This window comes from Antedon mediterranea, chromosome 8 (genome assembly GCF_964355755.1).
Source record: "Antedon mediterranea chromosome 8, ecAntMedi1.1, whole genome shotgun sequence".
In the NCBI taxonomy this organism is placed as follows: domain Eukaryota; kingdom Metazoa; phylum Echinodermata; class Crinoidea; order Comatulida; family Antedonidae; genus Antedon; species Antedon mediterranea.
In genome coordinates this window covers 13725388-13869566 of record NC_092677.1, presented here as the reverse complement: position 1 = coordinate 13869566, position 144179 = coordinate 13725388, and the positions used below count along the sequence as shown (strand labels likewise).

The 144179-nt window shown below is 32.2% G+C and overlaps 7 protein-coding genes and 2 long non-coding RNA genes across 11 annotated transcripts; 4 read left to right on the top strand and 5 right to left on the bottom strand.

Annotated features, from left to right (window-relative positions):
• Nucleotides 1-3443: 3443 nt before the first annotated feature.
• On the bottom strand, nucleotides 3444-20249 carry LOC140057482 (core-binding factor subunit beta-like). Its single transcript, XM_072103153.1, has 6 exons — nucleotides 19885-20249; nucleotides 19461-19547; nucleotides 18556-18675; nucleotides 12159-12275; nucleotides 9930-10070; nucleotides 3444-4770 (listed from the first exon to the last, which is right to left on the bottom strand). Exons 1-5 carry the CDS (start codon nucleotides 19978-19980, stop codon nucleotides 9930-9932), a joined length of 561 nt encoding a protein of 186 aa, XP_071959254.1. The 5' UTR covers nucleotides 19981-20249; the 3' UTR covers nucleotides 3444-4770.
• On the top strand, nucleotides 14721-18601 carry LOC140057484 (uncharacterized). The gene is made up of 3 exons (XR_011846952.1): nucleotides 14721-15620; nucleotides 16451-16567; nucleotides 17926-18601. It is a non-coding gene; the product is annotated as an uncharacterized lncRNA (long non-coding RNA).
• A 37522-nt stretch (nucleotides 20250-57771) lies between the features above and the next one.
• On the bottom strand, nucleotides 57772-75378 carry LOC140057483 (GPI ethanolamine phosphate transferase 1-like). The gene is made up of 19 exons (XM_072103154.1): nucleotides 75337-75378; nucleotides 74499-74744; nucleotides 73670-73791; nucleotides 73103-73201; nucleotides 72574-72680; nucleotides 71988-72243; nucleotides 71077-71193; nucleotides 70346-70536; nucleotides 69783-69917; nucleotides 69074-69153; nucleotides 68381-68629; nucleotides 67788-67983; nucleotides 66920-67008; nucleotides 66137-66451; nucleotides 64332-64419; nucleotides 63502-63650; nucleotides 60747-60822; nucleotides 59156-59325; nucleotides 57772-58126 (listed from the first exon to the last, which is right to left on the bottom strand). Exons 2-19 carry the CDS (start codon nucleotides 74720-74722, stop codon nucleotides 58000-58002), a joined length of 2790 nt encoding a protein of 929 aa, XP_071959255.1. The 5' UTR covers nucleotides 74723-74744; nucleotides 75337-75378; the 3' UTR covers nucleotides 57772-57999.
• Nucleotides 75379-75863: 485 nt separating this feature from the next.
• Nucleotides 75864-84731, top strand: LOC140056173 (phagosome assembly factor 1-like). Its single transcript, XM_072101462.1, has 12 exons — nucleotides 75864-76056; nucleotides 76713-76795; nucleotides 76979-77062; nucleotides 77413-77456; nucleotides 77979-78144; nucleotides 78525-78628; nucleotides 78799-78911; nucleotides 79301-79434; nucleotides 80681-80761; nucleotides 81409-81491; nucleotides 82150-82384; nucleotides 82559-84731. The coding sequence occupies exons 1-12, from the start codon at nucleotides 75993-75995 to the stop codon at nucleotides 82637-82639; spliced, it is 1272 nt and encodes a 423-aa protein (XP_071957563.1). The 5' UTR covers nucleotides 75864-75992; the 3' UTR covers nucleotides 82640-84731.
• A 3644-nt stretch (nucleotides 84732-88375) lies between these two features.
• On the bottom strand, nucleotides 88376-122339 carry LOC140056700 (RAB11-binding protein RELCH homolog). Of its 2 annotated transcripts, XM_072102165.1 has the most exons (24): nucleotides 121999-122339; nucleotides 112743-112904; nucleotides 110344-110408; nucleotides 109466-109582; nucleotides 107671-107874; nucleotides 106996-107084; nucleotides 106020-106340; nucleotides 105373-105550; nucleotides 104543-104655; nucleotides 102931-103093; nucleotides 101030-101332; nucleotides 100292-100454; nucleotides 99711-99867; nucleotides 98896-99019; nucleotides 98757-98805; nucleotides 97991-98183; nucleotides 97294-97476; nucleotides 96550-96613; nucleotides 94972-95110; nucleotides 93116-93232; nucleotides 92457-92545; nucleotides 91839-91894; nucleotides 91443-91506; nucleotides 88707-88813 (listed from the first exon to the last, which is right to left on the bottom strand). In XM_072102165.1, the coding sequence occupies exons 1-23, from the start codon at nucleotides 122327-122329 to the stop codon at nucleotides 91485-91487; spliced, it is 3402 nt and encodes a 1133-aa protein (XP_071958266.1). In that variant the 5' UTR covers nucleotides 122330-122339; the 3' UTR covers nucleotides 88707-88813; nucleotides 91443-91484. The 2 variants fall into 2 exon arrangements, with proteins under 2 accessions (XP_071958265.1, XP_071958266.1); XM_072102164.1 differs by lacking the exon at nucleotides 91443-91506 and having other exon boundaries at nucleotides 88376-88813.
• LOC140056702 (uncharacterized) lies at nucleotides 119300-120919 on the bottom strand. Of its 2 annotated transcripts, none has more exons than XR_011846804.1 (3): nucleotides 120632-120919; nucleotides 119799-119952; nucleotides 119300-119369 (listed from the first exon to the last, which is right to left on the bottom strand). It is a non-coding gene; the product is annotated as an uncharacterized lncRNA (long non-coding RNA). The 2 variants fall into 2 exon arrangements; XR_011846805.1 differs by lacking the exon at nucleotides 119300-119369 and adding an exon at nucleotides 119626-119670.
• A 134-nt stretch (nucleotides 122340-122473) lies between the features above and the next one.
• Nucleotides 122474-126398, top strand: LOC140056574 (tripartite motif-containing protein 2-like). The gene is made up of 2 exons (XM_072101996.1): nucleotides 122474-122578; nucleotides 123357-126398. Exon 2 carries the CDS (start codon nucleotides 123357-123359, stop codon nucleotides 125496-125498), a length of 2142 nt encoding a protein of 713 aa, XP_071958097.1. The 5' UTR covers nucleotides 122474-122578; the 3' UTR covers nucleotides 125499-126398.
• Nucleotides 126399-127890: 1492 nt separating this feature from the next.
• On the top strand, nucleotides 127891-132238 carry LOC140057037 (F-box/LRR-repeat protein 8-like). The gene is made up of 3 exons (XM_072102577.1): nucleotides 127891-127962; nucleotides 128506-129526; nucleotides 129809-132238. Exons 2-3 carry the CDS (start codon nucleotides 128507-128509, stop codon nucleotides 129971-129973), a joined length of 1185 nt encoding a protein of 394 aa, XP_071958678.1. The 5' UTR covers nucleotides 127891-127962; nucleotide 128506; the 3' UTR covers nucleotides 129974-132238.
• A 181-nt stretch (nucleotides 132239-132419) lies between these two features.
• On the bottom strand, nucleotides 132420-134797 carry LOC140057038 (proteolipid protein 2-like). Its single transcript, XM_072102578.1, has 4 exons — nucleotides 134316-134797; nucleotides 133751-133927; nucleotides 133033-133128; nucleotides 132420-132571 (listed from the first exon to the last, which is right to left on the bottom strand). The coding sequence occupies exons 1-4, from the start codon at nucleotides 134454-134456 to the stop codon at nucleotides 132458-132460; spliced, it is 528 nt and encodes a 175-aa protein (XP_071958679.1). The 5' UTR covers nucleotides 134457-134797; the 3' UTR covers nucleotides 132420-132457.
• Between the last annotated feature and the right edge of the window lie 9382 nt (nucleotides 134798-144179).

The window sequence follows — 144179 nt, the reverse complement described above, 5'->3', positions numbered from 1 at the left end:
AAGTTGAAAACCCAATATACCATTAATAATAGTCATAATAACACCATTAAATAGATTCAACGCACCTTTGGCAGCTTTTACAACAATGTTGTTGTTGACGCTGTAAAATGAGTTTTTTTTTCAATTACCACTCTATCGCTTTGTTGTACTTGTTTCTTCTCACATATAGACAAGCGGTAACAGTAAGCGGAAAGCTTGTCCCACGTAGAATCTGTATCTATCCTGAGCTTGTTTGTGTAAATTGTCATAATCAGGTATAACATACGTTCTATATTTTATTACCGTTACCGCTCGTCCTTGTAAATTGGCCTTTGGGATGGTTGAGTACAATTGCTTTAATAAATAGTACAGTATTACGTTGATCACAGATTTATCAAGGCAGCTCGATATAATGTTATATTAATGTTACCAGGCTAAGACCAGTTACTTATTTTACAACTCCCTGCTAAGACTAGAGAATAGTTCAAATTTGTAATTATGCTTTTAATATATTGCAACTGCTGTAGATTTTTGCATATCAATGATGATAGATCTACATGTAGAAGTTCTAAATTGATAAAATTGAAAAATAAATGAGTAAAAAAACACGTTACTAATGATAAAAGGAAACAATAGGCATGCGCCTTAAGAATTAGGCCTAGACATGCAATTAAAACAATATTTGTACGGAGGTGTATAAATTAGAATGATTTTTAAAAAAAGAGTAAATGTATTATATAGAAGATAACCATAAGTGTTGCTTAATGTTGCAAGAATGAAAACATGAGTAAGAAAATAATGAAACTATTATTACTAGCTATTACGCATAGTACTCACCGTAGCCTAATACTAATCGTGATATATCTCAATTATTCTTTAGCGCCCTCCAAATTGTTATAACGAAAATTAGATTAACAACTACTGTACGGGCTTCTGTAACATTCTTGTGGAAAATGCTACACAGCAAATTATATATAGTACTGTTTGTAAATAGAATACCATAAACAAACTCAATTTTAATTGGCAAACAAAAGCCAGTTTGACATTTTAATACAAAATAGACCTACAGTAGTTTGCAAAGGGTTACTAGGTCCAACAGTTATTTAAATGACTGGATATAAATAATACATAGGCCTACATAGAATTTAATACGAAAAGCTAAATAAAAGACACCAGAAAATATAATTTTTTATTATGATAAAATTGTTTTAAACTTGTTAATCGCTTTGAATAAATACATAAACGTGAAATAAATTCAGTGGCCTTCTCTTTCAACATTATGTGGTTAATAAGTAGGTGTACTGTATATGACTGTATAACAACAATAAGATCATAGGCCTATTTAAGTCTGATCTCATCTAACACTCTAATAATATTGTTCTTATGACACTTTCGGCGAGAATCCCTTTCGGCATAGACATGGAGACCCTTGTGACAGCAAAGTTCATGAAAATGGAACACAGCACACACGTAGGCCTATAGGCCTACGTATGCGTATCCTACCACAAACCTTTTGCTGTATCTACAGTACTACTTAATAATAATAAGTACTACTTAATAAGTGGGCCTAACAGTCATAACTAATTGAGTTACGTGTCTGTACAACAATACCACGACACCGGACAAGTTTCTATGATTCTTATTTGAGTGATTTTAAAGACAATCATTCGTTTTTTTTATTCGGTACTCAAATAATATACCCATAAAGTTGAAACAGCTTCTTTATTTTTTATTTTGTTACATACTTTACTATACTAGATTGTATTATACAAAATCTAGCCCCTTTCAAACAATACAAAGTATAACATAAAATATGTGTATTTCATTGGCAACATTTTAAATGATATCGAAAATAATACCAGGTATTGGCAATGAAACATACGGTAGGCCTAAGATACGGTATGCCTACATCGTTGGAACACTGTATAATAATAACTACTGACGAAGTAAAGCGAGGCCTACCTGAATAGTGCAAATTGTGTCTTCTTTCCTGATGAAAAGATACGCACATCTATAGATGAATACAGTATATAAAGAACGTATAAATAAATGTCAAAGAGAGTATATAAATCAAAAGAAAGTATAGAAAATCATGAGCACGGCAGCCTACATACAACATACCACTGAATGTCGCTTTGTTGTTTGTATTCCAATTTGCATAATTACCACATGTTCGCTAATCAGAACACCAATTGAAATCTTGGAATCCAGTGCAATAAGGTATATTAAGATTTAAAATGTATTAATTATTTATCCGTTCTATGAGATTATAACAGAAATGTAAACATATTCCATTCGGGTAATTTCGGAGGTTGAATACGCACGCCAACAATTTAATTAACATGTTCATCCGTGTAATTTTATTAGCTCTATGTTTTGCCATAAAACAAATAAACAAATTATATATAGAATGTGATGAATTCCCATGTGTTGTTGTTGGTACCATGTATATATATGTATATTTATAAATCCAAAGGCAAATTACTGAAAAAAAATGACAATGCTGTGGGTATCAGTGGCTGGATCTCAATGGAGATACAAAAATAAAAAGCGAAAAGCTAAATCAAAACGATAAAGTAAACAGCCAGAAAAGTTAGCAGAGCTTTCGGGCAACACTAGCCCTTCATCAGTGCATTTTTATGTATATTTATATATATAAATATTTTAATAATCTGTTTTAATCTGAACATATGTATATTTTAAAGATATTTTCTTAATTCTATCTTTTTAAATTAACAATTTTTTATAAAAACTTTTAGGTTATCCGGCCTCATTGACTTACTTTTGTATTGTTTTTTTTTTGTACTGTTCTGTATATTGGCGAAATAAAAAAATGATATGATATATACTGTATTTCATTTTGGAAGTGTTGGGACCAATAGTATAGATGTGAAAAAACATAACCTTTTTCATAATATGAATTTTATTCACAAACATGAACTTATTCATAAACATAAACTAATTCATAGACATGAATTATTTATAGAGATAATCTTATTCACAAAAATGAACTTATTCATAAAGATAAACTTATTTATAAACATGAGCATCGCAAACATGAACATATTCACAAGGGCTTATTCACGAACAAGAGGTTATTCACAACCGTAAATTTACTCACAAACGTGAACTTATTCACAATATAAACTTATTCACAGCCATGAACTTACTCACAAACATGAACTTATTCACAAACGTGAACTTATTCACAACCATGAACTTACTCACAAAAATAAACTTATTCATAAACGTGAACTTATTCACAATATAAACATATAACAAACATGAATTCATTCACAAACATGAACTTATTCATAAACATGATTTATATCAGCATCAATTGTTTTATCATCGGTATCGTCATCGTAATTCCATCGATATCATCATATCGTCATCGTCAGTATCACAATTATTCTCAATATGTTAAATATCATTGTCATCAAGAAACTAAAACAGTAAACAAATTACTTTAAATTTATCAGTTAGACTGAACATATTTAATTTCACAAAACACGGTAAATTGCATGAATGATAGGTCCAGCCTTAATTAACTTTAAAAAATATAATTTGTTCGTTAAACCAATCTCGAACGATTGGTGTTTTCCAAATTGTACAAACAACAATAATATGAATACCTAAATCTTGTGTTACAAGGTAGGCCTACTTTTAAAACAAACTTTAGTACTCAAACACAGTATCTGTTAATATGCCCAGGGAACGTCTTAACTATATAAATACTTAATAATTTAACAAGCATGCATACGTTTAACATTGGAAATCATGTCAAACGATTTGTGTTTAACAATATTGATCATTTATTTTAATTTAAATATTTTTTAAAGCAAACATTACTTTCTTAACTACATTTATTTAAACAATATTGCAGAAAACCTCATTTTACTATAAAACAATGCAACGCACGGTACACTTCCGGACGTAACGTTTAGATCAATGTTTTGACATCACATTATGGGATAGGCATATTCCTCTTCGATTCAGGAGAATGAATTAAGTATTAATTATCGGTTTTTAATATACTGCAGTAACAAATTACAATTTCTATGAAAAAAATATATATAAAAAGGTAATCTGAATTTGGTGATCATCGTAAGGCAAGCGATTTGGTATTTACGTGTAGTTTCTATAAACGTATCGTCTTCAAAGTTTTGTCAAATATACGATCATAAATATAATATGAATAAAAGCTTAGGTTTCAAAACACTAAAAACAATGAAAAATATCATATCAACAATAAAACAGTATCAACAACTTTATAGTTTTTAAGTAGCATATAAAAAATCGAACTTTAAAGTAAGATTTTCATTTTCATTAAATAACATGCACACATAAACAAAGACTTTAATTACAATCTTAAATATCATATTTATACAGATAATTTTGATGAAACCATTACAAATTATGGAATTCTTGGCATGTTTACAATTTTGCCGTTCCAGACATTCTCATAAAGATGTTTGGTTTCACATTCGTCACTTCGGAAAAAACTCCCCACTGTTAACTCGCTAGCTTGGTCCAACACCCACATTGCTAAGACCCGTTGAGGTTTCACAATGCTGGGTTACAGTGTTTTGTTACATCTAGCAGAAATGTATTTATATCTATAGAAGATTCATCATCGTAGAATCCTTACAGCCATCTTCTTAAAAGACAAAAACAATATTCCACCAAAAAAATATAGCGATAGGCCTAGTTTTCATTACACTGGTCACGGCGTCAATGGCTGTCGTAGGACGCACTTGTGGTCGGGCTGTGTGACTGTACCATTCTTGCCTGCAAGATCAACACAAAACAATAATAAATCAATGATATTGTGGGACATTAACTATAAATATATTTAATCAACAAAGTTAATATAATTGACTGTATCCCGGGGTAACCGTTCATAAAATACAGTGACGCCATCTATCATTTATTTACACATAATAGAGACCTCAATGGTCTTAATTGTTGAGAAAGTTCGTATAAAGCTCTGTCTACACTATTAAAAAAAAGTGTGACGTGCCCAAATATGGTAGTAATATGAAATCATCATGTCCATATGGGCATATTTTTTTGTCACATAATCTTTGATAGTGCAGACAGAGCTTAACGTTATGGGTATGAATAAGATGAGGGATTCAGTTTTCTTTCTCTTCTTGATCGAGGATGTAATTCAATTCATCAATAATGCAACGTTTTCTTGTACTGTATGACTAAATTTTGCTAATGTGTTTTCTTACTAATTTAAAAACAATTTTACTTTACATTTTAACTAATTTTACGTTGGTTTTATTGTTTCCTTGTATTTTAATATCTTTTACTTGAACGGTGTATGTATTCATGTGTGTCTGACATGGATAATAATAAATGAGGAACAACATTTCAAGAATCCTATTGTGTTTCTGTGAAGTCTCTTTCTTTTATTGAATTATTGAATTATTCAATGGAACTCTCGGAATTCTGCAGACAAATTAAACAAAATTACCGCATAGGCCTACATGAAACCGACTGCTTAAAGCCTCCTAGTACCGCGATTTATTATTTTATTCATTACCATAGAAACTTACATTTGTGTTTTATAATCTATTGTAATATGTTAATATCTTCAGTTCAAATAAATTACAATTCCGTGGAATTATAAGAGATAATTAGAATCTAGTAGACAATTCTTGATTTTCCGAGTACCACCATGTTTTGCTTCTTCAGTTAAACGTCTATCGGCGCACAATGAAGTGATTTATAAAAACCATGACATAATTTATCAACAATTTTAGCAAATGAATTTCAAAGCTCTGAAGCATTAGTCATCGACCGATGATTACGAAATGCCGGCGCTCAATTAATGGACGCGCCAATAACGATAGGAATGCGTAAACAGGGTGGTATAATACAAGAGGGTTTGTTTTTAATTCGGATATTTTTCTTCTTAAATTATAGTAGTAGGCCTCTCAGTAGGCCTACACTAAATAACAACAGAAAGATAAACTATAAATTACCCCGATAAAAGACAAATACTAATCTGTCTATAATAAATTACTGTATAAGGCTATTTGACTTATAATTATCACAGATTCAGATTAAATTTATTGTCATATGTAAACACAATACAAATAAATAATCTCGGTTCGAAGAACAGTATGCCTTACCAGATTGTATACAAAAACATTAAAACAAACAATTCATTTCTGGATATCAACCACCAGGCCTAATTATAATATCAGGCGGACAGAATAAAGTTTTTGATCTGGTACTGGGTGTACAGCCAGGGCCATAATGAGTGAGGCCTATGCCTAATTTAATCAAAGTGAGGACCTAAATACAACGTATTGTTCTAGCTGTTGAGTAGGACAGGTATTGCAACACAAAATACGTAATGGATTTGTCACAGTGGGGCAATAAAACGGTATTGTTGCAATATTACGAGACAGTCAATTTTATTTTCTTATCCTTCCGTTGTCAATTCTCTTCTTGGTTTCTTAATTCCAACCAAATACCAAAGTGATGATTTACACACAAATTAAGGTTCGTCGACCCCCTGTATTGTGAAATTCCCAGAAAACCCACAAAGAAGAAAAGATCCGATGATTGCCGGAAGCAAAATATAACGGAACAACAGTTCGGATGTTCGATCGGAAGTTGCAACAGCTTCCCAAAATAAATACATTTAATTTGATATTATTTTATGATATTGCTGTCAAAGTGGTCTATTGAAAACGATCGTTGCCGTTCATTTCTGGTGATATAACTTATATTGGGTTGTTTATATAGCACAAAAGCAAGCAGGTATATTTGCCTTGTAAATGTATTACACAATACAAAAAGTCAATACAGCACGGTACTGTATCAGAAAGTCAGTAATATTATACCAAGTTTTAGTCGAACTTAAGTTTACATACAGGGCATTCCACCATTAAAAGATGTACAGTCTCTTCTTAAATGCGAAAAAAGAGACACTGGGAGAAAGAGAACAACAAAACCAGATGAAAACAAAATATATTTGAAATGTAATGGTTTAAAATTAAAGAATAAACCCGTTTGTTGTTTGCCATTGATGATGATGTTTTACTTTTAAGAGTTTTCTTCGTCAAACTGTTGATACACACTGTACAAATTAAATTTAATTCAAATATTTGCTAATTTTACTACCATAAAAGACGTTAATCAATAAAGTCCGGTCAATATTAAAACTCTATTAACTCATCAATCACAAAAATGTTGTAAAACGAATAGTTTTGAAAGTCATGATTCATTGCGAGAAGACAGTTAAACTTGAAAAAGTACGGTACGGAGAGAGACAACTTGATGTAGATTCTCAGCGTTTGTTTTGATTGAAGAACAGTAACGCCACAAACACGTCATAAATTATTACGACAGGAGAAACAAAACTTAATTCCCGCCTAAAATCAAGTAATTTTTTTTTTTTCCATATTTAATGAGGGTGATCTATCTAGCAATTGCTGATCATTTGGGACTCTCAGAGGTTCACAAGATGTTCTACAAAACAAAGTCTTAGGCCTATTACAAGTCGTTGGCCTATTACAAGTCTTTAGGAGTGGAGTTGTAATTTTGTCCTTAGAAAAACCCCTGACATGGGACGGGCTTAAACTCAGGAAACTTGGAGTGGTAGCCAAGCATCATAATCCCTCGGCTAAAAGTATCGCTAATAATAATGGGTACAAATCGACTTACCCTGATAAATATATATAACGTCAAGGTTAATCATATTCAATGTTAATACCAGGTAGGATTTTATTCCGGTAGTATACTGTAGTAAACTAATTAACCGGTAGGTTTGTTTGTCAACAAGGAAGAATTAACATATAATGTAAAGAGGGTTTACCGGTACCCGGATGAACCATGAATGGATAGGAAAACAAATCGCTCGTCGCGATCTAAAACCAATTGTATTGAGGAAGCTAAAATTAAATTTAATATGCTGGCATAACAAAGTATTTCTATTGTCCCATATTAAGATTACTATGACGTCAGCAATACGTTTGTAAGACCTACCAGTTCGTACAATGTCGGGTTCGCTACGATTTATTGTTCTGTAAAATTAACCTGTAGGCCTATGTAAAATACTTTTAGGAAATTTAGTTATGGCATAGAGATATTAAAGTGAATATCTCTATGGTTATGGTGATGAGAAATTGGCAGATACCGTAACGCAATTTTTTTTTCTTCTGCGTATTTATGATAATTTATTGAGATATAAAAGTAGACAAAATATACATGAGATTAAAGAAATTTTAAAATTTATACAATGCAGTAACCTCTTCTTATGGGACATTGTTAAGGGGAATCGTATTTATATTATTGTCGCTTTGGTTCCTGAAATTGTTCGTGGTTTTGCTTTGTGTGGATTCCCACACAAACGGTAGTATGTCTATTTGCAAAAATGTGTCAGGCGCCCCCTAATCTTTATTACCGGTACGATTTAAATAGCCCCTTCAAATATTATTCCCAAACGTTGCACATAAAAGGTCTATACTACCTGTATTTCTTTTTTGCTATTTGCGATATAGGCCTAGGCCTATTTCTTTTCTTTCTTTTCGCTAAAATGACCGTATTATAACACAATACGCGCGTACAAAAAAATACGAAAACCTACAAGACGAGTAGAACGATTTTATATGATCTGATCATTACACCTTTTGGTAGTATAAAAGAGTATTGGTTGGCATTTCTAGTTTAAACACCGTTTTTCTTGAAATTCGAACAACATATTTTAAATCTATTTCTTGTGGTGGATCGAACACATCGTGATAATACAGTGTATAACGTAACATCTCAACAACTAACAATTTATTTTTGTTTCATAGACTTCTTTATATAAAATGTTTTTATTATAGGCCTATTGTCAATCATATAAAGTATTTATTAAAATGTTTTGTTACTGATTGTGTCCATTTTTTAAATGTTAGTGACTATATTACGGTCAAATTTTATTTTATTTGTTTGTAGGCCTAATAACTACGCCATGACAGTGCATATTTAAGTACGAAACACGAAATACATAATGAATGGACATTCTTATATTTTCAACTCATTTAAGTTGTAACAGGAAATATTTACAATATCAAATGAATAAAGGTGTGGTTTGGACGTTTTTAAAAATAATTTATATTTCTATGATATTATATAGGCTTATTCGGTATCTTTATTCAATCAAGAATATCTATAAAAATACTAAATGAATATATCTAATGTTATTTGTGTATAATATTAAAATGCACTGTCGTTTTACATACAAATTGAAATTGCTGAGTAATTATATCATTAAAAGTTACAACGGTAAACAAATTCGTCTTAGTTGCGGGAGGATCTAAATTTAAAATAAGGGCTCGGCCATATTACTTTTAGGCCTATACAGTATATCGTGGCTTGACCAGCTAACAGTCTGTACATTTATCTTCAGTTTGAAAAAAAAGAGCTCTGTTTGTGATAAATTTAATTTGAAATAACGAAGAAAAAGAGTTTTGGTGCAATCTATTCAAATTTAAAATGTAAGCCTACAGAAGTATCATGGCTTGACTAGCTAAGTTTATCGCATAGTGACACAATACCTTCACTTCGGGGAAAACATATTTTTGGTTGTGGTCTATCCAAATCATGATTCGGCTTGCGAGCCTAGCCTACACAATGTAAACCCTTTAGAGGCTAGCAAACCGGTGATCTTAATTTGGGCATGGCGAGCTAAACTTTCCAATAAACACAGGGATACAAGTCTACGTCACGGGCTGGTCAAATGTGGTAGGTAGTAAGTCCAAAAAATGAATGTAGGCCCTTAGGAAGGCTATAGATTTCTTTTATAAAAACCAATTCAAATGTTGATTTTATTACGGATTGAGCACAAACATAAAATAAAAAGTATCTAAATCTGAAAAATAGCAACATTACAATAACATTGGTACTTATTTTACATGAAAAACAAAGGATTTTGTACACACCTATCGAACTCTCACCTGGGCCTCATTTTCTACACGTCTTTCTTGCCTCGTATGCAACCCAGATAGTCGTTGTCGTTCTTCAAATTCACGAAGTCGCCTATTCTTTTGTTCAATTGTATCTAAAAGTATTTTATTTTCGGTCTACAATAAAAAAATAATAATAAATTCGTTTATTTAAAATCTAATTAAATAAATACCATACAATTTACTGTATAAATGTAATAATGCGATATAATCATAATGTGATTTTAATTTAATTAGATGTACCGTATAACAACAATAAATGTAGGCCTAAGTTACGTACTGGACTGGGAGTTGATCTTATATATTGAGTATTGTTAAATATCCATACTTATTTAACAAACAAAAATTTTAACATTTTGATTATTAAAAATACATTTTGAATTGTAAAGAATGGGCCGGCCCACTACCTGAAGAATAATGTGATTCTGATCATAATATATTTAATTTCGAAATATTAAATCTTTATAATGGTGACGTGTCATGTAGTGGTATTAAAATATCGTTTCTTGGAATACATAATTTCCTTTGCTTTAGCACCGAATCTTGGTACATTAATACTTACGTATTTCTTCTATAACCAAATTGACAGTTTTATAAATAAGGTCTCTTAATTCTTACTTCAAGTTCTTATAAATTTACCTACGTTAAAACCGTTTGGGTTGTACAGTAGGCTAGGCTACGATACGGTTTAGAGAAGTCTCTAGGCCCTTTTTATAAACCAAAATAGCCGTAATAAAGTATCTAATGGCCATGTGCATCTCTGCCCTTTAACATAAAGCCCCGAATAGCCCTATAGACCTACGTCTAAAATATGTATATTGACCTACTGGCATTGAACAAACCTATCTGTCTGTGGTATCGATTCTACTTATGAAATACATATTTGCATAAAAACCACAATAAGTTTATATTTAGTTTTATATATTTAAATAATGTTAAAAATTCGAAAAGGGAAGTCTATTTGTTTAACCTCCTGGTAATGTAGGCCTATTAGATAAGATCATTTTGATTAATAAATGTCTATATAATACAGAAAGATTTCGCAAAATGTTGTCTTTAAATAAATTAGCTTAGAAGGGCCTAGCCTACATTCGTGGATGAAAGAAATAGAGGAAACAATTAACAAACTATTGAACATTTCACATATCGAGTTTAAACATTTGTATTTAATCCAATTCATTTATTTTAAAGATTTTGTGATCTTTTATAGTCGTAATTAAATAATCATAATAACAACTGCGAACCTTCGTCTATTAATTATTTAAATTGGAATATGTTTTGTGATGAATTGTCAATCCATTAAATATCAATTATGAATAGTATCATCATTTTAGGCCAGACGTTTGTTTGTGATCGGCCATTTTGTTTAGTAACGGCCTGAATTGTATCCGTTGGTGAAAAGTTCAGAAAAATAATGTGCGTCTGGTCTAAAACTCGAATCGCATTGTGTATGAGTTTTATTAATGAGCCAAGATGTTAATCTTAATAATTAACAAACGGAAATTATTCAAAAGGATTTAAATACATCGGTATTCTGTATTGTGTTACCGTGTCTATAGTGTATCCGTACAGGATTGTTCTTTTGTTTGCCTATTGAGCCTATCTGTTTGATGCCGTGGCTATAAAATTGTTAACATACATTCACGTATTAAATTAAGAATACAATAACGAACTTTAACACAAGTGTGCCAAAGTTAGGCATGGCTGACTCTAATATAGTATTGGTATCCATTGAGAAAACATCCACATAATAAACAAGCTTTACATGGTTTCTCGGCCGTTTTAATGCGCCGACTACCATTTCAAATACAAAATTTGAGTATATATCAATATTCAAATCTCCAATGTTTTTAAATGCGTTTGAAGTATACGGTAATAACAAACAGTAATCATCAATTGGATATTTCATGTTATTAACCGTAACATAACTGGTTATTTCAATCAAAAATCAATCAAAATAACATTTATTTCCTTCATTCATAACAAACATAAAATACAATTTCTTAAACAATATAAAACATGAAGGAGGTACAGATTTAAAAAAGCAAAGCTTGTGCTTAAAGTCCCAACAGAAAAAAAATACTAAAAAATAAAATGTGGACATGTACAGATAAATATAATTTGGACATGTACAGAAAAAATAGGCCTATAGGCTTAGGCCTATAATTGTTCAGACGAAATGTACTTTAAAAGTATACAACTCACCGCTGCTCTGTCGTGATCAAATTCAATACAGCCTAAACCATCTAATCGAACCATATCTATCCAACCAGTCCATAATACGCTAACACCATTTAATATAAAATGTGCTTTTAAGTGTACCTGAAAAAAATAGAATAATATCTTTAAACAAATAATAAGGGCATATTCGTTGTTTTTTCTGAACGATGAAAGCAATTTTATCTAAGCCTGGTCAATTATCGATAGGAAGCATGGCATGGGTTTACACACAACGGCATACGTAGGCGATATTGAAGTATAATTAAAATGTGTAGCTAGGCTTATATATTTTTAATTTTTAATTTACACACAGTTCAATTTATTAATAACTTATGAATGAAACAACAATGAAAGAAACTCGTAAATGATTTTAAACCGACGTATCCTTATGTATTTATTACTCATGTTATAAGTACAGGCATTTCTTCATGGGTTATTTCTCACCACAAAACCAGACAAAAAGTTTAGGCCCTATGCATTGTTAAACGTTATCTTTCGATTTACGTGGTTGCCTTTATAGGTTCGCATTGAAAATATATTCATCCTTATTCACCAATCGGGACAAACAAATCTATTTTAATGCATCAACAATAGATGAGTGATGAATCATAGAACCGAATTTGAATAATTATCGTGACGTCACTCGGCGATCCAAAACATCGGATTAAATAGTGTAGGTTTCTATCGAAGCTACAAACGACACCGACTATACTTTTATACGGTTTCGAGATGAAAATACAACTTCGGACCAAACCAACTATCCACTCGACGATGCCGAACGGGTAGACTGTGGTAAAACATTATCAATCGTCTCACAGAAAGTGTTTCTTTAATACTTTAATAGGTTTTTGCCGGGGTAAAATACTACAGTATGGGGACGATGTCTAGCATCGATTGTTCTTAAGAAAGTTTCTCCTTATTATGAATATCTCAAAGAAGGGGTTCTGTTATACAAAATAATAATATCCTCGTAAATAAACGATAAAATAGATCTTGGAACTCTAGCCTACTTGGCATACGCCAATTTTTGGCATAAGTATTTTTTTATATGGGCCTACACAGTTGTTCAGTTGAAGAAATAGGATATACTGAAAGTGGTGCCAATGTTACTGTTTTCACAGGAAAAACACTGCGTGCCCTTTGATATCTTCTCACATAAAATTGTTATGTTGGCCTACTATTAAGGGAAAATATACGATGATTTTGTTCCAATTTCGTGTTCATTGTCGTGGATTAAATAAAACATGATTTGACAAAGTGTACAGAACATTTTTTATAGGTGAAACAGATAAACGGAAGCGCACCTCATACCATATTAAAAATATATTTATGAACATAACTTGATTAAAAAAAAACATCTTCTAGTCTATATCAATCGATACAGAAGACTCAAGAGTCAAGATTTGTCTGGTCCAGTAACATGTACATATTAAATCTTTAATTCTTTTGGCAATATGCATACATTAAAGATATTAAAGTAAATTATCTGTATTTCAAGTGATTAACAAGTTGTACTTAAAATGTTGTACTGGAAAAACCTACTTTACTATTTACTTATATTTACTACTGGATAGGCCTACTTTTTTTTATCACATTCAACTATTTCCACTCAGAGGACAGTGGATGTGGAAATATTTCTACACGTGTAGTGGTATGTACTGGAAACTTAATTCTGAATGAAATTGGAAGAGGGCCAAAACCAAACGAAAGTACATGCATAGTAGTCCCTTTGTTGCTGAACATGTGAAAATTGTATCAGTGTAAAGTATACGCTTAAGCCGAATAGAAGATTTGCAATGATTTGTGCCGTATGTTAGTAATCAGTCAGTCAGCCAAGGATCTGTTTCCAAGAAAACCTTATTGAATCTCACATGATCCAGACACATAATAATTATTTTACAGTTTATTACAAAGGCTGTTTAAACAAAAACTAATTAGGCTAAGAAAATTCACTAATGAAATTAAATAAACATTCAGTTTGTAAACAAACAATATCTCCATAATCTCAGTTTGTTTCGACCGATTGTTTTTTTCTTAAATTAGTTCATGGTGTTGAAACAAGGTTTTCCGCACTTTTTTTAAACAGGGCAGTTTCGACTTTGACTTAGATACAGTAGTATATTCAGTGAAATTACTAATATCTTCCTACTGGTTTATTATTATTATTATTATTATTATATCAGCGACAATTTTAAAGCTGGTTGTATTATTTTATTTGATACAGAATAAGTATTTTCTATTTTTCTTAATCTAGTTGTCCGTACAGTTTGGACAGTACTGTACATTAGCGCAATACTGATTTGTTCTGTTTGTTAATACAATAATATAATAATAATATTAATAATAGTATTTTAAATGTTCTAATAAGAGGTGTGTCTATAAGGAAATGTATATACTTCTCTATATAAATTCACGATTTCCTTCGAAATAAAACCCTACCCAAAATATTTCATGTCAATATAAACGTACTTTATTTTCTTCCGAGATTTAATTCTAAAGTAGTTCAAGGATTTACGTTTTAATATATTTTTATATTCATGAATATATTTTTAATTTCAAACGTGAATAATGCTACATTACTGCGATTATTCAAACACGTGTTTCTAAAATGTGGTTTAAACCGAATATCACGGACATTTAATTATTCACATGGGCAACATGACATGAAGGCATGTGCAATTAAAAGTATAACAATGTTCAATACACAAGGACGATCAACTATAGAAAAAAACTATCTGTTATATTATCTTTTATATTTGAATTTACCACCGCGACCTTAGATTATCAAATTAATAATTTTACCATAATTTATCTATCGGACCCCGGGTTTCCGTTTTATACAAATTTGTTGGAATGACAACTTTCAAACAGAGACAGAAGTCCGTATTCAACTCTAAGCACTTGGCAACGTTTTTTAAATTTTAAGATGTTATTTGGCAAACATTAATCGGTATCTGGTAGAAATTTGTATTAGACCTAAAGGTAGGCCTTAACATTGCAGCAGAGTTGTGAGCAAGATATATTATCAAATCAAATCAAACAAATTGTAAAATTTAAATTTTGGCAATGTTTCTTAAATTTGAAGATGTTATTTGGCAACCATTAATTGTTATCTGGTAAAAATTCATATTAAACCTAAAGGTAGGCCTATAACATTAAAGCAGAGTTGAGCACGATATATCACCAAATTAAACTGGTTGTAAAATTTAAATTTTGGCAACGTTTCTTAAATTTGAAGATGTTATTTGGCAACCATTAATTGTTATCTGGTAAAAATTCATATTAAACCTAAAGGTAGGCCTATAACACTGCAGCAGAGTTGAGCAAGATGTATCACCAAATTAAACTGGTTGTAAAATTTAAATTTTGGCAACGTTTCTTAAATTTGAAGATGTTATTTCGCAACCATTAATTGGTATCTGGTAGAAATTCATATTGGACCTAAAGGTAGGCATCAGTTGTAAAATGTTATGAACCTACTATCCGTTAATTCTTTCTTTATTTCAGACATATCGATCCATTAGATAGGCCTGCAACATTGGGTTCATTGTACTTGAAACATTGCGTCTACGCTGTACTTTTATTTAAATAAAGTTAACTTCTTTGTTGTCTAATGCTTGATTTAAAATAATGGTGAACTGTTGTAACTAAAGAAACCAATGCTATTCGCAGTTATAAATAAACGGTTCAATCTTGAGTTATCTAGCCTGTCACATTAAAGTTGCACTAAATGAACATGCCGTCAGTTTGCACAGGGAAAACAAAGAACCTCGACAGTTTTAAAACACTTTTAAAAACCTTTTTTCTTGCTTTTTATAAAAAATTTCAATAATAATAATAATAATAATACCACATTATATAGCGCCCTTTTCATGAGTAATCATGCTCAAAGGCGCTTTACAAGCATTATTACCCCAGTATTTTTTCAATATCTTGTGACGTCATTTTAAATATTATATTTTATGAAATTTGCGCAATATTGCATTAAATTATAATTTCCTAGGTCTTATCAGGGAAGAGTTATATTAAATCAAAAAATCGTCCCTGGTCATATAATCTTTATTTTACAATGCTATATTCGGAATAATTGCATAAACCTAAAGCCATACAAAAGTTAAACGATTTAAATATATACATATAGGCCTACAAACCTTTTGTACGCGTGGATTGATAATTGATAACAAATTGAACAAATGAACTTTGCTTGCTTAATGTGATTGAATCTCTGTCTGGACAGTGATTCAATTGTAAAATGTAAACGTTTTTATTCTGACTAGGGTAGCCGTCAGTCAAGGCTATGTTACGACTTAAGAAGAGGCGTTTACTTGGGTGTGGGACGGCAGTTGCTTCGGCGGAAATTCGATGTCGGGAAAGCTTCCGAAACAACAAAATTGGTAACGTACTGTACAGAATGTGGTATACGGTATCATTAACTTTAAGTTCACTCAAAGGGAAAGGGCATCGATTTATAAAGAACCCGACTGTTTATAACACATCAAAATGTAATTACAAAAAGATTGAATCTTATGCTCTTATCATGAAACAACGGAGAAAGGGTGTTTCGTTTCCATGTAATAACCCGTGACTAATTATACAAATGAATGAAGATATGTGTCATGAGGATGAGTGTGCATTGGTATTGTAACACCATATGTAAGCCTAATTCATTATGAATTTTAAGACACAATACATGGGTTTCAACACTATACGATAGCCGACTGTGGGTTAACTGAAATCCATTTCACATCATGCTGGGGCAAGAAATTGACTTTCGTGCTAATTACAGAAGTTTTCGTTTGTGTGGAAAATGGCACTGCTTTACACAGGGTCTTTGTCTACTCTAATTGTAGACCACTAACCTAGGTTTAGTAGTCTCCGTTAATGTTAATTTCATTGACAGAGGTGTCTGCGGAGATTAATATTAGGATATTTGGTAGAGCAGTAGGCCTACCTTAAATTTAATATCATTTTAGTATCGTTGTAGTCCTACATCTTAAATAATCAGATAAAAGCAAGTTACATGTATAAGATAAGGTATAAAAATGATATCAACTGTTTTTCTTCTATTCTGGCTTTCGTACCGAAGTTCCGTCTCGACTGGTCTAATACGGTACTTCGCGATATCCGATGCGTATTGGTATTCCGTAACTCGGGCTGATATAATACGATATTATCAATCGGTATTCCGTAATTTTGAATGCGGTATTCCGTAACTCAGCTGGTCTAATCCGATAGCAAGGATTTCTAATGCGTACCGGTATTCCGTTAGGTGTGTAGTAATGATAATTAAAAGCATCATTTTCATTATACATAAGTAGGTACTTGAAGTAGCCGGTAATCATAATAAGCCATATTGTATATCCGACAGCTCAAATAAGGCAAATGAAACCACAAAACCATAAACGCAACGCCACAGTATACGCCACTCTGGCACTGTACAGTAGGCCTACTACTAATATACTAGTACTCCCAATAACATATTAGTTAAACCATGGAGAAATAACCACATTGTACAGTAGGCCTATATAACAAAATACCAAAAGATAATTTGATAAATCGATTAAGAGTAAAAGTCTTACAAAAATATATAAAATAAATTATGTACACATTTTTTACTCGAAAAATTATGTATATTCAACTGTAATAAATATGTAGAACTGTTACATATTGTAGGCCTAGCAAGATAATGTAAGGCTACGTTTGGTACTGTGCGTAGCGACGAAATCTCGCCATTTTCTTTTATATTCCACAGGTTCACGGCTACAGGATTTAAAGCTTTGTCTTATTATTCGGTTCAAAAATGGAAAACTCTTGTGTGGGACGAGAATAATAAAAAGCCTACACTGGATACTAACTGCTCCATTATCATTTATATTAAGCGTATTATCATTGAGGATTTAAGTGAACAAGAATAATTATATAAACATGTATACATCCGGAATGAATTTTTTGAATAGCTGGTTCCACTGTAGCGTTGTTTTTGCGTGGGATACGTGTGTATGATTCAACACGTGGGAACCGCGCGTGTAGGGACACCCTACACATAAAGAGGACGATTTGATACTAATAAACGAATAAAGGTGACGAAATGTACCACCAATTCAGGAACCGGAACAGGAAAAAAATAGGGCAAGCCTCTCTGGCCTTGCTACTTGTACGTGATACACATGTAAGCCTGTCTAAAAAGACCGAAGCTTCCAGTGTAATGAAAATCATACGCGTTTTACGACCTTTTTTAAAATTTAACACACACACACAAACAGAGTAGGCCTATAATATGTAGGCCTACGATGATAGGCTACATACAATAATAGTAGCATTTCTTACATCAAAAACAATTTGATCGTGATGTTATTCTGTTCCTTGAACAGTATACACTTACCTTGCCTCGTTCCCGTTCAAAATCAACATATTCCCTTGGTGGAGGTCTATCTATTTTATCATCTGCCCATGAATTTGGGACGAATTGAAGGTGAAGATTTGTTCCAGTGGATATAATTGCCTGTCGGTGGTATAAACAAAATATAATATGAGTGACGGCAAGTGGTTCAATATTAAAAACTAGGACGGTACTTGACCCTATGGTGAAATGTATAATAGCTCCTAGGCCAAAAACATTTTTCATGATACATGAGGCCTAACGTTCTATAGCTTTTTATTATGGTTATATTTCCGACTTTCTTGCCACATTTTACGATCAACAACTTTTAAATATGATTATAGATAGGCCTAAGCCGAATACAATTAAAATTGATTGTTTTTTTCAATTTACTAATTTGAATAAATTAATTGAATATGATCCAATTAAAGTGGGAATTTTTATTATTTTAATTAAGGTCGTTTATCATATATATCTATAAATATGCTTTTAAATAAGTCATCAAGTTCGACAAAAACACAAATTAATAATAGTCAACATTGCAGAAAAAAATATATACTGTATATAGGCCTATATAAATCCAAAGGCAAATTACTGAAAAAGTGACAATGCTGTGGGTATCAGTGGCTGGATCTCAATGGAGATACAAAATAAAAGCGAAAAGCTAAATCAAAACGAGAAGTAAAACAGCCAGAAAAGTTAGCAGAGCTTTCGGGCAACACTAGCCCTTCATCAGTGCACTACTATTATGGAACCACTTACCTGTACCATCAGTGCACGGTATGTATATATATACATGTTATGCTCTCGACTGATATTGTACTTTGCACACTTATCTTATACATAATATGCTTCCTACTGGCCAAAGTACTATAGGCTTAATACTAAAAAATAAAAATGATACTTACAAATTCCGAATGACCTTCTCTACAACCCGATTGAAACCTTACTTGTCTTTCTTCTATGGATCGGTCGCGAAACCCAGTATACCTAATCTGAAAAGGGGAAAACCCGAAATATTTTAGAAAAGGTATATATTCACAATCAAATAAAAATACGCATGTAGATTTCTAATCCAAAACAAAATAAGAATTAAGTAATATAGCAAATAATAATATTATCCATAAGTAGGCTATTTGTTTCCGATCGGTGAAAACCATAAACGTTGATTGTATGTCGGTCTCTGTAAAAGCTTCTGCGTAAACAAATATTGACAATTCTTTTAATTGCGTAATCGTGATGAAAATACACAACAAAACATGAGCAGAAGCCTGCAGATCGACTTTATATGTATCCATACGATGATAAAAATCAATATACTTGAATGTATACCTCTGACTCTCGACAAAGTTTTCGAAATAGTTCATCATTTTCAAATTTCGCTCTCTGGTCTGGAACCACTCTCGGCATGTTAGCTATACTATTCATGGAGTAGTGTGTAGTAGCGAGGTATGCACGCTTCGTTCCTTTTTGTGGTAATTCTTCTTCTAGCAGCTAGTATCCTACTACAAAATAATCGTTGGTCCTGCTCGGTTGCGGTTAAGTGATTGTGTTTGGTTGTTAAATAACGCGTTTATATTATCATTCCACTGACTAGTATCATTGTACAGATCTGATTGGCTAATCGTTTTTATCAGGAAGTGAGGTCGATGACCGCTTGTATTTGTAGTTGTAGCGACGTAAATACAGCACTGAGCAACAATCGGCAGAGTTCGTCGTGGGTTGTTATTGTCGACGACTAAACTTAAAGTACTTACTTAATTCAATCACAACGTATCTTGTAAGCTTTAACATGTACAGTGTCTGTTTTTAGCTAAACGAAACGATCCGGTAAGATCTTTCGATTCGACCATTTATTATGAGTGCATTCAAGCGTAGTATTTGCATTCGTGATGATTCAAGGAAACCATGTGACGACTACAACGTCACAGTTCTTGATGACGTCACACTCTTGTTACAAGCAGCAATGACGACATAATATTACTGCGTATTATATTATCACAGAATACACATCACTGTTAAGTTCTATGGATCGGCTAACTTCTGTGAAGTAATTTTCTTTACTAAAATCAAAATCTTAATCGAATACATCCAAATGTTAATCATGTGGGAGAGTAGGCTATAATGTATATTGATTACGATGCTGTTCGCGGAAAATGTTATTCTTTTTACAATGAAAACTGAAAGTGTGTTTTGTGGTGGGTGGATGATTCGCTTCATTAATATGGGAGTTTTCAGAATAATTAGCATAATTAATACTACGCATGATATACAACCTACACAGTATATTAATTATATATTTTGTTAAACCATGAGGGTGATCCATCCAGCAATTGCTGATCATTAGGGACCCTCAGAGGTTCACAAGACAAACATATATAATAATAATATAACAATTTATATAGCGCACATATATCCACTAAAAGTGCTCAAGGCGCTAATCACAACACTGTTTGTTTATGCTTCATTAATACTATATGCCTCAGCAAAAAAGTATGATTTTAATGATTTTTTAAAAGAATTAATTGTGTGGCAATGCCAAATCCATTCAGGAATGTCATTCCACAGACGCGGAGCATTAATAGAAAAAGCACAATCTCCAAACGAGTGGTGAGATTTCAAAAAGTGGAGTAAAGACACAAAATGCTCTACATAAACAAAGTCTTATTAAGTCTTATAAAGTCTTTGGGAGTGGAGTTTTTCTAGCTAGGCTAGATGAAATGACGAAAAATAAACCAGTTGTTAAAAAAGTATTATAACCTGAATCAATGGTGAACAAACATGTGACATAAAATTTATTTTATCACGAATGCACTCCTTAGTAGGACCAGTGGGCCTAATTTTATGTTGTTGGGTTTGTTAAGCCATAACTTGACAAAAATGGCAGCAAACAAAAATACAAAACGTCGTGTGTTGAATTCTACAACATACGTTTATCCAATTCTTTATGACGATACAGTGTTAGGCTGTCTGCAAGACATTTTAAAGCTACATGGGCGTCGTAACGTTCTATCGAGTTCTAGGCCTATATTTACAGGAGATGAAAACCTGTTGTAATTTGTATTGAGAATATTATGCACTTTATTATCAGATCTATAAGTATTAAACCCGTAATATTTGTTGATTCTATTAAAGATGCATTGTCCCCCTAAAAAATATTTTTTTGTTGTTGTTTAATATGCCATTTTAATGTCACATATTAGTTATCCACCTTGACCAAATATTGGTTCGAAAACAAAATTTATTTACCTGAAAAAACTGTAATTTTAAAGCAAAAAATAGTCAAATTGGCTGCCAGCCAATGAGATTTTGTCATTTTATAAGTTATAATATTTTGTTTTTTCTACGGTGAGTGATTAACTTTATTATTATTTACATATAGTATAACCTGATTTATTAATCTTTTTATGTTTTTGGGGGACAATACATCATTTCTTAAAAGACACATGTGGCATGTTTTCATCGCATGGATGCTCGGTCGATTAACGTACCAATTTATGAGTCACCCTCGTTTTGAGAATGACATATTTTCAAGATTGCAGGACAGACAAACGCTGGCGGTAATAGTGGCGGAATCATGCACAGAGTGTTGAGTTACACATTTGAGATTTGTAATTTATGGAAAATGATTAAAAACGTTAGAAATGTAACACAAAATTGGCAAGATTTCAGATAGAAACACTATATGCTATCTAATAGGTCTTAAGGATTTCATAGAGAGGAAGTCAATAATGGGACCTATATAGTCTATTAGGCAAATTGATATACTTTAATACTTGTGATAGGCCTATGTGTGTAGCATCGTATCAAATCGAATTGGATTACTCAACTCTCGATATATTCAAATATGCGTAGGCCTATGCCTAGTTAAAACAAGCGATAATTCATGTTAAAACGGACTAATAAATAGAAAATAAAAGTCTTCGCAATTAATAAAGTGATCTTATCAATTTAAATGATAGGATGCAATTAATAAGTGTCAACTTATTACGTTTCCTCGCGTCAAACCACATGCAGTCTGTCATAACGGAACCGTCACAATAAAATAATATTGGTAATCCAATCAAAAATGAAAAATAGTGTTAAAAAACTAAAATATAAAACTAAGAAAAAAATATATTTTCGGTTTCTATTATCTAGAAAACTACAATATCTTCAGTCTAAAGCTCTGTCTACACTATCAATCTGCTATCAAACAAATGTGATGTTCCCAATATGGATATGATGATGTCATATCACTACCATATTTGGGTATATCACTACCATTGGGCACATCACACTTTTTTTGTCAGATCAAACTAGTTGGATATGGTAGACAGAGCTTTAGTTTTCTAGATCCGATGAAAGAAGACTAATAGTGTACTAAACTAAAATATCTTAGATCTTAATATGCTAGATCCAACCCAATGATGGGTGTCCAGAAAACAAAGATCTAAAAAATACTTAAGCTTTGTCTACACTATCAAACTAGTTTGAAGTGTGATGTGCCTAAATATGGTAGTGATATACTTAAATACGGTAGTTATATGATATCATCATGTCCATTATAGGCACATCACATTTTTTGTCACATAAAGTTTGATAGTGTAGATAGAGCTTAAGATAAAAACCATAACATTTAAATTCTAAATTAATTAATACTAATATTTACTTAGTAGATTATATATATATATATATAATTATATATATTCAAATAAAATCTGAGTTTACTAGTCTGAAATTGTTGTAGGTTTAGTTTAAATGTTATTTTAAGCTTTATGTTACGAGGCCTTATTATTCAGCTTGCAGACTTTAAAACAGGAGAATCTTGTGACTGAAATAAACTTCTAAAAATAAATGGAGGATCTGCTTCATTAGTTCCTTTCACGCCAACAATTCTGTATCATAAAACTGATGCAAATAAACAGAATGTTCATGACACGAAAATAAAATCACCTGGTGGATATAAAAACACTTCCTTAAGAAATAGTTTAAAAATAGTAGGATTAAAACAAATATAAATCAAGTCATGTGGTTTAGGATACCATGCAATTACAGCAATAAATACATTATTTAAAATTAATAGTTGTTATTAATAAGCGAACGACGTGTCTGGGGACAACATATGTGTGATTCAGAAGAATTATCTGATTACGAAGGAAATCATACAATTGCGTATCAGTGATAATCTTAGAAAAGTTCTCCCTAAGGTTTGACAAGGGTTAGTATTTTAGGCCCACCGATCGAGGTAGTAATTACCGCAATAAAAAGAGTGACATGACAAGAAAACCATGCCAAACTTGACAAAGTAATTCTACAATTTTATGTCCGAAAACAAGAAATGTAATTATGGTTTGCGGAAGACATTCTGAGATAAGCAAAGATTAATTTAGACATCAACGGCGGATAAAAGAGAAAGCACCGGAGAAATATCGATTATTATTGTCAATCAATATATCAACCACGATCAACAAAATACCGTTCGCAAAATTATATTAACTTCCGTATTATTCTTACGTCACAGCGAGGTGAAAATCTGAATGTTATCCTTTATTAATACAGTATGTGTATATAACCGATATATTGTGTGGTACCTTATAGCTTATAACATTACCGTACCTATACTGCAGTACATTTAACCGATGCACACTGCACTACCTATCCGATAATACTACCGCATATATAGGCCTACTGGACGTCTACAGTGGGCCTACTGTATCAATACTGAATTTCATATAATCGATAATTAAGTACTTACATCCGATACTGCAGTTACGTAATCAAGAGGATTGTTGAATAGTTAATAATACAGTATACACAGAAGATTTCTTGTTCGTTTTGTTTTTACAATTATTTCAATTCATTTTAAGTTAGGCCTAATAATATTATATTTTTTGTATGACTTTTATGTTGTGTATGTCACACATGTTATTGTTTTGTATTTTTTTTTGTTATGTTATTTTAAGTTATTAATTGGACGCACCTTTATCATCAAAGTGTGCCCCTGTTGTAAAAGTGAAGTGTCCAACAAATGATGATTATTGTTGGACACGGGTCTAGTGAAATCCAATTCGATCTTTTCCGTAACATACTGTCCCATATTAACACCCACCATACACCCATGTTTTTAACTGGAATATTTTCTTATAACATATTCTGCGAAAAACGATCCCTTCAAATTGTTTTATTTTGCCTTGCGATTTAAAGTATTAAATGGTTTTATACCAATAACGCCTACATATATTAATTGTGCTTTATTATCAAGGTCGTGTTACTGATAGTATAATCCAGTCGCGTAACCTCCTTTACCTCACAAAAACTGTGTATTACAAAAGTGCGTTCAAACTGTAAATGAATCAGTAATTCATCCTCTAATTTAAAATCCAACCCGTATAGGCATACTAATACAAGTAGGGATATAAGAAACTATACAATTGAAGTTACGTTAGGTCTTGTCATGTAACGGATCCTCGGTATATGAATGTAATGATAGCAATTACCTATTTATTATAATTAATGTATGTTGTTTTTATTTCTGTTTCTAGATAAATGTTGTTGTTGACTATCAATTACAGTTCCGCAACAGTTCAGAACAGCAGTTCCATTAAACACTGGATCTGTTTCGTCGAATGACGAATTCAATAATAATGAATCAATATTGAATAAATGCTATACTTTATTCACGTGATATATGGCGGATGCACGATTAAAAACAATGATTTTCGTTTATCATTTTTTAAGAAACCGGCAAAGAAACGTCCCTCTCCAACCTCCTCCACGTGCTCTAACATAAAGTATCAGTAGCTGTATGTAGTCGAAATGTTGTTTATTAATACGTTTATGTTGAGGAGACGTAGAGGCAGATGTATAGGAAGTAGTAGACTTTATTTTTTTATTTATTTGTTTGTATTTCGATTTTTTGTCTGAAAACATCCAAGCTCAAGTAGTATACATCTGAAACGCCATATGTGGCAAAATATTTATCTTTTACTAATATTAAGACAAAATTTCATCTGGAACCCAGACTAAGAAAGTAGATGCATATGCAGTAGTTAGTTCATAGGCAGATCAAAATCAACCACTAAATGTCGAACATTTGCATTCAAAAAGATAGGATATTTGTTTAAGTTGAGTAATTTTTAAAACCTCGAACCTTCTTTTTCAACATAAATTCGGCACTGACGTACTTTATGATATCTTGACATTTCTTTTCTTCACGCTAAAGCTCTGATAACACTATCGAAATAGTTTGACAACAAAAGTGTGATGTGTCCAAATATGGTGGTTATATGACGTCATCGTGTCCATATATAGGCACATCACAATGTTGTTGTCAGAGCTTAAGCTAAAGAACATCCAATCAATCAACACTTACTTAGTTATAATGCTTATATTTAGTATAACGTCAATAACGTCTCCTCTGGGTGTACTGAAAGAATAAAATAGAAATTACCGTCAATACTATAATAATACTCTTTCTAATCCTGTTTTCAAGTCACTTCATTCTTTGCTTTATACTCCCCCCCCCCCTCCCCTGTTAAATTGTTTCAAATTTATTAGCCTGTAAGAGAATGTTTCAGTCTGGCTTTAGTGTATCTTTTGATGAAATCGGGGAAAACCGCAATTCATTTGTTAACGATTAATTAGTAGTTGTATAGGTGAAGAGCTAACTACACAGCGGAAGTTTTATATAATTACGGTGGTAAGGCTACCGTAGCGAATAGAAGGACGTGTGGTTGGACTAAATTTAGAACGATAAAGGCCCGATATAATAAAGGTGTCTAAAATAAACAAATTTATTCTGTGTTCATACAAAAAAACATTTAAACATTTAAAAAAAATATACTGTACTCCATACAAACATTTCTTATCAAGACCAAGAAAAGTAACTTCAGTTGTGTTTCATAATGTTTCTTTTTGTTTCTCTCTTATGAAATTGCGTTTACTTTTTTGTTTAAATAACTTTTTTAAAGATGTCAATTTGTCTCAGTTAAATGTACATAAGGACTTAGATGGAAATAAGTTACACTGAAAATGTGAAACTTTATCTAATTATCCTTGGTTCATTTTGTTCTGTTTCCATTGTTTGACACCTTCTGTTTTTTTGTACTTTTCTGGTGTTGTCTTTTGAATTTGATGTACTGTTTATCGTCTATTTTATAATGTATTTTATGTATGAACCAAATAAATTCAATCAATCAATCAATCAGTTCCACTTGGATCGATTGGATAAGAAAAAAGACATTCTTGACGTCAAATAAATTTGTAGGCCTTTAAGCTCTGTCTACACTATCAAACTAACAAAAAAGTGTGATGCACCCAAATATGGAAGTTATATGACTTCATCCTGTCCATATGGGCACGTCACATTTTTTGTCACATAAAGTTTGATAGTGTAGACATATCTTTAGTGCAAATAGATTTGAAGGAAAATACAAAGTAAAATATTAATTTGGTTGATCTTCTTTTACTTATGATGATTTTCTAAGGAGTTTGTAACATAAATCAACAGCTTAACTAAATATATAACACGAACGTAACAAAAAGCAACCACTGTATAGTGGAATTAACTATTAACGTATACAATCAACCACTAATCTGTTAAATTACCGCACAAACTTAACAGGTATTTACGTTAAGGCTGTTTTTTTCCTGTCGAAGTAATAACCAGAATGTTAACGTTTCTAACGCTTCATACGATTATTACGTCCATTGTGCAAGTTGAAAAAATATTGATAGTTAATTGATTGTTACGTTCGAGGTTTATGTTACGTTGTTATTGATGATGATGTTGGTGATGATATTGGTCGAATTGCGTCAGTGGTTAATTGTTACGTTAGTGGTTGACCTGTGCTACGTTCGAGGTTTATGTTACGTTGTTATTGATGATGATGTTGGTGATGATATTGGTCGAATTGCGTCAGTGGTTAATTGTTACGTTAGTGGTTGACCTGTGCTACGTTCGAGGTTTATTTTACGTTGGTATTGATGATGTTGGTGATGATGTTGGTTGAATTGCGTCAGTGGTTAATTGTTACGTTAGTGGTTGACCTGTGTTACGTTTGAGGTTTATGTTACGTTGGTATTGATGATGAGGTTGGTGATGAATTGCGTCAGTGGTTAATTGTTACGTTTAGTACACAAAGTCTATTGGAACAGAAGACCGTTCACATGAAGCATGACATAGTGTTTGAACAAACAGCAGCAATACGCAAATCAGTGGTTCAGAAGTTCATATTTATACATAACATACTGGTATGTTTGCTTATTTTGATGTATAGATATCGTTTGTATTAAGATGGATATAACTGTTTTATTTATTATTAATGAAACAGATAAGACAATTTAGGCCTAATTTTCCGGAAACACTCGTTCAGACGAGTAGCACTTTTAAAACCGCGAGTCAAGTAATCATCGTCATCTTACAATTAAAACTATAACTATTGGAGCTGAATGTAAATCAACACTACAACTTTCTATTATTAAACCTGTAGGTTGGCCTACTTCGAAAAAACGGAAGTTAATGTTGATTTCGCTTTCACCATTTGTCTAATTCAGCGTAAAATCGAAAGTTATTAACGCGTACAACAATCTAATGGTATATAATTATTGTATTTGTTCGGGATATTAATCCGATATAGATATTTATCAAACTATTTATGGTATCGTAGGCATTTGTTCAAAGTTATGCTAACTACAGTAGTAGCGCTCAATCGAGCGTGCGATATTGAATTACCAAATTCTTAGTAATCCATAATTCCCAATGGAATAAGTCCATGGCTATCTCAGTAGACTGAATATTTATAGCGCATACGAGCTATATTAGACACAAATTATAATTATATTACTGCCTCGCAGTCCCGTGAAGGCTAAGAACAAAGTGATAACAAAGGCAATATAATTGAAAACGTATACAGGTAAATTCCCATGCGTTATTTTTAATATAGAAACATACTAAATGGTTTATTGAATCAAGACTATTTTTGATAATGGATGAACGAAGTAATGTACTATCTGAGCACATTTGGAGATAACCCTACATATGACTTACCGGTACCTGACCCCATGGAACTTTATTAATCGACATTGACCAAACAATTGGTTAGACAACCTGTAGATCTCTATCTATAATTTCCGACCACGGAACGTGAAGAAACTTCCTCTCCGCTGGGGTTCAACATACTAATACAGTACTACCGCCGGTGCGCTGCGTAAAGTGGGTGGAGGAAGTTTGAACAAAAATGGTACATCGCACCGAGTTATGATAAGTATAATATTAATGATAAAAAAGCAGTGGGTCTTAATGATAGAATACAGTCGCGGCGTTCCATAGAAAACTATATTGGAATCTATTTAAAAGGTCGTAGCCTAAGAGCCAAAAGAGGAAACATTCAATTATGTTTTTATTGCGCAGATTAGCCTAGAAATCACTTCAATCAAACTCTAACGAGATCAATCCAGGCAACGTGATGTTTCGTTCACTCTTTCATTTTCTCTAAATCACAAAATAGAGAGATACATGTTTCCTGAGCATTTATAATCACGAGCTATTGGGTTAAAAAAACTTTACTCCATCTAGTTAAGTACGGTAGGCCTACAGAGATCATGTTCATGTTTCCCGTGATATTTAAACTCACTAGCTAGATAGATACATGTTTCCTATGAGCATTTCTATAATCACGAGCTATTGGGTTAAAAAAACCTTTACTCCATCTAGTTAAGTAGGCCTACAGAGACCATGCTCATGTTTCTCGTGATATTGACAAATGTGGAAATTTAGAAAGCGATAAGAAACATGAAGAATGGATCCTCAATTGGGAAAATTTTCTAAAAGGCCTTTTTCTCCCTTTCCACGATTCAAAAAATGAAGCCAGTCTCGTCCTTTTAAATAGGCCTACAAGGTTCGTTTCGACTGGTTTAAACCTTTTAGGTTATGTTGATTTATGAATAACTTCACTGCCACTGTAAATACATTTCAATAGTACATTTATAATTATATTTATTATTAATTACATTATTATGTAATAACAATTAGATAAACATTACTTTAAAACCATTTTATATTTCAAAATTTCGCCAAAAAAAAAACAACTAATAATTCAACTACTTAAATCTATAGTTATTTTCAGCAAATCAAAGATACTGACATTTCTATATACTTTGTTTGTATTTTCAAAGTACAAAAAAAAGAGAAAATATTTTTCTTTTATTTCCATAAGCCTCTTGCTTTCCAATTGTTGTATTATAATATTGGGCTCCTCAGTTTATGTTATTATGACTCAACAAAATGTGCAAAATGTTAAAATTATGACACCAATATTCTTATTGCATCGTTTATGTAATGTTCAATAATCAAAACAATATTTTATGTTAAAATATATACAATATTTCCATTGTTTAATTCATCACCAGTGAATGCAATAACCATGTTTCATAATCCCTTCATACCTTTTTGATAAAATAAATAACTATTTATATCTTTTATTATCAAAAAATGAAACATATCAACAAATGATTTACGACACCCGTGCCGTTTCTTCACTAGTTGAAGAAAGTGTTACAGATCAACATTGACCTTCGTATTCGTTGACAAATGATATTAAAATAAATCTAATGAAGGATATTTTTTAAAGAAAAATAAAGATTAAATTTAGAATATATTTTCTTCCTAAACCTGAGTTATGATTTGTTTGTAGTGGCACTGTGGCTTGTTGGTTGACATGCTTGCTCACACATGTTGGTTCAAATCCTGGTACAGCTCCAGTTTTTTTGCTGACGATACTATACGGTAGCTTATAAAATTGTAAGACTTGGTTTGGAGAAATCAGACTAGTGATAAATAGACTGTAGTTATTGTCTTTTTTATGAGAATACACCAGTCGGCGTTTTGATTTTTGTCTGAAAGTGTGAGCTCAAGTATTATACGTATGAAACGCCACACAAAATATGTATCATTTTATTAATTTCGGTCTAACCTAGACTATATACCTGTAGAACTAATTAGCGATTCATAAATTTTGAAATTTCTTTTTTATTTTATTGAAAATACATCATATGGATGAAGAAATAAAAGCATTTCATTTTTAAAACATACAAATTACTTTATTCAACTCATACTGATACAGTATGTGGCTCAGATAAGGGTATGTGGCGCAGTGTGTTGGACGGTGGACTACTGATCGTGAGACCGTGGTTCGAATCCAACTCTCGCCCTATTGCTTGTAGTCTTAGGCAAGATACTTTGCTTACGTTTGCCTCTCTCCCTCCACCCTGGTGTATAAATGGGTACCCGGTTAGATCAAGAAACAACTTTGCGCTGATTACTAGCTGCATTATGGGAGTATGTTTCCATAGGTGTTTGATGCAAAAAAATGACCGCTTAGAGATTTCACAACATGAGGCGCTATTATTATTGTTATTACTAGTAGGCTTGGTTAAAAATTGTCTATTAGGCTACAATACTGTGAAACAATGATGATATCAGAATATTGGCAAAGTATTGTAAAATCTAGGCCAAGTTCGCAGATTATTGTATTCATTATATCTATATTCCTTTATCAATATCACGATTAACAAAAGAAAATGGGAAAATCTGACTAAAGTTTTTTCTAAGAAGCGGTACTTTATTCAAGATGCATGTGTCGACATTTCCTTACATATAGGAGTTAATTCACGTCTGAAGTATCAACGAGGAAGAAGGTGGGTACGACGATTATTCGAGAGTCACTGTCAAAATGTACCGTATACACGAACCGAATTTTCGATAAAATAAATTAAATGATTTATTGTAGTGAACCATAAAATAAATAAGACTAGACATATTTATTATTTATTTATATAAACATTCCAACAACAACAACAATGTTCCAACTTACAGGTGATGTTATATATAAAAATAAAATATAAAATATATATGTATATATCCAATATAAGTTATGCCCAACTTAGTCACGTTGTAGTCGATAGATACACGATACTATATATGTGTCAATAGGCAAAATCCCTGATACAAAGTCACATGTGTTTCACATGCCACGAATGTATCATAGACCCTAACCGGATAAATGATATGCAGGCAGCTCATGTGATACACGTGAAATGCTGTATTATGGCATTTGACTATGATACTGTACACTATCACTAGCATAAGTTGAGATACAGCACTTGAATTGGGCGGATTATTCCAGGGTTTCAAAGGGTGATTCTGCAGCCCACTTGAAATAATGATGCAGGACTTATAAGGATCGTAGATATTTTATTGAACTTTAAACTTGATCTCCAGGTACCGTAAAATAGTATTTGCATTGAACATTCGATTATCTTTATCCGCGATTAATGACGACTGGCAGTGGGTTGGCATGATTTCAACCAAATATGGAATGTATTGATGCATTCATTTCGGTTTATTAATATGACGCCAACAATTTGGTGTGGCGCATTGTCTTGGACGTTCGACTACTCATCGTGAGATCGAGGTTCGAATCTAACTCTCGCCGCATTGCTTCTATCCTTAGACAAGACACTTTACTTACGTTTGCCTTTCCCCACCAGGTGTATAAATGGGAACCCGGTTATGATCAAGACACAATTCTTACTGATTACTATCTGCATTGTGGGAGTAAGTTTCCCATGACTTGGGTAATAATGTTTAGCGCTTAGAGGTTTCACAACATTAGGCGCTAGATAAATCCAGGATATTATTATTATTATTATTAATATCTAGATTTTAGAACTGGTTGCATAATAGCAAGTCTCACGTAACATTAACTATCTATGTACAGTGTACCTGAAACATGTTAATTGTTTATTGTTTGAAAATAATAAGTTACTGAATTGTAAAAAATGAAGGAAGGAAGGAAATCAGTGTTTAACTTAAAACCTTTGTCGCAATATTATATTACTATCCGGCTTCGTAAAAAAAAGCAGCTAGATTAACCGAAGGAAATTACCAGGTTGTATATTATAATGTAGGACATGAACCGCGTTAGGTAAGCTCTGTAAATCCGTGGTGTATAAGAGGTTGCGAGGGGTGAAGGACAAACATAATATTAAAATTTTCATAGAAGGATACACATTATAATGTTAATGTTATTTATTCTTATACCTGGAAGTATGGTTACCGCTACCGTGAAGTGGTTACAGGTAATTAATGCATGTGCATTTCAAGATATAAGTGGCTTTATTGTGAGATAATATCCGTTTCAAGCCATCTTCAATACAATTATCGTTACTATTTCCTAAAACAAGTTAAATGTTGTATCTGTTCTAACTGTATATCATAAACCTGTTAAGTACGGTACTTAGTACCACTGTAGGCCTACCTTGTAAGTCGTATAAACGGGTTGTTGACCTAAACATGTATACGTGTTATTACACAACACGCAATAAGGAAAATACGGGGGAAAATAAAAGAAAACAACATTTAATATTACATTGTGATAAATATACAGTACACTACAGTGTGTATATATTACAGTATTTATAAATGTCAATATATTTAAGAACATCAGGTCCGCCTGACGTTGGAATTGATTATACACAAACGTTGGGCCTGGTTGCGCTGTGGATGGGAGACCATCTGGCTGTATATTCCAGGTAAAATAATATCGGACTAGCATTTGATAGGCATGGGTTCGAGCCTATCTTACCATACTGATTGTATCCTAAGGCAAAATGCTTTACTCTCATTGCCTCGTCCTTCGGATGGGATGTAAAGTCGTTGGTCCAGTGTATAGTAGTGCACGTTATATAACTTGGTACATAATTCGCAAATAGTAGGGGATCGTCTGGTGCTGATCAGGTAGGCGCTGCACTGCTGACTGCTGTAGCTACACAAAGCAATTAGCATAAAGGCATTTTCCACGTATGGGGGTATATATGACTCCAATTAATATAATTAATTACTACAAAACGTATTCAATAATACTATCATTATGGTCTTATTATCTCAACACTGCAATATGTTTCATAATGTGATAACGAGGCAAGGTTAGTTTTGAACTTTGGTTCAACAGGCATGCATTGCTACAGCTGTATTTACATTATACCTACATCATTACCGTACGAATTCAAGTTCATAACATCCCATGAAATATGTTATCTAATTGTACATAATTCCAGTACGTATGCATGTTTCATCAGACCAAATATGGCCATATCGACTAGTAAATGCTAGGGCCTACTATATTTTTCTAAAATAATAATATAAAAAATAAGATAAAAATCTTTTCATTTATCGTACAGGTGTGGTAAAAAAATATTTACCAAAGCTTAGACCTATTTTTTCTTGAAGTACCCTACTCTTTTTCAAACTGGGGACCAGTGGTGAAGCTGCTAGTACGTGTAAATGTAGGCTGCTTATTACATTTTTTTGCCAAATCCTATCCGACCAGCAGATAGACTTTACTTGATAATTATTAGTGGCGAACCTAATTGTCTCTCTTAATTTATTTGTGGTGGCTGGTGCTTCAACACATAACACAAAATATAGGTAAAAAAACTGTACAAAAAATGATAAAATTACAAAATACTAACATCTCTTCCTTGTAGACAGATTGTCAGGAAATATCGTATAAAATGAAAGCTGATACGACACGGGGCTTCCCCAAAAAGAACGCTGGTTAGAAAAATTGATATTATAAATAGAAAATCGTATTATTTGCCCTATAATGCAATATGCTGTTATGTGCAGGGAATAAAAACAAATTGTTAAAAACAATTGAATAAAAGGTTCTGTCTACACTATCAAACTTTATGTGACAAAAATGTGATGTGCCATATAGGCCTATGAACATGATGATGTCATATAACTACCATATTTGGGCATATCCCCACCATATTTGGACACATCACACTTTTTTGTCAAACTAGTTTGGTAGTGTAGACAGAGCTTAAGGCTAAGAGTATACAACTAATTCTTTGTTTATGCTGTCTCATGTTTATATAACAAATAGCCGATATGCGTACACATGCATGAATGCTACGTGGATCGTCCAACTCGTCCTGGTGATCACATCAAAGTTGAAAGAGTAGGCCTACTGTATTTTACGAAACCTTGCGAAATAAAAACTAAACTAAAAACGATATAGCCTTAATCACATATACCATGATGAATATAAATACAGTATTTCGTTTGTAGCGTGATTCCATCACTGAGAATTAGTAGAATAAACATTTTTATTCAAATAAGTTAAGATTTCGTTTGCCTTTACACGTTTAGACGAGTTCATTTCCTCGTCCTTTTTCCTAAGCTTTAACAAATGCATTAAAAAAAAAAAATTAAATCCGGATAGATACAATCGTCAAGATGGCATAAACATAAGGTATAATACTTAAGTAAGATTATTATACTAAGTATAGTCACCTGTTAGTGTTATATTATTATGCCTATTGTATCTGTGGGCGTATTGAATATGTTGAACTTAGAAGCACAAGTGATATGCAAGTTCCTGTATTCTACAGGTGTTTAGATTAAATAAAAATCTGATTTTATTTATTACATAAGCATTTTCTTGTTATATTAGGCCTATAATTAAATTTGTTGCGTAGCACAGTGTAAAATTTATAATAGGCCTAATATACTGTCAAAACAAAATAATGGAGGATAGCTCACATCCGTTAAATAACAAATAGGCATATGTAGTCAATAATTCAGGTAGAATCCGCCTTTTAAAATGCAATACTACTCGATGTAGGAAATCATTTGTCCACAACTCAATACATGTATCCAACTCAACATTTCAAGGATAGTTAAGTTTTTTATCCCTCTTGTAACCATGTACGTTTCCTAATGTTATTCTTCATATATTATAGTGTATTGATATTTATTACTGTTAAGTGTTATATTTTTCTGTGTTGTATGTGTAAGGAAAGCATTAAGGAAAACAAATTTCATGTTCGCCTTGTGGTCATGACAAAGATTTATCTTATCTTATCAAATGATTGAAACAAATATCGTTGATGAGCTGCTCGATGCGATTATGAGTTATAAGAGGCCTACAAAAAGAACCCCTATTATTAAGGGGACAAACAAAGTGTCCACTTACATCATCAGGGGTCACATGTGAAAAATATGTTCGTTCACAGGAAAGTGTCTCCTGTATCCAACATCAGAGGTTCTGTTACACTTTTGGTTATTCATTTGACAATATTTAATATTACTATTGAGGGGATATTATTTTCAACATGTTGTATAGTTATTAAACTATTTTAAAACTTTCAGGTTTTATTGTTTAATGTTAATTTCGGATGATACATGGCTGACGATAAGTTTAAAAGATACTTTTTGGATTTGTTAACTGTAGAAAAAAACCCGGATTAATTTGAAATTGACAATTTGCCGAACGTGTTTTGAAACACGTTTAAAAACGTGTATGAAAGAATAAATTTATGTTTATTTTCAAAAGTCGTTTCAATATCATACAATCATTTAAAAAACTAAAGTTAGATACCATAGACACACATTTAACACGGGCCTACGTGCTGATTGTTGTGCACACGTTTCAAATTATATGCTTCTTCTTAGCAAAGTTTACCGAGCTTATAAAATGTAATCACAACTCTTAATTTTCACACGATGTCCTTATTCTCAACTTTTCTTCTCAGACAATTGTCGGCATTTCTTGTAAAAGGGTTTATAATTACAAACACCTGGAAATGCAAATTCATAATTTAATTGTGTTTATCTGGAGTCTTTCAAACACAAACTTATGATAACGAGAGGAAATATGAAGGAAAAACAATAATCCGCTAACAGGGGATATAACGTGATAAACATTAATTCTTCTATAGAATCTTCCCACGTGACAATGAGAGAAAACAGACGATCAAAGTCTTCTCCACTTCCGCTTTCACACGAAGCTGCTTTCCTTTATTCTGTTGCTTACTAACTAAATTAGAGCATCGTAATTAGCTGTATACCACGCCGATCACGAGCTCATTTTGCTTTAACTCAAGTACAACGGCGGGAGATTTACTCGGGACATACAGTAGGCCTATGAGTCGCGCTCTGTAAGACTATGATCTTCCTGACTTTCGCCAAAACGTTAATTTACGCCAAGTGTGACGGGATGCGTGTCTAGCGTCTCACACTTAGCTTGGTTTCACGTGAATATTACACTAACCTTAATAAAGGAAGTCATTTTCAATCGCAGTAATTGATAACCTATTAGCTCATGAACCAACCCATATCAACGCATATAGTCTAGTAGATACAACTTTCGTTTTATTGACCAATTAAATTAGGCCTTGTTTGTCTTTCGAATAATATTTTCATTTGGAAAAATAATTGTTAAACAATTCATGATGAAATGAAACCAATGTAATTTTCGTTTTTTATTATTTGCTCATTTATCCATATAAAATGCAGAATATATGCGTATAAGCAGTGTATACATACGAATGAACACAATGTCAATCATGTAATTTTACCTTAGAAAAATTACATTATATTGGAAAAAAATTGGTCTTTATTGCAAAAATCATCATAAAACGTAAAATAGCTCGAAGGCTAATACCACAATATTTACAGAATTGATACATTGGAACCACGACATTATAACATAACATTAAATATATATATATATATATATACTATCATACAATTTATATATACATACAGATAACAGTCATAAAAACCCTAACAACCTCTAACCACCAGCCAATCAAACTACCATGACTACCATGACTACCATGACTACCAACTAAACGATCAAAACCAAGCCACACAACCAACCACAACTATTTAACCACCAATCAGCCAGGCCACACGACAAAAAAAACAATCAACCCGGTCACACGACCAACCAGCAACCACAAACCACCAATAGTCCAGACCACGTATCAACAAAAACAATCGACCATGCCACAGACCCAACCCCCAACTACCCAAACCACAAATCAATCATGCCACACAACCAACCACAACACCAATCAACCATGCCACACGACCAATCGAAACCAATGAAATCACCAATCATCAGGCCACACGATTAACCAAAAACCAATCAACCCGACAAAGCAACCAACCAACAAATCAAACCACAAAAAACAACAACCAATCAAATCACCAATAAACCAATCAAACATACAAACAAATAAAGCCATAACAACACCCCCACCACACCAACACTGGACAGACTAGCAGTGACTCCGTTTTAAAGCTCACCAAATCGTACGAAATAACCCGTAAAAACACGACTGACCGACGGACTGACCAACAACTGATATATATAATTATACCAATTTTACACCAATTTAGATCGTGTGTCGTGGATTTGTAAATATAACATAGTGAAATAGAAGCGATAATTGGCTGCTCGAAGGCCTATTAAGCTTATTATTGATGGCGAGGATTTGCGGTCATTGTGGTGAGTGCGGTCACGAGTACCGTTCGTTAATAGTCCACGTTGAGTATCAACAACGCATATGAGAGTTTGTGGTTGCTTGATGAGTGGTTACGAATTAAAAGTATCATTTTACATAAACTCTAAAATTAGATAATTGTTATGACCACAGGTTGAGTTTGACAACAAGCTAAAACATTAATTTACAGTACTTTCTTTTATGGATTTCACGTTGGTAATAGTCAACATTGTAAAAGTAGAGAAGGACATTAAATATTACTTTAAAATAAAATAATAGAAAAGGTAACTACTAATAGGCCTATATAATTCACCACAAAAATGATTATTTATATTAAGAGATAGCCTAAATAAAGAAAAGGTCACAAAAACATATGTTATGTTATAGAAAATATATTTGTATTGTTTTAAATAATTTAGAATAGAAAAGTAATAGATCTTAAGTATGTTGTTTAGTTTTGATTAATATACGATTTATACATTATAAATAGCACTAGTTAGTTAAAATGCAATATGTTTATGTAGGCCTACGTAGTCTATACTCTTAATCTTATTTTCATTATTTTTTTTTATATTTTACGTGGTCCCGGAAACGATATACCAAACACGTTCAACTTTATTGTTAAGAACATTCTCCACGCAGTTTGATTTTTAAGAATACATAAACAATTTATTAACAACAAAAATAACAAAGCAAGTACAAGCTGCGGTTAAATAGAGAATAGACAAAGGTGAAGGTTATTGAAAATGCTGTACTGTATCAACGTTATCTTTACAGACACGACGCACGTGCAATGTAACACTATTGACGTGTTTATAAGATAGAACCGTTCACACTGACGAGTAACACTTTTGACGTTTTTCAGATTAGAACCGTACACACTAAAAAGTAACACTATTGGCGTGTTCAAGAAAAGAACCGTTCACACTGACGAGTAACACTATTGACATGTTTAAGAGAAGAACCGTTCACACTAACGAGTAACACTATTGACGTTTTAAGATTAGAATCTTTCACGCTAACGCGTAACAATATTGACGTGTTTAAGATAAGAACCGTTCACACTAACACGTGACACTATCGACGTGTTTAAGAACAGAACCGTACACACTAATGCGTAACACTATTGACGTGTTTAAGAATAGAACCGTTCACACTGACGAGTAACACTTTTGACGTGTTTCAGATTAGAACCGTACACACTAACGAGTAACACTATTGGCGTGTTCAAAAACAGAACCGTTCACACTGACGAGTAACACTATCGACATGTTTAAGAATAGAACCGTTCACACTAACGAGTAACACTATTGACGTGTTTAAGATTAGAATCTTTCACGCTAACGCGTAACAATATTGACGTGTTTAAGATTAGAACCGTTCAAACTAACACGTGACACTATTGTCGTGTTTAAGAACAGAACCGTACACACTAATGCGTAACCATATTGACGTGTTTAAGAATAGAACCGTTCACACTGACGAGTAACATTATTGACGTGTTTAAGAATAGAACCGTTCAAATTAACACGTAACATTATTGACGTGTTTAAGAACAGAACCGTTCACACTAACAATTAAAACTATTGACGAATTTACACTAATGCGTCGGCCTAACACTATTGACGTGTTTAAGAATAGAACCGTTCACACTAACTCTAATTTCGCATTCCTTACAAAACGTGTGAACGTAGGGTTTCTCTAGACACAAAAACGGATCCGGCTCAGTGTAAAACGTAGCTTTGAAACACCTTACCGTACGACGTTATACAACGTAAAAAATGACTAACGAATAGAGTAATTCGATGATGTGTTTTAATTCATATTTAAATTTTTTGTCACGTAATTTTTAGATTAAAGTCACGTTCAAGGTACTCAGACGCAACCTTGATATGAAGTGGCCGGTATCGCATCAAAACTGGATTCGTAGAAGCATTTAGTTTTCGCCTGATATGCTAATAAAATATTGGTATAAGACGTCTAGACCCTAAATCATTTGTTGTAATACATTGTCGTAAAAATAAAACAAAGTAAAAGTAACACAAATTGAATGAAAGCTGATGAACTTAATTTAGTATAATAATTATCATCCCATATTATGAACGATTTTTGTATGTTGTTGGCATGATTCCAATTAACATCTTGAGTAGGAATAGGTACTACGAACAACAAACAAAAGTCACGTTGTCAATCCTCTAATTAACGACCGTCTCATAAACCATGAATGGGCTTACGGATACTAAAAATGTATCCAATCAAAGAGCACTACTTACTTATTTATCGTTTGATATTATGAGGCCAGCTGGCCTATTAATTTCTTAACGAAAATTGTAGAGTCCCATTTTTTCGTAATTGAGTTAGAAACCGCCCTTCCCCCCCCCCCCCCACTACCCCCTTAAAGTATTCCGCTGTGGATATACATTTACTTCTGATTCAATTTAATTTTGTTACAAAATCTTTTAAGAAATTGTTGCAATCTCTTTGAATTCTATATCTAAACGATCTTCCACGAATTTGACGAACTGCGATTTGGTCACAGAAAGATTACGTCATCGGATAAAAAAAAAGTTTAGTTGATTTGCTTGTTATCTACGTGATCATTTGGCCTACAGGTGTTGTGGTGTGAAACGCTAGACGGGACATACGCTGACGGGACATAAAGCCCTGTGTATACATGGCTGGATGGCTTCCAGGCTGACTTAACGACCTGCACGCAATTATAAATAAATAAAACCAATATAATACATCCTGATGAAAGTGATAATGTGAAAAAAACAGATGACACATATTGAATGGTAAAATAGCAACATGACGTCATCGCACTAAGAGTGGGGAGAAGCTCACACCCAGCATACTTACATACTATGTATGTATGTAAGTTGTAAGTGGTATGACCTCTATATGTAAATGGTAGTGAGTAGCATGACCTCACAATGCAAAAAGGGACGAGTAGCATGAAATCATTATGTAAAGAGTGATGCGTAAATTGACCTCACAATACAAAAGGGGCGAGTAGCATGACCTAAAAAGGGTGATGAGTAGCATGACCTCACCATCAAAGAATAGAAATCCTCATGACCTCGTCATTTGAAAAGTGACAAGAAGATAGCATGCCGAACCCATGCAAAGATCTGAAAGCAGCATGACCTTGCCATATGAACAGTAGCGAGTAGCGTGACCTCACCATGACAAGCGGTCATAGTAGCGTGACCACACCATGTAAAGAGTGCAGAGTAGCGTGACCTCACCATGAAAAACGTGGTCGAAGTAGCGTGACCTAACCATGCAAAGAGTGCAGAGTATCGTAACCTCATCATGCAAAGAGTGCAGAGTAGAGTGGCCTCACCATAAAAAGCGTGGACATAGTAGCGTGACCTCACCATGTAAAAGAGTGATAAGTAGCGTGATCACGCCATACACAGTAGCATATCATGACTCTAACATGCATAACTTTGGTATGATACAGTCGATTACGAAACATTGGTCTATCAAACATATTTGAAAATATAAAAATATTTACAAGTAGGGCCTAGGCTAATTATACGCCACTCTAAAACGATTCTCTTTTTATTGGTAAAAACAAATTAAATTTTATAAAATCAATCAATTTAAAATTAGGGATTTCTTGAAGTAGAAAAAAAATGGAAATTGCAACGGTTAACAAATTAAATGTCAGAGTTATTGCATTGATGTCATAATCATATTTAAATATTTATTAGAATCCGTGGACAACAGTCACTAAACATACAACAAGAGAGATTTAAATCCTGATCGATTAAACAACAAAAAACACACACATAAAAGGGGTATAAATACGAGTGGATTGGTATCCTGTTGTTTTAATCACTGTATTTATTTTTACTTTACTTCAGCTTTAGAGTAAGAAGTTCGTGATTGACAGGAAAATTATAAAAGACTACATTATATAAGTTAGTCTAGATCCTTTTCATTTGGTTGGGGTATTTGCCAACCCATGACAATTGTACCAGCTTAGTTCCCAATAGGAAGCAACACAAGGACGTAAGCGCAACGCAAGCGAGTTGATGTACCAATGACAATCAATTGTTCAAATAATCCATCAATTGTGATTGGTCAGATTAGCGTCCTTGCGTTGCGTCTTAGTGAGAACCAATCTATCTTCATATATAAGTTAAATTACTCAAACTGGTTAGGATAATTGTGTTTCCATCGTTGCCATTTGATTGCGTTATTTCATTCGTTTCTTAAATCTCTATTCAATGGTTCTATTTAACGGCTACTCTGTTTAATTTTGTTCTCAAAGTCGAATTTGGAGTGTTATAAAATTGAACGAAATATAAACGATATAGCCTAAACTTTAAAGATGTTTTGTCCCCCAACAACATGAAAAATAAAGATTACTAAAATTTTCTATTTTTACATACAAAAAAGTAAACACAAACAGTTAAATTCAATCAAAAACTGGCAAAGCTAAAAGCCAATTTGACTATTTTTTGCTTAACTATTTTTTTCAGGTAAATTATTTTGTTTTCGATCCAATTTTTGGTCAAAGTGAATAAATAAAAGGGACAATATATCTTTTAATATTACGTCCGTATTGTGCACAATCATAAAACTGTACAGAAATATGAACACAATGGATTAATTGTCTGTTGTAATTGACAAGTGTTTTAAATTTTATGTAATAAACTTTATTCCGTTTGTGTTACCGCAATATTGGCCAACATCCACTGACATAACAGATAGACTATTTATTCTGATGATACGATCTTCTAGGAATTAGCAGTGTTCCCATGAGAAATGTTTGTCCGGGTTAGTATGATGTAACAAACACATATTTTGTGTAAGTATTAAAAGATAATTTTAAATTTGAAGTACATTACAACTAAGTCAGTTAAGAGTGAACATTGGAAAAGTTTCGTTTTCTTATTTATGCAACCTGCCCTAGGGCACGTGTATACTGATTTCTTAATCTAGGCTTACACTTAAAGACATTGATTAAATTAAATTGTTTTTGTATTAAAATTCAGTTTAACTTACGCTTGTTATTTTGAAATATAAAACCTTAAAAATGTACAAAAAAGGTGAAAACATCCTCGCGTAGTAAAAATTAAAGAATTGTCGGCGCGTACAGATTTTGTCACAAACTATGATGACGTAATTTGTGAACTATTTGATTGGTCAGTTCAACCTAGAAAACAGGCTTAAGCGACAATTGAGGTAATCCGTCGACTGTGATTGGTCAATAGTGAGCTTTCGTTACAAAATGCGTTTTGCACAAGCGATGACGGTAAGGCCGCAGACCATTGGCTTGGGTACGTTCTTCGTTGGACAGTTTAGGGTTAGCAAAGTTCAAAAGGATGAACTAAAAACACCTATAATCAAAGTCTTAAAGAGGGCTTATGCTTCCTTTTTAAAAATGAATCAAAATGAATTCACAGATGATGCATACCGTACTTATATTTAAAATATAGTGTTTTCGTTCACTAAGAATGAAACTAAATAAAAAACGTAGGCCTATCATGTATTCATTCGCTTCGTACTGATCGGCCATTTGATTTTAATGTGAAAGTTTTAAAATCACGTGATTGGTCAAATAAAAGATTTAAACAACTTAAGCCGCTTTTCCACTAGGCGAAATTGTTCGCGCGAATCGAAAGCGTCAGTTTATACGCATGCGTATTCACGCTTTCGATTCTCGCGAACAGATTCGCTCAGTGTGGAAAATAGTGTTTACGCTGCACATAATGGAAAATACTGTAGGTACTGGAATCTGTATTGTAATGTGACACCAAACAGCTAAATACACATAAACTATAGGCCTGTTTTGGCCTGAATTAAAAGACCAGCATTTTTTTCTATTTTTGTTTGTCAATATAGCGTGCTAGTTCTTAATTTTAATTCACCGCAAATCAGCAACTTGAGACGGCTGAAAAATAAATTCGAAGGCCAATGCTAGCAAATGTATAATATGAATAGAGAATTGGCGGTTTTTTTATACTAATAATAATGTTTGTTGAAACTATGATTAAAAGATTAAAATCAAGATCAAAGTCGGCTTGAAAACTGGAGTAAATATAGGTGTGGTTTTTAAGATTATCGTTCCAAGAGATTACTTTAAGACTAATATCAGGAATCAACTAACACTGTATGCATGACAAACAGTTTCTAAAAATATAAAAATGGCACTAGCAAGTCCCAAGAAACCATTGTCAATTTCGCTACAATCATTACATAAAAACTATAGAATTAGGAAATTAAAATTATCATTTTATTATTATTTTTAATATTATTTCCATGTTAATTTAATTAAGTCTTTCTTTTTTTATTAGGTTTAAATCTTAATTTAAAGATGTATTGTTCCCCAAAAACAAGAAAAATATAGATTAATTAAATCAGACTTTGAAATAGTTATTTTGATGTAGTTTTAATAAAGTTAATCCTTTCCGCAAAAAAACCCGAAAAAAGTTAATAGTTTTCTCAATTTCAATTTTTTCAGGCAAATAATTTTTTTTTTCGATTCAATTTTGTTTAAAGTAGATAACTAGCAAGTGACATTAAAAGTATTACTGAATAATGTTAATAATTTATTTTAAGATAGAAACTATATCACTACTATTAAATATATCAGGAGGGAACCTCGGTACTCAATTAGAATACCTTATTCCGGATTTACCCTAAATAGAGGTACCATATTACAAGTGTAGTGTTAGTATTAGTAGTAGAAAGTAACAAAAGTCTTCAAAAGTCATTCAAATAAAAATTACATAATACTCACTTTTTTATGGACCAGAGATTCACAAAAAAAAAGTTTAAGTGGATCTTTTTTTTCAGAAAACAAAAACAACTCATCATTGCTTATACATTAATTGGTCCCGTATTTCAAACTCAACAAAGTCATACAGAATTTTGAATGCTTTGATTTGCATAATTGACCTTCTAAACATAATTTATCTCCTTGACTTATTATTATAGTTTGTGACGTGTCGACATAACACAGTGGGTTTGTCAATTATACGAAATGTAATAAGTTTGAAACATTCAGTTTAGATTTACTGTGATTTATAAACTGTATAGATAGATACGATCAAAATTATAGGATGCACAAGTCTTCCGCAATTTCTTATCTCTGGACACGTCGTCGGGTCGTGACATGGTCAGACGATCCACGAGTTTGTACGTCTGCGTAATTTAATGTTCTTTTTAGACGAAATATAAAATGTTATTTTATTTATTATTAACGTTCATCATAAACTTTGTTTTGGTTGATGTAGGCCTACAACCATTTTAGTTTCAACAATTTCAAACGTTCAAACCAAACTAGTATAATTCTCTATGTCTACACTTGCCAATTGTCCATCTACAGTAGGTACCGGACCAATTAGGCCTACAGTTGATGCAAACGTTCAAATATTCGTTTAATGTTAATAATATCAACATTTTAAACATAAAACCAGGTAAATTAAAAAGTTTATGCCTATAGATAAACTTTATATAATCGAATCTAATAATAACACAGAGAAGAATGTAGTATAAATATAACAGCCACACGTTTGAACTTTTAATCCCGAACAACACTGCTTGTTAACGTATTAATATACTTCGCCACGTACTTAATCGTTCATTTACATACAATAATTTTCTAAAATGATGTCATAAATTAAATCTTTTGTAAACTATTGGAAATTTTATAAACCACAAAAGAGTGTGTTAGTCATAAGCAAACGTGTACAATGGCACGGTATGCGATCAATTTGCGCTCATTTAGCGGATATAAAGGCGCAAATGCTACCGGGTCTCAATTACCATTCAAGATTTCAGACAACTTATACTTAGCCAAGTAAGTACATCGACTTGAAATTATGACACAATTCGTCAACAATGGATAAAAAAAACAACTATGACCTGTTAAATGAGTCGCAGTCACTAAATAATCTTAATTAAAGATGTATTGTCCCCCAAAACATGAAAAATGAAAATTAATAAAATCAGATTTTGGATAGGTGATTTTGTAGTTTTAATAAAAAAAAATTACAAAAAATTATTGTTTCACTTAAAAAATGACAAAATAAATATTTAAATTCAACCACTGGCTGGCAGCCAATTTGACTTTTTTACTTTAAATTATAGTTTCGTCAGGTAAATTCATTTTTTCTATCCAATTTTTGGTCAAAATGGATAACTATTTTGTGACATTAAAATAGCATATTAAAAAAATTTTTTTAAAGAATTATTTTTTCAGGAGGACAATACATCTTTAAAGATAGGTCTAGTAGTAACATGAATCCAGTTAATTCGTAACTGCTCTTTTAAGAACCAACAGTAAACAAGTACATTATATTATGTTATCTTGTAATAAGGAAAATAGACATAAAACAATACGATATTGTCCCACAGGGCCACAATGTAAAACAGATACACTGTGTTATCGGATTGTTTTATCCTGTATAAATATATTATTTATTATTATTACTATTTATTATTATTATTATATAGATTAAATTAAGCATATTTTGATATAAGTTTGCTTTATATGGTATTAATTGTATCGGTTTTCTGTTTCATACTTTTAAGTGGCAACTTTCTTTGATGTTGGTCTTGACGAAATAAAATAGTCAACAGATTTAGGCTTGTTATAAAAGCATAAATTAATCGGGTCTCATGTACATGCAATGAACCCAGGGTACAAATTAATCTTTCTCTGTTTAGGCCTATGCATTACGTCATTCTGTTAATCATTTAAGCGTAACGGACTGTAACTAGCGTTATCACAGAACCATTACAATTGATTCGAGGACAACAATTTGATTTGATATTAGGACCTAACGATGGACTTGTGTACGGCATGATGCTGGCGTAGTTAACTATAGGTTTAAATATAATATAGCGGTGAAAATTAGTGTTTTACAACAAAAAAACAACAGTAATAAACATTTTATGAGAAAAATATAACATGATATTCAAAATATGTAGGCTCGTCTTTTGTTGAAGCAGTACAAAGAGTAATATAAAGTTATCTTCACATGTAGGGCCTAGAGGTCGTTAAAATCTTTGCCAAACCACAACTAATTACAAACACAGTCAATACAAATGCAATATGTAATGGAGAATTCTGACCACTATTATCTACAAATATTTTCATAGTCAATTCGCATATCATAAATTACTATGCAGAACATGCGGTTAGGCTAACATTCTCCCAATGAATAGATCAGCTGTTGCGGGATAAATGCCTTCAGAACGGTCTTTTTGTCTTCGACATTCAACCGTTATTAGAGGGGACGAACAGCCTAGAAGTTAATACAGATATAATAGATGGCGTGTGTGTTGTGGGATAACAGCTTTGAGCTATTCTACTACATTGTCTAAAACTAACTGGAATTTTCTTAAAGATCGTAAGCATTTTTTTATTTAATAAAGTATAAATTCGATTGAAGTTAGCATAGAGAGGATTGTTCAAACTTGTTAAAGACTTCATGAGCTACAGTAATGCATTACACATACCTCTTATACATTGCTTTTACCCGGCGAAGATTTCGCATAGGCCTTTTATTTAATTTAATTATTCTGCAGGTTTCACGTAAATATAATTTATAATTTATTTAAACACATTTATCCTGGATTTCACAGCAAGGTAAAAGAAAACCTGTTCTACATTTTGATCGTGTCTTATAAAAATAAGACAAAGTTGTAATTTTGTGTAAAGAAATTTGTTAGATTGTGGTACTGTATTTAAAAACAATTCTCTCTGGCAACTATCGGCAGAGGCATGTATCATCATTATTTCTAAATATAAAAGTTTGCTAAAGTTATCGAATTATTGTAGTTTTTAACAATTTGTTCTTCATGTCGTTTCGCTGATTTCAACCTGAACCAGATTGATTATAAATAAATGTATAAAAACAACGGTATACGTTGGTTCAGTCTCCAAATTACCAAAACAAAAAATCTGGTTAAAATATTGTTGATTTTGTATGCACAAATCAGTGACTTTTACTTAAATGTCTGATGTTTTGACTGTATTTTATTATATTGTACACCAAGACTTTCGTTACATTGTCTTTGTAAATTTGATGGTAAAACTTTGTTGATAATGCATAACCTAAATATTATTTCGAAATGTTTTAACTATTCAACGTGTAACAATTAGGCCTCCAAACGTTGTTGATGTTACCGTGTTATATTCCTGCAGCCTATATAAATATTTCATATAGACCTAATGAATTATAAACGTATTTTTTCTGTTTGAAAACGAAGCAGGACTAATCATTTAAAGCTCAGGTACAGGCATGAATTTTAAATATAATATAAGGTTAATTGTACATAAATCAAATTGTAATCTGTAATAGAAATCAAGGCGAAAAAAAACATGAATTTCCCTTTAAAAAAAAAAGTCAAATACAAAATTTGGAAAAATTCGGCTATAAAAGTAGTTAGGTAGTTTTTTCAGTAGTTAGGTAGTTTTTTCAGTAGTTAGGTAGTTTTTTCAGTAGTTAGGTAGTTTAATCTCATGTAATAACATGTCTGGTTACTCCCTAGAAGGTGAAAAAGATGGTGGATATACGGTGGATAATTTTTGCTGTAGCATGAAAATAAAACTCTGAAGTTGAATAAAAATACTAGAAACGTAAACTATATTATATTACCTATATTTATTCATCATAACACTTTTTAACAGACCCCCTTAGTTTTTTTAAAATGCCTCTCTATTTACAACTGTACAAACGAATAGAGATTTTACTGTGTAATTTGAACTATCCTCCCACTGATAAGAAAGTACTTATTATAAATAAGTAAAAAAAAAAGTGGAATGAATCCACATAAGAGAAGAAAGTAAAAAAGTTAAATGAAAATTTAAGAAGTTATAGATGCAAAAAAAGGATAATCTGCTGGAAATAAAAGTTTTGTAAACATTAAAGAACAAAAATATTAATATTAATGTTAAAGGATGAGAACAATATTATGTTAACAGTAAACATTTAGTAAGTAATGAGTATAACAGAGAATATGCATTATTAAATGAAAATGTGGTAGATGAAAAAAACAAAAACAACTATGTAAGAAAAAAATAAGCTTGTTAATGAAAATGTGTTACAGATAATATGTATAAAAAGAGGAAGCTATGTAATCAATGTGATAATATGTAAACAAATGAATAAAACTCTTTAAATAAGTATATGTAAACAGATGATTAAACAAACATTGTAAATATAATGATATGTATAGTGTATAGTGAAAAATATATGTAAAGAGAACAGTTGTATGGAAACAAAAGTGGGATGAACCCACATAAGATAAAAAAAAAAAAGAAAGTACTTATTTGCAACAATCTCAACAATTTTGAAACATAGGGGGAAATATAGATCGATAATTATTGGAATCAATAGACATTTTTACCCGCATCTAGCCTTTAATTTATTTGCATCAACTAAAATACGGATGATGTGATTTTTTTAAATATTTTTTTTTTATAATATTTAAATTAAACTATCTTATGATTCTGTTCTGTTTTGTTTTTGGCTATAATAATTTTTATGTTTGATATAAGTAATTTCCATGACTATATTTAGCATTTCAGGAGACGATGCATATATAATTAGCCATATTATGACGTAATATATAAGACAATATCTATATAAACAGTACGGGTATATAACGCCATATTTAGCTTCTTGCCGCCGCAATTTTAAGCCGGGGAAGTTATAAGCGGTGATATAACGGAACACGTTAGTCATCCTCTATTGTATGCATTTATTATTTAAAACAATTAGTAGATAATAATCATACTATTAAAACATTCTAATAGTTTGTCAGTTCTTCGTGACAAAATTTAGGAAATGAATATATGCCCGGAGATTTTTTGGGTTACAGCGGAAGTAATTGTTCCGTCCTATGGGAGAAATTATTACATTACTTAAAATTAGAATAATAGATGATCGACAAATAGTTCTTCTTAAATGTGAACAGTAATAACAATTTTTAAAAGAATAATTTACTAATATCTGAGACAGTAATTGACTCACTTCAATCCAACATACAACGTACAAAAAACCTATAAAGACGATATAATTTTTGAAGAAGTGACTAACGATAGGCCTAATATTATAATAGTTTCTTCTGAATAATAAAACAATTTGTTTTTCTTCCATGATTGAAGAAAACAATTTTATCTGTAAAACGTATATAGTGTATATAATATGTAAAGGTATAGGCCTAATGAAATTAGAATTGTGGTCTATGCAGTATAACTGCAACATCAATATTTTACTGAAACGATCAATAACTTCATGAACGAAACTTGCACATTGAATCTATAATAGGCCTACAACGAACGAATTCAAATCTAAGATCCTATAGGCCTACAACGAGAATAAACAGGTCGTAAGACTGAATGGTAATTAAGGACGAAAAGAAACAAGAAGATGAGAAAAGAAACAAGATGATGAGAAAACAAACATCTGCATAAGGTCGTAGTTATAAAACCAATTGGATTTTGGTGCTTTGTTGTTCAGTCAAACACCTGAAAATGTGGAGTTTCCAAATTAATGTTGTTTCTTCGGAATTTATATATATTATATACATTGTATATAAAGAAGAAAAAATGGCCAACTAGCAAAGAAATGGTTGGCCAACTAGCAAAGAAATGGTTAGCCAACTAGCAAAGAAATGGTTAGGCAACAAGCAATCTTTATCTTATTTCCCACATGTTTACGGTACTGTTTATCTATATTTTCAAAACAGCGGCAAAGTGATTTGACAACCACCAAAATATTATTGTATTGATATCAATAATATTTGCAAACCGAAGAGTTTCATCAAAAGATCCGCATCCTACGTACCTTTAAAAAGACAAATACTGTACCGATAAATACATTTGTTTTGCAAGTGGGCAAGTTCAATGACCGATGAGAAATAATACTCTTTGTTAACAATAAAAAAAAATAATAAAGAGAAAAAGGCACTCTTGTGACCCCGATAAATCAGTCTGAAATTGAAGCGTTGAAACAGTTTGACCGAATTTCTCGGAATTTTGGAAGCGTAATTATAATGTGTGCGTCTAGGCAAAATCCTATGCTGTCTCGTTAATTGTTCGTATACAACTGATTGTTATGGCTAGGTTTGTCCAGAAAAATAATACAATAACACAACACACCCTGAAACCTGATATCGGCACTAAATCTATTTGTTTAATTCACGGAACAAACACATTCTTTAAAGAGGGCGGTGTGATGTAATTGTATTTATACAAAATAACTGGGCCTACAGCAAAAGTAATCCCCGAGGAAGCCTCTATTCATGGGCCACTCCTATTAAGGGGTCACACTTTCCCATGAAATGTCAAGAGCCAATGATGTACACTGCAGTGCGGTCAACCCTTATTCATGGGGGCACTTTTGGGGTTTAGAAGGTGTACCCCTAATAGTGGGCTCCACTGTGTAAATATTTTTACTTGCTTTTGATAAATAGGCTAAAGTGGTAAAGATTTAATCAAATCAAAAGCGATTTTAATCCGAGTGTGATGTTTTCCCCTTAGGCCAGAAAGCCGAATCTGTCATGTTGGTTCCCTACACATGAATCAAGGCGGTTCCATCTTGTTTAAACCTAATACCATAAAATGAGATTCTAAGCCCCGCTTCCACGCCCTTGTTATCCTAACCACCAAATGACCCAATCGCTACGGGACTCGGCACACAAGGGATCGATACACTGTTTCAGGTTCATTTAAAAACAAAATGATACAATGACCTCATAGAAAATAGGAAAGAAACCGAATTACTCATTAACGACTACAGCCCATTATTACATCTTAATATCCATTTAAATACAAGCTCGATTTGAGATGAAACCACATAAGACATTCTCAAGATTCTTGACTTCACGGAGATCAGAAACCTGTTAAAAATAGTTAACGACGAAGCAACAGGTATTTGAAGAATCTGGTAAATAAAATAAACTAGTTTTTGGAACATGGAGGTAAATGAATCTAGGCCTATTCCTATACCCCTGTGATTAAAAGGAATATGTTTCCGAGTAGTGCCGACCAACAATAATAAGCATTTCCAAAACTGCCGGGCCGCCGATTAGGCCCTGGTAATAATGGTATTTGTGTAGTAGTGAATAAAAACTATATTTTTCCCTAAAACTTACGGTTTGTGTTTGTTTTACTTGCTTTCTCAATGTTTACCCGACAATTCTTACATTTTGAATCACTAAATACTCGTTTTGATTTGCTATCATCATAACACCTTAATTTTAACATTATATTATGTCAAAGATATTTTTCACAACGCAATTGTAGAAGACAGTGTTGTAAATACAATATTATGTATATACGTAAATACGGGTTTTGGTAAAACTAGAAACGATTTCACTAATTACCGTTCGACTTGATTGGAAAATAATTACAAATATCAGAAATACATATTCATAATCCATGCCGCTATGAAATATTGGTAAACGATTAGAAACTATTGGTAAATCGTTCGTTTAACCGTTCTATTGGTATACTTTGAAACAGCAACATCGCGTATGTTTAGTTTTAAAACAAAGCAAAAACGTAATTATAAAAAGGCTTTACTACTATAAATGTCCACCTAATGCTGGTTTTATTATAATTGTATAACACAGTATTGTACTTACTTGTAAATACTAAACCGCCTATTTCTTTATTGCTTTAGTTTATATCTTGGATTAAAAACTATAGCCTAAAACAAGAGAGAAAACAGTTTATTCGTTAAATACAAAAACTGTATCATCAAATCGCTTCATAGAACCTAGTGTAGACTATCAGTGTTTACTGTAGCGCTTTTTATAGCACTACAATCAGAGACTTTACCTATACAATTTGAAAAACTACAAAACAACTATTCGTTTAAATGGCCACGGCGAATCTTGCAATAAAATACAGTATATCTACAGTAAGGCAAAATTGAAAACATCTTTAATCAATTAGTTTGTTAGTGATATTATTGTATTAATTTAGTGAGTGGAAATGTGTAAATACAATGTATTTCTTTTTATTTTCTAGTGAAATGTGTAACAAAATAAGTAATGTACAATTTACAAATACAACACAGAACGAAACTGGGAAAGTAAAAATAGAGATAAATTCAAGTTAGACACTAAAGAAAGTGTAATCAACGACTACTTATTCTATTATACATTTTATTTTAAAAAAAAGGTTGATATTTTAAAATAATAAACGGTATATAAATATACCGTAACAATATAAAATGTGTACAAAATATTATTTTTATAGTGAAAAGTAATGTAATAGGACCACATTTAAAAACAAGTATCAATGCTAGTACCTAATTATTATTTTACTGTAGGCTACTGTATTGTCCCACTGAATTTGTTATTATTAATATTTAATTTTTTTTTAATTTTGCCATTTTAATGTCACGTAATAATTTATTATTTTATTTTATTTCTTTATTGTTTATCATTTTGGACAATACCTCTAACGTCGTGATAATTGTCATGTATAATTTTTTTTAAGGAATGAATACTGCAACTTCGTTTGGTAAGATAGAGTTTGAACATTGAACACATACTAATAGTAATACGATGAAGTTGCAGTCAACAATATACAGCACTCGAATAAGATGCTTGGGCACGCTAACCATATTCTCTTGGCCATGGAGGAATTTCTTTCAAGCTCTGGCACATTGTTTAAAGAACATTATAATTGAACTTAACTTTACATCAGATTGAACTTAAACTTAAGTTTAAGGATAAGTTAACATTAGTGTTATAATCGTTAAAAACACACCCTGGTTAAGTAGTATTGAACTCAAGGTAACATGCCACTCATTAAGCAGTACAAAGGTTCAATAACGAATTGTTTTTTTGTTGTTGCACATTTTGATTTTTTAATTTTTGTGGTTATTGTATTATACATTTTAACAAGGTCACCGGCGGTCATATCATCACTTGTCCTTGTTTTTTCGTTATCTTCCTTAAACGAATATTCCCAGAGTTCAAATAACAAAGTTCTATAGTTTCCGAACTTGTTATTTTCTCCGCCAATCACTTTCACTCGATTGTTTTTGCTAGATGTCTGTCAATACACCGTTGACGCGCCATGTGGGAAATTATTTTATTTGTATTTTAGCCAATCGAAATTTGTGAAAGGGAAGGGTGAATGCCATTGCTTAAACCCATTTTTTTTTAATGTATCGAAATTTTTTTTTTAAAGAGGTTTAATTACTTTGTCAAATATCTAGTCAGGTTAGGCTTATTTTGCGGTGGTGGTTATTCTTTAGAACGCGTTGAATATAGTGTAAAACGCCTTTAGACAACACTTTGCAGAAATAGGCCTAGGCTTCTTCCATTATTATTTGTATCTTGACCGAATTTTGCTGTTACATATCGAAAATAAAATAGGCCTATCTGTTGCTGAGTTAAAACTTTAACGATAAAACGAAACATTTTCAATGAATTCGTTTGAATTTGTGAATATTTTTACGAATTAACTTTACCAGTAATTTTTTATTACAAGATTAGCATTTTTATAAATGTTTATAAAATTAGAATATATAATTTAACTTTTGTAGACGAGTTTTGCTTATATTCACAGTGATATAAACTATAGGCCTAATAGACGTTAATGTAAATCTTACAAAATAACAATTTGCCTAATTTCTTTCCTTTTTACAACCTCTTCTGTGAAAATTGTAACTAAACACTTTTGAATTTACTGAACAGTGATTCGTAAACTGTGAAATTTTCATTATTTAAAAACGTTTGAAAAATTATTTAGAATATAAAAATAAATATAATAGATATGCCACTGCGTTTCACTATTCAATACACTTGCTGGTTTAGGTAATAGCAGTTAAAATGTCACTCTACTTTTTTTTGCGATTAAATTTTGGCTTATTTCGTTCGATCTGTTCATCTGATCATTTTCAACACTTTTTAACATTAAAAAAGCTTCGACGGATATTTTCATAGTTTAAAAATTAATAAATATTCAGTATACAGTATCACCTGTTCGAAATTTCTTGTAGCACGTATGTGCTAGTAACATGTTTGGCACGAGGAGAAATACCAGACTATGTCCACAAGTGCGTCTATTCGTGTTAGAATACGGTAAGAGATTTGAATAGTGAAAATGATCTTAAGGTTTCAAATATCTTTATGTTAGTGTGATTTTTCGTTTTCTTTGTATTCATATTGAATTTTGTTTTATTATAAAAATGATCAATCAATATCTAAACCTAAATACTGTATATTTAAATGTTCGTATTTAATTACTAACTGTACGGCACTAAAAAAGGAAGAGTAAGTATTGTCAAAATACATATTTAATAATAAGTACAGTATATATATTTATAAAATTTGTTTCATTTATTTACAAATAAAAACGTATATAACTTATATACAGTAAGGTATCATATTATTAGTAGGAGCATGCAGTGGAGATACGTATTATTTATTCTTATAACATTTTGTACCTTATTGCATTATGATAAATTTTAATATTCAAAATGAAAAAAACAAACATTATTATTAGTATTTTTTTAAATACTAGAAAGCGAAATAAAAGATTTATTTCTAAAATAAACATATTTATGTATTTTATATCAAAAATAATAATCAAATACAGAAGAAAAATAGGCTCTTAAAAATTACAGTATGAATAAATAAAAACTTAAAGGTACTTACTGTAGTACTTTTCTATTGTATAAGACTATTACAAAAATCTATGTAAAGTTGCACTTGAATGTTTTTGTGTTAGTTTTATTATATCATACAGTACTTGTACTTGACATGAATATATGTTTGTATATCTTGCTGCCTCACAGCACATTAGCAATATGTTACCACCAGTGTCGCTTAGAACTTCTTTTGCGAAGTTCGATGATGACGAGGTAGGTGTCTGTTGGTGTTTCAGCCATTGTGTACATGCAGAAGAAACCCATATATTGACACGATAACGTCATATCACTACCTTATTTGTGAGCAACTTTTTTTGTCAAACTAGTTTTACAATGAACACAGAGCTTTACACGAACAAACAAAACATCATAGAATAGTTTGGCCTGATTTGCTGACTAAAATTTAAAATCCATTTTGAGATTTGGATGATATTAATAACAATAATTATTATAGAACCAAACTTGTGAAAATACTCATGCCTCTATATTTATCTGTCTTTAAATAAGGTATTAAATAGTTTAGTAACAAATTCCAATTAAAAGTTATCTGTGACTTTTAAAACAAAACTGTTATCGTGTGTCATATTGTCTTATCTGTGCTTTCAAGTGTTTTCTATTATTCATTTTTTATTATTTGAAAAAAAAAACTCTTTGGCATAATTTCACAAATAGTACTCAACCGCTAATTAACATTAGTTTAAAACATTTTTAGAAAGTCATCTCAAAAGATAAGCACACAAGTGACCCATTTCTTGGTTACTAAATGAAAACAAGCAACTTTTATTTTCATGCCTGAAATTGGCAGAAAAGTTTTACTTGTAACTATACAAAAATTGTAGCCTATTTATTTGTTAAGTATTTACAATTTTAGAAGTTGAGAATTATTATAAAAAAAAAAATATTAGAAAATTATGAAAAAAAGTGGATAACAGAAAAGAAATATTAATGTTCTGATTCTAAGAACAGTAACATTGATAAAATAACATAATGTAAATATATATAGGCCTATATATATAAACAAATCAGGCAAAGAACATTAATTCTAAACCGCCCGGTAATATACTGAAATTTAATTAAATAATTTGAAACGATAAAGATGAGGAAATCTGTGAGAATGAGAAAAAGTCGCCCCAACCGAGACTCGAACTCGGACCGCCTGCTTGATATGCAGATGTCCTAACCATTAGACCACTGGGGCTTTCATGGTATTGTTCAAACTCGATTGGATAGCGATTCTTTAACATTCTCGGCGTGGTACGGCGGAACAGCACTAGTCCTCAGTTGTATGCAAGCGCATCAGAGATCAAATTAATACGCCCTCATCTTACAGTATTTTTATTCACGAGGCGGGATCTCCAAAGAGATACTTATATATATATAAACAAATCAGGCAAAGAACATTAATTATAAACCGCCCGGTAATATACTGAAATTTAATTAATTAATTTGAAACGATAAAGATGAGGAAATCTGTGAGAATGAGAAAAAGTCGCCCCAACCGAGACTCGAACTCGGACCGCCTGCTTGATATGCAGATATCCTAACCATTAGACCACTGGGGCTTTCATGGTATTGTTCGAACTCGATTGGATAGCGACTCTTTAACACTCTCGGCGTGGTACGGCGGAACAGCACTAGTCCTCAGTTGTACGCACGCGCATCAGAGATCAAATTAATACGCCCTCATCTTACAGTATTTTTATTCACGAGGCGGGATCTCTGAAGAGATACTTATATATATATAAACAAATCAGGCAAAGAACATTAATTATAAACCGCCCGGTAATATACTGAAATTTAATTAATTAATTTGAAACGATAAAGATGAGGAAATCTGTGAGAATGAGAAAAAGTCGCCCCAACCGAGACTCGAACTCGGACCGCCTGCTTGATATGCAGATATCCTAACCATTAGACCACTGGGGCTTTCATGGTATTGTTCGAACTCGATTGGATAGCGACTCTTTAACATTCTCGGCGTGGTACGGCGGAACAGCACTAGTCCTCAGTTGTAATATATAAACCAAACAAAAGTAAGAATAACAATGAAATAGTTATTATTATTATTATGCTTATCACAGAAGTATTCAATAATTGTATTAATCTGTTGAAGATGAAATGAATAAAATAGCGGTTAACGCCACAAAAGACAAACAAAAAATATACAAAAATTGTTAGAATTGTAAGGGACCATGTCAAAATTACTATACTGTAGGCCTACTGTAGTTGTAGTAATACTACTACAAACTTTCCTATATGCAATTATCTAGCACCAAGTGACTTGTAGTGACTACCCCAAACATATACATTGAAACAATACAATATTGCAGTAAAAAATGCAGTTACTGCAGTAACTGCAGTACAATAATTTTGATATGATTTCTAATTAAATTGTATTAGCTGTTAGTATGAAAACGATATAAAAGTGAAAACACACAAATAGCACATCTTTGATACCTCATTACTGCCTATGAAACTTTCTCATCGATCGAACCAGAGTGATAGGTGGCGCTATGAATATTTGCGATACTAGCATAAGCAGTAGGACAAATAGAATCATAGTCATTACGATGACGTAGTGGCTGATGCTGTAAAAAAAAAGAGAGTTTAGTGATTACAAAAAAAAGAACTAGAATGGTTACAACTTGATTTAGCACTATTAGTTTGATATTATTAGTTTAGTTAATAAAATACATTGCTTTATTACAGATGTAATAACTACAATATTCTGTAAATAAATGAAGGATTAATGAGAAAATGAGTGAGTACAAAAATGAAATGAGTAAGAGTGTATAAATGAACTAGTGAATGAGTAAATAAGTATATGAATGAGTGCATAATTGAATTACTGAATCAATGAATGAGTGTATAAATCAATGAATGAGTACACGAATGGGTAAATGAATGAGTGCATTAATGAATGAATAAATAAGTAAATAAATAAGTAAATGAATGAGTATATGAATGATTGTATAATTGAATAAAGGAGTACACGAATGAGTACATGAATGAGTGCATTAATCAATAAATAAGTAAATGAATGAGTATATGAATGATTGTATAATTGAATGAATAAGTACACGAACGAGTACATGAATGATTGTATTTATGAATGAATAAGTACAAAAATGAGTATATGAATGAGTTCATGAACAAGTGCATTAATGAATGAATAAGTATTTAACGAATGAGTATATGAATGAGTGCATGAATGAATGCATGAATCAATGAGTGCAAGAATGAATATATGAGTTCATGAATGAGTAAATGAATGAATAAATGAATGAATGAGTACATAATGACTGTATACATAAATGAATGAATGAGTGCATAAATGAATAAAAAATGAATATATGAATGAGTGCATAAATGAATGAAAAATGAATATATGAATGAGTGCATAAATGAATGAAAAATGAATATATGAATGAGTGCATAAATGAATGAAAAATGAATATATGAATGAGTGCATAAATGAAAAAATTAGTATATCGATGAGTGCATCAATGAGTACACAAATGAATGAATGAATGGGAACTGTATGTACAAGAGTATTATAAACTAAATTATATATTCTGCATGTGACTACTTTAATCAATACCAAAATCTGAACTTACCTAGTGCCAATCTCAAGCCAGCTACCTGTATCTCTAACAAGGAAGAAGAAATGTAACGCCATGGCATCTGACATGAGTAGAACCAGCAGGAACAGACTGGACATTGGAACTGACCGCACCAGATGGATGGCTTGGAATGTGCAAGTTACTAGCACAAATAACAGAGCAATCTGTAATAATGAATTTAATTTTTTTTTATTCTGCGGGATTGGAATGCAATATAGATAGGTGTTGTGGGTTTTTGTGGAGTTTTTTTTTCAGTGTTTTATGTAGCAGTTTTTAAAGATTAGTGGAAGCCACCTTGTACGACAGCTCAAGGTACAAGATTAGTGAACACCAGTGATTTTGACCTCTAACCAATCAAATTTACTCCTGCATACCAGATTTTCGCCCCCAATGGTGACACTTCAGTTTGAAACGAAAGCGTTAGTTAGGCAAATCTGAACCCTTTTCTGTTAAGACGCCAATTATAATACGACATTGCTTGCGATACGAAAGCATAACTCCATGGATCTGAACATACCCTAAAACTCAATGGTGCACCTAATATTTAAACACATCAATGACCTCATTAGAATGACTTGCAAAAAAGCAAATCTTATAATTTAACAACAAATGTAAATGCTGTCAGTCTCTATTTTCAATTAATGAAAGATGACAAACTGTGGTTAAATATTAACTACAACTCATCAATTATTTCCGAGAAAGTGATGAAAGAACTTGGCTTACTGTGAAGTAATATGCTGTGTTATATAAATGTAAATTTACTGTGAAAGGTTACACCTGGGGTAGAAATGACCACTAAAATCAGCTTGACATTTTATCAAATTGAATATACAGTATGTCAGTACATATTTTTATCTATTACTGGAAAGTAAGCAGACGAATTACCAATTGGGTTTTGTTCTAACAGTATGTATTGCCAATAAAGTACAACCATCAAAAACAAAGTATTTCAATTTTGTTTGCCTGAAAATTCACTGTCACCTGCGATCGTGTCACCACACATCTTAAAGAATCTTTCCGTAAGGACTGAAAACTAACCGCATGGACATGAATCATCTTGGAAATGGTGTTGACAACATCGCACCAGCCATGATAAGGCAATTTCACAACGCTTATCTTAACTCAATCGTGACATAAAGCGTATGCGATAGAAATTCAGGGTTCGCATGGGACATGGTCTGATACTGAAGGACAGGTTGTAATTGTCCGATTCTAGAAAAATTTATTCTTTTGATGGTTGAATTTAATTTTTTTTTATCGAAAAGTAGGTCATTTGTTAAACTATGGATTGTATTGACAAACATGTACGTATCACACATACGTATTATTAAAGCTTGGTTCCCACTATAGATTGTATGGACAACATTACCTGTAGACAACCACTTTGAAGTACATATTATTAAAGCTTGATTCCCACTAGGACGCAACGCAAGAAGGGAATCGTAACGCAAGCGATTTAACATATCACAACGAGATGGATCATCCGAACTGTTGATTTTGATTGGCCAATTCACTTACGTTATGCCTTATATCATTGAGTTGCGTTGTACAAACATATGAATTGATGCAAGAAATTACTATATACCTTCCATAGCAACAGCATCCCCATAACAAACGGATTGAAGACGGTGAGAAAACAGTATACGGACGTTGGATCAAAACTGTAAAGAAAAAAAGATTACATTACACTATACTGCAACAATATTACATGTGCAACAGTATTTAACCACACAATAGTACTCCATAATTACTACACCATTAAATTACTCTATCATTTTTTTTTTTTTATTTTATATGCATCTATCAGTGAGCAACTCGCCAATTACAGGATGGACAAACTATTATAAAATTAATTTTAATTTAATACATTATGCAATATTAGTCAACATTAATGCAATTTTCCAGTACTGCGATATTATTATATAAAGCATTAATTGCAAAATGACTGCATTATATTATGTACGGTCATCACAAATATTGAATTACTGAACAAATATTGCATTACTCCAATATTATTGCATTAGGCCTACTGAAGCATTATTACATAATTATTATAAACATTAACATTATTTCATGACTGTAACTTCATTCTTTCATATTGCATTAGAAGTACATTATGGGAAACAAATGTATTACTGTGGTATTAAACCTTAGCTTTATACTTCTTTCAATGGTAGGCTAAAGCTCTATCTATACCAAACTTTGTGACAAAAAAAAATTTGATGTGCCTATATATGGACATGATGATGTCATATCACTACCATATTTCAGCACACCACACTTGTTTGTCATTCAAACTAGTTTGATAGACAGAGCTTTGGAGTAAAGCCAATTGCAATATAAAGTCTAACTCTTAGAAGTAGAAGTGCTGACTTACGGTCAGCTACAGATACTTAGCAACAGAACAGTAAGACATGGTATGTATTTCAGGATAACTGTGAATGATACCCTTACTACTTCTCAGAAAAGGCTAAATATTAATATTTAGTTAATGGTAATACTGAAAAGGAAATCTGCATGATAAAAGTTTATGTTTGTTGATGTTAAAAGCAGTTCAAATATTTGCTCATGATAATGGACTTTTGTGTGTGAACGAAAAAATGTATTTATTTAATCTCTTATCTGAAATACTGTGTGTTTAGTATAAACCACATAATTCAATTGAAATGGCGGCACATTAGACGAGAAAGGATGGGTTCTATACAGTATACTGTAGATGGTCTATTTACAGTACAATATACTGGTATATTAGGCCTTCCCAGTACATACTGTTTTTTCAACCCTGAATTATATCATTTTTCTTTTTAGTCAAAATATTGTAAAATGTCTAGGCTGTTGATAATAACAAGGGATTAAAGAACATTATGTTGACTTTTTAATAATTAATTGGAACTGTCGTTTATCATTGTTCAACTTGTTTGCGCTGCGACCTAGTGGGAACCAAGCTTTAGTAGATGAACCTAAAATTACACCATGTTTTTATTGTAAGGAGTAAAAACATTTAAATGTTTCTAATATTATTATTCTAAATATTGGTCGATCAAAAAGGTATTATGACATTTTCTGTTTCCCTTTTTTTCTTACTTGATTCTTCTTTTTTTTTTGGAAAATTCTAAATTATGTATACTTAAGTAAAAGAAAACTTTTATAAGAAAATCTTCTCATTACTATATTATCGAGGTATTTAATTTACATCATTTTGAGGAAGTGCAGAAGGGCCTACGATGGCCTAGTGAAATGGTATGAAAAATCGGATATGTTAAGAATATCTATAAAAAAAATTGTTTGCCTAGACATAAAAAAACAATCACATCCTCCCTTGTGTAAAGTTAAATACCTAGACAGCATAACCTGTTTGGCCACATCCTACCTGAGTGGTTCTTGAATTGCAATATTTAATGGTAGCCTAATTTGTTGACGTCATCAAAGACACTATACTGCTTTATGTGGTCAAAAGACAGTTCAATATGGATGTGATGTGAATCATAAATAAAAACCATGAGATGGAGACATTCAGAATATTAGGGACACTCAGGTGTGAATGCACCTCTGGGGATTTTTAGAGCAATCCATAACTTTGTTCAAACACGTTAGACTTAATCATGCATACAATAGACTTAAGATGATCCAAATCATTATATTTTTCTAAAAAGTAAAATGAAATAATAAAATATATGAAGCACATAAATTGTTGGTTTCTCTCACGCAAATGTGAACAGTCAATGATGGCCTGATGTTCTCAAACGTGAGGACAGCTAACAAAACGAGTAAATTCTCGTTTGATTGGTCAACTCTCTTATACCTGTGTGTCGTTAATTCTGACAAAACTGATGTAATTCCGATATATCTCTGATATGTTTCAGAAGAGGCTCACACATTAAAATATAACATTTGAATTAAACCAACCAAGTACTTAACTTTGATAGGAATAGGATCATCTAAACATTGTTCTCGACTATTTTTTACACCCGATTCTCGGTATTGTATCTATATATTTTTCCAGTATCATAGGAATATTTGATAATACAGCATTCCATATGTTTCACATGTATCGCCTAGTATCATTTTGTATTAATATTAATATTAATATTAATAATATTAATATTTAATATTTTGTCCTCAGTGAGGACCATAGACCATATGTAACTCTAAACCTTACATGAGACAGGCACAACATGTGATACACATGAGATGCTGTATTACCGATTATTCCTATAAGATCCGATATGGAACCAATATTGTCACAGCACTGAAAGTTAGGGAAATTTTTTTAATGTGGTATTGAAATGAATCAAATATAGAATCTGAAATACACTATATGTATACTGTTTATCTGTTACCTGTTGATACTTGCTATATTTCCAGTTCCAAAATAAGCAGTAAGCAGAAAAAAGATGAAGAAGTAACCAACACGTATATCACTGAGCGATAAATGCCGAGACGGACCATCGTCAAGAAGCTTTCGTCTTTCAAACTGAAGATGACACAGCTAAAAAGAAAACAAAATAAAGGAATTATAAAACATGAATATTATTTTCTAAAAAAATGTCTACATTTTAATGTTACATAATAGTTATTAAAAAAACTGGATCGGAAAAAAATGTAATTTAGAGCAAAATACACCTCCATTGTCTGTCAGACAATTGCTTTTTGGTTAGAATTTCTTTTGTATTTTTATGTTGTGAAATAATTTTTTGGATTTTTTTTTTCTACAGAAGTGAATAACTTTATTAAAACTGTAAAATGGCCTATTCGAAGTCTTTCAGGTTTTTGGGGGACAATACATCTTTAAGATTGGTGGTCTAGCAAGGAGGCTATTTTAAACCTATAGGAATCAACTAAAGGAGAGACTTTATAATTCTAAAGAGAGATGAGTTAACTAAAACTAAAAAACAATACTATAAAATTTCTAATGGTAAGGTATCAGCAGCAGGCAGCAACGGCTCAAAACTATGCAGTGTTGTTGGCTTCTTCAGGAAATTCACATTTTTATATCAGTTAAGATGGACAATTGCTTGACCGATAAGAATCCTCCGAAAAGGAGGGGGGAACCAGGGTCAACATGAATATCTCTAAATCCACTCATTTTGTCATGTTTAATACATTATCTATAAATATAAGTGCTCCTGTTTGTCATTTACATCGTTAACAAAATTAAAATAATAAAAACCTTGTTGGATGACCCACATAGCTCCAGTTCCACAAGAAGCCATGAAAAAAGAGTGAAGCACAGTGCAAGGCAAAATAAACCCTCATGTCTGTTGGTATTTGTAAAGGATAATCTATCATCAATATACAGTACTATTCTTATTGTACATATTAATTTCAAAATATATAGTAAATTAAAAACTTTCATCACATGAAAATCAAACTTAACTTTGTGGGTAAAATATATTTTAAATATGTCACTAGAACCCTATTAAGAGGACACATCCGGAACCCAACAAAGTGTAATCATAATAGGAGTATTGTTATAATAATAATAATAATATTTATTCGGTGATCAATGAAAAATAACCAGGAATGAGAAGTAAAGAACTGCACTCACTCCATACAATACAAACAGTTACAATAAAACCTTATATACAAGAAAGTTAAATAATTGTAATATGTTGCTTCTTGCTTGTTTGTCGGGAAGTGTTCTCTTAATAGGGGTGTCCCCTGAATAGGATTGTCCCTCTGAATAGGGGTTTCCTCTTGAAGTGTCCCCCTGAATAGGGGTGTATTCTTGAATAGGGGTGTATTCTTGAATAGGGGTGTATTTTTGAATAGGGGTGTATTCTTGAATAGGGGTGTATTCTTGAATAGAGGTGTATTCTTGAATAGGGGTGTATTCTTGAATAGGGGTGTATTCTTGAATAGGGGTGTATTCTTGAATAGGGGTGTATTCTTGAATAGGGGTGTATTCTTGAATAGGGGTGTATTCTTGAATAGGGGTGTATTCTTGAATAGGGGTGTATTCTTGAATAGGGGTGTATTCTTGAATAGGGGTGTATTCTTGAATAGGGGTGTATTCTTGAATAGGGGTGTATTCTTGAATAGGGGTGTATTCTTGAATAGGGGTGTATTCTTGAATAGGGGTGTATTCTTGAATAGGGGTGTATTCTTGAATAGGGGTGTATTCTTGAATAGGGGTGTATTCTTGAATAGGGGTGTATTCTTGAATAGGGGTGTATTCTTGAATAGGGGTGTATTCTTGAATAGGGGTGTATTCTTGAATAGGGGTGTATTCTTGAATAGGGGTGTATTCTTGAATAGGGGTGTATTCTTGAATAGGGGTGTATTCTTGAATAGGGGTGTATTCTTGAATAGGGGTGTATTCTTGAATAGGGGTGTATTCTTGAATAGGGGTGTATTCTTGAATAGGGGTGTATTCTTGAATAGGGGTGTATTCTTGAATAGGGGTGTATTCTTGAATAGGGGTGTATTCTTGAATAGGGGTGTATTCTTGAATAGGGGTGTATTCTTGAATAGGGGTGTATTCTTGAATAGGGGTGTATTCTTGAATAGGGGTGTATTCTTGAATAGGGGTGTATTCTTGAATAGGGGTGTATTCTTGAATAGGGGTGTATTCTTGAATAGGGGTGTATTCTTGAATAGGGGTGTATTCTTGAATAGGGGTGTATTCTTGAATAGGGGTGTATTCTTGAATAGGGGTGTATTCTTGAATAGGGGTGTATTCTTGAATAGGGGTGTATTCTTGAATAGGGGTGTATTCTTGAATAGGGGTGTATTCTTGAATAGGGGTGTATTCTTGAATAGGGGTGTATTCTTGAATAGGGGTGTATTCTTGAATAGGGGTGTCCCAAAACAGGATTTATACTAGAGTGTTTTTGTTATTATATACATACTTGTAATTGCACACGTCATCCAATCTACATGGGGCATCAAAATGACTGCAAAGGTATTGGGAAGGTTTTAAACTACATTTGAAAATGCATATATCTTTTCTAGTAAAATATATCAAAAGGATACGCTGTAGTCATCAGCAAATATACAGAAACAAATGCAGATGCTATGCTGAATAACCTTTCAACTATGAGGTCAGAGGTTAAAAGCGGCAGCACGAAAGACAACAATAAAATCATCCAACTGAGGACTTGATTAATTACGGGAAGTCCTTCCTTCGCTTGTATATTTCTACTTGTTGAATGGACGATGAATATTGCAAGGCAGAGTATAACAAATTGCACTATTTTGATAGTTGAAATGCCAGAGATGAACAAATACCTGGATTTAAGTATACTAGCGATGATGAATACACTTATGCATAGAAAACTGGCCAAAGACCTGAAAGATACATAAATTAACATGCTTACACATCTTTTTATTGTGGATAGTTTTTCTTTTTTAATGAATAGAAAACAGGCCAAAAAAAAAACATAAATTAACATATGTTTATAAATTGTTTTATTGTAGATAGTTTTTAAAATGATAATTTAAAATGCAATTTAAACACATGTTACAAATACAATAGACACTTACATGCAGCCATATTTTTAAAATTAATTAACCAATATTATTTAATCAGTAATTAAAGTGCATATCAATAATCATACATTTAATATATATCGCTGGAATCTACAAGCAAGAAAAATTAAATTTAGATTAAAATAGAAGTTCAATTTCTGAATGGATCTGAAATCAATATATTGTATGGTTCCTAACTTGTTTGTACTTTATACAATGTATGAATTATTATTCTATTGTCATATTATCAGTTTTAATCATTTATAAAAAAAAGCAAAGAACACTTACACAAGTTGAAGATTTGGCTCTCTGCCAACAACAGGCATCATGGGAAATATTGCTAAAATTAGACATGACATAATCCATCCTAACAATACCTGTTAAAAAGTACATATCAGGAGTACAACATGTCAAAAACAAATTAGTACCTGATTTTTAGTTAATTGAAGGCCTCCCTATTATACCCATATTCTGTGACCAGTAAATGGAGTGGAGGACCAGTAAATGGAGTGGAGAATTAGTAAATGGAGTGGAGGACCAGTAAATAGAGTGGAAGACCAGTAAATGGAGTGGAGGACCAGTAAATAGAGTGGAGAACCAGTAAATGGAGTGGAGAACCAGTAAATGGAGTGGAGGACCAGTAAATAGAGTGGAGGACCAGTAAATGGAGTGGAGGACCAGTAAATGGAGTGGAGAACACGTAAATGGAGTGGAGGACCAGTAAATGGAGTGGAGGACCAGTAAATAGAGTGGAAGACCAGTAAATGGAGTGGAGGACCAGTAAATGGACTGGAGGACCAGTAAATGGAGTGGAGAACCAGTAAATGGAGTGGAGGACCAGTAAATGGAGTGGAGGACCATTAAATAGAGTGGAGGACCAGTAAATGGAGTGGAGGACCAGTAAATGGAGTGGAGGACCAGTAAAAATGTAATTTTACTGGTCCTCTTGTCTAGTTTAAAAAAACCATGCACAACCCACTTGTATATCCTATACAGGTGACAATCCATTCAAGACAAACGTACATACAAGATTTCCTACATAAACAAATTCTTTGAATTGTTTTTTTAAAGTGGAGTTGTTTTTATCAAGAGAAAAAATCTGGACAAAATTTTACCCAAGCATCTTAACCACCTAGCTACAGTATATCAGACTTACTTTCTTTTGTAGAACATCCGAAGACAATAGTGCCCAGACGGCTAGGCTTACTAAGCCTAAGGAGATGACTTCACGATAAAACAGACTCAACACCAACACTTCCAAAGCCCCAATTGCAATTACAATATAACATATAATTTGTAATTGCATATTATTGGATTTAATGTACTGAAACATCTGTTTCAATATGTCAACTCTAAAAAAAATAATAATTTATATTTAAATAAAAACTCATATATTGATAAAATGTTGATAATATTGACATCATTTCTTTATCATATACATCTACTATGAAAAATATTGCCCAATAGTGTTCCCAAACAAATTAAAGTTTTATAGTTCAATGTATTAAATGACAATATCCTTTGGTTCTCGGTAATGTATTTACAAAACATTGTAATAGTTCAGTATCATAGGCAAGATCTGTATAAACATGTGTGTCACATGTAAATTCTGTATTATGGAATAATTTTTTTAATGCATCATCACATATGACATGGTTCTTATGATACAGGTATCACATGCTGTACAATGTGTTACTGTATCACGGAATCTGTCTATGATACTACAGTAAAAAAATTGAGATACAGTACCTTTTAAGAACTTGATACCACAAAGGTAGTGGAAGACAGACATACACATAGTAAACAATAGGAGAATGTTGACAGTAGAGCAGAATGGCTATGGTAATAGCTAGGCCTGCGAAGAACAGATCCAGAGCTTGTTGCGACAGCACTCGTGTAGGGCTGGAAGGCCTACTGACAGTGATGCTAGTATGGTTACGTAGAAGATGCTGAAAGATGTAAAGCATCCAGCCAATGTATCCACAAGCTATGCTAGCCCTAAAATATAATAAAAACAACAGATTTAAAACATATAAATTGTATCTCGAGCAATTCAACATTAGGCTCAAATATGACATTAACACGAAATATGGCTGACTTAAATCAACCAATCAGATACACCAATACACTATAAAATGTAGTTCCTGTGTACACAGTTTGACAGTGCGCACTTTGAAGTTTACCCCGGTGAACTGGTTTAAAAAACGACCCCTGTGATTACCACCTATCTGATAGGACATGGATTAATTTACTATTGATAATTCTTGGCCACATGTGCCTAAAGACATCAAATAAAATACAAAAATAAATAAATGTAATATTTTAGGTCATTTTTAGGTCCTAAATATTTTGAACAGATACAGCAGTCTTAACTTCAATCTCACATAGTTCACTCTCTAGCCGTTATAGTATCTCAATGATTATGACAATACTTTAACATACCCTAGAAAGAACCTGTTATAAGTCTGGTAGTAATTCAGCCCATCAAGACATTCTTTAATCAATTCCATTGAGGCTTTCATCTAAAAAATTAATTCGAATATGAAAATGATAAAACCGATTTACTCACAAATATATATTAAAAAATATCACTTTCCTTGTTTAAACTTTTGCAGAAAAAATAAACATTTAGTAGAGGGTAAAGTTTGCAGATCAATTTAAAGCTGGGGGTACACTATCAAACTAGTTTGACAAAAAAACTGTGTCCAAAATATGGTAGTGATATGACATCATCATGTCCATACTGTATATGGGCACATCACGTTTTTTTGTCATAAGAAGTTTGATAGTGTAGACAGCGCTTAGGTGGAGTAGAGACAATTATGCTCAAAGGTGCTTCACATAGCATTATTACCCCGATCATTTTTTGGATCTAACACATATGGAAACATACTGAATACTCCCACAATGTAGCTATTAATTAGCACAAAGTTGTGTATTCATCTAACCGGGTACCCATTTTATACACCTGGGTGAAGAGAGGCTAATATAAGTGTCTTGCCTAAGGATATAAGCAATGTGGCGAGAGTTCGATTCGAACCACAATCTCATGATCGGTAATCCAGCGTGCAACACAGTGAGCCACACGCCCTCATTTATAAATCTATTTTAGTATAATTTAGAATCTATAATATTTGCTATTTATACTTACTGAAAGATCATATTGCTTTTGCAAGATGTACCTCTCAATTTCTTTAACCTTCGACTTCTGATGTTTGTCAGTAAGAAAATGGAATGGTTTAAAGAACACAGTTAGGGTTGTGTCACGCATATGGTTTTCTTTAACCTTCAGATAAAATAAAAAACTGAAATATGAGAGAATTCTCAAAGTGTGCAGAACAAATTGTTTAGCTTCATTTACATAATATTTAAATCTGCTGTCTGTTGAAAAACATATTCATGTATATTTATTCATTCAAAAAAAAACTATACAAAGGCTGTCAAATTCTGCAAACAATGTACAGTTAAAAACACCAGAGCATCCAACTATCAAGAAAACTGAACTAAAACGTTTAAAGCTCTGTCTACACTAAAAAATGTGATGTGCCCATATATGGACATGGTGATGTCATATCACTACCATATTTGGGCACATCACACTTTTTTTGTCAAAATAGTTTGATAGTGTAGACAGACCTTTAGACCACAAAACAGTTTTGAAAGTAGAAGGCCATTACCAAACTTCATCATCATCATCAGAAATGAATGTTTTACCTGATATTGAGCTAAGATTTGCTTAGCATTTGTCAACAAGCTTTTGGCTTTATATTCTTCACTGATGTTAAGGTAGCCAATGGGTAGGACACCGACTGAGTTCATGGGATATGCTATACCAATCAGGGATGCCATAAGAGTCGCTATATCAGCTTGGTTAACATCACAGCGTCGGTTCTCAATCTTCCATTCTGTTGAGTATAAATGAGTTCGCTTTTACAAAGAAATACAAACAAATATGGGAAAATTGCCTTTTATTTGGTATGGATAAAAAAGCATAATTGATCATTATTGTTATTACAAGGCACTGTAGGTATACAAATAAATACATGTTTATGAGTGCAATGGGGCAAACACTTACAGACACTACAAGGTTTTTTTCACTGTGTAGACACAACAAGAATATACACTGACATCAGAGTTTAATAGAATACAGTCTATTCAATTCCATGTGACCCACAATCATCCAATCAAATGTCAACAATTTATTTAGGTGTGTTATAATGTCATCTATAAAGTATAATAAAGTCATAGAACATTTGGACTTGACAAGTGATTCCTGTTTGTTTACATATGGAAATCTTTTGTTTAAACATTCTCATTTAATTTATTTTTTATATAAAAATATCAATATTATTCAATGAAAACTAAAATGTAACTAAAATAAAATGATATTATAAAATAATAAATGTTGATTTTTATAGTAAAAAACAAAAACACTGAAAGATTACCTTCAATGAAATTGTCCTGGAAGTCCTTTTTATTGCCTGGTCTAGCTTTGTTGATTCCAGCACCCCAGGCAACAAGTGGGGTCAATGTCTCATCTGGATGACCTGCACCATGTGACCCTAAAGAATGCAACATTAAAATTTAGTCACATTAATCCTTTCATTGTTCTATGGTACAGTCAACTCTCCCAATACCGGACTCTCTGAAAATCGGAAACTCTCCAAATACCGGACTTTTCTTTTTCAAAACAGTCTCAAATTGATTTTCACCATTACAAACACATTCCAAATACCAGACATATTTGGCCAACCCGAAGTATGGTATTGGGATAGTTGACTGCATATGCATGTAACACTAAAACTGTAGAGGGTGCATGAATTGAATTTGATGGGTACTGTATATACTAAGTACCAAAATAGAGAGCTGTCGCTTTGTGACGACTGATAATCGACGATCAAACTATGTCAGTTAGTTCATTATGCGCATGTGGGAATATTGGGACGCATGTCTTCGCTCCTGGCCTTGACACAAGTTTGAAGGTTTTAAGGTCCAGACGCCGACCGACGACACATCGATTGACCTGACCTAGGTTCGTAGTCGCAAATCAAAAGCTCCCTAATACTAAATCTGAGAGGGAAAATACAATTTTAATGTATCAGGTACAAAGATATTGGATAAATTGCTTATTGTATAAATTATTCACAGTTAGCCATTGCTTAATGCATGTCAATACATTTTGTAGTTGTTCTCTATGCTGTTTTGAATCTAAAGCTCTTACTACACTATCAAACTTTATGCGACAAAAACAATGTGATGTGCACAAATATGAACATGATGATGTCATATTCACTACCATATTTGGGCATATCACTACAATATTTAGGTAAAAATTTGTAAATAAATCAAGGTTTACCCCAATCAGTCATTCCATGATCAGCTGTAAGCACATACGCTGTCTTGCCATCATTGTCAAAGTATTCCTCAACCTGCTGTTCCAGCTGTTGAACACCTGTATCAACCACCTGGATATTCTCCAGGTACTCCTTAGAGTATGGCTTGTTACCATGCCCATTTGTATCAATACCAAGAAGATGCAGAAACAACACTACTTTTGTTGAAGTCAACTTCTTGTGCATGTTCTCGTCGTTTTTGGATTCATTTAAAAACTTCTGTTAAAAGAGAGACACATTCTATATGAAGGAAAGCATTGTATACTATAGATACTGACATGTAATTCCTAGAGTAATCTTGAAAAAATTCAGCTTGTTACCAGAAATGTCCAGGTTAAATCAATGATGACTGGTTTTGAAATGTAAAATGTCAAAAAATGTAAAAAAAAAACAATTTACCAGCATTACCATACCAGAAACATAATTTTAAAAGAAAATAAACATAAATCGCAAATCATTAAAGTATAAACTCATTCAAAGACAAATTTCAAATGGGCATTAGAAAATTTTTTCTAAAATAAGCAAAACGGTCAACACATTTGTCAGTACCTGGACTTCATCGAATACCCAAGTGTCAAGCTTAGAGGCATCTGATCCTGCAAAATCCTCACTTTCAGCAGGGTACATATTGGTAAAAACATGATCCCCAGTTGCTCCTAAAAATACAGATCAATTGGTACAGTACAGTGTATAGAATAAAAATTTTTGTATTCACTGCAGTAGAATATACGAAACATTTTCACGACCAACAATGTGTCAGAGAGATGTACCCTGAATAGGGTTCACTGTAGCTGTAGTGTTAAAACATATATTTCCTCTTATTTGTTTTACAGGTAATCTACATCTACTCTTATTCCATTACACGGAAAGGAAGATAGCATTTTGTGGGTAAATAATGAAAAATAATACCAATTGAACGGCGCTGTCTTTTGTTCTGTGAACAGAACATGTGTTAGTAGCTTAGGGAGTCCCAAAGGAGGTCTTCTACTTCTTCTTTTATAGAGCTCTTCAAATAATTCCTCAGTATTTTATAAAATTGAGTTGTTTAAACTCTGATTTGCATAATTTAAAAACTCACCTTTTGCAAACATTGGCAGGATGTCTGGACTACCCCATGACCAGGTGTAAGAGCTCTGGTTAAAGACTGAATCAAAATCAACAGGGTTTTCTTTCCAGCCTACAGAATATATTATTGTATGTCTTATATAGTTAACATTTCAAAGCAAAAACCCGACCTTTACTTTTTACATTAATATTACGGCAAGTTTTTAAAAATATACAGTATTTATTCAAATAAACACCTCCCTTCAACAAACGCACCGCACCTCCCTTGAATATGCGCAACACATATATAAAGTACACACTATCATTTTTTTCAAGCATTTTGATATAATTTTTACTGTATTTTATCACAAGATATTAATTGGTTTTTTTTTTAATTTTCATATATATTTATTTGATTATGGTACCATATTTCACCCAAAAAAACGCCTCGCCTTAAAAATCTTCCAAATTAACAATTATCATCAATCTCAGAAATTATTTCTTTAAAGAACTAAGTTAAAAGATGATTTGTTTTTATGCAAAGACTATGACATCTATTTCATATGTCTAAACTGTTTGTTTGAAAGAGAAATAATTTTACCTTTTGCAATGGCACTAACATCTTCATAAAACCCAGCAATGAGAGCTACATGTCCTGGTCGAGATTCGGTGGGAACTCTAGTGTGAGACACACCCCAACTTCCTTCTAGTTCAATTTTTTTTCTGTTGATAATGATTATTTTCCAAATTTAATAAAATGTAAAATTAAACACAGATGTAAATCATTAGGATTAGAATAACTTGTTTTGAATATTTCATATGTTTATTTGAGGGCCTTCAATAATGATCAATTCCTTTACTGCAACTGGATAGGCCACCTTTATGCAATAAATAAAATATCATATCAGAGGTCTCAACTTGGAAAAATGAAATATCTTGAGAAAAAAGCATAAACTAAACAAGAGAGGGCACTATAAAAATTGATAACAAAAAAACATAATAAAAATATAGAGCACAAAATATAAATGCACTATATAACCTGTATTTTATGTATGAACCAAATAAATTCAATCAAATTCAATCAATCAATCAACCTATTATTAGTCTCTGTTATTTAGAGCCAACCACAATGATATTAATTAAGTCTCTAAAAGTACTGTAATATCTTGTTTAAACTATGCTGTTTCATGCTGGAATAGCAACAGCTACTGGGGCTAAAAAAGGATAGAAATCGCATTTTTACAGAAAGCAAAGAAAAACACACAAGTAAAAATGAAAGTAGGTTTTTACTATATTATAATAACCATGGACCTATAAAAGGTCCATGGTGTAAACTGATGAAAGATTACATACATTTTTAAATACTACTTCTTGACAGACACCAATTAAATGGAACATTTCTGACAAAATGAAAAGTCAACTCAACATACCTTAAGAACGGAGCCGTTAATTGCTTATCACTCTCCCGTTTAAATAGTTTATCAGCCCTCAGTCCATCGGCAACAATCAGTACCAATCGGTCAGCTGGTGGTGGTATGTTGGTAGCCTTTGGTGTCATACCATGCACCAATGGTGAGGTGAAGTATATGTCAAAGATCGACATGAAGAAAACAAGATGAACAAGGAAACCAACTATTACTAACCATGAGTCCATGTTGTGTTTTTATATGGGAAATCTGTGAACAAATGAAAAAAATACAACTGTAATTTATTTAATGTTATGTAAAGTTGTCCAGCCCAGAATTTAAGTACAGTATTAAGAAGTGATATTAGCCACTACTTCATGCATTAGCCAGTTTTTCCTTACAATCCCCACAAAACAATGGAGGGACAAATGAGCATAGGCGGCCTCCAAGTCTCGAAACCAAACCAAGAAGGGTATACAGTACAGTAGTGTATTAATATTATTAATTAATTAAAATGGATGATTGGCGACAAATCATTTTTAAAACTTATTTTCATTCATTCAGTGCTTCTTTCAATATGAAAAAACGTCATGAAACTTGAAAAAAAAAATATAGGGCTAAAAGAATTCATAGTAAGTATAAAAACAGCTAGGCCCATTGATCACTTCCTGTAATAAAAAGGCACCCAATAAACTATGTTTTAAGCCGCTTACATAAGGTAAGTTACACAGGTAATTGGCCTAGCTTTGTCGATGAAATAAAGTATAAACCTAAAAACCAGCAGACTAAAACATGGCTATTCAACAAATTATAAACAATATTTAATATAATAAATCTTATTTTAATGTAGGTTATTATTTACTTTTTTATGAGATACTTTCTGCTTGTCACAACGCGGCCATGTTGCTCAGAATAATGCATATGATGATTGCGTTTTCTTTTCCTCGATCTCCTTTATTTGAAAACGCGTTTTATTTTTAGTCAGCAATTTACACAATTTTTTTTTATTCTCTTCTTTTATCATCAATACCTCCGCCTACTGTAAAATTCTCCAAAGACAATCCAATACATTGCTTTAACCTGCATTTCTCGCTAATCCTGTTTTGTCCGCGTTCAGTATGGGTTGATTGACGTTTACTACCTATCTATAACCGGAAGTAATTATTTTATATAAAATAATTAAATAAAATATATGACCTTCATCATGCATAACAACAACACTTTCTGATCTTTTTCGAAGATTACTGAACTATAAGGGGATTTTTGGTCTATGACGCGTTTGTATACAAAAACGAAACGCAAGTAGCCGTCAAACGCAATAATTAAAAAAAAGAAGAAAAGGTCACATTCAGGTCAAAGTTTATGGATGGACCTTCCAAAAATGAAAACAACTGATCTGACGGTTTTTTCTTGGCGGTGAATCAAATAAAGTTGAGAACAATTGAAGACTAAATCATATGTTTTTTTGTAAATTAATAGGTTTTTGAATTGTCGTGTACATAGGCCTATGTATGAATAATGCTAGATTTGGAAGTTGGACCAGGGAGATCCCTTGGAAGTGAACAATGGGAGTTCACACTTGGTAAGCTGTTTTGTTTACAATTCGCAGCTGATTCAAAACGTCATAAATAGGCGGAATGTTGTAGGAGGTAGACTAGGAATCGGCCTAGAAGAAATTAAAACCTAGGCCTAGAGCCCAGGCCATATTCATTTTAAAAATCATTATTATTTCTTAGAATATGCTTGAAAATCAACTGTTTAACCATACACTTAATTTCATTTCACAAACAATATCAAACACTCCCTCAGTCATTGCGCTGACTTGACATTTTCATACACAAAATGATCCCCATCTTCTTCTGCTCTATTAGATTCTATTTTTAGTAATCATAATTATTATTAGGCCCATAATTATGATTATAGGCCCATATTAAATATGTATACTAGGTCTAAGTTGTATTACTATTAGGAAGTACAGAAGTACTCTACTAATGTATATTAATTAAATTGAAATTACACAAAATATTTGTCGTTCACAAATGAAAAAAAAAAAAATATTTATATTTATGAAATCATCAGAGTATCCTATCCTCAATATTAAATTGTAAAAATAATCGGTGAATACAATAATGCATGCCTATATTTAATATTACATACTAATTATACATTATGAAATAGCATACCATGGCAATGCTATTGTAACTTTTGTAAAATATTTAAAAAATGCATTTTTTGTAGGGATGCCTTTGATGCAAGCGATTACAATTCTCCGTCGGCAATGTCGTATTGTCAAAGAAGTTAATGTACTTTACTGTGATCAGGTATTTGTAATTTAAAAGTAAATAATTAATAACATATTTTTTCATTGAATTAATAATTAGCTTTCAGAATTTTTTTTTTTTTTTGTAAGTAAATATTATTATTTCTATAAGTTTTATCCACTTGTTTTAAAGTAAACGAAATTTCTATTTGATTATATTTGACCTTTATTTTTTCGCCGTCAGGATCCACTGTCCCTTGACCTGGTACTTAACCTGCCTCAAGACGGAATTAAATTAAGATTTGACTCAAGGGTTCAACGACTAAAGGTAAAGATTTTACCTTAATGCTTGGTTTCCACTAGGCACGCAAGTAATTTGACCAATCACAAATGATGGATTATTCGAACTGTCGCTTGTCAGTGGTTAACTCGCTTGTGTTGTGCTTATATCATCATGTTGCGTCCTAGTGGGAATCAAGCTTAAGAACTTACAAAAACAATAAAATCTAAGTATTTAAGCTCTGTCTACACTATCAAATTTTATGTGACAAAAAATGTGATGTGCACATGGACTTTATGATGTCATATCACTACCATAATAGGGCACATCACACTTTTTTTGTATAACGAGTTTGATAGTGTAGTCAGAGCCATTAATTGATTTGTATTATTCTACAGATTATTGAAGTGTGTGATCTTTCAAAAGTCAAGTTGAAGTACTGGTAAATAATTTATGAACATCAATATTTTTTTTAATGTTTTAATATAACATACTGTAATAATATAATACAGAGTGGAGTTGTAGCTTGGCAGTTAACATGCTCGGCTACCAATCCGGGGTCCTGGGTTCAATTCCTCTCATGACAGAACAACTCCACTTCTAAAAACTTGTAATAAGAATTTGTTTGTGTTGAGCGTTTTGTGTACAGTATGTTTGTCTATATAGGATTGCCAAATTGTCATAAATATACAGTACTGTATATTTTTTTTAAACAGTAATAATTTAAGGCACCCATGGTTTTGGGTGCATATTTTTGTATACTGTATATTTTTTGTATGTTCTTAAACAACTGAACTTTCGCACCTCTATCTCTCGCGAAACTTTAACCCAATCTAAAAACATTCACCTGCTGCGCTGCAGTATTTTATGCCCAAAGATTTCAAGTTATATATACGAGTTAATGCCCTTTTTATGTTTATTTTGTCATATATTGTGTATAGAATTTTAATTTTTTTTTTTTCAGTGGAAACCATTTCAGTAGCTCAAGTGTACAACCAACTATTGAGAAAGTATATGCAACATTTGGGGCGACACACCCAGGCATATATGACCCCACCAACAGTCTTTTCACCATTAACTTTAGAGGGCTATCATTTCATTTTCCCGTCCCACAACAAATCAAGTTTGAGGTTAAGTAAACAATAGATTGGTTTTTCAAATATTTTTCATAATTGTCCCGAATATTCAGTACATTTTAGAATATATTTCACAAATTGATCTCAGCTGGGATTGTATTTGGAACAATTACGTCATAAAAATTGGACAAACATCTGAATAAATTACTCAACTTAACACCCTGATGCAAAACAAAAAATAGTTAATTAAATTTAAATGATGATTTAAATGAAATGAACATTTTAACTGTTTAATTAATTATAAAAAAAGTTTAATAATTATATAATTATTATTATTTCATTAAAATTTATATATTAAATGAAACAAAATTATTTATGGTTATTCTAAAAATTATTTTTATAATTTAAATATTAAAATTTTATTGATTTTTTAGACATCTGCCATCCATGGTCTTAGCTCGTTACCTATTCCTAAAAATGGTTCGATCCATGTATCCAAGATTTTTATATTCAGTGGAAGTACCTGGAACGAAGCCAGGTATGTCTTTTAATTATAAATTTACATCCAAATGGTTATACAATATAGCATACATATGGTAGATTATTCACAAAAAAAATTATATTATTCCTGTAGAATACAGTACGAGGTAGCTACTACTAAATAAATAAGTTGAATTATTTTGTGAATTATGCTCTTACATTTTGTAGACCTCCCCCTCTGCCACCATGCTCATTTTATGGTAACACATTTTGTGAGAATGTCACTGCTGTGGTGGAGAATGGACTGACAGTTGGCCTTGAGTTACAGCTACTTGTTGAAGGTAAATTGTATCATATTTTGTCTACAGCCCTGTCTACACTATCAAACTTTAAAATGCGATGTACCCTTATACGGATATGATGATGTCATATCACTACATATTTAAGCATGGAGGAAATATACATATACTGTATATTTCCTCCATGATTTAAGCATATCACTACCATATTTGGACACATCACACTTTTTAAGTCAAACTATTTTGATAGTGTAGACAGAGCTATGATAGTACACATTATCCAATTTGTTATAAGTAATTTAATAATTTCAGTAATTAATGTTAATATTTATTTATCTATATACCGTTTTTTTCTGTTGTATTTGAATTTTAATTTTGAATTGAATTGAATTTATCACTTTGTATTTTTTATACTGATTTTCTCCTTTCAGCATCAGGTTTTGGAAAAGGCATGGATTCTCGTAAAAATGATGTAAACCGAGTTGTGCGCTTTGGAGAGTCTTGTCAGGATGTGATGACGGCCCTCGGATGTCCTAGTAAAATTTTCTACAAATCAGAGGATAAGGTATAATATATAAACTTTAAAATTTATTTGAAATATTGATGATAATATTGATGATTAACAGTGCATGTCATCAACTACACATAACATTGCAATCTCACTCTAATGCACTTGTCTCTCCTCGGGAGAGGTACATCATGGATGTGTTATTTACAAATACGTATTGACACAGAAGTGCGTTTATAAACCTAGATGGTACATCACATCAATGAACAATGGTGTGGCAACGTTTGTCACTTTACCACTAATCATAAACAAAATGACTGCATTATGGTCAACAGTTTAAGTCACTTTTTTGACGCATGGATAAGTCATGGTATTCATAAGGTACAACGCATATAGGACAAATGGCGCACTTTCCCGGGGTTTGTATAGTGGGTCATACAATTGACAAGTGCATAATGATAATAACCTATATTTAGTATTGATCATTAAAAAAATATTAAACTTAGAAACATCAGAAGAAATTTACTCGAACGTTTCGATCTCTATCAGAGATCCTTCTCAACTGACTGCGGAGTGTTAATGCAGCTTGGTCATTCTTGACGTCATCTGTTGATGACGTCGTACGCCTCCGGTTGTAGGTTGGAGGTTGTGCGGGGCTCGGCCAGGTGATGTGTCTATCAAATCATTGTACAAATGCGAGAGTTCGTGGGCTCCAGTGTCCCGGTTCATGGTCTTCTCCTTATTTCTCCTTATATGTAATGATTCTCTAATCTGTCTGTCTTTGCGTTTAGGCTCTTTGGTTAAGATGGTAGCCTCCCAGTTTGGTACATGATTGTGTTTTATGACATGTTCTGTAATGGCAGATTTGTGTATGATCGAAGATGTGGATGTTCTGGAGGCCCTAGTCATTACTCCCCCCGTGTTTGTTGTAACATCTTTTTTGTGATCATTAATAATTGTTTGTAATGCCCTCCCTGTTTCCCCAATGTAAACTTGTGGACAGTTGCGGCAGGTGACTTCGTGATAGACACATCACCTGGCCGAGCCCCGCACAACCTCCAACCTACAACCGGAGGCGTACGACGTCATCAACAGATGACGTCAAGAATGACCAAGCTGCATTAACACTCCGCAGTCAGTTGAGAAGGATCTCTGATAGAGATCGAAACGTTCGAGTAAGTACTCCGTTAACTTGTGCTTTTACAAAAACGAAATTTGTCATCTATACAAAATCGAAGCTAAATGAAATTCTTTCAAGATCAGAAGAAATGCTTGCATGTTTACATTGATTATGCTTTTCCAGATGAGAATACACTCCAGACGATTCCAACGAGACCAGCGTAGAAGTTCTGATTATTTCTTTAATTATTTTACCTTGGGTTTGGTGAGTTCAGGTTTTTATACTTGCGTTTTGTTTGAAATAAGATTAATTTGTATACAAATAATGGATGATTATGAGTTGGATGGTGAGAATATTTCATGAGTTGGAAAAACAGTTAGTGTACCACACACAATAATAGATTTTCGAATGTGATCAATCTACAACGTCGCGAGGCAAACATTCTAAAAATGTTTACAGAAAGCTGAGCGTGCATTAGAGCGTATTATCACCATTAAATAAACATGTTGGGCTAATTCCAACTGAAACTTGATGCGTAATTAACCAATCAAATTGCAAAAATTATACAATTAGAGGTGTTTTATATTGGATTATATAACTTTTCTAATATTACGATATATTTCTTTTGTTATTTTTATGTTTAAAGCTTGATTCCCACTAGTGACGCACGCAACTTAATGGATTTGACCAATCACAAGCAATGAATTATTTGATGTATATTGCTTGTCATTGTCTACGTCCTTGCATTGCGTCCTAGTGGGAGCCAAGCTTTATTAAGGACCATAAATGACAACATAGAAACTAGATAGGCCACCTTCATTAAATAGTAATTAATTAAAATATGATTAAAGAATTTTCTTATTTTCGGTCTATCGTATTCCATTATTAATAAAGTATGTTTGTATTTGAAGGATATTCTTTTTGATGCCATTACTCACCGGGCTAAGAAGTTTATTCTACACAGCAACTATCCTGGACACTATCACTTCAATATGTGAGTAGTAAACACCTTCAAACTACTATAGTTGCCAGTCTATTTCGTGCCTAGCTAACCTGGATAAACCGACAATAGCCCTTTCTCCTCGAAGAGCGAGATATAACTCGAAAAGTAGAAATTTTCATTGAACACCCCTCTCCACAAATGGTATAGTCCATGAACTATGCAGTGGGAGCCTCCCCGCAAACAACCATCATCATTTCTTTTCGTGACATGAAAGAGGAAAAGTGTCTTCAAGAGAGCTTGTACAGTGGTTTGCTGTTGCAATAGATATAATAGTCCAAGTGTAATATTAATTAATATTGACAATCTGACATGAACATGACATTTGACAGAATAATGCGCCAAATATACACACATAAATGACAATTACCAATCTTTTTACTTAACTAAAGTCAGTTTAGAAATGCTTAAGTGAAATACTGAAGCTTTATTATCAAAACCAGTTTTTTTTATCTTTAGAAATGGACTATGTGCATATTTGCTACCATTTTTAATATTTGTTTTGTTAAACTTAAATCTTAATCAGATTATTAAAACAAAATAAAGATGATTTTTTTTACTAAGCTAAAATAAATAAATGATCCCAGATCACTAGCCTGAAACTTATTGTAAACAAAATTGATGTTTTTATAAATTTTATTTAATTTATCAGATATTGCAGATGCGATTTCAAGATCCCAATACCAAATTGTTGCAATACGACCGAGGGCGACAAACTCACAGAACCTGATACACCATTCATCACACCGTTTACAAAGTGGAACGAGATACAACCTTATCTTGTGCCACTAAAGAAACCAGTTGTTCTCAACAGGGCCTCAACTATCAACACTACTAACCCATTTGGATCTACTTTCTGCTATGGTGTGGAAAATATGATAGTAGAGGTAAGAAATTGAATCAATCAACGGTTATACACCGTGACCCACTTATATATATTGATATAATAAATAAGGTTTCTGGTGGATTGCTATAAGTGCTCTATAAACAGTCTTAGCTGGCTATAATTTGTGATTGTAATCTGTTATTTGTTTCTCCTAATATTTTCTTATATTTTCCAGGTGATGTCTAACAATCACATAGCATCGGTTACCATTTACACTCCACGACCTGCTAATTCGAACCCTGACCTCTTATCATGACCTTGCATCAGAATTCAAGAGAGAAAGAGATGTTTTCAAATTCCATAATTAAAACAATTTACTAAATTGTCAATACTACAAAATGCTGTAAGATCAAAGAATCTTTTCTACAATTAATAAAAAGCCAGTTTTTAAACTTCGAATGTTGCTGATGCTTGGCTCATTACGCAATGCTAATTCAAAATGACATGTGTGGTTGTGGGTATATATAAACTCATCAAGAAGTTGACCAAAGGCGTTTAAATAACTATGTGTTTTGTGTCATATCTATTACTGTAGAGAATATAGATATGACATATACCTAATTTATAGATAGTGAGATCTAAGTCTCCCTTATGTCTATATAATTTTGTGGCTGGGCCTCATGCGTAAAGGGTCTTTCACACCTGTTCCGGTCCGGCTCTGGCAAATCAAATTGAAATCAAATGTTTCGTTTTCATGACACTCCACATGGCTATACACCAATAGTTATGCACGTAGCCGCGTCAAAACAAAACATCAACGTTCGTTTTGATTTGCCGGTGCCAGACCGGAACTGTGCAGGAACAGGTGTGAAAGGCCCTGAATTCAAACGTAAACAAATATACCATCAGTAAGTTTTATGCTATGTTTAATGGTGCAATTTAAATTTCAAAATAGTTCACTTTAAATATTAAATTCAAAATCTGTACCTCAATATTTATTTTTTGCTTGTTCACTGTCAAATTAATATATTCAGTATTATTTTACAGTCTAATATTAAGAAATGTTGAGATTCATAAGTTGGCATAAGCCTATATATATTTTTTTAGGGTTTAAATTTAAGCGCACATTTAGATCTGATCACCATAAATTGCTTTGATAGTGTTACTACGGCGTGTACTGTATACAGTAATATTATTTACAAATATGTGTAAGTTGTGTAACAACCAAACACCGAAATTAAGTGTAATAATAATCCTTTTTTTTTAATGAAAGGGTTGAATAATATTTGAGTACTATAAATAGTAATACTGTGTAATACAATATTGTTAAAATATTTAAATTAGATAACTTTTATACAGTAGAACCACATACCCCCCCCCCCTCCCCCACCAACATCCACCCCCCCTACCTCGACCCCCCTCCCCTACCTCGACCCCCCTCCCCTACCTCGACCCCCCTCCCTTTTGGGCAATCAATCAGACACTAAGGTCAACCCCTATTCAGGAGAAATTCTATTAAGGGAACACTTTGTAAGTACTAAAAGTGTATACTATATGGGATATACTGTAAGTAAAATGTTCCAGAAATATTGTAAAGTAAAATCCCTATTAATATTTGGGACCCAAGTGTCTACTAGGGGTGTCCCATGAATAGGGGTTAAAACCTCTAACCCTATTCAATTCAGAGGACACTATTTTAACTTTTCAATTACCAAAGGTATCTCCTAATATGGCTAACCTTCTATTGTTGTTTTTGTTAGGGGGATCCCATGAATAGGGTTAGATTTAGTGTTACAGTATAACATGCTTTTGTTCGTTTCCCACCCATAGAGGTGTACCAAAGAAGGGGTTCTCCTCTAGTTGTTTTTTGACAATTAATCCTGAATTACTATATATGTTGAAATATATTGAATGTATTCTGCAGTATAACTATTAATTAATATATAATAACAATGCCATATTTAGTTGATTGTTGAATTGTTGATCCGTTTTATGCAATTTTTAGTTTAAAGCCATTGGCAATATGTAGCGGCACTGTAGCTTGGTAGTTGCCTTGAAATCCTAGAGACCCGAGTTCAAATCCTCTTGGAAGAGACTACCATTTTTAGCATATATTTTTTTGATTTAATACCCATTGTTGAATATGTATGGATATACTTAGACAAACTTGAAAAAATATAATGTTAATATAAAACAATATAAAAAGTGTAAAAACAAAATACCAAAAATTATAGTAAGTAGTTATATTAAGTATTAGTTAACTAATACATATTTCTTGCTTTTGTTCTTTTTTAATCAATTTTCATGGATAGAAAATGTTGTTTTAGTAGTTTTTTTTTTCAATTTAAAAAAAAAATGACTTATTATGTTTCATGTTGAACAAATAAACAATTGTTATTACTGTTTAATGAGACTTTGTAACTGTAATCTTTCCAGGAGAGCAAGGTACAAGAAATGACCCTCTAGACAATATTATTCTATGTCCATGAACAAGAGAGTTACAGTACTAGTATATTCGCAATAGAGGGATAAAAAGAGAGTGGTGTTCACTTTAGCCCGAACGTCCACAAAGTTGGGCCCAAACGTCCGCGCGCACGCCAGTTGGTACCCGCGTCTGTCAAACCACATTCTCTCCCCTTCTGCCACTTACCATGACAAGTCTTTAAAATATTGTGCAAAGTACTGTCTTTAGGGCCCATATGAAATGTGTGCATAATTGACCGGCAAGAGAACCCTTGTTCTATGGATGATATATATGGAAGGCACACAAAGTTAAAAAAAACTGATATCTAGGTTAAAGTAAATAGGGTACACATATACCATGAAAGCAGAATGTGTATTTTAAAACTTTCATGTCAATCCATCAAATGATTTGAAGCCTTTAGCGCATAAATATCAAGAACAGTCCACTATAGTTTGGTTAAAAATTCCACACACTAAAATAATGATTTATTACATCTTTGTTTTATTTTATAAAGAAAATACCATTACAGTATATTCATAATACATTTCATAGTATATATTAATTATTGATAATCATATCTGAATACATATACAATTCTTTCTTGCATTCAATAATTGAAATACATTTACCAATTCTACAATGTTTATACAAACTATTGACATTTTAAAAAGTGAACTATTTGAATCAAGAATTTCCAAAAAACCTAAATATAAAAAAACCCAAATAATGAAACAGAATTCTTGGATTCTAATATACCACTCAATATCTACTCTACTTTTTGGAAGTATTTTGGTGGAGTATAACTTATTGCACCGGGCTGGTTTACAAAAATGAACAATCGGAATAAGGTACTGAATGGGAAGCCAACACAATAATACAAGGTTAAACTATTTTTAAAGACCCATCTAAAAATTACAGGTGACCATTATTACTTTATTTCTATGCAAATTATCGGACATGTGACCCTTGTATCATAACAACAATGTCACATGCGGCAGCATTTACCCTAACCATAAAAATTCCATGATAAATAATTCACATGTGATGCTGTATCATAGAATTTTTCTATGATACAGCACTATATTATAGACATACATGCAAACTATGCCAATAATATAGCACAAAAATGAGGTCGTTTACTATGTAACAATTTCTTCATACAACAGTACTATAAACTAAAATTGAAATATTTTGCTATAACTGTAACATTACTGTATGTGATGAGTTGGCATAATTTTTACCACATGATTTATAGAGTCACACTATACAACATTGATTATTGCCCTAAGAAGTTTGTAATCATAAACCAGCATCTAATTTTGGTCCATGATCTAATACTTTATACGCATGAATTAAGTTAGTAAATAAGAATGTAATGAAAATTATTGATATCACCAGAATGCTATTTTGCATGTTTAATATAGTACTAAACATAGTACATGCATTATATCCATATACACATTAATTTTACAGCTAGCCTCCTTATGATTATGCCATTGATAGTGCACTAAAATGTTTCTATTATTGGTGACATTACATGCAGTGGCGGATCCAAGATTTTGAAATAGGGGGACCCAGGGCCTAACAATTGTGAAAAGAAGGGCTGAGCTTAATTTGATGTCCTATCATTTTGCATTACAATTTGCGAAATTTAAGGCTTGGATCCACCCCTGACATATATATTGCAATAGTTTACATAATATTTCCTGGTAGACTTATGTATATGCTATTATCATAATCTTAATCTTGGATGAGTCGGAGAGAAAATATCAAATAATATTTGAATGATGAAATAAAAAACATTCCAATAGAATAGAACAATAGTAAAATCAGGTCTAGCATTATAAGAGAAGACAGTTGTAGGATTAAAAGCTCTGTCTACATTATCAAACTTTATGCGACAAAAAAATGGGATGTACTCATATATGGACATGATAATGTCATATCACTACCATATTCGAGCATATTACTACCATATTCAAGCATATTACTACCATATTCAAGCATATTACTACCATATTTGAGCACATAACAATTTTTTGTCAAACTAGTTTGATAGTATAGACAGAGCTTAACAACGGAAATGTCAAGATATTCTTAACTTTACATTGTTTAGAAAAGCATTGTGTACAGAAAACCTGACTTTACTAATGTTTATTCCCTAGGCACACCTTTAAACAATAAATAAATATTGCCTATAAACAGATAAAATAATGCAACCCTTTCAAGAATAGGACTCTTAAAAATATTCAAATAGATAACAAATTTCCAAATTCTTTGTCTTCTGTTTTTTCTAGTTACTTTTAATGTCGTATTTAAAAAATACAAGATTTTTACATAAAAAAATAATATACATCATCCTTTAATTAAATAACGACAACAGAAATTCTCATAAAAAATTAACGGTTCTAAAATTTTAATTAGAAAACATACACCCAAGATAACCAATTTCATCTAAAAAATGTAAAAAACAAAACTACATTATTTGCTGGACATCTACGATATTATAGACAAGATATGTATTAATTTTATTTGCAATAATTTCAGGAATGTATGATCACTATATAATATGTACACGATTTACAAAATTGCACCAATCGTAAAGTCACCCAACAACAACAAAAAACAACAAAAAAATTCTCTTTCAAACAGTAAATTATAGTACTAGTATAAAATTATTATATAAAACTTGAAAAAAAGGTACATATAGAAGCACTCAGTATCTCAAATAGTTTAGGACATATTTACAGGCCTGAACGGGTGCCAGTGCAATTTGTTACATTATACAGCATGAACACACATCAGTATTAATCCATCATAGAGAAACCATATCCACAGCCACATTCTGTACCCAAACTCAAATAGGCTGTTTGGTTTGATTGAAACCACAATTTTGCCTTGCCTATTTCACAATGTTTAAAAATGGAAGCAGCGATTAATTTTCATATATCGAAAGTCTGCCTGTTTTTTGTTTTTTTTTTAAATATTTGCCAAGGATAACCATAAGCGATTTCGTTCACTGTCCTTCTAAAAGGTGGCAATCCTATTCACAAGACAAACATATACAAGATGCTCTACATAAGTCTTTGAGAGTGGAGTTGTAATTTGTCCTGGCATGACAGGAGTTGAACCCGGAACCCTTGGATTGGTAGCCGAGCATCATAACCACCAAGCTACAACTCCACTCATGTAACTTGGCTTCGTCTCATTAAAACTGAACAGTCAGTCATAAAAAATATTCTCTCCATGCAACTAATAACTGTTCATTATTTGTATAATAATTTTACAGGATTTATCAATTCATGCCTTTGTGAAAACAAGTGAGATGCTATTATTATTGGCTAGGAGGTCAATCTGTTTTGACGAAAATTTGCCAAAAATATCATTGTTTTCATCAGCATATTTTAAAAGTTATTTTCTATATAGATAATTTTCTTTTATTTTTAAAAAAAGGTGTGATTAACTAGTTTGTGCTTAATTATTAAATTCATTTTTAGTCAGTCAATTGAGGTAAATATATTTCATCTAATTTAATGAATAATATGTCAAACTGTTTACTGTTTTACAGTATGTATGGTATAGCACATTATGTAAGAATACAAATCAATTCTACAAAATTCAACAATCAAGTATTTGAAATCATAAAAACAATAGCATTTTAACAAATATTGTAGATAGAACACTGATACATATTCATCATTTTGGCCAGGAAAGGAATATTACAAACTAGTGTTACTGCAGTAACTGCAGTAAAATAATTGTAATAAGGTTCCTAAATGAATAATATGATTATTGATAATACTATAATTGCAACAATATCTCAATATGGTAGTTTTGGTAATTTGAAAGCCTATTATTATTATAATGATTCACTTCTTCTTGCTAAACATTGATGTAACTTTAGAACGTGAAGCTGATGACTTGTCTTTGAGGGCGCCGAGACGGTTGAATATCTTGCTTTTGGCGTCCTCACCCATGTTGGCTACAGAATCACCAATACTTGCTAAACTGGCACCACTTGCAGCTCTGCAGAAGATCAAATAAAAATGTTTTCTCTGAAAAAACACTAACAAATATTTGGAAAAGGGCTCTTTCGAAATTAGTAATTCCTTTTTTTTTCTTACATATTTGAATTGTCTTGTTGTTTCCATTTGGTGCCTGAATATTACGTCACTCAATATTTACTTAATACATCACGCAAGTTTTGAAACATTTGCAAACAAGGCTAGAGGAAATATTGTATATTCTATGGTTTTTCATTTCTTTTCAAAATCTTGGCGTGGAATGTCAGTCAACTTTCATTATTAGATTTTGATCACATGATGAGAAAGCATGTCGCATACACTTAATAGATCTGAGTATATGGAAGCATAGCTAGGCCTAGATCATCTAAACTTTTTACATTATCATTATTATACAGATATAAAATTAGCCTAATTAGTAATAATAATCAAAAGTCTTTTGATTGATTGGTTGATGAGAACCATATAATCTACTTCCCATGGCATAATGGTTAAATGGTCATATCTCTGAAAACTTTGTACTTCTGTCATAACCTACAAAAATCAGCTTACACAAAAGAATCTGCTATTCTTATTACAGCCCTTTCTGTATTGGGGATTGTATTCATAATAATAACCTCTTAACACAAAAACAAACATTGGTAACATGTGTAACTATACTCAAATGAGTTTCTGCACAGTATAGGAAGATGATGATCAACATGTCTCCAAAAACCCCAGTGGTGTAAAATGGTTTGAATTTAAGTCTATGTAATATGCAGACAGTATAAATAGGTCCTCTTCCAAGTCTAATCATTTGAGTGATTTGTATAAACAGCTTTCCAATCAGAATAAAATTTTAATGTTTGTTGTTATAAGAATAATAATCTTATTAAAATTGATTTCAATTATTTTAAAAATTGGTTTCTTAGTTTAATTATTGGTTTTTAATTACTGGTTCAGATCTGTTCATTATATGTGCATTTGAAATTAACTTCATTAATATGCTTTTTCCATATCAATGGAAATGTAATTTTAATCATATAAACATTTGAAAAAAAAAAAGAAAACGCACAAGGCATTACACTTAAACCAAATGCATTAAACAAAATGAATCATAGACATATATAAACTGCCACTACATGCTTGGATTTTTGTAATAATTCTTGAGCATGAAAGGCTATTACTTAAACTATCAACAATACTTCCAATACCATCCCAAATAAATCCCATAATATGAACTTTTTTTATTGCATCATGTGATGTCACAGATCATAAACAACATGTTGTTTCACTATCATCAGCACAGGCTTAAAATCTAGCTTTGTGTAGTTTCCCATTTCTTCCATGCGACAAATGTAACATTGTGAAAGCAGGGAATATGCAGAACAGGTAATAAGCTCTCACTGTAATAAGTTGTGTAATATGATTACTGTGGTCAGATGCTTCCTATGTCTACACACAGTGCAATAAAAAAGAGCTTAATATTGAAAACAAAACAAACAAACAATAACACCATATAATACATTACAAAATAAACCCAAAAAAATGAAACCCAAATAAATACTAAACCCATGCAAGGCACATAGAACTTAAGTGACTAAAATGCTGTGCATGATGGGAAACAATGTCTCACTGTATGAAAATGAAAGCCAATGACAAATAATCAAAGCAAAGAAGTTTCATTCCTCATATGTAACAAGCAAACTTAAAAGCTGATGATCAATAGGATAATCTTCTTCATTTTTACTTGTTAATGTAATGATGGTCTTTAATATCTTTATTACTAATATTAGCAGTAGTGTAGACATTTTAAACTACAGTTCATACAGTGTTGTAACAGCTATGAGCACTCACCCGCTAAACACAGAGACCCTGTAGCTTATGGGGGCCCTGAGCAGTGCCTGGAGGAAAAACAGGCCCGAGGTCTCCAGCGTTGGAGGGCCACTTAGGGTTCCTAAACCAGTGGCCTCGAGTCTGTGAGTTACATCACTGAGTTCGTAATTGGCACTTTTACATTGTGAATAACCTGAGTGTACTCCTTACTGTTTTGAACGTTTGTAATCTTTGTAATAATTCGTAACTTTCTTAGTTACATTTATTTATGACATAAGTCAGGCTGTATAAAAATTGTATAATAATACTATTTATAATGGAGATTTGATCCATAAAAACGTACATGTATGTAAATGAATTCAGAGTTGGGCCAAGTCGGCTTGGCCAAACAGTTTCGAAAAATAGGAAGTTAGGGGGATTGTTTTGTTTGTTTTTTATAGGATAAATAAATAGACAAGCCCAGTTTTCATGTCTCCAAACATGGACATGGACACAACCTTTTAAAAAATATGTAAATCAAGAACTTTGTGTTTTAAATCGCACTATTCTCTCTTGAAGTAGACCAGATATACTGTGTGGTTCATGTGCTTGGATTCCCAAGATCCAGGGTTCAATCCTGAACCAGTTTGTAACTCATTACTAAAACTACTCCACTTCCTAAGCCTTGAGAAAGACTTAGTTTACAAGCATAATATAGTTCATCATGAATTGGTGAGGTTTTTTTGCTGTTGGATGTGTATGAAATAAATGAAAAAAGCAATTTATGAAACAATAAAAATAAATAAATAAAAAACTGTAATGTAAAAAAAAATACTTACTGAAAATATGATTAGTGTTTATGGTACTTACTGGAAATGTAATTATGAATAAATCCAAGAACGCCTTGATTGTGCATTAATTATAAAAATTATTATTTAAATCAAATTAATAAATAACGTCAATATGCATCAATCAATATTACTTTTGAATTTATAAGACAAAAATATTATTAAAACTTTAATAAAATTTATTAAAGATTTCTGTTCTGTATTTTTTTTATTATAAAATTAGTCAAACTTCAGTTGTGTGTATCTAATGTGTAATTTCTATAAGGATATATTGTACATATACAGTTAATAAACATGTTTTAATTTAGCGACAGAAGCCAAAGCTGATAGCGTGATTGACAAGCTGTTTTAAGTATCACTTGTTACATACAATTCTGCTCATCTTACCTTTCTCTACCAGAAATTTTACTTTCAAGATCTTTAATCATTGACGATACCACAACCTGAAAACAGAAACACAATAATATTAAATTAAAAACCTTATAATATCAAATCAATTAGCATTTACTGAAATAACTAGTGTCCATGTTAAAAGGTTAATATATCTATCTCTATATATACAGGCCCTCAACAAAATTACATTTTGACAAATCAATAAACAAATTACAGAAGTTCCATAAAGAAAGAAGGATAAATAAATAGGATATTTCTGTACTATGATACAACAGTTGTACTGTATGTTTTAAAAGTAACTAGAGATACAGAGATATGGGAAGATACCACAAACAACAAGAAACAAAGAATAGCAGAAGAAAAAAAAACTGTAACTAGTGAAAATTGAGCTATAGAGATAGTAACCATGTAACCAGCGACTCCACAACAGGCTGTTGAAGATGTTTTTTCCTCTAATAGTTTTACGTCTCTATCAGTTATAGCATAGAATCATTTATTTTTCTCTATTTCAAAGCGCATTGAGACAATGGTATGTGCTATATAAAATGTGGGTACACCTACATTCAGTTTAAAGTTTTATCAATCAATCTTTAATAAATATTTTTACTTTACCTCATGTTCTGGTGAAAGTGTTTCCAGATCTTGCCTTAAGCACCGTAAACCTGGAAGCATTGCGTCACGGATTTGAACCTCTGATATAACTAACCAACGGTTAAAGGCAAAGTACATAAAAAATGCATAAAGATTAAAACTGAAAAATACAGAGAAATGTTCTTTACGTTTTTCTATGGTACTGTAGAGAATACAAAAAAAAATTCTCTACCAGAAACCCTTGAAAGTTTAGTTTATTCATTTAGAACCCCTATGGTTTATTAGAAATTACCTTAATCTTACAATCTTAAAAACTGTGTACATGAATAAATTAAATGGATTTCACATTCAGTATTTTAAGGCATGTAATGGATTCTTATTTTGAGTTCCATTATCACAAATAGATGTTCACAGCCCTTGTTTTTGAACTGTTGGAGTGCGATCAATTGCCTAACCAGGGCCTACCATACAGCCTAAATGTCCTTCTTTGCCATTTACAGCCCACTTTAGAGTAAATTAATTAAACTTTTGAATTCCACACCAAGATATAAACAGCACATCTACAGCATACCTGAATATGTTAAGAAGTGCAATTTCTAGCACACATGTCATTTTCAAAATACAAGGATAATAGATTAATTAAATTATGTATATAAAATTCAAAGACAATAAAAGGATACAGCAGCAAGAAAGAGCACTGTAGGCCTCAAATAATCCCATGGCTACCTCAGACTGCCTGTTACGACTTGATGTGTTGTTGTTTGTGTGAGCTATTGCAGCAAGCCGAGGTAAAATAACTACAAAACCAAGATAAATCAAAATTAATAGTAGAATTAGTTAACAGTACAGTAGAACACTTTACTGAAGAGTCCATTTAATATGAATGTCCCATGGATAGGGGTTAGCCATTTAATGTTAACAAATATATTCTATCTTGTCCCAAAGGAGAGGTTCCATTGTATTATACATGTCTTTTTAAATTTGGAAATACATAAAATATTATTTTTCATTTGTTATTATTCAGAGCCAAGTTAGGAGCGTCTGTATACATATACACGCGGCCCTGGATAAGTTAGTGTAGTGTGTAGTCAAGCTAGTAGTACCTGACTTCGGCCTACTTTTTAACACCACCGCAACTAGATTTTGTTAACATCATGCCAAAGAGGGTCCTTTCTAGGACAAGCTTTGACTGTCATCTGTGCAAATGTGGAAGGCATTTCATCAGCCAAACAAGAAATCTTAGCAGACAATGGACAATTTACTGAAATGCCCATATTTGAATCAGAGATGCACAGCAAAAACTTTGCTGAATTCAATGATGCTGCTCATGATTGTGTGCAGCTGTGGCTGAAACACAATATCTAATTTGTGGATTCGATGAAGATTCAAGAACGAATGCCAATAAACCTTGATTTGATATGGCATGAAATCATAAAAGATGGAAATTTATTGAAATCTAGTACAAACATTTTGAGAGGTACTGATGAGAACAATATAGTTTACCCTTATTGCCTTAAGTTAATTGAAAACTCAATACTTATTTATGACAGTAGAGTACAGATTAAGATATTTTATTAAAAAATATTTTTTTAAATGCATATACAGCACATTTTTTTTAATTCAATATTTCACAGAAAGGCTTCTCACAGGAGCCACTGCAACATATAAAAAAATATGAGCTTAGCAACAGAAGGTGAAAATATATAACAACAAAATTCTAAATAGCAAATCTTTTGGAATAACTACAGATTAAGATATACAGTATCATTAACAAATATTTTTGTAAATAAGTATACAACACTGTCACAGTTAAATAAAATGCTATTTTGCTTATTACCTCCGCCAAGGAGGTTATATTTTCACCCCTGTATGTATTGTGTGTCTGTGTGTGTGTCTGTGAACAGCCTGGAGGCCACAGTTTTCATCCGAAACCGGCCAAATTTGGCCACAATGATCTATGCCTCAAAAGCTCGGACAAGTTCGCTTTTGAAGGAAAAAGGTCATAGGTCAAGGTCACAACTAACAAAAAACTATTTTACTGCCTAGAGACCACAGTTTTTATCCTATTCTCACCAAACTTAGCCACAATGATCAATGACTCATCATATAATTGTGGTTAAATTTTGAAGGGTCAGGGTCAAAGATTAAGTTCCACAAAAAAAAAGAAATAAAAAAAAAAATTTTTTTTAAACCTCAGTGGGAATTGAACCAGCGATCTAAACTGTGAGAGGCTGGATACATAACCACTACACCAAACTCTCATCCACAACTTTACTTTTACACTTACAACTAATAAAAAAAAAATTAAGAATATATATATATTGACATTTTATGTAGGGGAATTTTACAGTAGGCGGAGGTTTGTACTCTCAGAGTACCCTCTAGTTTGAAAATGTGGTTGATCCAAAAGATAAAAATATTACATAAACGTTGATTGTTATAAGTAAGAGTAGAAGTCTTGATCAAGTAAATATTTAACAATTTCGTCAACACTGGTGAGTAGTTCACATTTTTGAATAAAGAATAAAGTACTTACATTCATCTCTAAACTTTGGTTCTGTGTTTGGTCCGACAACGCCAAATATACGAATAATCTCCACCAACATTGAAAGTTCACCTTTGTATTGAGGGTCGTCAAGGAAATGTTGTAATTGTAAATAAACACGATCTAATGTCTAAAAGAGAAACAATTATTATTATTTAAAAAATCTTAAGTTACATAGTAAGAATTAAAATATTATATTATAGTTTAATTGAATTGTATAGTTTGAGGTAATTAATGTTTTTTGTTATTATTATTATTTATTCGTTATACTGGGTAGTCTTTTCAGTCACAGTGTATAGTACTATGATGAGTTTGTGACAGTGGCTGTGTGTGAACTAGTACACCGGGGTAACCTCCCACTCGTCTCGAAAATTTACTAGGTTATTCAAAGTGCACAGTGTATAGTACTAAGATGAGTTTGTGACAGTGGCTGTGTGTGAACTAGTACACCGGGGTAACCTCCCACTCGTCTCGAAAGATGTACTAGGTTATTCAAAGTGCACAGTGTATAGTACTATGATGAGTTTGTATCAGTGGCTGTGTGTGAACTAGTACACCGGGGTAACCTCCCACTCGTCTTGAAAGATGTACTAGGTTATTCAAAGTGCACAGTGTATAGTACTATGATGAGTTTTTATCAGTAGCTGTGTGTGAACTAGTACACCGGGGTAACCTCCCACTCGTCTCGAAAATGTACTAGGTTATTCAAAGTGCACAGTGTATAGTACTAAGATGAGTTTGTGACAGTAGCTGTGTGTGAACTAGTACACCGGGGTAACCTCCCACTCGTCTCGAAAGATGTACTAGGTTATTCAAAGTGCACAGTGTATAGTACTATGATGAGTTTGTATCAGTGGCTGTGTGTGAACTAGTACACCGGGGTAACCTCCCACTCGTCTTGAAAGATGTACTAGGTTATTCAAAGTGCACAGTGTATAGTACTATGATGAGTTTGTATCAGTGGCTGTGTGTGAACTAGTACACCGGGGTAACCTCCCACTCGTCTCGAAAGATGTACTAGGTTATTCAAAGTGCACAGGTTTGTAGGTATTTGTTTGTTGATTTATTTGAGTGTTCTGTTTTATTGTATTATATTATTATTATTATTTGATCATTATTATAATGGGAGAAACTCAACATTTCTTTTCAGAACTACATTAGGTGTACATCCCCATTAGAACTTTTTGGTCAAAATCCTTATCAGATAAATAAACTAAGTAGGTGATTAATTACCTGCATCCTATTATACCCCTGTGATTGTATTAGCTCTCTTGTAATTGATTGATTAGGACAAGGTACATTCTTCAGTATGCCAGGTCAATGGTCAGGCAAAAACTAGCAGAATTCGGCTAGGATCAAAAGGTTTAACGACTTGCCTATCAAAGTTGGACTTATATAAACACATGTCACAGTAGGAGGTTAAGTGACATTTACTCGAAATTTTTCAAAACTTCGGGTAAAAATGAACACATTCTCTAATGGGGCTGTACACGTAATGTACACACGTAATGTACCAAAAAACTTAATATATCAACATATTGTATAATAACAAACATTATTATTACTAACCTCTTTCTGTGTTGTACTCTCTATAATTGCACCAAAAGCAGGAACTGTGGCAATCCTAACCATTCTATATAAAAACACAAACATAATAAAAAATTAACAGAGAAACGTAAAATAATAATATGAAAGTATATAGACAGTATTATCGGTATGATTGTACTAAAAAGATATTTTTTAATAAGGTATGTTTTTTAGTAAATGTTATGATTCTTTATTTTTAATAAATAAAAATATCTGTAATAATTTTTTTTTTTATTCAATCAAAACTAACAGCAATAATTACCACCACTATTACAGGTTTGATACAAACAAAGCCAGGACTGTTTAAAGCACATTGATTGGTCCTAACATTGATCAAGGGCTTCTCTCGTCCAGTGCCCACCTTGACCAGAGGAAAGGCATGGGCCAATAAATCTGAGGCAGATACTAGATGCAGGGGCTGCCATAAGAGTCAGCAATGCTGATTTCAAATGCCCAACAGGACCCCAGCTCCATATACAGCACCCGATATTCCCAGATGGTCTCCCATCCAAGCTCTAACCAGGCCCAATGTTGCTTAACTTCGGTGTTTCAACGTGGTAAAGCAATGAATGAAATGAAGAGTTCCAACAAACAATTACTTTATTATTTATATTATATTATTTATAGCACTTTATAACATTCTGTTATGGCCGGCCTCTTTACAGTTTTGATTTTATGATTTTTCAGGAAAATACCAGGTATACTATAAATGGTCTTAAAACTTACATTTCCTCATCTCCTGCAAGAGTAATGAGTGCTGGAACAATTCGTGATGACACCAATCCTTCATGAATGTTCTTTGAAAGTAACGTAAACATGTTGGCTGTAACGATGCGTACACGCGCCGAGGTGTCAACCACACCGTTCCATAGTACTGTTAACAATAGTTCATGATAGGTAGGGTTGTGACTGAAAATAAGAACATACAATAATAATCTCTCTACTCACCACAAAAGATACTCTGGGGTTTTTCTAAGTGCACCTGATTAATACTGTATGCGTACACTGGACCTCCATTTTTTTTACAAGATAACTTGTTTTACCAGAATTATGAACAAGGAGGGCCTTGAAAATGCGCTAATTTATGGATATATGTTTAGTTACAGTGCCCCAATTTTAACCACAAAGCCACTCAACTCGCCATGTACTGTATAATGAACAAAGGTACTATCTAGACAATAATTACTCCTGTAAGTAGGGAGGGGAGAAGGCGTGATCAGTGGCGTAACGGCTCAGATGAGTGCTCACTGACTAAACCCAGGGGCCCCGGAGCTTATAGGTGCCCATGAGCAGTGCCCAGAAGAAAAAACAGGCATTAAAAACATCCTAGGGCCACTTAGGTTTCCTAAACCAGGAGCCTCAGGCTTCTGTTTTACACCACTGGGTGTGATGTTTAATGTACATGATTATGTAGAAGACTTACTGTAATTCTGCGAATGCTAATTGAATGCTATCCATAGATGCGTGATTGACGGCAAGAGTGGCTATTGTATCTTGTAGGAATGTTGCTAACTGTTTACGATCATCTTCAGTGTTGTAACATGATAGAACACCAGAGACAAACACAGGAACTATTGCTTTGGTTAATGCTGACTGCCCAGATTGTATTAATGTGTCTTTAAATAACAAAAAAAAATTCAGGTTTAAGTATTGTGCCAATAAAAGTATATATATACATTTATATAATATTTTATAATAATATTCTGTTCAATGACATAATAAAACATAAAATTGTCAGTTATATAGTGCCTTTACAAAAATAAAAGCTTTGAAAATTAATGTTCACTAGATGCTAGGTGAACACGAGTTTGGTAACATCGCGTTCAGACCTAAAGCTCTGTTTACACTATCAAACTTCATGTGACAAAAAAAATGTGATGTGCCTAAATATGGTAGTGATATGCTTAAATATGGTAGTATGACATCATCATGTCCATATATGGGCGCATCACATTTTTTTGTCACATAAAATTTGGTAGTGTAGACAGAGCTTAAGACCAGTAAGTTTATAATTGTACTGAGTAGTTCACGCATGTGGACAGACACAAGGATATTTACACAAGTGGGAGCATCCTTATCCTCATTTTTATTTTAGATATGGACAACTTTATACAGATAGGTCAAAGAAAACAACACCCTATACATAAACAAACATGGTTTTCTGTTTAATTAGAAATAAAAAGACTTACCATATTGCTCATCCGGTACATTCAACATGGCTTGAAATTTTGGCTTTAACTGTAAAACAGTAAAATGCAAACAAGTAAGCAAAAGTAGTTTAACATTCAATTGTTCTTATAGATATACTCAATATTAATTAAAGCTTACCCTTGTTTCTGTAAAACTTTTGCCAAAGGTTTTCGAAAGACTGTTCAGAACCTTTGAAAGGGCCTTTATACTATCAACATATAGCATGTCTAGATTGCAGCTAACCTCAAGTAGCCTTGGTAAACTACAATGAAAGAAATAAATTAAATATATTATATATAACAATACTTAGTTATACAATTAATATTATATTTTTAGATCCTGTTTTCCAGTCGATGTTTGCAACACTTCACATTTGCATGTCCCAGCAATGTTCAAGAGAACGAAGCAACTATGAACGATCGCGTAAAAATGTGTAAATATTATCGGTCCAGCTAACCGTAAAACGTTACGTTGACTGGAAAAAAGGCTTAATACATCACATTTTATGCTTTGAATATTTTGAATTAATGTACATACAGTCCTTCAAGAAGGGTATTTATTTAAAATAAACCAGATGCCTGAGAGGATCATGATTTTTATGTGTAATAAATTTACTGGCGCTTTACTGCATAAGCTGTTCAGCAACATTCAACATCCCTCATGTTTACTTAGCATAAATTCAGATCTAAGAAATCTATTAGAAAGGCTAGATACATCTACATACCTTCACTTTCCATATAATAACTATTACCAGGGAGTTGTTTAGACTCTAATAACAACTCCCTCAACAACTATATGCTGACAATTATCAGTGTTAGCAAATCACTCTTTTTACGCCTCATTAAACACAGATAATGATTCACATACTCTTATGTCAAACCATGTATTATTAACTAAACACTGTAGAGAATAGAAACATTAAGCAGAATGAATAAGAAAAAAAGAATACATACTATTCTTTAAGTACCCAACTATAAGTATCCCATTCCTGGTGATTGCTCTGTCCTATATGGCTCTCAAATGCTCCAACGTGAGCCGCCAGCAGCTCACGACTTCCAACTAAAACAGAAAGGTCTAAAAGCCCAGAATATGGCTTTGGAAACCTAGTAACTGAAATAAAATATTAAATATCATAAGAACTTATGAATATGTGCTTTTAATTTTAAAGATTTATTTTCCCCCTAAAAAAAGACAATTTTGTAAACATTTTTTGTTGAATATGCCATTTTAATGAAAACAAAATTAAAGCAAAAAATACCTAAATTGTCTGCAAGACAATGGTTTTTGGTTAAAAATAATCATTTCTTTTGTCTTTTTATAAGTGATAACATTATTCTTTCTATGGAAGTATTCAATTTATTAAAACTACAAAATAACCTATTCAAAGTCTGACTTAATTAATCTTATATTGTTCATGTTTTTGGGGGACAATACATCTTTAAGTTTCAATCAGATATATTATTAATACACATACAAAATAAAGGCTTATATTTTATTCAACTTAAACTGTAGTGTGAATGGTCATTAACTGTACCTTCTAATGGTTGAGCTCCTTCAATATCCAGTCCTTGTGTGAATGGGGCGGATAGCAAAACAGCTGCAAATAGTACAGGCGTCAAGGTTTGTAGTGTTTGACAATACACTTGTATAGAATGTACATCTGCTGCATTGTCAGACGATGGATTGCTTTTCACATTCTGTAAAACATAACACCTGAGCAATTACAAACATAATTCAATGGAATTAAATTTGGAAAAAAATGTATACACACTATGAGATACATTGTTTAATAATAATAATAGTTCATTCTCATATAAGCAAGCTCTCAATGCGCTGTACATAACTTAAAATAGACGAGAAGTGGCAATAAGTTAAATGAATGAAAATCTTGTTTAAAAAGGAAAGACTTCTTCTTGAAAGAGCTTAGAGTGGCACGCTATATGATTGGAATTGTTAAGGAATTCCACAGGGTTGAAGCTGCCACAGAAAAATTTCTTACATTGAAAAGTTTCAACTATTGTAAAAATCAGTGATTCAGTTCTTTCAGCGATTTAGATTTTTTTTAAATAAAGAATACAATTATCATTTATCAGTTAAACTAAAGTTTAATCAATCATAAACAGAAAAAACATGAACCAATCATGGTGCCCCAAAATGTGGTTTTTACAAAGTCATGATTTTTAACGATTTTGGAAGATTTTTAGGCTTTATGGGGTCTAATTTTGAGAGCATTTACTGCAGTCTCAACAAAATTTAAAATAATATAATATACCTTTACAGAGTCTTCAAGTTTCTTAAGCAACTGGCCAATTATTTGTTTTTCTAGACGGCCTAACTCTAAGGCCCAGCTGGAAAAAGACGGCAAGAGCACCTTCAAAGTTGTAGCTACCACTGCTTCTGAACTGTCGTGTAGGCCTCTGCATAGAAGCTCCCAGCCTAGGTTGTACTTATCTTGGTCATCTACCCAAGTGAGAACAACTCCTAGGCTCTTGATGACTGCCTGACGTACTTCATTGGCTTTGTCATCTAACATCATTTGAAGCATGGATAGCAATAGAGAACTACGTATTTCTTTCTGAAATGGAAAAGTTTTAAAGAACATTATTGATGCATCAACAAAACTTTCAAAGATGTATTGTCCGCCAAAAACATGAAAAATGAAGATTAATAAAATTAGACTTTAAATATGCCATTTTGCAGTTTTAATAAAGTTAATCACTTCTGTAAAAAAAGAACTCTGCCAAAAACGGTTAATTTTAACCAAAAACAATTGACTGAAAGACAATTTAAGTATTTTTTGCTTTAAATTACATTTTTTCAGGTAAATATTTTTTTTATCCAGTTTTTACAGCGACATTTTGAAATGATGAGATGTATAGTGCTGTATCATTTGTATGCTAGAAAAGAACTCTAAATTGTTCTAGTTGTCGTCCACACCTGTGCACAATTCAGCCCAGTAGGCTGCAAGTCACAGAGTATTCCCCCACATTTGTGAACACGTATGTTTGATTTGATTTGATTTGATTTATTTCGGCATCAGTACATAAAAAATCACAGACATACAATTAAAAATAGAAAATATAAAAAACCATGAATAAAACAAGAAAGGATGCCAAGGATAACTCCTCTACGGACTTGTTTCCAATGAGGTCCTTTGAAAGAACAGCAAAAAGACATACAATGAAACATATAAAAATTACAAAAAAAACAACAATAGGACTATAAAAAATAGAAGAAGCGCTTATTAAATAGTTTCTAGTGCTAGTCATAGTCATATATACTTTATTGTCCATTTAAAAAACAGAAATGTGATTTGAAAACTGGCAAAATACAAAAATATAAAATACAATTTACAAAAACACACACAAAAAGTTAAGAGGCTAAAAATAAATATAAGATAAGATAAAAATTATCGGTTACATTTTACCTTTGTACTCTGGAGTTATATAAGTGTATAGCATTAGGTACAAACGAGCACCTAAACCGTTTTGTTTTGGTATTAAGTGCACGTAGTCTTATGCCAGAATTCATGAGAGCAAATTGTTTGTGAAGAGGATGTGTTTCATCATCAATGATACTTTTTACTTTTTTTAACACATTTTCTTTATACAAGGATTCAACATCAGGTAAGTGCTCTCCTACTAGTCTCTCCTACTAGTGTACGTTCCTGTAGATATTTTTTAACATTACTTTTAAAACAACAAACAGTTCAGTTTTTGATTCCTTAATGTTAATTGGTAAATTATTCCATTCTTTAAACTTGTAATAAATTGGGAGATCAAAATAGCAGGCAGTGGCTATCAAAGATTTCATCCGGCCTCTAGTATGTTCCAGTTGATGCGCAGCGGTCGGCGATTTCGTTCTATTAAGGCCAATAAGGCACGATTTACAAATAGTTTCTTTCCAGGATCTATTAGAGCCTTAAATATGATGTAGACACTTTTTTTTGTAATGTTTTTGTTTTTGAGTTCGTGTTGTGCCCGTTGGATATTGTGCTCCGCCAACAGAGCAAACAGAATTTCTATGTTTTTCCTAAAACAAATGATAATAAATGATACTTGACTTGACTTGACTAACAATTTATTCAGTGTGAAAAGGATGTTACTTTTCAGTTGAATGACTGTATCTTTCTTTCAAAAACCAGATTTAATGTTTAACTGTGTTATTACTTACAGTCAGATGTGGAGTTAGCACACCACAGGATTCAGCTACTAATAATCTACGTTCTTGGTATTTATGACTAATCTCTTCCCAGCATTGCGGTAATAATTCCTCCTCTAGTCTAGCAGGCCCAACATGCTGGGCAAATGCTACACAACCTCGAAGAATCATTTGTCTACATAAAAAAAAACATGATTAATCATAGTTTGATAGTGTAGAAAGAGATTTACACATTCATTATTAAGGAATTCATAACAAAAAAGCGTGATGTGCCTAAATTTGGTAGTGATGGCTAAATATAGTAGTGATATGACATCATCATATATGGGCATATCACATTTTTTTGTAATTTAAAGTTTAATCGTGTGGACAGGTAAATGAATGAAATGAAATAAGATTTTTAGAAATTTCTAACATATAAACAAAGAGTCTTACAAAAAAAATACAATCCTGACCTAGTGCCAGGGTTGTAAGTCACAACTATTTAAACTCCACTCCCTAAGCATCAAATGAGATTTAGTTTATAAGCACAATATATTATAAAATAATCTATCCATCCTGTAATTGACTGTTGGATGACTATGAAATAATAAAAAATCAAAAAAAATCATCATCTTTAATATTGTATGATTATTCAAACCAACTGTACTAAACTTATATAAATATGAACGCATACAATACACATACTGATAGATCACAAATCTAATGTGGCCTCACTTTAAAACTAATCAATCTCAGATAATCAGATTTACGTGCAGTTCATTAGTATATAATTGATTAATTTGAGTTCAGTGTATACCAGGAAGATGTTAACTACAGAAATATATATTCCTTGGAGTATTCTTGCAATTTAATATTTAGTGTAGAATAATTTATGTAACAGAATTAAGAGAAGTTCATTTTACATACATCTGGAAACAGTTTACATGTAAGTATATGCTATATACCTGTTTCTATATGATATCTATAATATGACAATGCCAAAAGAGGCAATTTGCAGGTAACCTATCTTAAAGATATTTCCCCCTTTTTTTTTGTTGACGACACATAATAAACCAAAAATTGAATCAGAAAAAATAAATATGTACCTGATAAAGACAATCATTATTTATAATATCCTGTCATTTTCTGAATAATCTGAATTCTTATTTTTGTTTTGTTTCTTGGTGAAAGTAAATATCCTTATTTAAACTACTTAAATACTAAAGTTTGATTTTATTCATCATTATTTTTTTTTAATGTTTTGGGGACAATACATAATATATAGTATAATAAGATTGATTTTATTCCTTAATTATGGTCATTAGTTTTCATGTTGTGAGAGCGTTTTCATCAAAGAAAAGTTGAAATGAATATGGAGTAAATAAACATAAAACTTCACATAGAACAGTTGCTAAAGGTTTTGTATAAATAATTCAAAGTCATGTATATCTTGTCAAACATTAAATATTTATTGCATAAAATGTCATCATCTCTTGATATTCTCATATGGCAGGTAAAAAATAAATTTGTTTTTCTTTTGTTAATATAAATGCTTTAAAACAAAGAAAGTGTACAGAATTAGCAGTTAATTATTATTGATATTTTGTTTCCCTTTTGTTGATCTCACAAATACATTCATTACCTTTGTTCCTCATCTGGTTTCTTGATAAGATTAAATAAAATGTTTAGTAATTTATCCCGTTCTCTAGTGTCTGGATGCAGACTGACTGTATACAGTATCACTGGAATTAACTCCTATTATAATAAACAAAATATAAATATATTATTATATTATTATTATTATATAAATATATTATCAAATCTATGTTGAATTATTCATTTCATTCCAGACAAACCACAGACAAAGGTTCAAAGAATTTTGTAAATTAATATTGTTAGTATACTGGTATTACAGAAACATAATTAGCATAATAGCGAAACAAAACATGATAGAGGAAAAGGTAGGCAGCTAAAACACAGGTGGAAGGTCTTACATTTCTCTTCCATCCCGACCATATAAAAAAATAACCTACTGGCAATAAAGAAAACTTGTTTTCTTCCAACCGCTACTAACCATTATTTTTGTGAAGATTTTAGTAGTTAAACGTAAACAAATATTTGTTTAATGTATTTTTATAATAATTAATGATTTGGTGAAAAATAATGACAAAATATCACTACTAATACTTTGAGCACATCACACTAGTTTGATATTGCAGACAGAGACGTCTAACATGTTAATGCCCAAATGACATAAAATGTGATATATATTCAGTATTATTTGGAGTTTTTATGAGTTTGTATGAATATAGAACTAGGTCATAACCTACACACAAACATCTTACATGCTTGGCTATCTATAATTATTTGTTTATTTATCTAATTTATTGATATTTTTGTATATTTTATTCCGTTTGGCTATTAAATATTTTAAATTAAATAAAATAATTATGTATGGAATTTATACATTACCTCTCTTTTGGCAAGTAGAACATTGGGTACAATATGTGGAAGGCATCGAGCTAACATAAGAACAACGCCTTCATCATTTCTGGCAATTTTAGAAACCTCCTCAGCTAGTCTTCCTTCTAATATACTGTCAGCATATGTCAGATTGGTCATTGCTTCTCGGAAGGCATCAGAAATGTTTCTGTATAGCAAATATTCATTATTATAATCGTTTTAACAACCTTTGATAAAAACAAACATTTTAAGTCTGTGTAAGTTGCCAAGAGTTTAAAAACTGAAAGGAAGTGAAATAAATGATAGGTAAAGCTTGGGTTTCAACTTCAGACTTGTGAGTTGACCAATTACAAGCAACAGTTTGGATGATCCATTTATTATGATTGGTCAAATTGCTTACGTCCTTGTGGGAACCAAGCTTAAGTGATGCCAACAGCAGGGCAGGGAGTTGGAGTTTATTCTCTAGTAGGCTGCCATTGTTTTGGGCTGGTAATAATGTACTACAAATTAATCCTGTACTCTACCAATCCTAGGGTCCGGGGTTCAAATCCCTACACAGTTCACAGTACAATTCCTCAAGGCATCTGGTAATATAGCTGTTAGATATGGTTAAAATAAATAACATAGACAATGGTGGTAATCCGCATGATACAAACCTATTTAACTTTTCCTCAGCTCTACCCTCGGGTTCTTCTCTAACAAGACTTCCCTCAAGGTCTGCCCCACCCGTCACATTCCTTTCACTGATATCCCGTCTTTCTAAAGGTTTATCAGACGAAGACAAATTAGCTGATGTATTTGCGACATTTTGCGAAGGTTGCGGTGAACCTACTTGGACGACCACTGAATCTGCCTCGGGACTCGTGTCGGTATCCTGCCCTCTCATGTCTGCTGAGGTAGATTCGTTTTTCTTTGGTGACACTATAGGACTGATCATAGGTGTTGACATTTTTGGTGCATTTAATTCTTGAATATCTCTAAAAAAAATAATATAAATGAATGAATAAGGATTTATTATATAATTTATATAATATTATTTATTATATATAGAGTGATATCATGAAAGCCGGTTTTACCAGAAAGATGTACAGGAATAAATTGTTTTTTAACTGTAAAATAAACATGACACTTAATTAATAGTGAGAAGCCTACACATTAAAAACATTGAACAAGAATAATCAGAGACTACTTGTTAATAGGATTGGTAAAGTACAAATATTTGACACTTTGTTTTGTATTTATCCTACAATATACACCTAAAACACACCTAAGATTTGGTACTAAATTGCTTTTTATACATAGTCTTAAACTGATTTTAATTACTTTTTGTTTTTGTTCAGGCACTTTCAACACAAGCTTTTGCTTTCCAGGAATTGTGCCTCCTTCATAATATTGTTTATTCATTTTAAAGATGGACAAAAAATTTTTTGTTTTAACTACCTTACTTCTCGTTATGAATTTTGTATTATTTATATTTTGTATATTATGAAGGAAATAAATGTTACTATGAAATGAAATGAATTTGAAGTGGATTTAATAGAACAATTGGAGAACACTGGAGGTGGAATCTGAAATGATATTTTTACAAAATGCTTTGACACTAATAATAGAAATAATAATTTGACTTATTACCTTTCAAGTATTTCAATCTGCTTTTTTAATGTTTCCTTTTCTTCATTTAATGTGATTACTTGTTCAGTTAATTTCACCAATTGTTCATCCTAGAAATAATATTTAAAAAATGTATTATTACGGTACAGCTAAATATTTATTTTAAAATAAATATACATTATACAATTTTAATATTAAATCAAAGAATAATTGTTTTACTATTCAGTCTTAATTATTTTAATTTATTTTTTAAATATCATTTATATTGTATTCTGATGAATTGCCACTATTATTATTAGTTTGTATCAATTGAACTTGGTGAATCATCATGAAATGAATGCTTTAGGCACTTTCTGCCTGCAATTTAATTTATGTTACTGTGCAATGAAAAGCCATCTAATTTATAGGTTTTTCCCTCATTTAGAATGCATACAGATTTTCTAATGGTATAGTCATGATATATGCATGTACAGTATCATAAGATTATCTGTCTTCTGTAAAACTCGGTCTACACTATCAAACTTTATGTGACCAAAAAAATGTGATTGATGTGATTTTTGTCAAACTAGTTTGATAGTGTAGGCACAGCTTAAGATGAGAGGTGTAACTGATGATGAGATGAAATTACTGGGACCCAAATGATAATAATACAAAACAACATTTTATGATAAACATTAAAAAATAAAAATAACTTACAAATTGTTTTCTTTCCTCTTCAGCTACTTGAACTTGATCCGCCTCAACTTCTTCCGCTTGCTCCTCCATCACCACATCCTCTCCACATCCAATGTCTCTGGTCTCTTTGGCAGGGATAACATGGTTGCCATAGTCACGATATAGATGTAGAACATCAGGAGGACGAGATATATTCAATCCAACATCATCCCAGTCATCAAAATCCTACAAAACAACATTTTAATTTCTCATAAAGTTTTTACTAAAGCTCTGTATCTACTGTACACTATCAAACTTTATGTGACAAAAAAACGTGATGTGCCCATATATGGACATGATGATGTCATATCACTACAATATTTGAACATTACAGTAATTATCATTATTTGCGTACATCACTATCATATTTGGACATATCACTACCATATTTGGGCACATCACACTGTTTTTGTCAAACTACTGTAGTTTGATAGTTTACAGACGGAGGGAGCATAATACCAGAAGGTATATTATGATTCAGCCAATCAGAAACAATGTTACAGATTATGAAAAAAGGCATGGGTCTAACAGTATTGTCAACAACAGTATCATGTTTGTAAAGTTGCCAATGCCATTTGTTTGAAGTAATACAGTCAGTATGAGCATTTCTTCATCCACAATTTTTATTTTCTAGTAAATTGCTTTTTTTAACATCAAACTACAGTATAGTATTTATTGTAATCTAATAATATAAAATTCTCTATCAGTATCATGCGGTTTTGTTGCATAGAAATGCATCTTCACAAATGTAAATATTCACAAAACAATGTAAATAAAAACAATAACTATTTGTATATGATGATACTATGCATAATCAAATAAAATGACTTTACTAAAATTACAATACAGTATTGTCTAAAATGTACAATGTTGATTAGACTACCCATATTGTAGCTTTCATTTTGCTTCGATTAACAACCTACCAATCGACGTGTCATCAGTCATCGTCAGGACCAAGAAACCATCAAAACTGTGCCAAGATCCCCTAACCAAGATTCTTCAAACTCGCAACCTTCTGCTTTATATGCAGATGTCCTAACCATTAGACCACTGGGGCTTTCATGTAAATAATTTATTCTCCAAGTAGGATTCCAGCCTAACATCTGGAATAGCCCTAATCTTTTTAAAGAGTTCTTATAATTCACTGGGATTATTTAGTGACTTTACAAGGATCACATATTCAAGTTTTTTCTTTTTACTAAGAAATATTAGTTGAGCACACAGGCTTTTAATATGTTCCTTTCTGTACAAAGTAAGAATAAACTCCATGTATATGAGTGGTAATAACAGTTCTATGATCGATAAAAAAAGCTGAATGTTTTATTTATTCATTCATTTTTTATTTCTTTTATAACCATTTTATTTACATTACTGCTCAAAAGCCCCAAATACAATATCATACCATTTTTCAATTATCACAAAACGGTACAGGGTTCAGTAATAGCTTTCCTGCCCCAAACTAGTTATCCATTCATAGAGCATTAAGGAAGAAAGTCTATCTGGTGATTATAAACTACAAAATGGATCTAATTCTTTTGTTTTAGTTGATTGAATTGAAGATTGAAATGTTTTTTTAGAAATAGAGTATGATGATGTTTAAATTTTGTAACAATTATATCTGATGTACTGTAAGTAACTGATATTCATAGTTGAATGTATTACGACAACTTTACTGACAACCATATTTTGACAATGTAATATTAGGGCTCGCCGTAAATTGCTGTGTCCTTATACTTTTAAAATGTTTATAAATTAAAATTCAAAAAAGTGTTCTAACCTGATCCTCATTCTCATCTGAGAACGTAATTGATGTTAGCTTGTACTCATTCTTCAACAGATATTCATTAATGAGAAAGTTCAACGCACGCTTCTCATGAGGTTTCAATAAGTCCTGCTAAAAAAGAAAATTATTGTTTATAGGCAAAACTTAATCAATTGAATGAGAAAAAAACGTAGAGGATCAAGGTTTGGGGTTTTGGATTTTTTCAAGTGCAAATAATTATAAATATACTTTAAATATCAATTAACAAAATCGAGAAATAATTTCCAAGTAATTAATTTGAAAGTGTGATGTTCTTTTTATATCAATCACCAGAATTTGCAAAGTTGGTAAATTTACAAAAAGAATACTGTATTTTTTAACTTGTTTTTTTATTTTTTATTGTATCAACAAAAAATAATGTTATTTCCACTTCACCTTTGTATCAGTGGCACACTTCAACTTGTGAAGGTGTGTCCATTAACATTTAAAAAAAGGGAAAACACAATTTCAAAAGATACATTGGTTAAAGTACTGGATCAACAAAAAAGAACAATAAATCAATTACCATATTTATTTTAATAAACTCCTCATCCCGAACACCTCCCTAGGGCAGTGTTTGGAATAAACGCCCCGCCACATACATTACATGCAATATTTACAATATTACACACTTTTTGATATTGGGTTTGTTGTATTTTCTTTCATATTTAGGGAGAATTTTGTGATAATACATGTTACAATATTACATCCCAAAAAAATTAACGCCTCCCTCGGATAAACACCCCTCTAAAAAAACCTCCTGAACAATAAACACCCTGGGGCGTTTATTTGAGTAAATATGGTAATCGATCACAATTCAATAAAATGAAAATAGATTTCATTTAATGACTTACAGGTACCTCACTACTTGATGAAACATTATCATTTTTACTGTGAGTAGGTGACGATAATTCACACTCTAAAAAAAGAAAAAATAACAAATGTAAAAAAACTTAAAATTCAACAAAAGAATCTACGTAGAAGACTCCTTTTGAAGGGCTTAAAATAAGAAAAATTGGCTTCCCTCTTTACTATGTACTACTACTATTACTACTGGGAGACTATCCTGTGCTCAGCTTTCCCCTTTCCCAACATTATATTATATAATGCTATAAAATAACACAATTATTATTCTTCTTTATAAAAAATCAATTCTCTATACTATTAATACATGTATTGAATACTGTCAACATTATTCATAATAGTTTTTCCTCTAATTTTTATGCTGGTAAAATATTTGAATGAATGTAAGGATTATTAATCCCTTTCTACAAAGGTACTATTGCTGTAACTACAGTACAGTGTATGGAAAATATAATAATAATAATAGTGTTTTGTATTCAAAAGAGAACAATACACAAATTACATACAACAATTGGGGAAATCATAGATTATTTATATCAGAGAGACCCATTGTTCACATTGTATTCATTCTAGATTAAACTTCATCCACTCTCAATGTAAATTATGATATCAATTATCATCACCAATATTGTAAATAATGTATGTGCAGGTTACTACTGTACTAATATGTTTCAGATAAAATATGATTCAATAATAGTAAGTCTCTCTTTTTTTGTAGAGTTTTTTAATCATAAGTACGTAAATTATAACTTTCGTAAATACAGTAGTATTATAATAAGTAGCAGCCTTCGATCTGATGATTCAAGTGTTGAATTTTGTATTGAAATAAAGTTAAAGTTATAACGTTGGTAGCAAAGATGAAGTAAATAAATTTAATTAACCACTTTATGATTGATTATGATTTTGATATTGATTATGATTATAATGATTGGTTTATTTTATTTCCTTGTTTGTTTAATAATAAAAACACAATAGCTGAAAATAATTATATGAAATGAAGTAATTGTGAATAATAATAATACATGCATATGTATTCTTCTAAATAATGACAGAGACAAAAGACACTTTTGAGAAATCAACATTTGGATCTACAATATTTAATCATTAAGAATCCTGAAAATAATGAGATTCTTGAAAATGATCAAATACTAATAGTACAATAGATGTTTTGTTACTCTACACTCGTCTATTATCTAAAATCATTTACTCAATCTCCTGGTATAATATAAATATGTTGCCAAGTAAGACATTGTCGTTACATGGAATGTCCATAATTTACTTCATAACATTGAAAAGCTTTTAATAATAAGGATTCATCTGACTCTCTGCGTAAAGAAGGCATTAATATTAATAATTAATATTTCAAAATTTACAATACAAAAGCTTAGTTTAATGGATAATTAAATTCAACCTCAAACCAGTGAGTTGTCTTGTAATTACTCCCTACTCAAACTTAATCAATCAACATAGAGAGTGTAAGGACTTATGACAACGAAAAATTATGTACAGTACATGCAAGTTAGTAAAAGGAAAATGCAAAAAATGATTAGTTTTCTGACAAAATCTGGAATAATTTATACTAAAGTAAATAATTTACTGTAAAATAATTTATAGACTTCAACAAACTCCAAACTGCCCATTGATGATATAGGCTACTGAAAATTAATTCATTCATTCCATTTTTCTGGATATTAATGGAATCTTTTAATGTCTGTATTTAATAAAACAATTTGTTTACAGTTTGTTTATATTTTACAATTGTGCTTAGTAGAATCATGGACATATTTAATTTATAGGTCAATGGTAGAGGTTTTAGATTCATTACAAATTAATTACTAAATAGTATCATAAAGATTAAATTATAAATCATATTTTTAAATCATTGAAATTAGGACATTCTAATTAATTCCAGATATACAGTACTGTAAGAATAAAATGTGAAAAATGTCTACTTTATGAGGTATATCTCGCTCTTCGAGGAGAAAGGGCTATTATCGGTTTATCCAGGTAAGCTAGGCACAAAATAGACTGTTTATCACTAAATGTAAAGGATTATAAAGAACTATATAAAGGTTTGCTAATAAAGAACTTTTTTTAGTATTAAATTACAGTAATCGGTCGTCGGTTATTAGATATTAACAAACTTTTATTTCACAGTACATTAGCACAGGTATAATAAATGATGAATATTATTAAGATTGCTGTCTTTTGATAAAAATTTTGCAGCTGGTTAAAAAAAATAATCAATTGTTAGTCATACTGCTAGAATTTAGTTAAATGCACAGAACATTATGAAAAAAATAAAGCTCCTATACATTTTAACATAATACACCAAATTTGCATTAATTGGAACCAGCCAAAATGATTATACAATGAAAATTAGTATTACCTGCGGCCTCTGTTAAATTTACTCTTAGTGATTTAATTGTTTCTTTCGCTTTTCTTAATTCAAATTCTAAAACGGCACATCGTTCATCTGCCTGATTAACACCGTCATCAGAGTAACGGGCAAAATCCAAAGAGTCAAAGGTCGCGACACTGGAAGTACGTTCTGACAGAAAACAAAACAAAGGGTTAGGAGTGAAACAATCATAACTGAAAGTAAAATAAATATAAAATAAATACAAACAATATAAATACTAAATATACAAGAGGTTCAGATTTAGAAAAACACAAAACAGGAAACTACAGTACTAACTATATAAATACAGCACATACACCAAGCAATGAATGAAAAGGATTTAATATTTCGCCATCCCATTCCATGGCTAAATAAAGATATGGTACCGTATCCATACTTCTAAAAACTAAGGTCTATTGTAATTATTATAGAGTGCTTCCGTTTGCTAATGGTACGGTAAAAGTTCCTAAATATTAAAAACCTAACCCTCTAAATAATCTCTCTGAAACAAAAAAAAACGTGAAGTAGAGAATCCATCAGATCCATCAACTCGAGCCAGCGGGATATGACCGGTTGGGCCGCCGACAAGTTGAGCCGCCGGTGATTTCTATGAAACGCCCAGTGCATGCGTCTTTTACGACATTTCGCGTAGTGATTAGGATGGTGTCCTAGTACATAAGTTCATGGTCTTGGTTTATTGTGTCATGAAAATAAATAATATATAATTACATATTATAATTAACAACACAGCAAAGGAAAGTAGTAATATTTAATAATGTAATTGTTTTTAATCTTTCGAGGAAAAAATTCAGTGCACTCATAATTTTTCTCGCCACGTGTAGGCCTACCACGTAAAGTCATGTTAGGCCATCGGGTGAAGAAAAAAAAGCCACTAGAAAACACTTTTCGCTCCAACCTCTTTAGTATACAAAAAATTGTCATAGATCAATCTATTAACATGTTTTAAGTAATAATTTGAACTTTTTCACCAAAATACCGTATCACATAAGCACAATTATCTTGATAAAAGACCATCGCTAGCCCGAAAGATTAAAAACATCCCGCTGAAGTAACAGGCAAAAAGCGTGGACGAGTACCGTGGTAATTGTACGTTGTTACGTCCCGACTCGTTAGATCGCGTCAATTAAAATCTAATCGCGTCACTGTCAAGGTAAAACGCGTCAGGCTAAGTCAAGTCGCGTCATAAGTTAAATTACTGTAGTTTATTTAATTTACAATTATAAACGAGTGTCTGCCATCAAATACACGTTATATATATAATTCTAAAAGCATTTGAATTATTTCTTTATTTCTATCAATACTTTTGAAAATTAAACCATTTAATTAAGACCACAACACATTTCAACTAAATTTTAATGTTTAGATTTACAAGATACAAGATAACTTCATCAACGAAAGATTTGAAATTGGTTTTTCTCATGGCAACTTAATATAAAAATAGAATAAAATCATTTAAATGTTAAAACACAAAGTAAAATACACAGTACTGTAAAATATGTACAGATAAGATGCATATACAGAATTTACAAATTACAAAAATAAAAGGATACTAATGCTATCAGATTTATATATTTTATCCGTTATATAATTCAACATGAATGAACATACGGTAAGTAATATTGGTATAGTTGCAGAGATCGGTTACCCTAAGGCATAACAGGAAGGACCACGTGAAGGTTCTCTGTCATTCTTCCCACATGTAGGGAATATAATGTATGCATGAGAGTACAATTCTAGACTAACATGGCACAACATTGATCCCTTTATTATTGTAGGCATTTTGAACCAAGTTCAAGTCAAGTCACAAGTCAAAAACCAGGGCTGTGGTCAAAATCCATACTAATGTAGTATGTTAACTTCTACAGCTTACATAACAAATACTACATTTTGAATGTAGGGATGAGGCACATAATGCATGGAAGCACAATTGCTCTAACATGGCACAACATTGATCCCTTTATTATTGTAGGCATTTTAAACCAAGTTCAAGTCAAGTCACAAGTCAAAAACCAGGGCTGTGGTCAAAATCCATACTAATGTAGTATGTTAACTTCTACAGCTTACATAACAAATACTACATTTTGAATGTAGGGATGAGGCACATAATGCATGGAAGCACAATTGCTCTAACATGGCACAACATTGATCCCTTTATTATTGTAGGCATTTTGAACCAAGTTCAAGTCAAGTCACAAGTCAAAAACCAGGGCTGTGGTCAAAATCCATACTAATGTAGTATGTTAACTTCTACAGCTTACATAACAAATACTACATTATAAATGTAGGGAATATGAAATTGTGCATGAAAGTACTTTAATGCTCTAACATGACACAAAATTTATCCCTTCATTATAAACAATGATTATTGTTAGGCAAAATAATACAGTGCATTAAACAAGTCACAAGTAAAATACAGTAAGTAAAAGGTATTAAAAAGCCTATGCAAAGAGGTCATCCAAACAGATATCATCAAGCTCTTCATCTTCTGATTCATCATCAGCTTTGTTTTCCAGTCTATTCTCGCAGTTGGTGCAGCGGCAGAGATCAGAGCATTTCATACTTGATTTTTTGCATTGACACCTTCCTTGGTTGCATCCAGACTTACAACCACATTTTATTATTTCTAATAATGTCTGCGGTGCTGGGTCCTGAGTCATCCATTTTACACTAATTTTTGAATCATCCACTGTCCATCCATGTTCATTTGGTGATGGTGCGTTGACTACAGGAGTTGTTGCCATACGACAAATTGTAGATTGATAATTGCACCGTTTTATGTGCTGTAGAAGTGCATCCTGACATGGTGGCAAACATTTCTCAGATGCTGTTTTGCAGAATGACAAATACCTTGCTTCATTGATAAGACTTACATTTTTATGACCATAAAGCAAACAAACAAATCGTTCTAGTGAAATTAACAGCTGGTCAGACATAGAAAATGAAGACCCTAATTCTTGAAAAACATCAAGGTACTCATCAGCATTAGACATCACCTCCATTGCTTTTTTCTTGCCTTTTCCATAAAAAGCACTTGTGGAATCACAACCCGTGAACACGTGTAGCCCAATAAGAGCTCTGCACAAGCGCAATCCTAGGATGTCAGCTAGCTTGTTGATCTTGATAATCCGTTTTGTGTTGTTGTGTCCCGTCATAAAAAATACCTGCGACTGAATTGTTTCGGCATGACTTAAAGCAAGAATGGCCACATCTGTGTCAGGACTTTTGATAATTATACTTGAGTGTGAATAACTGGCATGCTCAGCATGTAGAATTAATCTAGTATCCGCTTCCTCATGGTCACAAAACAATTCCGGCACATTAACAGCATTGCAAACACCATCTGTCCAAGTCAATTTATGGCAATGACTTCCATGAGTAACATAGACTGGAAATGATATTGTGATACCTGTTGATTTTGACCAAGTTTCAAAAATAAATTCTATAAGAGCCTCTTTGTTTTGTCCATTTGACAAGAATTTCTTGTATTGCTTTGGGGTTTTCTGTTCTTGTCCATAGATTTTGATGACCTCTGATCCCTTTCCAGCTCGTTTTTCACGTTCAAGATTTTTAATGCTGACAATTGGATATTTGTCACAAACAAAATCCACCCGCGAACATTTGTATGATGAGGCAATAAACTGTAGTTGCTTCAAAATGTTCATAGCTAATTCTTCAAGTGTATTTGGTATGTTGCGTTTACTAATAGCTTGAAGTAGTGCCATTGCATCAATCATGAGTGCACTATTTGGATCAGGTTTTGATGTGTAAATTGAGTTGTCACCTTTGCCTTCCAAAATCTTTAGCAGTGAACTTTTGTCTGTCTTTACCAAGGATTTCGGACCGTTGGCCAATGGAAAGGGAATATCACCCAGACAGAATGACATAACCTCCTTCATGTTAATGCCACGAGTTTGCCCAACAACAAGCAGTCGGGAGTACAGCTCTTTATTCCCTTTCACTATAGTTGTAGAACTTATTTTTGTTTGCTTGTAGTTGTCTTGAAAGGTTTTCAATTTCTTTTGCTTAACTGTTGCAAACAATGAGGTCGTTCCAGTACTGCAGATCCTGCTTTTTAAGAATTCATCTGCTTCTTTCTCCCCAACATCATACGCTGTCAGAAGATCTGAACGGACTTTTTCAATAGCCACTGCACCTGAACTTATGTTTAACAATTCTTCACTGGAACATGTAAACGGGTTGACCATGCTACAGGTTGTAGACTTGACAGATTCCACTAAGTCCCTGATCATTTTGATTCGTGTGCCATCAAGTTCTTTTGAATTACGAAATTCAGTTTCAAATCCGCACATCCTCTCACAGGATCTGGCAATCTCCGCACGTTCAGGTTGGGCTAGCAACCAACGTTGAACTGCAGATCTGTTCAATGTGAACCTTTTGATACCTCCTTGTATTTTGCAATCTCGGTTTAAGGTTTCTTCTATAGTCTGGTCACATGCTATAGATGCAAATGGATATCTGTCTTGTCGTTGAACAGTCCATGTTCCCTGCTGACATATGTCTTTGTAGACTTTCGGGTGGGTCCTCTCTAATTCTAGCATCTCTACCCAGTAGGCTGGCAGGTACCTGGCATAGTTGGTTCGGTCATATGAATAAAACCATGGTAGCATCATCCTGATTGTGGCTAGATGAAGTTGCCAATCAGACGTTCTAGTTGCTCGTATGAACGATAACAGCAACGAAACCATATCAAGGTAAGAGCTCCAAAAGTCAAAAGTTGGATCATCTTTCCTCTTCATCGTTATGTAACATTCATACATGCCGTAAATGTCTTGAATATCATCTCTATGACTTTGAACATCTTTCCAATCAATTCCTTCCAATTGGGAAATGGTAGTGTCATATTGACCTTCTTCAAGTGAATCAAGATAGGCATGGAATCTCAGTTGTTCAAATGTCTCAAATATAATTTTATGAGTATGTATGGCTCGATTGTAGTGATGACCTGAAAGAACTCCTTTTATCGATCCACCAGCAACAACACCTGCCTCAACAAGAATATCTTGAAAACCGGTATCGCTAAATCTCTTTCCAATAATGGACATAAAGGACATGCAGGTGTGAAATTCACCTAGGCGAACAACGAGTCTACTCTTCAAATTGTCATCAGCCCATCGAATTTCTTGTACTTTTGCATAAATAGCCTGGTCAAAGACACAGACTATATGCGGTAACATGAACCTATTTGCCATATCAATACTTTTGTATATCACAGTATTAATAGTTGTCAATTCTGTAGCAGAGGCTTCTATCACAGGTAAGTAGTGAATTGCAGTTTTTTGGATACTGTAGTTGTGGGTAGTGATGTTGTAGCCTGTCCATCCAGGTATGGACGCACCGCCATATAGCCTTGCCATCAAAAATCTGAAATCTGCTTCTTGGGAAGGAGTGAGAAGTGATTTCCAGTTATCAACAGACAAGCTTTCTGGATCGTGAACATTGCATGATGGACCAACACGCTTTACACGATTGTATTCATTCAGCTCAACTTCCACATGTTTAAATTTACGGATACCTTTTTTAATGACTGGACGTTCTTCTGAAGTTGGCAATGGATCATCTTTTTGCACTTGAAGCATAATGCCATTGGTGTGGTGTGTTGTGCCTTGGCCACTTGTGGTTTCTTCATTAAAATCAATGTTGTCCCAAACCATAGTAACAAGTTCCCCACGCCTGAAACCATCCGGAACAGCATTAGCAGTGGACAATCGAAACATCGCAAGACTTGTTTCGTATGAAACAATAGTGTCTGGAGAGCTACAATGTCCAAATTTACTTAATACATCTAAGAGGTGCGTGGAACCAGTCATATGCCTAACAGTAAGACCAAGTGCTAAGGATTTTGGTGTTTGTCGCCTGCCTCTTGAAGCTAAGTACACAATGTCTTGACAGATTGCCTCAAGTTTATTTCGGATTTCTTCTGGAACACTTGCCATCGATGGATCAATGTGTTCCTGTACTGTGTTGGTACATATTGCCAAGATATTAAAAAGGTGGAATGGAATGATGTCACTCATAACTACATTGTTAATATCACTTGCTCGTGGAGGCCACTTATAGTCCATTGACTCTGATGTCTTGATTGCATTCTTTAAAATCAGGCCTGTAAAGACAAATAAAGTTACCATTAAATAGGCTATTATTTTAATGAATTCATATGTTGTCTAAAACAATTATACAATATGGTTTACCTGCTAAGTGAATTGTTCGTGATTCATCTTGCAAATGATATCTTTCCTCTTTATTTGTAGTGGTAGATATATCAGGATTAACAGATGCATCTGATGACAGGTCAGTACTCTCTTCTGATTCCAAAAATTGCTCAGCAAAAGAGCCTGTGGATATGTCAGCAAAATAAACCATGGTTGCCTCATTCCTAAAAAATGCCAAAAAAAGTATAATTACTTTATTATAATATAGTATACATACATTCAAATTGTTAAAAAAAAAAGCATTCCAATTTGTTATGGGTTACCATCTATATATCTACAATTTGTAATTACTAACCTTTTACTTGGTAAATGGAATACAAGCTCTGGAAAATCTTTTTCGAGTTTTGCTTTTAGTAAATCTGACCTGTTATAAAACAAAATATTGCATTAGAAGCTATAACTTATTGTGAAGGTAAATTAAATTAACAATATCATTATTACGCATATGTTCCATTGTAAGGTAAGAAAATTAATCAAACTGCATACAGTACCTTACATATCCCAAATTAATATGTTCCTCTTCTTGAATATACTTGTCAAGGTACTTCTGAAGTTTACTTAATCTGATGATTTCTTGACCGGTTTTCATTCTTCCTTTAATAATTGTTTCACAAAACACATTGTAGCCTTTTTTATGTTCATCAAAAAATGACTTTGTTGAAGACCTGAACAAATAATGACAAATCTCTTGGTTGGTATATGATATATATCAAATTAATATATACAGTAATAATAATATGTATAATAATAAGGCTTACATACAATAACTTAACATAAATAAAATTAAACATACTTTGCATGAATATGTTTCTTTCGGTGCACAATTTTTATATATTCCCTGTAGCATGAGTCATGGTACCTCACTTCAATGCAAGCACAGCTCTTTCCGTGTATGTCCTTCAACATTTCTTGGTCATTTTTCATTTCAGCAGCTGCTCTTAGGAATCCTTTAAATATACAGCATAAAAAAATGGTTAATAAGTTATATATGTACATAATCTATACCACGTACAAAAAATTGTATTAATTGTTTTAAAAGGCTCTTACCTGCATCATCTGTGAGAGCCTTTCTCAATTTCTGGTTGCAGGTTTTGTAATTTTTTCTAATCTGCTTCTGTGCCTTTTTACAAATGATACATACTTTAGGTAAAATAGTCCCTGATTGACTGATACGGGTCTTGCTCCGTAACAAATGTTTTGTCTTCTTAGTAGGTGGAGGATCACTAGCAGTACTACTAGTACTAGCAAGGTCAGTTGGCTGGGAACTTTCCATTTTTCGTTTTTTCGACACACGATTTTCAGCCTGAATGAAAAATTAAGAATAATTTTGTTAACTGGCAATGTAGAGTTTCTCAGTTTACTACCACTGCACAGTTGTATATTATATCTATTTGTTGGCCTACTTCTAATTTTTAGTCTAGTTACTTTCATTGTTCGAGTCACTGTCAGGGCGTATACATTATAGCCTAGGCTAGGGCCAGGCCCTAGCTAGGACTAGATAAGGACCTTATTTTGGAGGAAAGGTAGGAGGAGGGTACTCTTCTGTTGGCCTAATTTTATATATTTTGGTTTGAATCGTTTGCACTAAAGGAAATAAACCTAGGCTAGTGAATGTGTTAAACTTACCAATTCTATCGTTCTTGTGTTGATGTATTTACGATAACAATGGTGATGAAATCCAAAATATGGATGCTTTGTTATTATGTCTTCATATGACGCATTAAGAATATCTAGCTCGGATACTAGTTTATTAGCAATATCTTTACAGGTACCATCTAAGTTTACCCATAACTTGGTACAAGCAACAACCTTATAAAATCGAACTTCCGTAATTGGAAATGCCGTTTTATCAGTAATGTTTTCATGGTGAAAACAACATTTTATTTGAAGATCACAAACGTGGCTTTCATCAATCGAAGCCATGCTGTTGTTTGTGCACAGTTCATGTCACGCGTCCATATTCACCAAATCGTTAACAATTGTTGTACTAAAATTACGATAATACTGTTTTATTATCAAGTTTTCTGTTATAATTAATATACTAAATATCACTGAGCTTCTTCAATGTAGTTTTTGTGAATAAATATTTTATTTAATGAATAAAACCTCAATGAAAAAAAAACATTTTTTGGCTAAAAGAGTTTCGTGTGGAAAAGGTCATGGGTCAACACAATGTAAAAAAATTTTCAAATACTGACGTTGAAATGTGATTTCCTTGTTATATGATACGTTTTTTAGGTGAAACTTTGTGTTATTACTTTTAAAATATTATTAACATAATTATCATGTAGAGTTTTTTTAGGCTAATGAGACTGGAACGGGATTGAACGATAGGATTTTCACCCGATGGCCTATGTTGTCCTCTCTCAGGACTAATTAATAGAGTATTAACCTTCTTCGAATGAGGTTAAATAAATATTATTTTTTATTTACTAATCTTTTAATATCATATTTTATTGAATTTTACAATGTTAATACACAAAATATTTTACTAAAAAACGTGATTTTATGTAATTATTTTACCGAAAAATGGAGTAAGCCTAGTTCATACAACTGCCGACTGAGGGGCAACATGTTTACGTCATTTTTGGCTAAAACGATCACTTTCGGTGATGTTTTATATTTTGGAATCTACAAGCCAGATTTTCATAATTATTTCTTTAATTATAATATTTAATAATATATATACTAAAAACCATGATATATAAACTTTTGAATGTACATCGATCCCTAATATAAATAGAACGAGCACCGGCGAAAGTTAGCATTTGGCGTTCCATAAAAAATAACGTTTTTCTGGTGGCGGCTCAACTTGTCGGCGGCTCAACTTGGCCTAATCCGAGCCAGCAGGGCCATATAGCTAGCATAGCCTCATCACACACAATAATGTTTTCATTCTTTATTTTATTAATTTAAATTCAATGTAATGTAAAAATAATATTAAAAGAAATTTAGAATAAACTATAATAGTTTATGATTTAAAATTAGCTTACGTAGTGGTAGAGTTCCTGCATCTTTGAATGTATTATCTTGCCTTTCAAAATTCCCAGGGTTAGAAAAGTAATCGCGGAGGCGGGGCAGCTCTCGGCCGCTCTCTACCAACTCAGTATGCAGTTCGAGGGCGGTGAGAACCAGGTTGTCTTTGATTAGCTTAGCTGCGATTATATCCCAGTTTAATTCATTTGGTTGTGGTGTTAACGTTTCCTTACGAGTAGATAATTCTTCCTGACTACTATTTACATCAACTTCAATACAATCTGCAATACTAACACCGACAGTATCTGAATCAATATCATCTAAAAACGGATTGTAATTGTCAGCCATGATGATCGTGTTTTTGATGACAAATCGCGATCAGAAAATATAACCTTTAACCCTAGGTTAATCTATTCGATTCAATCATGCGTAAAATCAATCTTTTGTTGAGGGCGCTATTCTAATAAAGAACAAAAAATACAATTACGGGAAAAACCAGACGTAAAAACCACCAACGGAACGGAACAATCTTCAAACTGAAGTAAACCAAAGCAAATTTGGGATCGATCCCAAATTTGTTAACTTTTTGAAATAAATGTAAGAGATTTCGCTATAATTTACTGTTGGCGAGAACCTAGAAAACTGCCAACTTTTTAGGTTTAATTTTAATTTTTAGGCTATACCTAGGTAGGCGCAGATAGTTAGTTAGGCCTATACTAGCTTCTACTCTAGGTAGGCCTTAATAGGCTAGCCTAGCTAGAGGCCGCCCACCCAGGGCCTAGCTAGGCCTAGACCTCTAGTAGTAGTAGTAGGTAGGCCTAGAGGCTAGCCTACTACTACTAGGGCCTACTAGCTAGGCTAGGCCTAGCCTCTACTCTAGGCAAGGGTAGGTATAGGCCTAGGCGTATTTGTATTCGTCGGAGTGAGAGAGAGTACATACTAGTAGTACTAATTGTGATGCTTGTAATTTTTTTTTATGCACAAACATGTTTTGTCATAAAAATATGAAAGCATACATTATTGTCAGTGTCACTTTCCACAGTGCTGTTTCAAATTGTATGGGATGTTGAACAAATTGAACAATGAAATCACTGCGCATATCATTCAAATCATGCACAACTCTGACAGATGGATAGGTTAACTTCTGCCAGCATGGTATTGCTAGCTATGACGACCCCAAAAAATCATACTTTTACTTGTGCGACTAGAGAATACAGAATTATTATTACGTCACAACACAGTCGAATAATTATATTAGAATAAATGCAAAATTGATTGATTTTTCATTCATGCTGAACTGCTCAATAAAAAAATGAATTATGAACAATTATAATATTGTTTTTTTATTGAAGGTAACATTTTAAATTATTTGCAGATGGCTACCAGTGAGTTGGCTAAATTTCTAGAAGATGTTGATGAAAAGGTTTTAGAGTGCCAAATATGCTTTAATCGACTCCATGAACCCAGAACTTTAGCCTGTCTTCACAGCTTCTGCTTGAGTTGTCTTGAAAACTGGTTGAAGAAAACTAACAAAGTAACCTGTCCAACTTGCTCGAAATCTTATCAGATTCCAGAGGGCGGTCTAAAGAAATTACCACCCAACACGTTTCTGAATAATTTGTTAGAAACAATTGAACAATTTACAAATACAGATGAGACAAAATGCATTTGTGGAAAGGAAGGTCAGTCTAAAACCTACTGTCAAGAATGCAGACGATATTTGTGCCACATTTGTAATGATGCCCATAAGAACATACCATCTTGCAAAAATCACAAGTTGCATTCGGTGGAAGATGTTCGATCCATGAGTGTCAGTGAAATCAATGCCATGCACCCACCTATGTGTTCCGTCCACAATGAGCCTTTAACAGTGTTTTGCAAAATATGCAATGTTGCCATCTGTATACACTGTTCAATCATGGATCACAAGGAATGGGAAGGAAAAGACAAGCACATGACCATCAGCATATCCGATGCATTTAAAACGTTGAAACAAACATCCTCGGATTTGAAAAAAGTTGCTACACAATGTACAGGAAAATTGAATGATAATCTTAAAGTAATGACTGATCGTGTAAAGAAACTGGATGAAAAGAGGGAAACAAGTTTGAGAGGAATTGAAAATCATGTTGAAGAATTGGTAACAAGAATAAGAGACAGTGGAGACAAATTAAAAGGTGAGGTGGAGGCACTGTACAAAATCAAGAGGAAGGCAACTGATGCTAACATAGAGGATGTGACATCATCAATATCGTATATAAATACAAACATCAATTTGCTTCATCACCTAGAGAAGGGCAACGAAGCAACTGCAATGTTATCTGGTAATGATGTCATTAGAGCACTGGATGAAAAGATCAAGGAAGCTTCTGAAACAAAATTTGATGGTAATGCTGAGATTTACTTTCTAAAAAACAATCAGCAAATTGCCTCACTGCATGAAGATATTGGAATTGTTATACAATCAAGGGCGGAATGTTTAGCATTAAAAGGATGTGAGAATATGACAACAGGTGAAACAATCAATGTTAAAATAATTAAAACTGATGTATGTAAAATACATGCAAACGATTTAAAAGCTACATTGACACAAGCAACAGGAGAGACAACCATCATTCAAGTAAAAGAAGATGACAATGGTGACTATACTGTAGAAGGAAGGTGCACAAGTGCAGGGATTTGCAAAGTTGATGTTGGAGTTGATGGTGAACACATTAAGAAGTCACCAATGACTATCAAAGTGGAGAAAGAAGGATTATTAAGAACTATAAAAATAGATAGAAATGTAGTTGATGTAGTAACTTATGGAGATGATTGCTTGCTTGTTTCATGTCTAGACAATGTCATGTACAAATACAAGCAATTAGGTGAATACATAGATATGGTTACACTATCAAAAGGTGTGCAAGCATATTACATATTGATCAAAATGAACAATGGTAATATAGTATTTAGTAATAACAGTAATGCATGCATCACAATATGCACTATGAATGGTGAGGTGGTTAAATTAATTGGTAAGGGAGTGTTGACATCTCCACGTGGTATTCATGTGGATGAAGAATCAGGTGTCATGTATGTAGCTAATGGTAAGAATGTAGCCATGTTTAACATTGAAAGTGGAAAGCTCATTAAGGAAATAGCACCCAATACTGGTGATTGCCAAGATGTCGCGCTTACAAGAGAAAAGAATATTCTTGTAATGTACTGTAGTCAAAGCTGCTTAAAATTATTTGATAATGAGGGAAATTTTATTAAAATCCTTGTAAATGAAGGTGCAATAGAGGGTAAGGTACGATATCCAAGAGGAGTAGTAGTTGATGATAATGACAACATCATAATATCAAGTGAGAACAAACTACAGCTCTTTAATAATAATGGAAAGTTCCTTAAAAGGATTGATCAAGAAAAAGATGGACTTATCCGTCCTTTTGGATTATCCATCATATCACACCATCCACGTAGACTGGCAGTGGCAAATTATGAAGACAAAACAGTAAAAATATTTGATTATTAATTAATGTTTAAACCAAGCTTAGCACAAATGATTGAGCTTACAGAAATACAGTTACAGTCATACAAAAAACATCTTTTCCAGGTAAACTGAATAAACTTGATATTATTAAAATTTTTCTTTAGTTACCAGAATATTAAACATCCTCAATTGTGGTAACAATAATAATAAGTTCTAATAGCGATTACATTTTATTTATTTTTTTAATTTAATTTATTTATTACCGTAAATAATAATTTTGTTTAGCAGTATTAATTGTTTTTAATATACTGGGGGGACAATAATGTTTTTAGTCACGTGCAACGCAACTCTGTCGGTTGGTTGGTCAGTCGGTAACTCAAATTTGCATATGCGACTGCAGCCATGTATATAGCCTTGTTACTTGAATGCTTTGGAATTCTATTATGACAGAGTTGACATTGAAAAATAGAATTTTATTGGCAGGAACAATTGTGTTTTTGTTTATAATTTAGTTTAAAAGACAAAGTTGTTTTGTTTTTTTTACATTTTTTTAATGTAAAAAAGAAAATTAACATAGAAAATTTTGGTGATATTGGTTATCTTGTCTTCAATCTGTATACTGTACTGTCACATCACATGTTTCCATGTACTAGGCCTACTGGTTGATGTGACACTGAAAGTGCTTTCGAACAAAACAACTATTATCATTTTCCCACATTTAACCGTAACCAGTAATTTAAAATATACAATATGTTATACATTTTTGTAAACATTAAATGAGCTTATTAACGAAGGTGACCATATCCTAAAGTTTTCAACTTATTTGGTCATCTTCCACACTCATCATACTTTTTTTAAATCTAAATATTTAATAAAATCTATATTGATGTGTGTGGAAAAGAATTAATAAACAAACAAACATAATTAATTAATACACTGAAATTTGTATTTAATTATAATGTTATATGGTTATAATTATTGTACAGTGTATATATATATTGTATTAGTATTTTAACATTTTAAATTGTATTCAATTGTTGTAACAATAATGATACAATATTGATGATAAGATTTAAACTTATAACAAAATATAATGATAACTATAGGTAACAGTAGTTAAATGGTAATTCATTTAGTAATAGTACTTTTAAAAATACATAATTATTAAATAATTGTATTATTATAGTAGTAATACAAGTAATAGTTTCTAGTGCATTAATGTTTTAACCGTGAACGTGAAGTTACGTGTTAAAATTTAGAAATCCAATTAGATTGGACTGTTCCATTATATGATCAATAATAACAATTATTTTATTGTAATTAGTTGTTAATTGCTTTTGTAATGGATTAATGAAATGAAAAATTGAAAAAAAAAACACAATTATATGCAGAAAAAATTGCTTATATAAGTATTTTTTTTGTTTACATTTTTATGTAAAGTTATAAAAAGAAAACAATTTGTTTTTTTGTGTGACTGGTTATTTTGTCTTTTGCGTACATTTGTTGCATCCTCTTTCAGATATACATGTACTGTGTGGTGTGAAATATGCTTTTGGACAAATATATTTATAATTTCCCAGCATATAATAACCCACATAAAGTTGTGTATACTTATTAAACTGTATATTTATTTTGTATTTTTGTTGAAAAGCATTAAATACTGAAGCTGCTTATTAATATATGTATTGTACAGTGATATTTTATTTTTGCAATATTGTTTATGACTTAATACATATTTAAAGGTGGATCACCTTATCTCTCTACAAACAGACACTACCTACTACTACAGACACTATAATATGTAAAACAGGATGTTTCGCTTAAAAGGGTGCAAAAATGTTGTAGGTATATTAATGCCAAAAACTATGACAGGCACTTGAAGAATTACATTTAGAGATCCAACGTAGGACTAACCTGTGCATATATTTTGCACAAAAAAAAGCAAAAATGAAAGTTTTAATCACTGGCACCAAAATCAAAAAATGTTTCATCAATGCAACTTAGGAATGTAAGGAAATACGAAATCTCTATTGCAAAAACTGAAAGATTTTAAAATTGTCCTGTCCTCTATTTGATGAAATTATTATAAAATAGTAGTAAGTAAATAACTACCCTAATTGCAGCCTATACATGTTACCTTTAATATACACTTTATCTTTGTAAATTGTGATTACAAAAGGTTACTGTAAATGGTCGCTTTTTTAGTGTTCTCGGGCCTATCCTTTTCTAAACTTTCATCAATGATTTGCCGATGGTTACTTCCTCTATACCCATGAGAACCTAATTAGAATGCTTTCCTGGGATGCAAGTTAAAAAGTAGTCACTAAAGTAAGATATCACTTAAAAGATAGCAATTGAAATTAGCAGGCAATCTGCCAAAAGGCCAATATGGCGTTCCATACACTCTTGAGGAATGTGTGTAAAATTAAAAATAGCCCTTTGTTGTCACACTGTGTCAGGTTCCGTGATGAATTTTGCTGGTTTTTTTAGGTTAAGTTACTGACAGGTACGGTTAGGCCTAGGCTAGATGTCTATAAAAAAATATGTATTTTTATGATTTATCAAATACAGTAATATGAAACAGTTTACTTTTCCAACTGACATAATATTATGGGCTAGGCCTACTACCTAGCTAGGCTAGACCTCTAGGCTAGTAGTAGTAGTAGGTTAGTTGTTGTTCCCCGTGGCCCGTTAGTTGTAGATAATATTAGTATAGTAGTACTAGTACTGTAGACTAGTAGGCTAGTTACGAGTGCTATGAAGGCCACCAAAGCTATACCTCCTTCCCAGCTACTACTAGGCCTTAGCCTAGTCTAACCTTCTGGGCGGCGGCATAAATACTCATTATCTGTATATAATAATAATATAGCCTAGGCTAGTCATTCATTAGGCTGTCAAATGTCATTACAGTTTAGTTAGGTAACTATTGATGCACATATTTATTAAAGCAGAATTAAAGTCTGGACTTAGTTACACAACACATGGACTGCTGTAAAATCATTTAGGTTAGTATTTGAATAATAGTTTTTTAATATGTTTTTTTTTTCAGCATGAATTCTGTTTTTATCTGGTCATCTCTTCCGGAACATATTCTTGTTAATATTTTCTCTCACCTTCCAATTGGTGATCGCTTAAATGCTGCAGTTGTCTGTAAAAATTGGCATGATTCATTTGACTCTCCATACCTCTGGCATTCATTTACATTCTCATTCACACAGTCAACAGACTCCGTCCAACTGAATTTCTTAAATAAGTATGCCCGACATCTTAGGCAGGTTGAGATATTATGTGATCAGACAAGTAAAGAAAACTGTTCACGATCCTCTCAAGTTTTGAGCCACTTGGCACAAATAAACGAAAGAAGACTTGAAACCCTTGCCATTGAATTCACCAAAGAAAATCCATTGTTCTTCCGCGGAGAAGAGTTTCTTTGTAGTCTTGCCGAGTTATTTGGCCCGGCTGATCCAAAAAATCGAGTAGTTTACACGCTTAAATCGGTTCATCTTAATCATCTGTCTGTTACTTTAGAAGGCATACTTTTGAATCTGTTAGCAGACAATCACCAGACAATTCATACTCTTAACATACAAAACCAGTCGCTTACCTGTTTGATCCATTCTAATTGTATGCTGAACTTTGTGACAAAATGCCGCCAATTGCAAAGACTCAGTTGTTTCTACAAAAGCTTGTCAAAAGAAGTCTTTGAAGCTCTTGTGCAACTAGATCGAAGACCTCTGAAATACCTCTCAATAGGTTGCAGGCGTGAAAACAAATACCATGTGGAGATTCCAGAAAGTGCCTGGGAATCTCTTGTGCGGTCATCTCCAGATCTTGTGGTTAATATTGATTTTGATCACACGATTGAAAAACATCGCATTAGAAGAATTCTCTGTCCTCCAATTCCTTTAACTCAACTGTCGATGACAACAATGACAGAGCTTCATGAGGAAGTCCAGTTGGTTGCAGACTACTTCCATGAATCACTGGAGAAACTTGTCATCACCACCAAAGGAACTGCAGACTTAAAAAGGGAGCTATTGAGACTTGTCTCTATGTCATTAAATTTAAAGGTATTACAAGACATGTTTTAAATTTGCCTATTGTCTTTTTTTATGTTAGTCCACCAGTCGGCGTTTTGATTTTTGTCTGGAATAATATTGTGAACTTAAGTATTATACGTATGAAACGCCATATGTGCCAAAATATTTATCTTTTCGGTCTAGAACCTAGACTAGACGTATTTTTATGTTTTACTAAATGTGTATTCAAGGTTTTTATAACAAAATATTTGAGAGAGACAAAAGTGTCAAAACAGTTCTTTCACATTTTATGTCATTTGTTTTATCATAAAGGTACTGCATTGTTTCTGTGCTTTGGATGTGGAAACAATAAACCAGATACAAGTTCTGAGACCAGAGTTGTCTGATACAATATTGAAGACTGCTGAGGAGTTTGAAGAAGAAGGAAGGACTCTGATTGGACGTGATGCTACAAACTCCCTCATCAATGGCCCTTAACTGTGCTATACTATGAAATTACCGCACCTTACAGAATCACATTTATTTGTATACTCCTTTAAGTATTTTGTTACATTAGACAAACCAGAGATATACACTAATTCCACCATGGACAGACCAATGTTGGTTGTATCAAACTTTATGTAACAAAAAGTGTGATGTGCCCATATATGGAAATTTTGATGTCATATCACTACTATATTACTTTATTTCTTGGAATGATCCAAAAAATATTTATTATTTATGACCTTTGGTCCAAATAATATATAATGTAACAATTAAATAAATAATATTAACATTAACACTCATCCAGGGTTACCATCTCTCCCAAATGTATGTGATGACCTTATATACCTTGGATCATATCTGTTCATGCCTATGCCTATCACTTGCTCATAACTGTATATTTTCCAAAACAAAAACAATATTAGTTATGGCCAATATTTAATTTAATATCATTGTTGAATTAATATGAATAATATTTAACATAGTTTGATTCTGCAAGGGATTAAACAAATCCTGGTGGTGGATTTTTAAATTTTTATTTTCACTTGAGTGTGGTGCTGTGGTAAGGTAATTGTGCATTTATTTACCATTGCTTTAAAGTAATTATTGTAAGTGAAATATATATAAAACAATTTTAAAACAGTCTATTTTCTATCATATGAAAAATCTACTTTTAAATAACAGATATATCTATTTTTGCATAAATTTAATTTTACTGCACTGTTTGTTTTCTATTATAGTTGATTGAATACAATTTTAGCAATATAATTTAATGTAAATTATCAGAATAGTGGCAATATTAACTACTAATGATTTTATATAGATACTGTATAAGTAGATATAGAAATGTAGTAGTAACTTTGAAATAGGGTTTAGGTAAGATTGATTTATTGGTGATGTCATCAGGTAAAGACTGGTACCCCCGAATCATAGATGCATGCTTTAGGTCAATGCACCCCTATCGCCTCACTCCTAGAGGTCAGCACACCACCTCCGCCAGGCACTAACCCTGGCTTATGTTTAGTACAGTCAAACAATCAACGAAGCACCTTGTCGCTTTGTCTGGCACTATCAAACTAGTTTGCCCCCAAAAAATGGGTGATGTGCCCAATATGGTAGTGATATTACATCATCTTGTCCATATATAGGCACATCACATTTTTGTTGTCACATGAAGTTTGACAGTGTAAACAGAGCTTTAGCATTCAGCCTTTCTATTAAAGTGATGTTTCTAACTTGTTTTATTATTTACACACATTTACAAACATGTTAATATAATACTTAGTGCAATGGAATAGTCTTCCACATTTTTTAATAAGCGTGTTAAATATTTGACAATTTGGTAAGCTTATGACTTAACTTATACTGTATTATTAAACAATAATTTTTAGAAATGTATGTATTATAGAAAAGAATAACAGTAATATGCTATGCAATTATTTTTTGGTTTAAAATATTATTATTGTATACAACAGTGACAACAAACAGTGTTTATAGAAAGTTATGTTCTTTTTTACTTAAGTTTTCCACTAACGAATTTATTTGCGAGAATCAAAAGAATTATGTTGTGGTTTAGCATTTGAACAACAGTAAGTGCATTTTGATAGTCTATGTACTTAAAATAAGTCAGTAAAAGCAAACATTTTTAATTTAGAAGAAAAGGTCAGTCTGAAAAATAAATTAGTTTGTACGTACCTATATCAATTATTTACATATTTATAAAAACGGTAAATTTATACCTTTTTAAACTGATAACAAAATGTTTAGGCCTTATTTCTTAAAATAATAGATACAGAATTTACTTGTCATTGTCAAGATGTATTTTTTATAGATCGTAGCATTGCATCACAGCATTGCATCACGTGCATAATAGATTGATTAAATTCATTTCAGATATACATTACATGTAAAGACGTTTCTGAGTTTAACCATGGAATAGTATACAGATAATGACTGTTTATGAGTGTAATGGTACAAATAATCGTCCAATCAAAATGACAGGAATTTATTTAGGTATTATATAATATAAAATGTTATAGGCATATCCTAAGATTTAGATTATTGTGTGTGTGTTTCTACAATCAAACAATTATTATACAATTCGTTGATGATAATAGAATTGTGTTCAAGATGATTGAATGATTGATTGTTTCTGACTTTTTAAATGACGTCACCTATATCACGTGCTTTGTATTGACTTTGTCTGTACTTGTAACATATGGGCTACATTTCGACAAATACAGTTATTTAATTAATTAATTATGTTATTATTATTAACACTTTTTACAGAATTTAACCATTTTCTGGATCGCCACATTAGTGTATGATGAATATAGCGATTTGTATCTTCCTCTTCTATACGTCAAAATACATTATGTCGAAAAATAATTTACCATTGCTTGCATATTGAAATGCACCAAATACGGTACTATTGTATTGTTGGACAGTCATTTTGAACTCATAATGACGTTTTATTCTTCAATACTCTGGATTGTAGTCCGGTGCACGTGTCCGTTTTTTACTGTCCTGCCATTTTATCCATGCGAAGTATGTTCCACCTCCATACACTACCATAGCGATAAATCCAAATACCTGACGATAAAACAGTATTAAACAACAGTTTAATTGTAGTTGCCTATAATTATTGGTGCAATTATTATTTGCAATTTCCTTCGTACCTGTAATGATCCAACTCTGTATTCTTCAAGTATTATCTTACTACTGTACAATATATGACGCGGTTTATGCTTTGGTTTTTTTTTTGTTTTTTTTTTTTTTTGGCCAAGATGAGAACTTGTAACCGTCCTTTGATCTTAGGATTGGCTGCGACAAAAGTCATACTAGTTGCGGTTACAACAGTACCAAGTACTGATCGTGTCGCAGCCAAATATACCGTAATATAAAATATTTGATCTAGTTGTCTTAGACTACATTTGTTACAATAGCATAAGGTAGTCTCCCATCTACCAACCGTTCTCTATGCCGTCTATGCACGTCATTCTATTAATTAATCACGCATAACGGGTTTTGACTAGCGCTATCATAATACTTACCCCTGCGACTATCATCACTGGTTTCAGTGGGCTTATAATAACAGTTAGACTTGCAATGAAATATAGCAGTGTAGCACTAATCGACAGTAAGACATCCTAGAAACAGAAATAAAGTCTCTTTTTTACCATATTTAATGAGAGGGTGATCGATCCAGCAATTGCTGATCATTAGGGACCCTCATAGGTTTACAAGACAAACATACACAAGATGCTCTACATAAACAAATTCTTATTACAAGTCTTTGGGAGTGGAGTCGTAATTTTATCCTTCTGACATGTGACGGGACCTGAACCTAGGACCCTTGGAGTAGCCCAGCATCATAACCACCAAGCCACAACTTCATTCATTTGTAAAAACTAGCTTTAGATGTGGATTTTGGATGCTGGAGAATCATGAGAAACTCATGATTCACAGGCAAACTGTAAAAGAATCGAAAGCACACGGTGCAAATGTGGACCTGGGTGTTGTTATTTTATAATTATACCCCTTCTTATTAAAAAGGGGGTTCATTTAAAGGGGAAACTACTAGACCCACTATTAAGTTAAAGTGATGCTGATCAAGAATTCTCTCCTCGTGTCTCAAGTATGCTAACGACACTCGTGTGCAAATTTATTTTAATGGAATATTACTCGAGAATGCTAACTCTTGGTTATTTTCACTAACTGTCGCACGTAAACATTCTTCAAGTATAGTCTGTAGCAGGAAGAACATCTTACCATTAAATACCAATCCATGTTGAACAGTTTATGCTTCACGTGTAGATGTGTTAGAAACATCATAAACACTATTAACGTACATATTAACACTGAGATTGATACAAAAATCATAAATCCACCTTTAACACCTGTGGCAGCTCCGACACAAACCAAAATAAAAATTAGTATTGACCATCCCTGTAATATTGAAAAAATAAACCCGTTAATACTGATTGTAGTCTTGTTGTTGAAGGAGGGGTGACCAGGATGGGTCGGACAGAAGCTATACGTAAATGTCAATTGACAATTGGTAGATTAAATGACACCGTATTCATTCGTCATGATATGTACATATCATAGGTTTACATGCTGTGGAATTTATACGGTTTTCAATCTATGAATTATATCCTTCTACGCAGAGAAATACTAGGCCCAAATGCTTTAAATAGTATAAAAGAATAGACCGATTAATTCAATGTAAATGTAGGCTTAGAGTAGGCCTAGCATTAATAGTCGAGAGTATCAAATACGTTTTATGGTGACGATATTTATTACACAGGCCTACCCTTAACTTTAAAGCACTTACCATCTCTTTTAATTTCAGAATACCACGTATAGATTTTACGTATTCTGTGTCAAATGTGCAACCCTCAGTGTCCATATTTGAATCGTTCTTTTCCTCCCGCACCGGGTTCGGGTTCGTATTCCATCCATCAAGATCTGCCATATTTTTCTATTCTACAAGTTTTCACCGTTTTGTGTTGAATCTCTCCAAGTCTTATTAGTAGGCCTATTTAAAGTTAACTTTCCGTTTACAAAATCTTCTCATCATTGAAAATAAGTCCGTAATGACAAGTCGAGCTACGGGTGATGTTTGCTAGTGTTCAAAGGTTATGTTGAAACTATATAATCAGCAATTTATTATATTGGTAGTACCGCTAACAATATTTGTCCTTCAATATTTGGTTATAGCGTCATTGTCATACAATAGACGATAGGTGGTTTAAAGCTGTGTCTACGCTATCAAACTTTATGAGACAAAAAATGTGGTGTCATATCACTATACCATATTTGTGCATATCACACTTTTTTTGTTAAACAATTTTGATAGTGTAGACAGAGCTAATATTCGAAATGTGGGCTATGGTCCGTCCCGATCCTTCGGTTTAATCATTCTTTATTCAATAAAAATAAAAGAATGTCAAAATTCAGGACATCGCCTACCAGGTAAATGCAGGAATGATAGGATATTTAAAAAAAAACATAAAACACCCAAGTTATTTATTGTTTGGAGGTTTGCATGGCGAAATTAAATGTTGATTATAAAGTTTGCAGTACACCACGTATCTTAGTTCTGAAAAGAACTGTTGAGTTTCTCGACGTTTCGATTAATGTGCTTTGATCGAAACTCAACAGTTCTTTTCAGAATTAACTAAGATACGTGGTGTACCGCAAACCTTATATCAACCCAATTAAGTTATAGTTACCAATTAGTCAATAGAGAGTTTCAACTATGTGTAGGCCCATAGAGCAGTTTTTTTCACAATGCACTATGCAATTCTAAATGACGTAGCTGTATACTAATCAAGTTTCATTCTTGTTTTATTAGAAGAACGGAACTTTGTTTTGTTGATTTAGACTTATCTATCTATCTTTACACATTTTACCTTCTTCCACACATATTTAATTACAAGAGAATACCCTTTTTGTTTGCAAAAATAACAATGTTGTACATTTCTGATGCTGCTTTGATCGCCATGTTTGTTCGATTTGTTACTAAGACAGCGTCATACGACGAGGCTCGATGAAAATTAAACATGTTTAAAGTTCTCACGACGAACTAAAAACTATCTCAAGACGACTCCTCTCGTAGTAATTCAACTCGGACAGCAGCACCGACGAGTCAACGAGTCGGGCCTCGTCGTACGATGCTTTCTGAGTTGGCCTTTACCATCTGCACCTTTGTTTAAGCAACTAGAAGTAGGCCTACTGTATATGAATTGTAGGTATTAACATTTATTCCAGGTCTGTTTTATCATATATTACCACATATCATAAATTTAAACTATAATGTACAAGACTTAATAACCTATTAAACTTAAAGCTCCTCATTTCGTTCCTCACGAAATAATAAATATTATCTATCAAGGCCAAAAACTATGAAATATAATTTACCATATGATTTAAGAATGATCAGTTACAGTTTACACATTATTTACTTAAAATCAAAATATTGTTAAGAGGCCTACTTTATATTACATTTACAAGGCCAAATCTAGATTTGAAGAGAAAGCTTTTATTTGGTGTTTTCGTCAAATAAGTTGAGTATAGGTAATTGTTATTATTATTTTACAATTGACCATTAAGAGTTAGTGATCACCAAAGTGATCATCCCACTCTAAATATCAATTTCATTGTTTACATGGCATTGTGACACTTGTGCCATATGGATAATTAAAATTTTTTCTCTTTTACTGGTACATTTTTATTTGTTTAAAACCACTCCAAAATTTAAAATATAGGTTACTTTATTGGTTTGTGTGTATATTATAGTTAATAAATAGACATTCGTGCAACGATAGATGACCAGTGTTTATTATAGTGCAATGGCAAGATACTTATAGAAAAATAGTATAATGGTTTGTTTACTATAAGTAAAACTAACCATAAGACGCATCCTATTTTGTTTATTTTGGCTTCCTATTTTAAATATGTAGGCCTATATAATATAATTGATAATAAATAATTATAAAACGCAATTTCAATGATTGTGGTATGATATCTATTCGTTAGAGTTTACTGTACGGAAGCAGAGTAATATACAGAAGCAGTAATAATATTTGACAAATAAAATATTTTTCTATAATTTTTATTTGTAATTTATCGGCCTATTTTTGACATAAAAAAGAGGTTGACCAATCCAGGAGTGGAAGGTTTTTTATATGGCCTATTTTGTTTTGATAATAATTAACAAATACACCCTACACCCATTGCGTACCCCCTCCGTCTGTTCGCCTTTATTTGATTTTTTAAGTGTATCGAATCTATTTTCAATAGTCAATATAAAACCAGTTTACATTTATTTACCACAGGATGGAATGAAAATAGGTAATGACGTCAAACTGCAAGTGAATGACTGCGTGGACAAAGACGCATACATGCTTCTGGGTTTAACAGACGATCGAAAAGAACCTAAGCGTGGTTCCCACTAGCGACGCAACACAAGGACGTAACACAACGCAAGTGAATTGACCAATCACAAGCGATGGCTTATTCGCTTGTGATTGCTAACTGTCTATAACTTCGCTTGTCATTGGTTAAAACGCTTGCGTTTATTTATTTATTTCGTTTTCTTTTAGTAGGGTAGCCCTCTCAGTAATAAAATAAAACTGCTCTTCCGAGGGGCCCTACGGCACATTTAATTTGAAATTTGAAAACAACTTAAACTAAACTTAAACTAAAACTTAAACTAAAACTAAACTTCAATGCATGTTCTCATTATTATTATACTTTTATACCATATTTAAATATATTTCACTGGAACCATCCTAGACCACCGGCAACAATAAATGAATCTTAACAAGTGATTTAAAACGGTTATAATTGTTTTGTTTTCTTAATTCATAAGGTAGGCCATTCCAGAGTGAACTTCCATAATAAACAAAACTACGTTTGTATATTTCGAGGTTACATCTGGGCAAATACAACAGATTATTTTCATAGTTTCTGGTTTGAATATTGTGTACACTACTAATATATTGCAAAACATCACATAAGTATGAAGGTACAGATTCTTGTAAACATCTAAATATTGTACAAATTGTATGATATTCAATTCTTGTCTTAATTGTTAGCCAACCTAAATCATAATGCATTTGTCTAACAGGAGTTCGAATATCAGCACCTAGTATTAATCGTGCAGCTCTATTTTGTACCCTTTGCAATTTTAAAATATGGGCGTTTGAACCAGTACCCCAGACTGTTGAACAATAGTCAATATGTGATAAAAATAGAGCATTGTATAATCTTTTAATAATTTTAAGAGATGTAAAACTTTTCAATCTATAAAATAGATGTAGAATTTTTGATAGTTTTGCACATATAGAATCAATATGTACTTTCCATGAGAGTTGTTCATCAAATGTAAGTCCCAAATATTTAAACGTTTCAACTTTCTCAATCGGAATGTTATCAAAAATTACTGTTTCATCTGTTGTTTTATTAACACGTGCATGAGTACCAAAAAGCATGTATTTGGTTTTATCAATGTTTAGAGTTAATTTATGTTTATCTAACCATTGTTTTACATTTTCCAACTGTTCAGTTAAAACTGTTGTAAGCTCTTCATTTGATTTACATGCATAAAAAAGCGCAGTGTCGTCTGCATAGAGGACTGTTTTACAAATCCCATCAACACTATCATGTAAGTCATTTATGTATAAAATAAACAACAAAGGGCCAAGAATTGAGCCTTGTGGTACCCCATAGTTGACATTTAAAATTTCAGATTTTTTTCCATTAAAATTAACAAATTGTTTGCGATTTTTTAAATAATTACTGAACCATGCAAGCTCAGTGTTTATCATTCCAAAGGTGCATAATTTACGTAATAAAATATCGTGGTCTACCGTATCAAACGGCTTTTTTAGGTCAAGAAAAATTGCTCCAGTTACCAAGCCATTATCAATATTTTTATATATATAATTGCATACATCTATCAGTGTAGTAGAAGTTGAATGTAACGACCTAAAACCAGATTGATTTTTACATAATAAATTAAACTCATTTATATGATTCATAACTTGATTATGGATGCATCTTTCAAAAACTTTCATAACAATAGGTATAACAGATATTGGACGGTAGTTGTTAAGTTCATGTTTACATCCTCCTTTATAAAGCGGAGTAACCTTAGCACATTTCCATTCACTTGGAATAACACCAGATCTTAATGACCAGTTAAACAAAAAGGCAAGACTTTGAGAAATTTGTGAAGATGCAATTTTAAGTAACCTAGCCGAAATCCCATCAATTCCAGTAGCTTTTCCAATTTCTAACTTTTCCAACAAAGCTTCAATTTCATTTCCATTAATATCTTTAAAGTTGAAACGTTGTTGAAATTGTGATAACGATTCAACGGTAATATCGTTTTGGTTGTCATTAAAATGGGATGCAAGTTCATTAGAAATTGAACAAAAATATTTATTAAAATGATTAGCAATATCAGTTGGATTGTTTATTTCATTACCGTTTACATTGAGAGTTGTTTTAGTTTGTTTCTTTTTATTGGGTAAAAAGTCTTTCATGGTTTTCCATAATGTTTTAGTGTCATTAACATTATCCTTTAATTTATTATTTATATAGTCGCGTTTTAGTGATTTAGACAAATTATTTAATTTATTTCTTGCCTTTTTGTAAGAATTCCAATCATCTATGTTCTTAGTTTTTTCGGCTTTTTGTTTTAAATAATCACGGTCACGAGAAAGAGAAACAAATTCGTCTGTAAGCCATGGAATATCAGTTCCCTTCCTCCTGACCGTCACCATAGGAGCATGAATATCACAAATATCAGTAAAAATGTGTTTCCAAATGTCCCAAGCCTCGTCAGCATCCTCGGACGCCTCACAAATACTCCACGGAGCAGATGCAAGATCAGAAATAAACAAATCTTCGTTAAATTTCCGGAAGGTTCTCGTATGTAAAATACGCGGGGGCAATTTTATTTTAATTTTTTTACGTATTGCATATATCAATGAGTGATCGCTAATTCCAATTGGTACAACTCCAGTTTTGCTTATAAAGTCATCCCTATTTGAAAAAATTAAATCAATACAACTACTACTGTTTTCCGTTACGCGCGTTGGAGTTTTAATATACTGGTTTAATTGGAAAATTTGGTGGAGGGTTTTAATGTTCCGAGAATGCTGTTTATCAAATATATTCCAATTTAAGTCACCAACAACAATAATCTCTCTTATACTTGCGTTTACGTCCTTGCGTTACGTTCTAGTGGGAACCAAGCTTTAGATAATAATGCAGGAACACATGAGCAAAATTATAATCATTTACTGAATGACATAAAAGGCAATGCTTATTATATTATCTATTATATTGTAAGATAAAACCGTTCCAAGTGTTATGTTCTTATAAAATGTTAATTATGATCTCTTATTTAAGAATGTAAACCGATATTGGCTAAATATTAAAGAATTTTGAAATCTCAGTGAGTGAATGTAACAACATTCACGGAATTTACTGGTACAATAATAATATATGATTTTCCATGAGCGTTTATCAAAAAAAGTTAAATCAGCTTAAAAACGACTATCTATAAGCCTGTTTTTTTGTCTAAAGAATATTTTATTGGTTTTTATAATGATATTATTTTAATAATAACAATTTTTGCTTTAAAGGATTTCTTTTTTTTTTGTCTTGTGTGAGTTCATCTCACGTTTATTTAAATTCTCATTGGTGAATATATTACATACATATAAGTACATTTGTGACAATTAAAAGTAAGTGTTTAAAGTAGTTAAAATACAGGTATATTTACATAATAAGATGCTTGAATTCAGTATTAACCATATTTGTTTTCATTAAAATTTTAGATACGATGTTAATTAAAATGTCAAAATGAAAAATGGCGGTAAAATACATGATTAAAATTTTCTTGTTAAACTATCTTATTTGTGATCTTATTTGTGTTCGAGTAGAGAGGCTATAAACTCAGGGGAGGAAAATGTAGTATCCTCCCTTTTCACCAAGATAAAAAGGATGAAATGAAAAAGAGGGATGCAAAAGTTTGAAAATTAGATATTTAGAATGATAGCATATATATATATATAAATATATATAAATATATATAATGATATATTTAATGAAAACCGTAAGGTTAGAGTCCATACACTGTGCAAGTCCAATATGCGATTTTGGCTCTGTGCGTATGTGAGACGCTTCATACCCGATGTCACCTTGGTACAACTACTACTTACAATTTGTATTTACGATATAAAATATTGCAAATATAGAAAAAATATATATATTGGACAAATACAAATACATGCAGATAACATTGACATGTATACAATATGAATATTACAAATATAGAAAAATATATATATATATTAAAAAATAAATACCAATAATTACAGATTTCATATAAGTTATTAAAATTGTCTAAAAACATAATCAATGGTTACATTTAAAATCACTTGAAATAAAAAAGAGCAACACATTTATATTAAAACTTATACAGCATATGTCACACTAATATAAAATACAATTGTAAAACGTAGGGATAGAGATCTCCAGCACATATATATTTTAATTATTCAATAGGTCAAATATCCTGTCTTTACTATTTTTCCATTTCTGATAAGCAGTATAAAAGTTATACGAATACTCATGATTTATGAGGTTTATAATTTCATTTTTAAATAGCCCCCAAATATTTGCAGATTCTTTTTTTTCTGTCGTTTCTAGTTCTTTATATAGTATGGAGGATTTATATATACAAAAAGTAAAAACTGAAATTAATTCATTTACAAGTTTGTTTGTTGTTCCCAAAATTACATTAACCCACTTTGGGAAGTCTTGCTGTACTGTAACCTCATTTGGAAGACACTGAACCAGCATATCTTTAAAATTTTTCCAGACTGGTTGAATAGTTTTACATGCAATTAATAAGTGTTTTTCATTTTCTATATGATTCTTACACTTATTACATTTGTCTGTTGTGGATAATTTCCATCTTTTTAGTCTTTTTTTACATATAAGGATTCGATGTAACAACCATTTGTTTCATTCTACATACTTTTCTATTCCATATTTCATTCCAGTCAATAATTTCATCTCTAAATTCTATTTCCCATTTCATTTGAGGATTTGGAATAATACATATATCATTTATAAACTGCTTATAATAGTAAGACGATCTTATCCTATTATGAAATATATTATGTTCTCTTAATTGTATATCTATGCGTGCATTTTCCAACCTTATTTGTTCTTTCCATATATCAGGTATTGCATTTATTGTTGCAAAGTATTCAATTAATCCATTCTGTTTATTCGACAGAGTTAGAATAATTTCTGCTGCAGTCAATAACCTGTTATTAACGACTATATCATTTACTCTTTTGTATCCAGAGTTTAACCAGGTGTTGAAATATAGAGATTTTCCCTCAATTGATGTTATAAATTTGTTTTCCCATAAGTGTTGTGACCTAATTTCTTGTAAATTTTGCGGCTCTAAACAATATACACTATTGTTTAACTTTACAGCTGCTTTCAACATATTCATATAAAATACTGGCATATTTTTAAATTTAGTATGCGCTTCAGTATTTAATTTACTACAATTCGCAGTATAATCAACTGGATGCATATAGTAGTTTGGAATACATTTCCAAATACCTGGGTTAGGATTTAACAGTCTCTTAACTCAACTTCAGACAACTCAACTAAGATATTAAAATTCACCATATTTATACCACCTTTATCTACAGTGTTTATAAGAGTTTTTCTTTTAATTTTTTCCCTTTTTCCTCCCCACAAAAATCTATATAACAATGTATCAACTTTTGGAAAGATATAAGATGGTACATGATATTATTTTTGCTTTAAAGGATTCCTAATGAAGTCTCTATGAGAATAAAAATGACGATTGATTCGGGTTTTGATGGTGTGAAAAACATTCTTTCGACAGTGAGACAAGTTGGCAAAGCTTCTACACCAAATGATTTAGAAAATGAAATAAAAAGTTTGTGACGGTTAAATGAGAATCCTACTAATGAGAGATTGTTTTATTATTATATAACTTCTGTTCACTTGCAAACAGCAGATAATTAGATGAGAATGAAATAAAAAACAACAAACTGTTTAACAAATGCATCACGAGTAGTTTGAGTGTTTATGGAGTCAATGTTTAACATATCTGGTTATAAAGTATAAACATAAATCACTTTTATCTTTAAGCTTGATTCTCACTAAATATTATTTAATTTTAATTGTAGAGATTTTAGCTTCAATATAAGAAATGCCAATGGTGCGCCCACTACAAAATTAAGAAGTGCGTATCGCCCAATTAGAGAGAAAGAAAGAGAGAACACAAAAAAAGAAAGAAAAATAGAAAGAAAATATACTTTAATCAATCAATGCGTGTCCTACTGTTTAAAATACCTTTATCTTTAAGCTTGATTCTCGCTAGGACGCAAGTAAGCGCAACACACGCGAGTTTACCAATCACAAGCGGCAGTTCGAATAACACATCGCTTGTGATTGGTCAAATTACTTGCGTTGCCGCCCTACGTGGCTTTGCGCTGCCGGAGCCCTACTGTAGTGGTAACCCAAGCGCTATGCCCACCAATATGTAAGCCTACTTGTTTTTAGGACGGGATAGGCCCTATACAAACAGCTATCCAAATATTAAAGCTACTGTATACAGGTAATTACAATATTTAAACTAATATAATAATAATTAACAGGTACAAGGTTGACCATTAAGAATAAAACTCGACGATGCCGAAAAACAGAGGATCGACAAAAAAAGATCAGAGCCGCAACCAACGCAACGCAAAACCTCCAAGATGTGATGGGTTGCGAGTAGAATTCTATACATTATTTTGGAATAATATAAAACACGTTGTCTGTAACGTCTTAACGAATGCTTTGAAAAATGAAATGAGCCGCACACATAATCGCGGAGTGAAAATATTCAACAGCGAGTAACTCGCCATTTAAGGATGGATAAACTATTTTATAATTTATTATGCTTCGTGCGCGTTAAACTAAGTCTTTGAGGCTTAGGAAGCGGAGATGAAAGAGTCGCGAGTTCCAACCCTGGGATTGAAAATGGCAATTGTAAATAATGGATGGATTTAATTTGTCCGAAGTTTTCAAATGAATGGCAAGACAGGGTTTCCCTCTCTCCGCGTTATTATTTAATTTTAATTGTAGAAATTATAGCTTCAATATAAGAAATGATTTTTATGGGTCTGGCCCAGTACAAAATTAAGAAGTACGTATTGCTCAATTAGAGAGAAAGAAAGAAAGAACACAAAAAAAGAAAGAAAAATAAAGAAAATATACTTTAATCAATCAATAAATATCCTACTGTTTAAAATACCTTAATATACCTGTCCTCAGACTCAACTTTGCTTATAAACAAAAAACAATTTATCGTTGTAGGCCTATCGGCAGTTTAGGTAAATTTTACTTATAAAATTAATAATTAAACAAGGCCAACAGCCATTAAGTCGCGTGCTACAATGCATAGTGATACCGGACCGACATACAGACCGATAGACCGACAGACAGACCGACAGACAGACCAACAGACCAACAGACAGACAGACCGACCGACATAGTGAACTATACTGACCGAAATTACTGAACATGTTTAAAAATGTTGAAATGTTTAAAAACATTTATATTTTTTTAATTTACACGT

What these genes read in the sequence shown, in the direction of transcription:
- LOC140056173 (XM_072101462.1), top strand. Translation starts at nt 75,993, where the DNA reads ATGCTAGATTTGGAAGTTGGACCAGGGAGATCCCTTGGAAGTGAACAA. An exon ending in GTTACAGCTACTTGTTGAAG is followed by an intron (nt 78,912 to 79,300) that starts GTAAATTGTATC and finishes TTCTCCTTTCAG; the next exon opens with CATCAGGTTTTGGAAAAGGC. An exon ending in TCTACAAATCAGAGGATAAG is followed by an intron (nt 79,435 to 80,680) that starts GTATAATATATA and finishes ATGCTTTTCCAG; the next exon opens with ATGAGAATACACTCCAGACG.
- LOC140057038 (XM_072102578.1), bottom strand. Translation starts at nt 134,456, where the DNA reads ATGGCAGATCTTGATGGATGGAATACGAACCCGAACCCGGTGCGGGAG. An exon ending in ACATGGATTGGTATTTAATG is followed by an intron (nt 133,129 to 133,750) that starts GTAAGATGTTCT and finishes TTCTGTTTCTAG; the next exon opens with GATGTCTTACTGTCGATTAG. An exon ending in CAGTGATGATAGTCGCAGGG is followed by an intron (nt 132,572 to 133,032) that starts GTAAGTATTATG and finishes TTTTATCGTCAG; the next exon opens with GTATTTGGATTTATCGCTAT.
- LOC140057037 (XM_072102577.1), top strand. Translation starts at nt 128,507, where the DNA reads ATGAATTCTGTTTTTATCTGGTCATCTCTTCCGGAACATATTCTTGTT. An exon ending in CTATGTCATTAAATTTAAAG is followed by an intron (nt 129,527 to 129,808) that starts GTATTACAAGAC and finishes TTTATCATAAAG; the next exon opens with GTACTGCATTGTTTCTGTGC.
- LOC140057482 (XM_072103153.1), bottom strand. Translation starts at nt 19,980, where the DNA reads ATGAATAGTATAGCTAACATGCCGAGAGTGGTTCCAGACCAGAGAGCG. An exon ending in AACTTTGTCGAGAGTCAGAG is followed by an intron (nt 19,548 to 19,884) that starts GTATACATTCAA and finishes TCCCCTTTTCAG; the next exon opens with ATTAGGTATACTGGGTTTCG. An exon ending in TTGAACGGGAACGAGGCAAG is followed by an intron (nt 12,276 to 18,555) that starts GTAAGTGTATAC and finishes TATTTTTTTCAG; the next exon opens with GTACACTTAAAAGCACATTT.
- LOC140057483 (XM_072103154.1), bottom strand. Translation starts at nt 74,722, where the DNA reads ATGGACTCATGGTTAGTAATAGTTGGTTTCCTTGTTCATCTTGTTTTC. An exon ending in TGTTAGTGCCATTGCAAAAG is followed by an intron (nt 73,202 to 73,669) that starts GTAAAATTATTT and finishes TATATTCTGTAG; the next exon opens with GCTGGAAAGAAAACCCTGTT. An exon ending in TATTTGCTGATGACTACAGC is followed by an intron (nt 64,420 to 66,136) that starts GTATCCTTTTGA and finishes AAATACCAACAG; the next exon opens with ACATGAGGGTTTATTTTGCC.
- LOC140056700 (XM_072102164.1), bottom strand. Translation starts at nt 122,329, where the DNA reads ATGGCTGACAATTACAATCCGTTTTTAGATGATATTGATTCAGATACT. An exon ending in TGCAGGAACTCTACCACTAC is followed by an intron (nt 112,905 to 121,998) that starts GTAAGCTAATTT and finishes GTTTTCTGTCAG; the next exon opens with AACGTACTTCCAGTGTCGCG. An exon ending in TGCTAACTCCACATCTGACT is followed by an intron (nt 101,333 to 102,930) that starts GTAAGTAATAAC and finishes TTTCCATTTCAG; the next exon opens with AAAGAAATACGTAGTTCTCT.
- LOC140056574 (XM_072101996.1), top strand. Translation starts at nt 123,357, where the DNA reads ATGGCTACCAGTGAGTTGGCTAAATTTCTAGAAGATGTTGATGAAAAG.